This window comes from Megalobrama amblycephala, linkage group LG11, assembly GCF_018812025.1.
Source record: "Megalobrama amblycephala isolate DHTTF-2021 linkage group LG11, ASM1881202v1, whole genome shotgun sequence".
NCBI lineage: Eukaryota > Metazoa > Chordata > Actinopteri > Cypriniformes > Xenocyprididae > Megalobrama > Megalobrama amblycephala.
In genome coordinates, this window is record NC_063054.1 from 31489132 (window position 1) to 31633310 (window position 144179).

Sequence of the window (144179 nt, forward strand, 5' to 3'; positions counted from 1 at the left end):
CTCCACCACTGCGACCTCTTTAAAATGCCAAAATGCGCTTGTTTTTTTTGAAAATATGCCTGGCTATTACACTCCTCTCCATCATTTGATCTTTATTTGATGAATTAATGCTGCCACGAACAACATAAAATGTAAACAAACATATCTTTTTAATAAAATTCTGTTTACCTCCTGCTGTCTGTGGGCGGTAATAGCGCTGCGTTTTGTAAATAAGGCACAATCTATAAATAATGAGACTAATTTACATAGAAAGAGCCGTATTTGTGCTGTAAAGAATGACAGTGAGTTGAACTGATTTTACTGGCTGGATAAACTACATAACATTTGGTTAGTGAATAACATACAGGAATTAAATGCCATGCAACTGTACTATGTCTTGTTTAATTCTGAATGCTATCTGACAGACCCATACTTGTGACGTCACTGCGATAATTAATGTGGATTTTTTTTTTTTTTTTGTCAGTTAAATGAGCTGGAGGATGACTCAAAGTGAGCATGTGATAAAGAGATGCTCTGACAAAAAGCATGACACACATGCAGTGGATTCATACCAAGTTGTGCTCTATTTTCAGTGAATGACACCTTTAATTGATGCAGTGACTGGGGACTCATGTGCCGCATAGTCAGATGGGTGTGAAAAGACTGAGGGACAGAGAAAGAGAGAGAAGTGTTGCTGCTGTTTTCCCTTTGCATGAAAAATGAGACTGAGTCCATCTCAACCATATTATCCCTCTCCCAAAGTGCTTTGTGGACAGCCATTCATCTTTCTGCATCTCGCCCCCTTTATCTGTCACTCCTGTCTCATCTCTACACCTCTCATCTTGCTCTACTCTCCTCCTCCACCTGAATACAATTTGCTGAAACTTTACCAAAGCAACTCAGGGCCTGTAACTCATCTTCATCGGCTTAGATCACTGAACATCATGTCACACATCTCCATTGTCTAATCATCAACGTTACCTTCAGCTTCGTAATAGCTCTGGCAGACCTGTTACAGATGTAGTGTTTAATGACAAACAGTAATCAGGAGGGAATTGGTGACGCATTTAATCTCTGGTTTTACAGCTTTGTCCATGGATGATTTTATCCCCTAAGGCAGATTCTTACGAGCTCACTTACTCAGCCTGACAGAAAGCGATGTCAGAACAGCATGATAAAAAAAAGCAACCGCACTGGGGAAGAGGGAAAAAATCACAATTCCGCATTGTATCTCAACGACAACCGCCGGGCAGATTTTCCTTTGATGGCAACTCATTTCTTTTTCATGTTTAAGTTCAATGATTGAATAAAATTTAACTTTAGAATGTGGATAAATGAAGTCTTAATTTGAACTTTCCTCTATAACTCATTACAATATTAGTTCAAGTAAAGGCATGCGATTAACACAGTATGGAAATCATTAATGGCCTGTCCAGTATTGTACCTCTAAAGTCGTTTTACATCAGAAAAATTCACCAATTATAAATATTTCAGTTTAATCATGTAATATAAGTGTGTGTGTGTATTAATATTTTTATTCTGCAAGGATCAAGAATCTATTAAATTGATCAAAAGTGACAATTAAGGCTTAAATGGTTACAAATATATATATATATATATATAAATATATAAATATCTGAATATACTGTTTATATTTTTTTTCATTATTTATATTGCAACAGGAATTCACTGTTTCAATGTTATTTATGCAGCTCTATTTATGTGGTTCTCTGTGTAGTCATCAGTGATTTTTAAGCATATTTGTTTTTAGGTGGGTATTTGTGGATGCTTGTGTGTGAGGGTGTACATTATTAATAAGAAATGAGAAATGGAGGGAATATTGGAAAATATTCCTCTGTTATTTTGTTTCTCTATTGTTCACCACTCTTATCTGAATTTGTGGCAGGCAAGAGCTCTGCAAGTGTCTCCTGTTCACATCCGTCAAGTGGTATTTGGACAACACCCATCCAAGAGAGCAAGATTGTGTGTGCGAGTACACATCTGAGAAACACATCTCACGATATTACATTCAGAGAGATGAACGTCTCCTCTTTGTTGTTTTACCAACCATGATTATTTGGTGTGTGAGACAGTGGTCTCAAAGAGGATATTTGCTGATAAGTGTGCTAGAGAGAACAGCAGTCTTATTCGTGATGATGTTAACCCAAAGACCTTTTAAAATCCCATGTGGGATTTTTTTTTTTTTTTTAAATTAAATTAAATTAAATTAAATTAAATTAAATTAAATTAAATTAAATTTAATTTAATTTAATTTAATTTTATTATTATTATTATTTTTTTTAAATCTGACCAACAGTCTTCCAACAAACTACATTTGCCATATTTTCAGAACAGATGGCTTGAGGGTTATGTTAGTGGTTAAAATCTAAAATGTATTTTAGGTTTTTGCTCAAATCATCATCATCATCTTGTTGAATTTAATTGAACATCAGTTCATTTTTTTTGTCTAAGTATATTTGTGAATGAACGCTTTTCTCTGGTGTAAATTCTCTGAAATTGTTTCTCTTACACCTTGCCTGCTTTACTGTAATCTTTGCTGACTTTGTGGGGAAGGCTGACTTGAAAGCCTCCCATCTTCCCCACTGGCAGCTCCTCCATTACCTACAAAGTGCTTCATCTCTCTCCGCTGAGGCTGGGTCTACTGTGCTACTTCTGATTAATGACTGTGCCATTCCAGCTCAATTTATTACCATACATTTCACCATGCAATACAATCCAGCACATTCACCCTGTATGGAGGTATTAACATTGTGCCATGATACTTGACACTGTAATAGTGAAAATTATAAGAACTTATTTGTCTGGCATTTGAGACAAATCCATTAGGTTGACTTGAATAATAGCTGAGCTGAAGCTGAGGTACAACCTACTGCCCCTCGGGTGCATATATGAACACATTTAATAGTCAAAAGAGCATTATATAATAATAAAGTCACTGAGGATCAGAAAATAGCTGACAGCACTGAATAGAAACGATCAAACTGTGATATATCATATGATATATACAATACTATGGGTGTAGAATATTGAGGATAAGCATAAATCTCTTTTATGAGAGAAAAGTCACAAATAGAGAATGTTTGTCAGCGGTTTTGTGCCTCACGGGATCAGCGCTAATTGTTGGAACTCAGGGTAGCTTAACAGGCAGATTGTGATGTGTGAAAGTATGTCCTTATTAAGCTCTCCTCATTCACTGTGTCTGAACAAACATGATTGGACTTCTCACCCTCAACTATTTATTCTGTTAAAGTCAGCTTTTTTCCAATCTTCACAGTTCGCTAGACAAGATTCATCTTGCACTTGTGGAATCTGACTAAGTCTCTGCTCCCACAGTCCTGCCTCCGCTTTCCCTTTCCAACATCCAAACATGCAGAACTGCGTCATCACCTGTTGTTCTGCTTTTACTTTCTAGCTGTGCTGGCATTTTTGCTCATTCTCTGCCAAGAACAGCAGCACTTTTACCCATTTTTTAAATTTGTGCCCACTCAGATAAGGCTTTTCGAATAATGTAACAGAATCAGTCTCCCTATACTTTCAATAAACTTTGCAGGACTGCATTCTTAACTCATTTTTCTACTAAGTTTTATATTATATTATATTATATAACATTTCTGGTTCTCGAATCTGATTGGCTGAGAGGTCTTTCCAGCCATGCGATATATTCTACCAGTATAACCACAGGAACCGTTTGAATTGAATGTAGTTGAACCTTAGCCATGCTGATAAAGAGCGATATCGCACGCTGATATTATATTATATTATAGCCTATTATAGACTATTATAGCCTATTATGTTATTTTTATTAAAAATGTAACCATGTTCAATATGTCTTTGGAAGGCTTTTGCCTTTCAAACACATTCAAATGCACAAATTTACACCATTTTGTATTTATGTAATGCAGGGATTCTCAGACCTTTTGTCAGCCCAACCTCTTAATATACAGAATGGAATAAGCTTTCTTTCTCTTTGTATTTTTGTATCAATATGATGCAAGATTATCATATTCAAATCAATGTGATAAATGAGTTAGGTCAAAAGTAACCAAAAAGTAGCCAGATTATATTACCTAAAATGTAATAGCCAATGATTTGGGTAACAATTTAGAATACTGTCCTGTCATTAATGAAAAACTACAGGAACAAATGAGTTACGCAATATTAACACCGTAACTAACAAGAAACACTGATTAACGAATTAGTAAGTAATCGTGCATAATCGAATGTGCTAGTTCACTATTAGGTAATACATTTTTTTTCATACATCTCAGAGGACTAATAAGAACTACTATACACAGGTTCATTATCAATACAAATAATGTATAATTATAAAGTGAACCCACTAATGATTCAAGTATTACCAAATCCTTAGGAAATATTTGGATCAGTATTCTAAAGTGAAAAACATCATAACTCTCTAGTAATGACTGAAATCATTGTAAGCTTTTGAGGTTTTTGTAAAGTGTTGGATAGTAATGACTCAAGTGTTACTACATCTTTCAGAAGGAATTACTAATTATTTGGATCAGTATTCTAAAGTGAAAAGCATGATAACTCCCTAATGACTAAAGTCATTGTAAGCTTTTGAGGTTTTTGTAAGGTTTAGGATAGTAATTCCTTCTGAAGGATTTGGTAACACTTGAGTACTAGTGGGTTATCATGATCTTAACTTTGGAATATTGATCCAAATAATTAGTAAATCCTTTAGAAGGATGTAGTAACACTTGAGTCATCACTAATCAAAAGTTTACAAAGCCCTCCAAAGCTTACAATGACTTCAGTCAGTATTAGTTATCATGCTTAAAGGGTTAGTTCACCCAAAAATGAAAATTATGTCATTAATGACTCACCCTCATGTCGTTCCAAACCCGTAAGACCTCCGTTCATCTTCGGAACACAGTTTAAGATATTTTAGATTTAGTCCGAGAGCTTTCTGTCCCTCCATTGAAAGTGTTTGTACGGTAGATTGTCCATGTCCAGAAAGGTAATAAAAACATCATCAAAGTAGTCCATGTGACATCAGTGGGTTAGTTAGAAGTTTTTGAAGCATCGAAAATACATTTTGGTCCAAAAATAACAAAAACTACGACTTTATTCAGCATTGTCTTCTCTTCCGGGTCTGTTGTCAATCCGGGTTCACGACTCCGCAGTGATGCTGCTGATGTGTTATCCGGTGCGCCCGAGCTTCGTTTACAGTCTGAGGGAGACGCACGCTGTATTCAAGCTATTCTACATTGTTTGTATTTTGGTATTGCTATATTTTTTAAAATGGTGCGTAAGTGTGCATGTCGCGGATGTCCTAATCGCCAAAAACAAAGACGTAAAAGTGCATTACCAACGCCGACAGATGAAAGGATTCAATGGAATCAATTCAATGGAATCAATTCATTGGAAAGGATTCCGAAAGAGAATACAATTGTCACGGTAGCAAACACGGAGACAAGAGACAGATCCAAATGCAGGTAAGTTTAATGGGTAATCCAATATCGTGAATCCATAAACAGGCCAGGGTCAAAATCCAGAATAGCAGTCCATACAAAAACAGGCACAAAAACAGGGAACAAGAAACAACACAGACCGGGAAATGTGAACTGAAAACTCCATGACTAGAACAGAAACCAACAGGGTATAAATAGACAGACACTGATAACATAATACAAGACAGCTGTGAGTAATGAAGTGATCATGAGATAATGAGTCCGGCAGTGCGTTATGGGTAATGAAGTCCACGGGGTGAAAACAAGAGTCCAGGATGGAGTGCCCTCTAGTGGCTGATAGGGCACTCACACTAATGATCATGACATTACCCCCCCTCAAAGGAGCGGCTACCAGACGCTCCACCAGACAAAAAAGAAAAAAAAACAAAAACACAAAAACTCAGGAGGGAGGTGGACAGGAGGAGGATCAGGGGGAGGGATGGCGGGCCAGGTCCAGAGTCCCCAACAGAAGGCCAGGGCGGTGCTGGAGGAACTGACCAGGCGGGCGCCAGCAGGCCTGGAGTCCTGGCCGATTGCCAGGGTGGCGCTGGAGGAACTAACCAGGCGGGTTCCCGCAGGTCTGGGGTCCAGGCTGAACACCAGGGCGGCACTGGAGGAACTGACCAGGCTGGTTCCAGCGGTTCTGGAGTCCTGGCTGAGCGCAAGGGTGGCGCTGGAGGAACTGACCAGGCGGGCACTGGCAGGTCTGGATTCCTGGCTGAGTGCCAGGGCGGTGCTGGAGGAACAGACCAGGCGGGTCTCAACGGTTCTGGTAGCCTGGGCAGAGGCGGCAGGGCAGAAGGCTTGGACGGCGGCGGCAGGGCAGAAGGCTTGGACGGCGGCGGCAGGACTAGCCAAGGGTGCTTCGTGGCCATATCAGGGCGAGCGGGCAGCTCGGTGACGGCCTCCGTGGCCGTATCAGGGAGAGCGGACAGCTCGGTGATGGTTTCCGTGGCCAGCTCTGGCTGCTCAGGAGGCAGGGCAAGGCGCTTAGTTGGCGCCGGCAGGGCAAGGCGCTTAGTTGGCGCCGGCAGGGCAAGGCGCTTAGTTGGCGCCGGCAGGGCAAGGCGCTTAGTTGGCGCCGGCAGGGCAAGGCGCTTAGTTGGCGCCGGCAGGGCAAGGCGCTTAGTTGGCGCCGGCAGGGCAAGGCGCTTAGTTGGCGCCGGCAGGCAAGGCGCTTAGTTGGCGCCGGCAGGGCAAGGCGCTTCGGTGGCGCCGGCAGGGCAAGGCGCTTGGAGAACCAACGAACAACCTCTAGAGTGGTCTCCAGGCCTTGTAGGATGGAGGAAGCCCTTTTCCAACTTCTCCTCCGCTTATGAGGGTGAGGCGGTGGCTCACCCAAAATGGACTCACTGGCTGGAGCGGACTTACTGGCTGGAGCGGGCTCTGTAGTGGACTCACTGGCTGGAGCGGGCTCTGGAGCGGACTCACTGGCTGGAGCGGGCTCTGGAGCGGACTCACTGGCTGGAGCGGGCTCTGGAGCGGACTCACTGGCTGGAGCGGGCTCTGGAGCGGACTCACTGGCTGGAGCGGGCTCTGAAGCGGACTCACTGGCTGGAGCGGGTTCACTGACTGGAGCGGGCTCTGGAGCGGACTCACTGGCTGGAGCGGGCTCTGGAGCGGACTCACTGGCTGGAGCGGGCTCTGGAGCGGACTCACTGGCTGGAGCGGGCTCTGGAGCGGACTCACTGGCTGGAGCGGGTTCACTGACTGGAGCGGGCTCTGGAGAGGGCTCACTGGCTGGAGCGGACTCACTGGCTGGAGCGGACTCACTGGCTGGAGCCGACTCACTGGCTGGAGCCGACTCACTGGCTGGAGCCGACTCACTGGCTGGAGCCGACTCACTGGCTGGAGCCGACTCACTGGCTGGAGCCGACTCACTGGCTGGAGCCTTCTTCCTTCTCCTCCTCCTCCTTTTACCGGGGTGAAGCAGAGGTTCAGTGCCCACCTCCTCTGTGGCTTCTGGAACGGATTCACTGGCTGGAGCATGCACACTGCCTGGTTGACACGGTGAGGCCCTCCTACTCCGACGTTCGAGGTAATGGACAAACCTCCAAAAATCCAAAAGCGGGCTCTGGAGCGGACTCACTGGCTGGAGCGGGCTCTGAAGCGGACTCACTGGCTGGAGCGGGTTCACTGACTGGAGCGGGCTCTGGAGTGGACTCACTGGCTGGAGCGGACTCACTGACTGGAGCGGGCTCTGGAGCGGACTCACTGGCTGGAGCGGGCTCTGGAGCGGACTCACTGGCTGGAGCGGGCTCTGGAGCGGACTCACTGGCTGGAGCGGGCTCTGGAGCGGACTCACTGGCTGGAGCGGGCTCTGGAGCGGACTCACTGGCTGGAGCGGGCTCTGGAGCGGACTCACTGGCTGGAGCGGGCTCTGAAGCGGACTCACTGGCTGGAGCGGGTTCACTGACTGGAGCGGGCTCTGGAGTGGACTCACTGGCTGGAGCGGACTCACTGACTGGAGCGGGCTCTGGAGTGGACTCACTGGCTGGAGCGGACTCACTGACTGGAGCGGGCTCTGGAGCGGACTCACTGGCTGGAGCGGGCTCTGGAGCGGACTCACTGGCTGGAGCGGGCTCTGGAGCGGACTCACTGGCTGGAGCGGGCTCTGGAGCGGACTCACTGGCTGGAGCGGGCTCTGGAGCGGACTCACTGGCTGGAGCGGGCTCTGAAGCGGACTCACTGGCTGGAGCGGGTTCACTGACTGGAGCGGGCTCTGGAGTGGACTCACTGGCTGGAGCGGACTCACTGACTGGAGCGGGCTCTGGAGCGGACTCACTGGCTGGAGCGGGCTCTGGAGCGGACTCACTGGCTGGAGCGGGCTCTGGAGCGGACTCACTGGCTGGAGCGGGTTCACTGACTGGAGCGGGCTCTGGAGAGGGCTCACTGGCTGGAGCGGACTCACTGGCTGGAGCGGACTCACTGGCTGGAGCCGACTCACTGGCTGGAGCCTTCTTCCTTCTCCTCCTCCTCCTTTTACCGGGGTGAAGCAGAGGTTCAGTGCCCACCTCCTCTGTGGCTTCTGGAACGGATTCACTGGCTGGAGCATGCACACTGCCTGGTTGACACGGTGAGGCCCTCCTACTCCGACGTTCGAGGTAATGGACAAACCTCCAAAAATCCAGATCACCCAGTCTCTCCATCTCCCACCACGGCAACGAGTCATCCAAACAATTATTCAGAAGGTCCTTTAAGACCGCATCATTATAACCCAACCCTACCGCCAGGGTCCAAAATAATTGTGCCAAACCACCCACCTTACTGCCCTGTTGCCTCAGGGTGGTTAAGTTCTCCAGGCAAGCCATCCGTTCCTCTGCAGTGGTAGGAGGAGTGATAAAGATTCCCATCCTGCTGGATCCTTAGGTGATGGAGTTTTCTGTCACGGTAGCAAACACGGAGACAAGAGACAGATCCAAATGCAGGTAAGTTTAATGGGTAATCCAATATCGTGAATCCATAAACAGGCCAGGGTCAAAATCCAGAATAGCAGTCCATACAAAAACAGGCACAAAAACAGGGAACAAGAAACAACACAGACCGGGAAATGTGAACTGAAAACTCCATGACTAGAACAGAAAACCAACAGGGTATAAATAGACAGACACTGATAACATAATACAAGACAGCTGTGAGTAATGAAGTGATCATGAGATAATGAGTCCGGCAGTGCGTTATGGGTAATGAAGTCCACGGGGTGAAAACAAGAGTCCAGGATGGAGTGCCCTCTAGTGGCTGATAGGGCACTCACACTAATGATCATGACAACAATGCTGAATAAAGTCGTGGTTTTTGTTATTTTTGGACCAAAATGTATTTTCGATGCTTCAAAAACTGATGTCACATGGACTACTTTGATGATGTTTGTATTACCTTTCTGGACATGGACAGTCTACCGTACAAACACTTTCAATGGAGGGACAGAAAGCTCTCGGACTAAATCTAAAATATCTTAAACTGTGCTCCGAAGATGAACGGAGGTCTTACGGGTTTGGAACGACATGAGGGTGAGTCATTAATGACATAATTTTCATTTTTGGGTGAACTAACCCTTTAACCCATTCAACTGAGCACTATTACTTGCTAATTCATTAATCAGAGTTTCTTGTTAGTTAATAGTAGTAACTAGAATGGTAATAGTGCATTACTGTAGGTATTCATTAATGAGGGAACAGTATTCTAAAGTGTTATCTACTCAGCACTGCAGATATACTGTACATATATACATGCATATTTATTTATTTAAATCCAATACTACAATAGATATTTTTTCTCTCTCTCTTAATTTACTGACTTCAAATGGAATACAGAAGAGTGTGCTTGTATTTGGGTTATTTTTTTACTTTACAGTGCTCTAGTTCAGATACTTGAAGGACTAGCCATCCTAAATGATGCTCTCAGATGTTGTTTCTCTCTTCACGCTCCTGTTGGCTGCTTTTTGGCCATCCACTGTTATCGACCCATTAGACAAAGCAAAATGGAATTTCTAGCTATCTGCACCCTCTTAGTCTATTGTTTCCCTTTCAGTCACGCTAAGGTAATTCGTTTTTCAGGGGCCGTGTTTCGCTCCCCTTTCACTGCTGGCTGATTGCCTTGTAGAACAGACCTGTCCATGTAACATTATCCTTGGTCTATGCTCTTTACCTCTAATTTATCTGTCTAGTATAACCAGGGCCTCTGACATATCCACGTCCTTCTAAAATGCCACGATCTGTTTGGCTCTTTTTGTTTGTCATTGGAGCTTTTTTAATAAAAAATGATTATTTTTTAAAATCTGTAAGTTAAAAGTGTGAGTCAATATCAGTGAACGGTAGTTTATGACCATCTAATGCATATACTATATAAACAAAAGGGAAGTAATCACTCGTGGAAACTGCAAGCTTCAATCAGGTTTTCAGACAACATTCTGAATTTGTCTTCTCAGAAACAAAAAAAGGTACTTTCAACACTTTCAACGAAGAACTAATCACATGATTTGCCAAAGTTTGCCATGTATCTGCATTCAAATTTTAATATTTTGAATTTCTGCTAGCAAGTGAACTAGATTCATGAGCAGAACTGTATATTCAGCTTTGCTGTCTGAGTTGTGAAATAACCACTGCTAGCACACAATAATAGACACATACACCTACTCCTTTGTCTCGGTTTTATCGGGAACAGGAGACAAGAACAAACTTGTTTCTTTCTCATCTTATCCAGAGATGCTGAGGATGGCAGAGAGAATCATAAATTATATAATCAACAGATCATAAATCCAATTTCATAAAGAATCACACATTATGGCCATTGTTGTAACATTAATGCAATACCTAAAATGCAGTGCATTCTAAAATATGTCAAAAAAATGGGTTTCAAACAGCAATTCACATTGACTTTAACAAGTTTAAGAGATTAATTGCAATATAGAGAAACAAAGAATATAGGCTCATGGTTTTCATGGGTTCCGTATAGCATTAGCAACACTGAGCACATACAAGTGCGAACACTATTCACAATACTAGTGAATATGCTAAAATTTGAGAGTGTAGCATAACTAAAAAAAAAAAAATTCAGGTTTCTGTGAAAATATTCCCTGAGCTGCATATTCAACCTTTGGCATATGGCATAAGAGCTAATTAGAACTATGCTAATGTGCTCCCTCAGGCCCAGCGACTGAAGAGGAAACCAACTATGTGCTTTGATATATCTGTCATGCTTCAGCAGACACTAACAAGGATGAATCTGAGACACTACAGACCCTGCATAATATAGGTCTGCATTGTTCAAACTTATTCTTAACTGGTGGTCTTATCAGTTTTATTTGTGACTTTCAGTGAATTATTTACATTTAACTTCTGCACATCATATTCGGGAAATACTTCTTTCCCAAGAATTTAACTCACTTTTGTCTTCACTGTCTTAAGGTGATGATTCATGGGGCAACTTTTTGAGCAATGATGCTGGGCAATGTTGCAATCAGCGGGCAACCTGTTGAGACACAGGGCAACTAATTAAGGGCAACAGTTGGCAGCGACTAATCGAAGAGGAGCAAATATATTGCCAACCCAATAAATACTTGTTAGACACTTTATTTCAACTTTTCAAATAAATGCCTTTCCCATGCATCTGATTTGTGACGGGAAAAGGGAGAAGAGCGAGTTTGGCAAAAGGCGGATTTGAATCCGGGTCGATCGCATCAAAAGGTATTTTCATGTGCCATACTCCCTATGGCCTACCTACGGCACTGCAGACGTTACATGAAGCACGTCTTTTTAGCATTTAACTAAAAATATTCGATAGCTAAATTATAGCCTAGGTACATTAAATTGGAAATTTGTTGGTATTTTAAAGGGTTAGTTCACCCAAATATGAATATAATGTCATTTATTACTCACCCTCATGTCGTTCTACACCCGTAAGACCTTCATTCATCTTCGGAACACAAATTAAGATATTTTTGATGAAATCTGATGGCTCTGTGAGGCCTCCATTGCCAGCAATGTCACTGAACATCTGAAGATCCAGACATATTTAAAACAGTTCATGTGACTACAGTGGTTCTGCCATAATATTATAAAGCGATGAGAATACTTTTTGTGCACCAAAAAAGCAAAATAACGACTTCTCAACAATATCTAGTGATGGCCGATTTCAAAACACTGCTTCGAAGCTTTAAAAATCTTTTGTTTCGAATCAGTGGTTCAGATCGCGTAAACGAAGCCTCGTTTACTGAAATCATGTGACTTTGGCGCTCTGAAACACTGATTCGAAACAAAAGATTTGTAAAGCTTCGAAGCAGTGTTTTGAAATCGGCCATCACTAGATATTGTTGAAAAGTCGTTTTTTTTTTTTTTTGCCGCACAAAAAGTATTCTCGTCACTTTATAATATTAAGGTAGAACCACTGTACTCACATGAACTGTTTTAAATATGTTTTTAGCACCTTTATGGATCTTGAGAGAGGGAGTGTCATTGCTGCAAATAGAGGCCTCACTGAGCCATCGGATTTCATCAAAAATATCTTATAAATATCTTATACATAATTTTCATTTTTGGGTGAACTAACCCCTTTAAGCATTAGAGGTAAATTCCCTGTTTTGGGTTGACACATGACAACTAACCAGCGTAAAAAGATATAAGTTCACACTCCTTTTCTTCGGTCCACTGCCACTGAGAGGCTGCCATCTTGTTTAAATTTTTTTGGAAATCTCCAAGCCGGTCACGTGCTCGGCAACATTGCTCAAAAAATTGCCCCGTGTATCAGTGCACTTATTTCAGGGATAGTCCTTCTGAGGTTAAGTGCCCTGTTTCAAGGATAAAATGGTGATGGATCAACTTTAATCTCAGCCTCAGACAGCATGTCCGGGGACCGCCCGCAGTCTGTTGGCTATACTGGCTGTCTCATGCATGTTGTGCTAAAAAAAAAATGTCAAGAGCCAGCTGAAATTGTTTGTTCCAATCTGATTGGCTGGTACTATGCAACATCCAGGAGTCAGGGGGAAAATCCACCTGGAAATTAATTGTTTACAAGCTATACACTTGTGTCAGGTTAGTGGCATTAAATACGCATTCTTTGAGGCACTTATTATTAGCAAATAAACTAGATACTCACAAGCAAAACTGCCTCTTGTGCTTTGTTTGTTGTGGACTGATACTTTTGTAAATGAGGGGTTCAATGCTGGTTTATTATTGTGGTTATCTTATATTCTTATATAACGTGATATTTCATATTACTTTAATTCAGATGATTAAATGACACTTAAAACCAAAACAAACTGTGTTACTTTTCATGTATAATCAAACAGACCTTTCCAGTCTAAGGGAATAAATTTCCATGAATGCTCCTGCCATTCATGACTACAAAATAAGAATTTTAAAACAACAAATATTTTTATAGAGGTTTTACTGAGATTTTTCTATTACTAGAAATCGCTAATAATAAAGTCCTGTGATAATTTCAGGCTCCCCATGGGAGTGGGACCCCTGCTTATTGTAAGCCCATTTCACAAATAACGGAGAGAAATTCAGAGCGAGTCAATATGAAGCTCACCAGGAACAGGCAGGTCCGTGAAAGCGCCGTTCCGCGGTAGGTGGTGCTAAACTCATTCACATTTTGTCGGTACCTCGGTGGGTACACAGGATGATTTTAATCGCCCTGGACAGCGTCCAGCGTCACTCACAATCTCAGCAAGTCAGCGCGCTGCGCACGAGAGCAACAACCTCATTCCTGGATATTAGGCACTACGGGCAAGTGCGCGAGCGCTGCGCGCGGACACAATTCGCCTGTCGTTCACTGAGAGAGGAGCGCGCGAATGGTTTTCAAACTGAAATGAATCGTTAACGGACGTTTGAAAATGAAGAGGCTTTCTCGAAAGCTCACTTTAGCTCTCGCAGCGCTGTTTTGGATAGCCGCTTTACTCTATTTCATATTGCTGAATAGCCGGAAAATACTACCTGACCAAAGAAACGAGCAACCGAAAGTAAAAGAGGTGAGTGATACATACAGGTAACGTTACAACCTCAAAGACGAAATGGCTTGAATTGGTTGTTTTTTTAAGATCTGTCAGTAACTCTTTAATTCCTTGTTTTTCTATTTCTGAGAGAAAATATTTGTATAGGCGCGTCACTTTTATGATATCTGAGCCGATAATAAAGGACAAAACTGTCCAACATGTAGCCTACAATATTTTATATGGTTGGGTGTGATAAAATAAGAAATCCTCTTCTGAACTTATTCTCAGCTTGGAGAAATTTAGCACTTTTCCCTCGGGAGACGAAATAATATGCTTTGCGATAACCTTTTCGCATTTTGTTTGTTGACAAATATAATTCTATAATAGCATTTTCCCCCTCTTTTTTCTCTTTTGCTAATTCAAACATGAATTCCTATCAGTCAGAATGATGGACGCAAGGAAACAGCTTTCATATATAATAAGTGCATACATGAGGGGGCAGATATTCAATCTAGATAACTGAGTGGAAAGTAAATATTTAAATAGTCTGTAAAAAATGTTCGTAATTAAGGCTATACATGAACCAAGACTATTTGTACCCATGACATTTGCTCTAGAAACCGTTCAGCCACTTTCTGACTCCCCACAGGAAAGATAAACCATTAAACAGATATTTGTACTGTCGCTTGTTTCTAATAGACAGCAATGAGCTTTATTTCTTAAGTCTACTTTCTCTTGATAAATAATATTCTCACATGTGGCTCCTCTATTCTGGAGTTTCCGAGGAGTCTCAAACGGTTTGCAAAAAAGATACCAGTCTGAGATTGAACTCAAATTCCTTACAAAAGTAAATTTTGTGAGTTATATTCCACCCACATTCATTTTATATCTCTATATTCTTACTGTATGTAAATAGTTGTCTGATTCGCATCTATTTTACTCATTCTAAGCCATTGAAGGAGAAACATCTGAGACAAAACTGATACTTAAAGAACTCTATTAAGTCTATCAAAGAGAAAACTTTGAGCAATTAAACATTTACGTGGTCCTGGATGTTTGAACTGCATGTCATATACTTGTTTTTGTATATTTAATTCCCCACAAGAGTAATTCAAGATTATGTTTTTTAGATGAATGCTATATACTGTATAAAACAGTCAGTTTGTATGTGTGAGATTAAATAGTAAATAAGAAATTGATAGTTCTCTTGTTCTGAAGACATATAACCGGATGATCAATACATAATTCCACTATTTTGTAAGATAGAAAGTAATGGGAACAGAAGGTCAAGGATATTTACAAACAGTATAAAGTGAGATGATGCTCATATCTGTTGCATTAGTAAAAAGCTCTAGTCGCTGTATTGTTGCGTAAATCTGCAGCAAGTCTTGTACATCTTGTAAGTCAGTTTTTCATTGAAACAGCGGCTGGTATATGACAATAAAGTATCACTGAGGGTAATGGGGTATGAAACATGATATATGGTGCAATATATCACAACACTGAACAACACTCTATAGGAACGGAAATATGACACAGTTAGCACGTGCTCCTTACATATGTGTGGAGACAGTGATAGACTTTTTATGGTATAATGACTGGATTTATATCAGAAAAAATTCTTAGTTGGTGAATGCTTGAGTAGTGATGGATTTGACTTTTTTATTCTCAGCTTTTTATCTTTTTGTACGCCCTTGTGCGAGGATGTAAAACTAAAAATAAGTAAACAGTTAATGTGGCCTTGAAAACCGCAGTGATAAATTTTGCAGAAACTCCCCCCTTTAAATACAACTAAGCGCTGGGAGAGAAATGACTACTTTAGTATTCTGTGTTGAACAACATGTTTCCATTTGCTGTTTGCTTCAATATCTATTTTCTGTAATAACCCTGACAGGGAAGGCCGAACCTGCAATAGCTGTTATTGGCGAGGAGGAATATGAAATACAGGGTTGGCACAGCGGCTGTTGAGGTGAATGCGGTGTGTGTCACGGTGGCCAGTGTGTTCAAACCATTCATCAAATGGTGGTGACATCTCACTCAGATTCGATGGGAAGATACTCCCCCATCAGTAGAGTGATGCATTATCTTTATAATGGTGAGGTAGGACTGAGATATCACCCATGACATCTGCTATTACCATGATTCATGGCAGATATGTCCCACAATACAGATTACACAAGCAGACAGTGTTGTTGTGTGGTATATTCACGGTGGCTTCGTGTCACTGGTGTTAGACCGGACAGATGGAGTTTGATGGACTCATCATTTGCTTGCACATGAATTCTGACAGAACATCGGAATGAATCATTTTAATGCAATTCCGCAGACCAGTTTTACAGTCATGCATGACTTCTGTACCTGCTGAGAGTGTGCTGAGGCCCTTAAAAAGGAGCAGGATTTCAAAAGAAGCCTTATGAAAGTTCAGATGTGTGGTTTTGTGCTTTGCAAGAGGGCAGAGGCTTTGGTGGTGTAGAAAGCTCTATAAAAAGGACCCACACAACCACACATACGGAGTACAGACGACAGGACAGGGAGGATCCAATTACCACTTCCTCAGTCTGTCCTCCTCCTCTCATTAGAAGGCTGAGCTCTGTGGGAGCTGGGGGAACACTGAGCCCCAAACGTTGCACAGCTCAAATGCCCTGATCAGTGACTGTGGAGCATCAAGAAGCTAATGATTTCAGCGGGGAGCGTGGGGGTGGGTGCGCGGACGCTGCTTTTTGAAGGCGAATAAAATTGTTAAGCAGATAGGAAATTTGACACATTGATTCCGAACCTGTCATCTTTTTTTTTTCATGTGCTAATTAAATTCTGTTTCTATTACTGAGTATGCTTAATCATTAAAAGAGTTCATTTTGCAGTGAGTCATTGTGCCCTAATCCTAAAGTGTCTAGAATAGCAACATTGTAACATTTTTACTTGCGTTCACACCTTTTGTCATTTAAACTTTAGCTCAGCCTGTAGGTTTGACATGTCGCTTCAAAGTTTCTAGGCCTGTTTTAGATAAACGCAGAATGAATAAATTGCCTGTGGTGATGTGGGTAAAAAAAACTAGGGCTGGGTTAACAATATCTATTTCTTGATTTTTTTATCAATTCTCATTTTGATGAAATGATATTGATTCTTAAATGGTTAGTTCGCCCAAAAATGAAATTTCTTTCTCACCCTCATGTTGTTACAAACCCATAAGACCTTCGTTCATCTGCAGAACACAAATTAAGATATTTTTGATGAAATCCGAGAGTTTTTTTTTTTAATCTCCCATAGAAGGCAACTAGTGTTGGGGAAAGTTACTTTTAAAAGTAATGTATTACAATATTACGTTACTCCTTAAAAAAGTAACTAATTGCGTTACTTAGTTACTTTTTCTCATCTGGGCTTGGCTTGCTTGTTTGTTTGTTTTTAAATAACAAAAAATATTCTGTTTTTTGGCGAATGTTAAGGTCTTTTCACACCAAAAGTGAAATGAATAAGCCTCAGGCTGAAGGAAATGCATATTTACGCCTGTACAGTAGAGGGCGCAGCTCAAACAAACCTTTCAGCTGTGCTGCCATTCTGGATTAAAAAAGAATAGGATACAGGAGAAGGAAGTTCTACACTATTATTTCTAAATATAAAGTAATATTTGCTTATTAGTACGGCTGATTTAGATGATTGACGGCAGCAGCAAAGACATTGGTTAATAAAGTGAGATTAAATTATACAGTTAATTATTACATGTTTGTGTAAAATTCTGAGTTTGAATTTCACTGTTTTTATTCATTTTGAGGAATACTGAAGAATATTTCCGTGCAAGTGAGATGAGTAAATGCATGTTCACATTTAGAACTACAATACCCATCATGTTCACACAGCGCACACAACGCCTCTGCACTTTATTTCTCTCAACATGGGGACAGGAGAGCTGTCCAGCAGTAAATGTGAAGGAGTAACTTATTTTGTTGTAAATTGAAAAAGTAATGTGTTACTTTAAAAAGTAATCTGATTACATAACTCAAGTTACTTGTAATGTGTTACCCACAACGCTGAAAGCAACGAAATTACCACATTCAAGGTCCAGAAAAGTAGTGTGAAAATAGTCAACATGACTACAGTGGTTTAACCTTAATGTTATGAAGTGACGAGAATATTTAATATAATATAAATAATATATAATATAAAATAACGACTTTAACAATTTCCTAATGAATATGTCACATTCCTAATGAGAACATTTACATATTATTTGTATTATCAGAATGTGTGTCTCTGCGTTTTAATATCAACCTGACTTAAAAAAAGACAGAAACCATCAGTTTTGAAAAAAATATTATCTGATAACAATATGAATGGGAATCTGAATTGGCGAACTGAATTAAAAGCCCAGCCATTATCATGCTAAGCAGTCTAAAGAAACAGACATGTGCAATTACCCACCTCTATTACTGGCTGTAAAGATGCTGTTGTGGCTGTTGTAAAGCAGCGGGCCATGACATTCCGACTACACACGCAATACTGTGAAAAGGCGTGTGAGCTCATTGGTGAATTCTTAACTCACTGTGTTTAAAATGCCCTGAAGTCCACTTAGTCCAGAAGTAAAATTTAATAGCTCAATATTAATGTTGTTTTATAGCAAAAAAGTGAGCGTAAAGTTTCTTTATATTATTCCAAGTGAGAACTGTTTTTTAATGACTTTTAGGTATTTTTATCTTTTGGGTACATCCTTACATTACAGATTACTTTTTCTAATTATATTTGTTTTATTCTTTACATGTCTGTTCACAAACTTCACTAAGGCTTATATTTTTAGAAAATTCATGCTTTAAAAAAATAATTCTCTGTACCCCCTTAGTCCTAATTAGCAATACCTCTGAAACTGCACCTGTCATGAGCACGGGTTATTGATTTATGATGTGTGTTTTCATAGTAACAACCCTCTCTATTGTTTTAAGCAGAATCTCTGCACAAATACGAATGCTAGTAGCAATTATTTCCATTGAGGGCAGTAGCTGCATTTGGAAACGCAGGAGAGAAGGAAGCATCATCATCAGTCAGCATTCATATAGGCGTCTGGGGAGAAACTAGCAACCTGCTGGCACGGGTAATCACCAGCCCCAACCATAACCAACAGCCTCCAGCCCTCTTAATGGTCTAACATCAGCAAAAAAGCTCAAGGAAATAATAAGTGGGAAAACATGGAAACTCTCAAGCTGCTGTCGGTGCAGAATGTGGAGGTTTATTAAATTATGATTGATATGGCCTTATGGATTCCAAGACGTGGTGTGTTCAACCCTTAAAATTTGTGACTACAGCTTGCCGCTTGCTTTATATTTCGAGGGGTTTGGTGTGATTGTGCTGCAGAACGCTGAAATATTAATGACTTTCTTATGATAATTGGGAATATTGCCTACAGCCGTCAGCCACTTTATTTACTTTCCCCACTTTTAAAAGGTTTACTGAATGTTTCTTTTCACCAAATGAACACGCTCATTTTAGAGTCTTGGATTTTGCAGTGGTTTGTTATTTATTTATTTATTTATTCATTTATTTGTTGCTGATTTTAGATTTGAAATTCAAAGATGCTAGGCTTTTTGTTTGGTCAGACCTGTAAAGTTAACTTATGCAACCTGAAGTGTCTTTGACTTCCAGTATTTCTGTTGAACAAGATAACAGACAGTGAAAAATAAATAGACTAAATGATTACAATATATCTCACTGCTGTGTTTCCATTATGTTGTAGATTTCAGATGCTGAGTGGGATGACCTGCTGGAAGAGTTTGAAGAGAAAAGCTACCTCACTGCTCACAAATGGAAGCCAGGCCAGGACCCCTACAGTCTGTATGCCTTCAATCAAAGAGAGAGCGAGAGAATCCCCAGCAACAGAGCACTTAGAGACACCCGACATTACAGGTAAGCCTTGTGTGTGTGTGTGTGTGTGTGTGTGTGTGTGTGTGATCTATATATAATATCCACACGGTTCATAATAAATGAATGAAGGTGCATCTGTGAGTTCTTGAAAACTTTTAGAAACTGATGAAAGGTTCATCAAAGTGGTTCATGGCTGGGTAGTGAGAAGTTCTGAGGTTCTATAAGGTCGGTATGCTATACTAGATGCGTTTACACTACAGTTCAAAAGTTTGGGGTTGTAAGATTTTTAATATTTTTGAAAGAAGTCTCTTATGCTTAGTTGATCATGGTTATTAAAATTATTACAGTTTAAAATAACTGTTCTCTGTGTTGAATAGGCCTATATTTTATTCCTGTTAAGGCAAAACTGAATTTTACTTCAGTCTTTCGTGTCACATGACCCTTCAGAAATCATTCTAATATGCTGATAGTTCTCAAGAAATGTTTCGTATTATTATCAGTATTGAAAACAGTTGTGCTACATAAATTTTATGTTGCTGTTCCATCAGCCTATGGTTCTAATTCAGTGATTGCACAGACAAAACTCAGTTTGTGTAGTGCACTTATGCCACCAACACATTTTTCTTCACCCTCTGCCATATGCAATGCCCAACAAGTGTATAAAAGAAACAAAAAAAGAGATGGATCTGTGCTGTTTCAGGTATTTAGCAGATACAATTAATTGGATTGTTAACATGCTTTCACTTGCCCTGGTAATTGTATATGAGCTTCTTAATCAGACAGCTGTCTGTGATATTTGGCAGCTCTTGGTGGCAACATGACCTCATGGTATTTGTAGCTCATGAAATGAGACTGCTCCTGGACACAGTACATTTTCGCTCTCTGCAGTGCTGTGGGAGGTCACTCACTCATTAGTGCATGTCACTTCTGTCAGGCAGAGTGCCATCATTTTTCATCTATTTCTGGATTCTTTTACTCTGTTTACACCTGGTATTAACATCCATCTTGGGTAATCAGATCGCAAGTGATCAGCTGTGACAGATTTTCTTATGTCTGCCCCACATGTTATCACTTGTGATCCTTTTAATTGAGGGGAAGGTGTTATGTTGAAAAAAAAAAGCCAACACACTGTTGCTTTGCTTCCAAATATACTTGAATTTTTAAGCTCACTGCAAATGTTACACATATTCCCAAGGATTTGCATGTATTGAAAATCTACACTTAAAGGGTTAGTTCACCCAAAAATGAAAATTCTGTCATTAATTACTCAACCTCATGTCGTTCCAAACCCATAAGACCTTCGTTCATCTTTGGAACACAAATTAAGATATTTTTGATGAAATCCGAGAGCTCTCTGACTCCTCTATAGACAGCAATTTAAATACCAATTTCAAGGCCCAGAAAGGTACTAAAGACATGGTTATAATAGTCCATGTAACTACAGTGGTTCAATCTTAATTTTACCTTTCTGGGCCTTGAAAGTGGTAATTAAATTGTTGTCTATGGAGGAGTCAGAGAGCTCTCACTGATTCATTGTGCTCCGGCAATGCTTCATGAAGCAGTGTTTTGAAATCGGCCATCACTTTATAAGTCGTTATTTTGGGGGGGGTTTTGGCTCACCAAAAATATTCTCGTCGCTTTATAATATTAATATTGAGCCACTGTACTCACATGAACTGATTTAAATATGTTTTTAGTACCTTTATGGATCTTGAGAGAGGAAATGTCCCTATGAAGGCCTCACAGAGCAATCAAATTTCAACTAAAATACCTTAATTTGTGTTCCGAAGATTAACAAAGGTTTTACGGGTGTTGAACGGCATGAGGGTAAGTAATAAATGACAGAATTTTCATTTTTGGGTGAACTAACCCTTTAACCAGAGGCAGTTTCTTCATTAGGGCAATAGGGCTACGCACCAACAAAGTGAGAAAGGGACGGATTTTTTTTCAACCACAGTGTTACGCTAGCTGTCACTGCTAGGCTGTTTTGTTCTGCCTCTGGATATAGGCTATAGTCCAATCAGTTTCAGTCACATTCTGTGGAGTACCGCCTCTTTTTGGGCTATTTCACTCTGGCCGAGAATTGCCCCTAGTGCTCCCATAGACTTCCATTCAAAAAACGTTTTTTTTCTAACTGCAGGCACTGCAATGCATTCTCTGTGGGTTCCGGGAGGGCTAGCACTAACGTGCTTTCGTCATCATACGTAACCTTAACTTGTGCAGCGATTGGTGGAAACGTCTCTATTTATAATCTTTAAGCTAAAGTGACATCCACTAATTTCCTCAGTGCATAACTTACATTTCACAGACATTTTTTCCATCTGTAAATGTTAGAAAGTCGAGAAAATATTTCCATTTTGCTGTCCAGGAGACAGGAGTGGAAGCACAAACTTCCGTGAACGAGCGCCACCGTGCGTATGCGTGCAAAACAGATGGAGCACAATAATTCTGACTAAAATATACATTTAGCTAAAAAATTTGTTGTTGATTATTTGTTTTTGTTTGCGAACATAAATGTGCCATATGTAGAATTTCGAACCTACAACTAAGTGTATTTTTATGATAGCAGTAACTGTAAAGTGACTGTTGTAGCATAATCATAATAGACTAATAATTAATCTGTGCTTTTTTTATTTTCAGTTTTAGTTTAGTGAATGTCACTTCTGCTTTAAAAAGCATTATTTTGTTTTTAGATTGTAGTGTCACAATGTTAGAATGTAGACCTCATGTAATTTGACCCCTTTTTTTGCACATAATATAACAGACTACAAGGTTACATTCATGTTGTTTTCATAGCCTTCAATATGAACATTGTTTGTAGGAAAATATTGGGCGGGATGTGAAATAATTTTTTTTTTAATTAAATACAGATTGTTTAAAAAAAATTTTTAGTTCAAATAGAAAAATGTACAAAATACCGAGATTATACATAGCCATTCAGCCCAAAAATAGAGATATGATTTTTTGGCCATATCGCCCAGCCCTATGGCATGCTTTAAATACTGAATTTTCCATGTTTTAGATAAGCAGTAGTGATACATTACATCACATTATTTAACAATTAGCCCATTCTGCATCTCTAATTCCTTTTTTTTTGTGCCCCCCCCCAAAAAAAATTTAGCACCAGCCGCCACTGCCTTTAATAAACTAGTTTAAAACTCTTTGTTTTATTGCAGTGGATGATTGATAGATGAGTAAATAGTCTTTCACTGCTGTCCCTGGCATATATGAGTGATCAGCGCTATCCACATGTGATAATATGTATAATCCAGGTCTAAACAGGGTCAAAGTCTTGTGTAAAAATCTGAAGAATCTTTTATTTGCATTCCTTGAATAAACAAGATCTTTGATCATGAAATTCTCAACATCATGGCTTGTGTTCAGAAAATAGTAGGTCATTTATTTTTTATAAAGTTTTAAGTTTTTGTTCAAGTAACTAGCTTAAGCCCAGATAAAATCTGTAGATATTTTCTGCCTTTCTGCAAAATAAATGCAAGTTCTTAGTTTTACTCTGCTGTTTTTATTAAATTAAAAAATAAGATACATATTAATTCTATTATATATTTTAATATATATAATATATTAAATATATATAAATTATATATATATTTATTACAACTTTATTAATTTATTATTTCTTTATATATTAGCAGACTAGGCTTAATATAGATTACAGTTAAGTAACAGCTTGTAACAGTAACAAATAACTAAAATAACTTCATTGGTGTTTAGAAAACATCAATGCTGGATTAAAAATAACCCAAGTTGGGTTGAAAATGGACAAACCCAGTGACTGGGTTGTTTTAACCCAGCAGTTGGGTAAAATGTTTGCTCACCGTGCTGGGCAGTTTTATTTAACCCAACTATTGTTTAAAAATTACTATACTATATTGTTTACTAAATTACTATATTAAAATGAACCCAAAATAGGTTGGAAATCAAAAATCAGACACATAATTACTACAGGCAACAAGAATAATCAAAAGGTGAACCTGTATTAATATGGAAATTAATACATTTTTATTGTGCTAAGGTGCCCTAGAATTAAATATTGAATTTATATTGGCATAGTTGAATAACAAGAGTTCAGTACATGGAAAAGACATACACTGAGTTTCAAACTCCATTGTTTCCTCCTTATGTAAATCTAATTTGTTTAAAAGACCTCCGAAGAACAGGCGAATCTCAACATAACACCGACTGTTACGTAACAGTCGGGGTGTACGCCCACAATATTTGCATATGCCAGCCCATGTTAGGGCATTACACAAGGGCAGAATGTCTGGATGTGCACAGCAGAATCATCAGACTAGGTAAGCAAGCAAGAACAATAGCGAAAAATGGCAGATGGAGCAATAATAACTGAGATGATCCATGATAACATGATATTTTTAGTGATATTTGTGAATTGTCTTTCTAAATGTTTCGTTAGCATGTTGCTAATGTACTGTTAAATGTGGTTAAAGTTACCATCATTTATTACTGTATCCACGGAGACAAGAGAGCCGTCGCTATTTTCATTTTTAAACACTTGCAGTCTGTATAATTCATAAACACAACTTCATTCTATATAAATCTCTCCAACAGTGTGTAATGTTAGCTTTAGCCACGCAGCATAGCCTCAAACGTATTCAGAATCAAATGTAATACATCCAAATAAATACTATACTCACATGATCCGATGTATGCATGCAGCATGCATGACGAACACTTTGTAAAGATCCATTTTGAGGGTTATATTAGCTGTGTAAACTGTGTTTATGCTGTTCAAGGCAAGCGTGAGCTCCGGGGGAGGGGGAGCACGAGAATTAAAGGGGCCGCCACCTATATATCGGTGCATAGTTAATGATGCCCCAAAATAGGCAGTTAAAAAAAATGAATTAAAAAAAATCTATGGGGTATTTTGAGCTGAAACTTGACAGACACATTCAGGGGACACCTTAGACTTGTATTACACCTTTTAAAAAGAAGTTCTAGGGCACCTTTAAGCAATACAGTAATTTTTAAACAATAGTTGAGTTAAATAAAACTGCCCAGCAGATGGGCAAATATTTAACCAACTGCTGGGTTAAAATAACCTGATTGCTGGGTTTGTCCATTTTCAACCCAACTTGGGTTGTTTTTAACCCAGCATTTCTTAGTGTATGCAGAGTTTTCTGAGAATTGCAGACATGTTTCATAACGCAGGCCACAAACCCACTGTTTTGTCAACAGAAAAAATTATTGATGAATGTGCCTTGTCAACTAAAAGCTAACCATTGGTTATTCTCAGTTGCACAGTCTCCAAAATATGCAGGTATATTTCAGGTTTATGAGAAATCATCTAGAGAGCTGTTGGGGCCTCTAAAGCGGTGCATTATAATTCTCTATAAAATAATTCATGCAGGGACAGGGAGACAGTAGAGAGAATCTCCGATAAAAGGTGAGGAGGCGGCTCATTATGCAGGCCCTGTACTTTAATGCTATACTCTCTCTCTCTTTCCCAGTGTCGACTATTTTCTATGTAGCCCTCGTTTCTTCCTTCCTCTTACATGACTCAAATGCCTTTGTAATTACAGTAGGAACACCACACTCATTGTTCATGCCGTTGTTGACCAGTAGCACAATATTGAAATTTCCAGGGAAATGCAATCAAAGTGCCAACGCTACCTCTTAATTAACTTAAGCTGAAATTGGACAAACAAAGGATAATTCCACTGTGCCAGCAGGAGCCACTGTTTGATTGTGGCTTTGGACGTCAGTATAGTTGCAAGGTTTTTGTGTTAGTGTTGTGTTGACTATATTTAGTCAATAAATATAACCTTGCTGGATTTATATGTTCTCTTTTAACAAGATTCTAGTGAATCTTGGTGCATTTTCTCCTACTGCATGATCAGATTAGAGTACATTAAGCAACCTAACATGGGTCATGCATTCGCACTGCACATTTGCTCTCAGTATACACATTCCTTCAAGTGTCTTCAGGCAAGCTTAGTCCCTGAACTGGCTGAGCATTCAATCAAATGCCGAATGAAACTTTGACAGCCATCTGTGGCAAGACCCTGGTCCTTTCACTTAGCCTGGTGCCTGAACCTCATTTTGCTTCAGAGAAAAGAGCCACCACCAGAGGAAATTAGCATGAACCTCAATTCAGAAGGACTTCCATTCCTCAAGGGCTAATAACAGATAAGCTCAGGCACCAGGAGCTTTGCAAATGTTGTTCATTAAAGCTGCCATTTATTCAATTCAAAAAGAGGCTTCAGAGTCACTGTGATGAAACACCAGGGAGGGGGTGGAATATAACCATGGCAAAGATGGCCTGTAGTTTTTTAGATTACTAAAACACTGCAGTCTGACTTGATGAATTTCACTGAAAGATTCTGTAAAGGACTCTTACGTTTTTAATGTTTACTTTGCACCTTCTTCCAGAAAGCAGGATATTATCAGGATTTCCAATTTTAAATAGTTACATTTTATACAACAGTTAGTTTTGGGCCTTGAATCCTCAAATAGAATGCTGGTAACAGTCCAACAGCACTGGAACTTAAGCCATGCTCAGACTGTCTGTCCAAATCCGATTTTTCTGCATATCTGATTGGAATCCAGATCATATTTAGCAAGTGTGAACGGCAAAAAATCACATGAAATCTGATTTTTACAAATCCATTTCAAGTTACATTCATATGTGGTTTGAAATCCTATTCAAATCTCATTTCTTGGACTTTATTTCAGTCTGACCACTCTGATCGTATTTCATGTAGCTTTTCTGCCAACATGTGCACTTTCTCACAACTCGCATCATGTAATATGTAAACACGTCAGACGTCATTGCAGAAACAAGGTTGCATTTTGTTATTGTCAATATACAGGTCATGCAGAATATTATAATACAATGGAGACATCTCTGTGGTCCAGTGATGAGGTGTCTTCACTTCTTTCACTGTGCGGAAGAGATGGCAGCACAGAGTAAAGCCACTCATGCCAGCCTCCGTTCTGTTGCACACCCCTCCATGTTGTTTTTGGTGTAGTCCTACCAACTTAAGGCATTGCCACGGAAAGCAACACAGATATTCTGGAAAACGAAAGAGAGCCATGGGACACATAAATCAGATCTGAACAGTTGCTATACACAGTGTTAACAGTCAATCATTTAGATCAGATTCCAATCGGATACACAAAGAATCAGATTTGGACTGACTGTGAACAAGACCTTATTGATTTTTCAGTGATTCTTTCTGCTGATTACATGCTGGTCTTTATAAGTGATTAATTGAATCATTAATTCAGTTGATTTGTGTAAATCACTGATTCTTTCAATTCTGAATCAAGTGACTGTCTTTGTGATTTATTGAATCATTTATTTAACCAATTCATTCAAAACCTTGATTCTTTCAGGAATAAAACAAGTGACTGTCTTTCTGAGTGAGTCATTGAGTGAGATGAATACATTTGAATTTGTGACTGTCTACATTTTGTAAACCTGTCACAATATAATTCAGACAAAAATGGTTTCATTCTAACAAAGCAATTTTATAGTTCCATTGTAACACCATAAGTGCATCCCAGTAGGAAAAAAATGAGTAATACAAAATTTATGATATGACCCATTTAAACTTCAGATTTTGTCTATGGTCATTCTAATGGTCATTGTTAGATGTCCACGTTTGGCAGACAGACATTTATTGTTGTAAATCTACCTTCATTTCTTGATGAATGCAGTCAGGGACCGGACCCTTTTATAGCCATTTATGAGTGAAATGTTACTGTAATTCAGTTTTATTGTGAGTTATGGCTGCTGTATAATGACATTCAAATAGCCTACATGGCAATGGTGAAACTATGAATTTGTAAATCAATACAGTGTTAGCTACTGCAATCGATAGATCTCTGCAATGATAGGAAACCATTATGCTGAGCACCCCAGACATTTTTAACATTGCATGGACACTGTCATGAAAAAGTAAATAGATGTAATTTATTCAGGTGTATCTCTGTTGAAAAAAACAGCATATGCTGGTTAGGTATGTTTTGAAGCATGGCAGCTGGTTTGAGCTGGTTTAAGCTGGTCCTGAGCTGGTTATAAGATGGTCCTGAGCTGGAGCTATTTGCTTAGGACCAGCACTTGACCAACACTTGACCAGCTTAAACCAGCTCAAACCAGCTGCCATGTTTCAAAACATACCTAACCAGCATATACTGTTTTTTTTTTTTAACAGGAATGTCATATGACAAATATCACATATGTGTGTGAAAATGTACTCCCACTTGATAGGACACTGAAATTCAAGTATTTCCTAACTGATATTTATAATGAAACAGCTGCAGTGTTTATTTTCTGCCTTCCAGAAACATAATTGACAATATTTCTTTGATGCTTTCATGACTTACGTTTTAGGCTTCATATTAGAGAAGTGTAATTTCTTTTCCTCTAATTAGAGTCAACCACTCTGTATCTGCTCCCACTGTTCAGTAATGATGGGCATGTGGCAAGCCTGAGAGAAAGTGCCTCAGATCATCAGCAGTAGCCAATCAGACGTCAAGGACAGTGTCTTCACACCAGCATCCTTACAAATCAAGCACAGGTTTTTTAAAAACTGGTGATCTCATGCTCATTACTTGAAGAACCATGATACTGTATCTCCAGTTTCCCCTCTTGCTTCCTGTTAGGTCTCCACTGACTTATCTATAAAATTTACAAAACTGCTTCTTTTTGGAGGTCTTTGGATATTTTGGGACTGTTTATTTCTCATTGTAGCTCAAGCTTAATGAAAGGCATATTTCCTCCTGGGCTGTTCTGGCTCGCCAAGGTTGGAGCAGTGTCACTCGTTTCCCTAGAGCTCTTAGACATCCTATTGTGTGTATAACAAAAGGAGCACCTGAAGGACATTTGCATCTCCGCAGAGCATCTGAGACATGAATACATATTTTCATGATAAACTTCCTCGTCGGTTCCTGTCATTGTTCTTCGTATATCAAACAATAAAACATATGCAAAGCATGCAGAGCAATTACTCACTAGAGCAGCTTATTTAATTAGCGTTTCCTGCCTTTTCCTATTTGTCATATGCACTATTTTCATTGGTGTGGCCATATGTTGTGTTTTTGTCCAGCAGTAAAAATCTTAAGGAAAGCGAGTTGGATACATCATAATGAGAAACGCTAAGACCAAATTCCCAGTTCCCAATTTTCTCAGGGACGCATCCATCATTTTGGCAAAATATCAAGTACACAGCAATATGCTTCCCCTCTCCCAGATGTTGTTTTCTGACAGAAACCCTAATGATGCTCTGTGTTTTGCTGTATAAAGCATCCCCCTATCTCAAAAGACCTTGGGCGATAGCTGCATTGAGCGATGGATCCCGCTCCCAGGCTGGCTTCAAACAGCATATAAAGCTGTGAATGCACCCCTTAGCCCCTTAGCTCATAAAGTGTGTTTAAGGCTGATCTAACTGTATTCATGAATGAATAAGCAAAAGCAGGATATATATGTACTTCATTCCTAAGCAAATTTATCATGACTGTTTAACCCCCAAAAGTTTTGACATTAAACATAAATACATCTGCACTTTACAGTATGTGTTGCTCCAACAGAGCACTGATGCTCTGATTAAACCATTTTAGAGGCTATGGCTTGTCTAATGAATGGCGAAATCTATATCGCGTTATTTCACAGTTTGACTCAATATTTAAATGATCGCATTAGAGTGAAAAAAAAATATGGAAAAGGCCTAAATTACACTCTGCTAATGCAATAAACAGTCAATTTCAGTCACTTTCAGTAGCAGGCTTTCCAGACAGATTGGCTTTGTTCCAAAACCAAGTGAACTGCCTACGTAGGCAGCATTCTAAAACATGCTTCACAAGCTCCATGATGCCTTCTGAGATAACTAATTGATCATTTTGCTCCAATAATTGTATGTCCTTTGCATTGTTATAATTATTACAGTTTTTTTAATAAATACATTTTGAGTCGAATCTCCTATATGTGGTTTGTGTAAGAAGCACTATAAGACTGCCTTTGTATGCAGCAGACAGCAAGGTGGCTCACCAGATTGGAACAGAGCCATTAATTAAGCAAGCCATATTAAACACAAAATTAAATAGGCATTCACTTTATGATGCAAGTAGTCAATGCTTCTACTAATATAATTAATGTAATAAGAGCTTTATAGGAATAGTGGATTTACATGAGACCACCTCAAATTTTTGAGGTAATACGGAAGAATAACTGACTTGCTGTGGACGTTGATATGTGTCAGATTAGATGAGTAAATGTTGTTTTATGATTATGTGCCATTTTAATTGTATCTGTATAACATTTAATGCAAAAAGCAACCTTTTTTTCCCTTTTTTTTATGACTTTTTTTTTTTTTTACTTTGTCAAATGATTAAATGATCCATTACGCTGTCCACTTTATTGTTGCTTAGTGATTTTTGCATTCTGTAGCTATGGCAGTTAACAGTTTACGATGATTGGTCAGGAAGCAAAAGGGCATTTTCACACTGCACTTAACCAGGGGTTATCATTCTAAACACAGTTTTTAACCCCGGGTAAAGGAACGTTTCACACTTGTAATTTAGAAGCGGGGTTTTTACCCGGGTTTATAAAACCTCCAAAGCAGGGTTAGTATATTTTTGCTGTTGGTGCCAAACTTTTACAGTCTGAAACGATGCAGAGTTAAAATGTTACAGCCAGATGCTTAGCAACAGACAACCAATCACATACTCATATTTGCCTGCTTTGAACAGTCACAGAAACACTTCACATTGAATATAAACAGTAAATTTAGCATTTGAGAGGAAAAATGTCAAATGATGACAGAAAACGCGACAATTTGAGTGAAGAAGAAGAGACCGTTTCATTCTTACCTTTATAGTCCTAAATGTCCATTCAGTATAAACTTGATAGTACAGAATGCTAGAGCTAGCTAGCCTATGTAAACAGGTTGCATGCTGTGTTTATCCAATCAATGACACTGACACAGCAAACTTGCAAATAAGAACATTAACCCAGGGTTTAGGAATGTACAATGTGAAACGTCAGCTAATGAATACCCAGGATTAATTGTTAATCCTGGGTAAATTATGAGCAGCGTGAAACATGAAGCAAGATAACACAGGATTCCGTTTACCTAGGGTTTAGAATAACCCAGGGTTAACTTTTCAAGTATAAAAAGCCCTAATGTGTAGTCTGACAAGTTTCTTATTAATGATAAAAGAAGAATTTAGAAGTCAAAAATCAACAGAATCTGACACAGCAACTATTGTAACAAAAAAAAAAATATTATGTAGTTTGGCTGGCATTAGTTTTGTGTTTTGAGTGGGGAAGACTATGTGTTATTTATACTTAGCTGGTCATTTTGATCTTTTGTTTTTTTCTTGTCCACTGACACTTTTTACAGCCAAAACCTAAAGTCTTCTGTTTTTCTGAGGTGGAGCGCTGCAGGCTAATGGCTGGTGTTTACTCCAAGTCAGAATGTTCATCCTCAAAACAAAGTGCTTTTTGCTGGCCCACTCCTCCTGCTCTTGGGGTGAAGCAAAAATGCTATTTATTTTTAATCAGATCCTCCATTATTGATGCTCCCACTCCTCTGGGTTCTGGCTGCTGTCCTTACCATTCTAACCACATGTTCCTACTTCCTCCACACAATGGGGTGCTGTTGGCCTGTTAACAGAGGCAACATCTCTCTTGACCACGGCCCCGTTTTATATTGTCTATTTTTAACTGTTCACTGGTTACTAAGGCACCTTAAAAACAGTTGCTTTACGCATTTCAGCAGTTGCTGTTGTTCGCCATATGCTCAAAGGCTGTCTTGACCTCCTTCAGGTTTGATTATTAAGTATGTGCAAATTTAGCAAAGGTTTTGACACATGTTAAACTGATGCTTAATTAGTACCACAGAGTCTCATTATTTTGACTCCCTCCTGTCTCTCCCAGGTGTACAACACTGCACTATGACCCCGACCTGCCATCCACCACCATAGTGATCACGTTCCACAATGAGGCACGATCTACCCTACTGCGCACAGTTAGGAGGTAAGGCTTGGACATAAATCCATCTGTTCCATTTTCATGCATATTTGCATATTTTTTTCTTTTTGTCACAAAGAAAATGTACCTTTTAGCCCCCATTGTGCTACATAAAACTAGGCACTATTATTTCCTTTTGCCTTATTCACTTTCAGACAAAATATGCAAAAATTGTATTTTTAGGGGTACAACTGCTTGTCACCGGGGAAGTACTCTCAAAGAGACATATTTGTGTTATTTACCCCTAAAAGGTTCATAGTAGTACCTTAAGGTTTACATGTTACTATTCTAACACCGTGTCTTAACCAGACGCAAAGCCTTAAGATTCCAGCGACAAACAATTTGTCTGTCTACAACAGACGCCACTTTGAGAAGCAATAAAGTCAATCAAAAATATCAGCCAATCAGAAGAGTGCGTAGGCCGGCTCTCTCTGCAAGCTCCCGGCACTCGCAACGAAATGGTTAAGTACATAATCAAATTCATGAATATTACACTATTTTAACATTATTAAAATACATACTGTTACTGAAACAATCTCTGTCATAGAATACACTTGTCTGTTCACAATGAGTTGATCATTTGAACGTTCTTGTTTCCTTTTATTTATTTTGAAGACCTGAATTGTGAATTGTCCATTTGTTGCTTTCATTACGACTATAAAAGACACACAAAATGATATTCAAACTCACATTAGATGCTTTTAACATTAAATAAAACACATGAACAGTACCTGAAATTACCATTTTCATACTTTATGTTGTTGTTCCAGCTGCGACGTCGAGGAAAAATAGAAACCGTTTCTAAAATAGAAACATTGTGTGTCGCCATCATGGCTAGTTAGGACAAAAAATATACCTTTTATTGTGTGTCGCTGCATCACGTCTAGTTAGGACACGGTGTAAGGCACTAATAATATCCACCTTTCAGGGGTGAATAAGGTACAAAGGTGCCCCTGAAGGTACTGCCCCAGTGACAAGCTGTTGTACCAGTAATGGTACAATTTTTGCACATTTATTCTGACACTGCTGGTGCAACTGTTTTTCGCCTTTCGATGTTAAAATCCACTCCACTTTCAATCCTGACCTTTGACCTACTGTAGGTTAATGGAGCAGTGAGCAAGTCTTACTGTAGCTGCAGGTCAGGGCACGTCAATATAGCTTCAGTATAGCTTAGAGTAGGTCACAAGAGACGAGGAGTCCATTTTAATCATCAGTTCCTAAGCAGTTATTTCATTGGAGTAAAGCTTTGTGCATATACTTAAGAATATATTGAGACATTATTTTCCCCATCTTCTAATTACCATAATGCAGAATTAATAATAATGATATCTACATTGCAGTATTTATACTTGCAATTTTACTTTTAATTTATACTTTTAGGTTTGTTAGTTTATTTTGCACTGCCTTAAATTTATGTGGAGTTAAATAAAAATATTTGTTTTTCACTAATGAGAAAATAATGAATTTGTCATGAATTTTCATGAAAATAACATCACAATGCAAATATGTAAATATAAATATATAAAAAAACAGCAGCCATATCACCCTGTAGCCCAAGACTGGTTGCCCACTGAAGCTAAGCAGGGCTGAGCCTGGTTAGTACCTGGATGGGAGACCTCCTGGGAAAACCAGGTAGCTGCTGGAAGAGGTGTTGGTAAGGCCAGCAGGGGGTGCTCACCCTGTGGTCTGTGTGGGTCCTAACACCCCAGTATAGTGACGGGGACACTGTACTGTAACAAGCACCGTCTTTCGGATGAGACGTTAAACCGAGGTCCTGACTCTCTGTGGTCATTAAAAAATCCCATGGCACTTCTCGTAAAGAGTAGGGGTGTAACCCCGGTGTCCTGGCCAAATTCCCTCTATAGGCCCTTACCAATCACGGCCTCCTAATAATCCCCATCCATTGAATTGGCTCTTTCACTCTCTCTCCTCTCCACCTACAGCTGGTGTGTGGTGAGCGCACTGGCGCCGTTGTACTGTGGCTGCCGTCCCATCATCCAAGTGGATGCTGCACACTGGTGGTGGATGAGGAGAGACCCCTGATATGATTGTAAAGCGCTTTGGGTGTACAGTTGTACATATGAAAGCGCTATATAAATGCCTCATTCATTCATTCATGTCTCAATTTTCCTACGGATAGGTTTCATTTTCTTAATGGTCCTAGAAATATTAGGGTTTAAGTATTGTCAAATACTCAGAATATGAATTAACACATGAATAAAAAAAGATTGACGCACCTGAAGTATCAGTGGAATAGTGATGTGTTTTCTGTATGCTAACTATAATATAAAAATGAAAATATTATTTATATTTTTTATTTGGGATGAAATATGACATGTTTTTGTTAGACTCAGCCAAAAACTGTTAAAGCATTAGCAGTATCCAGGTGCAGTTTGGCTCTTGAGGCTGCGGTGAAGTGAAGTGATGTGGTGTGAGGTGTTTTGCCCTCGAGTGTGTGGAATCTAAACTACTCTCATCACACATTAGTCACGGCAGCTCCTGTACACAACAGAAATGACTTTGGCCTGCTTTTACACCTCAACCTTTGTTAAAGTTACCAGCCATTTAACAATAGCTTTGATAATAACGTCAAAATATCCTGTTGACTGACTAGACATGCAAGACACCTTGTTGTCAAAGCTGTATTAAACCTTATCTTTCTATGACCTTTTCCCTATGTGTGGAATCTCTCTCTCTCTCATGCACATGAACACGCTCAAACATCCCTTCACATGAACGCTCTCATAAACTAAACATTCACACAGAGTGGGTTTGAAGTTTAAACCCCAGGCAATTTTTGATGGGTTTTGTTGCTGACAGAGGTTATTACTACAGGGGAGTCCTAAGAGGTGGAAGAGACTTTCCTGAGCATTTCCTGGTTTCTTCAGACTCTCCTTGCGGCTACTTATCAGGCAAAGGAGAGAGAGTGAGAGAGATGTGAGAGGAGGTATGCGGAGAGGCTGTTTGTTTTTCTTCACCCCTCAGGTATAGTGAGGTCAGAACAGACCTTGGCGACATCTACAAAACACAGGCGCTATTTCCTCCTGCCTCAAGATGAGCAGTTCGCACTGTAGACTAAAAAAGCAGTTCAGGAAATGGATAAGAAGGGACATGAATTGATTTGCCAAAAGAGCCTTGAATGAACTTTTAACATTCCTGTGTCAGTATGATGGATGACAAGCAGCTATGTTGCATTATTTGCATCTGAAAGCAGCACAGAGTTTATGCTAAATTATATAAATTGATGGAAGAATTATTTATTCAGATTATTTAATATTTGTATGATATAGCTACTTTATTTTGTAAATTGTATTAATTAATTACATTTTTTAAAATCATTAAATCATACATAGCAGGATATCTTTCAAGATGGCAATACATTACATTGGTCATATCATATGTTTTTATTTTTGTTTTTGTTCACTTAGGGTTGTAATTCAGAAAGTCATTTTTGTAGTTTGTTTTCTATGGGTGTAAAGGTACGCGCATTCTTACCGAACGGTTCACGAGGCAAATTCCAAATAGAATAGAATCATCCCTATGCCCTATGTGAGCAGGGCACGTATGTAGCTGTTTAGAATGCACTTGGCAAAGGGAGCGGCGTAATTTCCTCATTATCTTCAACTGGGATGTTCCCGTGACAACGCAGCACAGTGTCCGTCAGCAGATGTCGCTGTTTTAACGGCATAGTTCTTTTTTTTTTCTTTTTTTACCTAACTGCAAATAAAAACATACATTTTATATTTTAAAAAGTTTTTAAAATATGCTATATAGTACTGTATAAAAAAAAGTAATATATTTAAAATTTAAAAAAATATTAATTGTATATTTGAAGAGTTCATTTGCAAAAACCGATAAACGCCATTAAAAAAAAAAAAAAATGAACTAAGTGCTGTGCATTATTCTCCATATATAGCACGTTCTGTACCCTAAATCCATCTCTCTTCATTTATTTATGCCGGTTATTATTTATATGCAGTTGTCAGTCCTGTATTTGAGTCCTTAATACGGTTACGTTCACACGCAGTACGGTTATTTACGGGAGTGACATCCGCATTCAATATCCGAACTCACACCCGTAAATTTTTTTAGGACTCACAACCGCATTCTCAGAAAATCCGCGCTGTGTGAACGGAACCAGACTGGAAAACTAGTTGTCTGTCACGTGATACAGTGCGACTGTGCGAGAGAGCCGCTCTTCTAAGGTGTTGTGTGTGGTTTCGCTTTCGGTAACTTACTGCGACAGAGATGTGAGCTGTGTGTTATCTGAAGGTGTTAGATCCAGTTACTGTTCTACACCGGAGCGGCTCCCATCAGTTTTGTGTTTTTTTTCCAAATTCAAATGTTGTATCATGCGTGAGACGTCGCAAAGGATGTAACACGTGTGTGCAATGTTTAAAGACTCCGGCTAGCGCGTGTTTACATGCTGCTGTTGGTTAATGAAGTTTTTATGGATGGAGTGATAAACTTTTCAGTTTTATGGACATCGCCATCTTTAATATTACGTTGGTCACTGTCGTTATGGTTACTAATAAGAGAATACGGGCTTGACTCTCAGTGCACCTTCATACAGACAGTGTTCCAAACTCTACTGTAAGTTGCTTTGTGAACAGGACATTTCAAGACTCACACCTGTAAGTAAATGCGGTTGTCAATCCCAAAAACTGACAGTGTGAACGTGGCCATAGGGATGATCACATAGGGCATAGGGATGATCACTTTCATTGGGAACTTGCCCCGTGAACTGTTCGGTACGAATACGCGTACCGTTACACCCCTATTATTTTCTATTAATGGCCTTTCTTGGATCCAGTAGGAAGTTTTAAGTTCAGAATATTACAGTATGTTTTTATATTAGTACAATAAACTATTTTATCTTATAAGATCAAGAAAAAAGTAAATTTTCATATAACTGCTTTAAAGTAGAAAATGAGTTGCAATAACTTCTTTGTCAATGTGTTTTCCCAAATACAGCACAAATTAGAGCCCCATTGACTTGTCCAGTTGTCTGACCCTGTTTTATAGTTCGGATTGGTTTCAAAGCCGCGGTTGGGCGTCAAAGCCAATGGGCTATAATGGTCTAACCTCCTGCAAAGCTACCTACAAAACTAAAAATCAATAGACTGACATTCACTCCCACAGTCAATACAGCAGTGATAGGAAACAGCAGAAGAAATTGGTGTTAAAAGTGCTTTGATTTTTTTATTAGTTTTTAAAGGGTTAGATCACCCAAAAATGAAAATAATGTAATTTATTACTCACCCTCATGTCGTTCAACACCCGTAAAACCTTCGTTCATCTTCCTAACACAAATGAAGATATTGGACAGCAATGCCATTCAAACACTCAAGGTCCATGAAGGTACTAAAGACATATTTGAAACAGTTCATGTGAGTTCAGTGGTTCTTAATATTATGAAGTGACAAGAATACTTTTTGTGTGCCAAAAAAACTAAATAAAGACTTTTCAATAATATCTATATGGGCCGATTTCAAAATACAGAGCTTTTATTAATCGAATCAGTGAATCAGAGCGACAGAGTCACATGATTTCAGCAGTTTAGCCGTTTGATAGGAGATCCAAATCAATAATTCGAAACAAAAGATTCATAAAGCTCAGAAGCTTCATGAAACAGTGTTTTGAAATCGTATTATCTGTTATGTTTTAAGACGTGAACGTTAGGTTAACTTTTGGGGAAAAACATCTGAAGTGTAACATTATATTAGATCCGTGTGATATATTAATGTTAATCAAACAACTGTGGAATTATGAAAAAAAAAGTTGAATTATATATATATATAATTTTTTTTTTCCTATGGATATGGGCTTTGACTTGGTTTTTTTTTACTTGGCCAAATTGGGTGGTAAAAGGTATGGTTGCTTAGGTGATTATGTTTTGGCACCTTCAGAAAACTTTAACTCGATTTTTCTCAAAATTGACTTTGCTGATTCTATTGACTTCAAACAGTGTAGCTCAGTCATTTTTTGTTGGATTCCAACAAATCATACATCATTTTGAATCATTTTTCAAAATTTGCTCATTGCTTATACAGGTGCTGGTCATATAATTAGAATATCATCAAAAAGTTGATTTATTTCACTAATTCCATTCAAAAAGTGAAACTTGTATATTATATTCATTCATTACACACAGACTGATATATTTCAAATGTTTATTTCTTTTAATTTTGATGATTATAACTGACAACTAAGGAAAATCCCCAATTCAGTATCTCAGAAAATTAGAATATTACTTAAGACCAATACAAAGAAAGGATTTTTAGAAATATTGGCCAAATGAAAAGTATGAACATGAAAAGTATGAGCATGTACAGCACTCAATACTTAGTTGGGGCTCCTTTTGCCTGAATTACTGCAGCAATGCGGCGTGGCATGGAGTCGATCAGTCTGTGGCACTGCTCAGGTGTTATGAGAGCCCAGGTTGCTCTGATAGTGGCCTTCAGCTCTTCTGCATTGTTGGGTCTGGCATATCGCATCTTCCTCTTCACAATACCCCATAGATTTTCTATGGGGTAAGGGTCAGGCAAGTTTGCTTGCCAATTAAGAACAGGGATACCATGGTCCTTAAACCAGGTACTGGTAGCTTTGGCACTGTGTGCAGGTGCCAAGTCCTGTTGGAAAATGAAATCTGCATCTCCATAAAGTTGGTCAGCAGCAGGAAGCATGAAGTGCTCTAAAACTTCCTGGTACACGGCTGCGTTGACTTTGGACCTCAGAAAACACAGTGGACCAACACCAGCAGATGACATGGCACCCCAAACCATCACTGACTGTTGAAACTTTACACTGGACCTCAAGCAACGTGGACTGTGTGCCTCTCCTCTCTTCCTCCAGACTCTGGGACCCTGATTTCCAAAGGAAATGCAAAATTTACTTTCATCAGAGAACATAACTTTGGACCACTCAGCAGCAGTCCAGTCCTTTTTCTCTTTAGTCCAAGCGAGACGCTTCTGACGCTGTCTGTTGTTCAAGAGTGGCTTGACACAAGGAATGCGACAGCTGAAACCCATGTCTTGCATATGTCTGTGTGTAGTGGTTCTTGAAGCACTGACTCCAGCTGCAGTCCACTCTTTGTGAATCTCCCCCACATTTTTGAATGGTTTGTGTTTCACAATCCTCTCCAGGGTGCGGTTATCCCTATTGCTTGTACACTTTTTTTCTACCACATCTTTTCCTTCCCTTCGCCTTTCTATTAATGTGCTTGGACACAGAGCTCTGTGAACAGCCAGCCTCTTTTGCAATGACCTTTTGTGTCTTGCCTTCCTTGTGCAAGGTGTCAATGGTCGTCTTTTGGACAACTGTCAAGTCAGCAGTCTTCCCCATGATTGTGTAGCCTACAGAACTAGACTGAGAGACCATTTAAAGGCCTTTGCAGGTGTTTTGAGTTAATTAGCTGATTAGTGTGTGGCACCAGGTATCTTCAATATTGAACCTTTTCACAATATTCTAATTTTCTGAGATACTGAATTTGGGATTTTCCTTAGTTGTCAGTTATAATCATCAAAATTAAAAGAAATAAACATTTGAAATATATCAGTCTGTGTGTAATGAATGAATATAATATACAAGTTTCACTTTTTGAATGGAATTAGTGAAATAAATCAACTTTTTGATGATATTCTAATTATATGACCAGCACCTGTATATATATATATATATATATATATATATATATATATATAATATATCTGTGTTAGGGGTGCAACGGTTCTCTGTAAAAAATCGAACCGTACTGTTCTCCACTTACGGTTCGGCACGCACTTGCACCGCGGTCCATCTCGAATGGCGATGCATCTATAGGCTAATATGGTTTGTTTAAAATAGCAACGTGGAAAACAGACAGACAGAGTTCAGATAATGTATGTTTCAGTCGATGGATGCGCATTCTGGCTTCTAAAAATGTTACAACAACGATAATCAGAAAGTGTGGACAAAACAGTCACTCTTTGTAAACTTTGTTCAATGCGAGTGCCGTGTGCTCTAATGTCCAGTCATTTACGGCGTCATCACCCGGGTGTTGATAGCGCGCGAGCGCAGGTGAGACCTGAACAGCACACGTTGCTATCTGTGTCTGCCTTGCTAATTTAAACATTCAAGAGCAAGACACGAAAGAGAACTCGTGCGCTTCAGCGGACAAATTCCTACAAAAATGATGTCAACATGCCCGTCTAGGTGAGTATCCTAGCAAACATAGTCGGTTATGTCTTAAGTGAACATATATTAGTCGAGAAAGATAGCGCATGTGTAACAGTAGGTAATGGATCGTGCATCTCTTGAAGGGAAAAAACTACTGTTAGATACCTGAAAAATCTGAAAAGCACTGTTTATTTATTTGAATAGTTGCTTGTAGTTTGATAATTTTTTTTTATTTTCTTTATTTTTATTTGACATTAATCCCATTTTCCCTGAACATAGCACATACCGAACCGTACCGAAACCGTGACCCTAAAACCGTGATAGGAACCGAACTGTGAGCATTTTGAACCTTTGCACCCCTAGTCTGTGTGTGTGTGTGTGTGTGTGTGTGTGTGTGTGTGTGTGTGTGTGTGTGTGTGTGTGTGTGTGTGTGTGCGCATATATATATATGTGTGTGTGTGTATATGTATTCCTGTTTGGGAGAAGACAGGGTATTTGTGAGGCGTTTGACTGGAATGATGATCTTAAAGCTCTGCAGAGATTCCTAGTGAATTTGAAATGTGCATATTTACACTTGTGTATATGTGAGCTTTTGTACATGAGCAGTACAGGGAGAGCTGTGATGAATGTGTCTCACTGACTCAGACATGTGGAAACATACCTGTGAGCGTGAGTGCAATGCAATCAGTCACCTAGCGTGAGGACAAAGAAAAGAGGTTTAGAGGAGGTCTGTGCTCTTCAACTGCACAGCACTGTAACAACATAACTTTATTTATTTATTTCTGGCTCTTTTTTTTGTGGTTCTGTTTTACAGTTTTATGCATAATATTATTTCTGAAGATACATTTATAGTCAACCTAATAGCATAATATTGGTATACAGTAGCTAATAAGACTTTCTCTTCAGAAATGGATCTCATGTGATATGTTAAACTGGATATGAGGTGTGACCCGTAAAGAACTCAGCAGTGAGTTATGGTGTATGTTTTGAAATGAAATTAAAGTACTTCTGCTGTATTCTTTTTCCCTTCTAATAGTTATTTGAGAATTTTCAGAACGACCGCTTTCTGTATGTGAATAAACAATTATTATTACAGTTTCAGTATTTTATATACAAATCTGTGTGACTATGTATATAGACCAGTTTTTATTTTAGTTTTATTTGTTAATACTATTATAGTATTTTTTTTTTTTTAAATTAGCTTTTATGTTTATAATTTAAGTTTTCATTTTTAAGTTTTAATCATTTTGTTATGTGCTTTTTGGCATTTTTATTAGTTTTATTAATAAAAATTTTTATTAATCAAAATACTTATCTTAAATTTGTTTTTATTTCTATTTTAGTCATTTTAGTACTTCAGCTTAAACTTGATTTCAGTTACAATAGTAGGCAAGGCAATATTTCTAATTTTTGTTTAAGTTTTTGAGTTTAAGTTTTTCATCTAATATTTATATTTTATTTTATTTCAATCGCTGAAAACAATTTTTATGAATTTTAGTTTTAGTTAACATTAACAGCACTGATATAGACCTCAAGAAAGATTAATTTTATAGCCCACAGCCTAAAGAGATTTGTATTACAGTTTTCTGCTGGACAGCAATTCAGACAGTTTTAATTCTGTTTCTTTTCAGTGTATTGAATCGGACTCCTGTGCATCTGATTCATGAGATCATACTGGTGGACGACTTCAGTGAAGATCGTGAGTACCAGCACTGTGTATTATAGCATATTTAAAATTATACATTTTACAAATTCATATTCTGATGTCATGACTCTTACAGTTACAATACATCTGATAAATATTTCAAATAAATGAATTCATTTAAATCTATTTTTTTCTTTTCAGCAAATGACTGCCTTCTTCTCACCAAGTTGCCCAAAGTAAAGTGTCTTCGCAATAAACAGAGAGAAGGTAGGCCAGTGATGACGTCTCTGTCACTCTCTCTCTCTGCCTGTGAATTAAATATTTCATTTTGGGCTGGCAACACGCCTGTTTGTAATACCATCCAGATTCTAAAAGCAGCTGTTTGCTTTTTGCCCGTGCACTGGTGAGTGTTTTAACAGCAGGTGGTGCGTTACTGGGAGGGTGACTGTGAACAGACTGTGAAGAAGATTACTGCACATTGACTGAAGCTCTGGCCAGTGTTTCACACTTCCTTACATGTACTGGTTGCACAGGTGGAAAACAGAGCAGATACAGTTCCCCCGCCACGCACTCGTGCTGTCATTCATATCTTTCCATTCCGATGAACAGATATATTAAGTCTAGAGGGTGACAGAACACGGATTAGTTGGCAAGCAGCTCACATAAACATAGATTTAAACTCTTGATAAAAAAAATAAACATTTAAAAATCCATTTGTAAGCAGAGCATTTCGATGTGCATCTAACTGAAAACATTGGTCTTAAACCGTTATAGCAAATATTGATTTTGCCACTGCCATACAGCCTGTGGCAGATTTTATGTCGGCCGTTGTTTGGAATGGCTGTCCGAGCCCTTAGAGATTGACTTGGGTTAAAATGCCCACTTAATGTTTAATGAAATCCTATTAGCACAGTTTAACAACATTATGGATGTTGAAAGGTTAAGTCATCTTTATGGCTGGTTACCTTTTTGGTAAATTAAGCAGGTCAAGCTTTACATAAATTTCCATGTCCAATTTGGATTTAAATTCCCCATTTAGTTTATTAGCACTATGCTTTTAATGTCACTGGGCCAAAATGCATTCAGACGTTAATAACTAGATTTTCATACTTTCTGAAGGTGATATGAGTAGGGCTTCCTTGTGCAAAACTCGCCGCCACAATGCAAAGATGTTATGGATGATTGCAGGGTGTTGCTATGTGTTCTGAGCAGTGGTATTTTAGTATCATTTATATACCATTATAGTATGTATTAATATTTTGAATAAGATTTTTCATTATTTTTCTTTTCAGGTTTCAGTTTAATTTCAGTTAAAATTGTAATAATTTTGTTATTTGCTTTTGTCATTTTTTTTTATATTTCTTTTTTATTATTTATTAATTTATTTAATATTTATTTATTTTGCTTTAATTTATTTTTAGTTCAGTTTTAGTTTTAATATTTTTTGTGCTTGAACTTAAACTTATTTCAGTTAGTTGCAAAGGCAACATTTGTAATTTTTAAGTTTTGTAAGTTTGTTTTTCATCTAAAATACATATTTTATTTTATTTCAGCTTTATTTTAAAGAGATAGTTCATTCAAAAATTAAAATTCTGTCATCATTTACTATGTTGTTCCAAACCTGGGGTGCGTTTCCTAAAAGCATCGTTAAACTGGTTCTGTCATTACTAACATAGTTCAACGATTTGGTGTTTCCCGAAACCACAGTTTAAACAAACGTTCGCAAACTGCATCGCAAACTTGTATGGTTGGAATGACATCTCTAGATGTCGTCAGAAGCATAGTTTCTATTTTTTATGACATGTGGACTTAATAAATCGTTATCTTGAGCAAAATAAGCAAGCTGACATCAAGTACAATCTCTTTTATTTTGAATACATACAAATGTCATTTACATCTTTTAGTTTGTCAAGAGATTTAAAACGTTGTTTTTGAAGGGTGCGCATCTAGGCCTGTCGCGATAGTCAATATATCGACTTATTGCACGATATATGGACATGACCTCGATCATTTTTGCTGACGTGATATATTGCCAGTTATGTTTACATAAAAATTAATGTCACTGACATTTTGCCGATCGTGCTGTCTCTGTCGACTCGTCTGCTCTCCAAGGCGAAAGCTGGCCTCAGGCAGCTCCTTCATACAAAGAACTGACACCATCAGTCAGTTTGGAAGAATAAGTGCAAATGCACTCAGTTTCTGCAATCCACTGGTGCAAATATAAACATGACAGTGCAAAATGGTGCACGCTCACAGCTAGTTTCACACAGGACGCGGCAGTCGTGAGTGTCTAGTTTGTTTTCATAGATAACGCGTTTTTGCATTCCACTGCGCGGTTTTTCCTTTGAAACGTGTTTGTTTGTCTGTTGCACTCGCGTCTTTTTAAGCATCTCGTGCATGACGTGGCGCTAAAACGCGGCATTCAAGTTAAAAGTTACAAGTTTTTCAAACAAGCTTCTAGAAACACAGAAGGCCATAGACTGCTAAATCTGTGTCTTCTGCTACTACTGATTTCTGCTAGTCGATTTCTTATCAAAACAATACTCGAGTTACTCGACTGATCGTGGTTCATGCTACTGTAAATGAAAAGACATGAAATAGTTCTTATCAATAAATGTTGATTAATTCTTAACCGAATGCAACAATTATATAAGTAAACTCTCAAAACATTATAATTATGACATTAAATATTTAAATTTTCATGTAACAGAGTAAATCCAAATAAATAGCTGCACTCAACATTTTAATCCTAACATTCGGATCGTATATTCAAACTATATGTGCATTGCTGCATGCATACAGTAATTTAATAATAACTTATAATAACAACTTTAATATTTACCAAGTTTTCAACAGTAATAATATGAACGAATAGGATCTTACTTCAACTGGCTTGAAAGTTTATAGACTAACACAAGTCATCGCTGCTATCGTCCTCTCCCACACGCAGTCTTTGGTCAAACTCATGGATCGCTTGTTTGCATTTAGAAATACAAGCGCATCGAGACATCAGTAGTGAGGGAGGCCTTCTTGCCTTTCATTTCAGACGCAATGTCTGCTTTTAGAGAGTCGTAGAGAATTCACCAATGCTCGTTTGCTTCGTTGTGTGCATCTCACTAACATTTGCTTTTGTTGTTGGATGTTTCAATCGTAGTTAGTTGTTCCTAGCTGTCGTACTGCTGTTGTATTTTAAAGAACCCAGTCTCATGACAATGTGTATCAGTAGTACGCGCGTGTAATCTCGTAGAATATGCCAAAATGAGTTTTGGCGTGCATATGATACGCAGTTTTTCGCGTGCATATGATACACACTTTATGGCGTACAATATAGGCATGAAACCCACACCACTAATCCTACCCAAGACTACCAAGCGTATTATATACATGCCATAAAATGTGTATCATATGCATAGTTGATCTCTCGACTACTCGACTAGTCTATGCAAGCCCTAGCGTCATATGGGAAATGCATCCCCTGTATGAGTTTCTTTCTTCTGTTGAACACAAAAGAAGATATTTTAAAGAATGTTGGTAACCAGAGAGTTGGCGGTAGCCATTGACTTCCATAGTAATTTTTTTAATAGTTTTAGTTTTAGTTAACAATAACAACACTGGTTCTGAATGGTTGCTAGGTGGTCAAAAGTCCCCCAAGTCACTATGATATTCTTCTCCCTAGATAAGGCTTGATTCCCTCCTTCATTTTAAGTCTGTTGGATTTATTTGCTAATTTCATCATCTGCCAGGCAAAGTCCTATCCCTTTGAAAAGTAATAGTGCAGCTCTTCTAAATAATCTGCAAATAGGCTAATCAGTCACGTCCTTAGCTAGTTATGCACAAAAGTTTAATACCAGGGCTTTGAGGTTTGCTTCCTAAACCAAAGTATGAGCAAGCTCCACTAATAATGATAATATTAGTATTTAGTAAGAATAATAATGTAACATTTAGTCATCATTGTCACCTACAACGTGAAGAAAGTAACATTGCAAAGTTCTTATTAGTAATGATCATCCACTTGCTGCCCCCTCCCTGTTTATTCCAGCGCTCCGAGGTTCCATTACACACTGTCACACATTGTCGCTTAGACAGCATTGATTAATGCATAAAACCCCTGTGCAGCCAACTCTGTACAAGAGAAAATTGTTAAAAGGTTTAAGGCATTTAAACCCCATTGTCGTCCCGGAGCTACTAACAGGGTGTGCGGTTCTGCTATGTTAACTCTATTAGCTCTAGGTGAATGTAATCTCTGCCATTCACTCACTTTCTCTCTCCCTCTTTCATTGTCTGTCTTTCTCACTCTCTCTTTCCTTCTCCATCTGCCCAGCGCATACACATGGGGGGCCACACTGGCCCAATATGCATGCACACACAAACACAGCCTGCTCTCAACAACTCTGTAGAGGGTGCGCTCACCCATCTGGAAAATACAGCCTTATTGAGGATGAAATGGGATTTTTAATTGGCTGAAGTTGCCATGCAGTGTGAAACTTTGCACGAGCCTTTCACGTTTACAATTATTATGCATCCTCAGTCAGGCTCTACCGATTTAACAGCCTTGCCTTCATGGAAAAGCTTCTTGCTCTGATTCGATAATAACCATAAGGCTTTAATTGTCCCCTCAACTAATCAGATTTAATTGGCTCTTCTCATATCTTTTTCTGTGAATGAGATTGTTGAGATGAGAGTATTTTTCAGTTTAACAGGCTTTTCAACAGATGTAATGTGTTGCTCTGATGGAAAGCGAATTCTCCAGTGCCCCTGATCACCCACTCTGTGTTTGTGTGTGTGTGTGTATGTTTAACAGGACTGATCCGATCCAGGGTTCGAGGAGCGGATGCTGCAGGAGCCGGGATCCTGACGTTTTTGGACAGTCACTGTGAGGTCAACAAAGATTGGCTGCCTCCACTGCTGCAGAGGGTCAAACAGGTACAATTTTACACTCATTCTTATTGTGGCCATAATCTTTTGAGTATTTTTGCCTGGATTCTGTGGAATTGTCTCCTTTTTCAGTTCATTTTCAATGGGAGAGAGTCAGCAGGCAGAACGGAGGCGGCACTGAATGCGGCACCGCTTGCCAAGCACATGCAGGAAAATCCTGCCGCTTTGTTCTGTCTATTAGCAGCACTGTCATTTCACATTTTAGCAGCAAAAAAAAAAAAAAAAAATGTAAATAAAAAAAAAAACTTTTATTTAAAATATCTTACTAGTGCCAAACTATGGAAGCTTGTTTCCACTACTAAATGAAAAATTAAAAAGGTAATTGCGACTTTTTATCTCACAATTCTAACTTTTTTTCACAATTGCGAGTTCACATCACACAATTCTCAGTTCTCAGAATTGAGAGATATAAACTTGCAATTGTGAGTCATAAACTCACAATTGTGAGAAATAAAGTCAGAATTGCAACAAATAAACACAATTCTGAGAAAAAAGTCAGAATTGCAAGTTTATATCTCGCAATTCTGACTTAGTAACTCGCAAATGTGAGTTTATATCTCGCAATTCTGATTTAATAACACACAATTGCGAGTTTATATCATGCAATTCTGAGAAAAAAAGTCAGAATTGTGAGATAAAAAGTCGCAATTACCTTTTTTATTTTTTGTTCAGTGGTGGAAACAAGCTTCCATACCCAACTGTTAACAGCACACGCTGCAAAAAAAAAATGTTTTTTTTTTTTCTCACAACAATACATTTCTTTTCACAACGATAAAATGGTGATTTTATAAACAAACAATAACCATTTAGCTTTTATTGGATAAAAAAACAACATGGAGAACTGTTAATTTTTCTGAGCACTATGACACATTTTATGGAGAAATTAATTAATAATTTAGTTATGTTAGATCACAAGCAAAGCTTGCCACCTATCATGTGGTGTGTAAAATACCCTTTAACCTCTAATTCAAGTGTGAACATAGAACTCATATGTTAACTCATAAGTGACAAGATTTTTTTTTTTTTTTTCACAGAGATCAAAATTAATAAAATCAAATTTTTCAAAATTCATTTCATAAGCAGTTTGAAGTAGTTTGAAAGCCCAGTAGTGCTGACACATCTCAAGTATTCTTTTCTTTCAGCAGACTGTATTTTGAGGCATGAGAGGGTTGAGCGATGAGGTCAGAGCGTCTGGTGTAATGATGTTGGATGAGTGTGTGTGCACATTCACTCACTCTTAGTAGCACAGATAATCCCAGCTCTCGCTGATTTTCCACCTCCTTTGTTGTGAAATCAAGCTGAACAGACAGAGAGTTGAGCCATCCTTTCAAATCTCTTTTTGTCTCATTTTGTAATATTTTAATTTTTCAGGACCCGACCTGTGTCGCCAGTCCTGTGATTGACATCATTAATATGGACTCGTTTGCTTATGTCGCTGCTTCCTCAGACTTACGAGGAGGTAAAAACTGCAATTATAATCCTCTATTCAATGTCCCACCGCTGACATCAAGGGGCGTCGGTCATAGTCCCCAATCAACGGTGTCACCCAGAAACAAATCTAACAATTAGCTGTGATGAAAGCCCTGGCCTATCATCAGCAGTACACTTTAATTATCATCGCCACCGCTGTGTATAATTATGACTTATAAAAATTAAAGTACTTTTTTTTTTTATAAAATTAAACAAGAAATTAGAGCAAAAAGATCTTCATTGATCTCTCTCTCTCTCTGTCTCTCTCTCTCTCTTTCTCCTGTCTCCTGCCTCAGGCTTCGACTGGAGTTTGCATTTTAAATGGGAGCAACTATCAGCTGAAAAGCGAGCCAAGAGAGCTGACCCTACAGAGCCCATTAAGTAGGTGAAGAGAAGCAAAGGGGATTTTATAAAAACATATGCTAAATGAGGACAGGGGTTTGGTCCAACACCTGTTGGGCTTTGAGCTTCATGTTTAGCTTCTTGTTTTTTATTTGTTTGCTGAAAGTTCAAATTATTTTCTGAAAAAATGTTTAAAAGGTTTATAAACAACATGAAATGGCATTCACGTTTAACTTCTGCGAAATTAAGTGAAACAGAATTTTAATGTAGGGTGGGATTTTTATCCATCAGGATTTGATTGAATCGTGAATGATATTTATTTATTTTTTTATTAATGGTGTTTGTTAGCGTCACTGTAGTGTCATTTGGACTTAGGGTTAGCGATTTGATCAAATTTCTAAGTGTTAAACTAGCACAGTGGTTCTCAACTAGGAGGCCAGGGCAGACTAGGGGTCTTTAGCAAGCTTCCAAGAGGGCTACAAGGTGACTTTAAAGTATTTAAATAAATATATAATTATTTACATATTAAAATAATCTAATTTTATTATAAAATAAAATGGTAAAAAGACATAAAATCATTGCAGGAGGAACCCATATGTGACCCTGGAACACAAAAAACAAGTCAAAATTATCAATTTTTCTTTTATGCCAAAAATCATTAGGATATTATGTAAAGATCATGTTCCATGAAGATATTTTGTACATTTTCTACCATAGATTTTCTCAATATTTTGATTTTATTTTTGCACCCTCAGATTCCAGATTTTCAAATAGTTGTATCCCGGCCAAATATTGTCCTGTCCTAACAAACCATACATCAATGCAAAGCTTATTTATGTATAAATCTCAATTTCAAATTGACCCTTATGACCCTTATGGTTTTGTGGTCCAGGGTCACAAATGTCCAGAATGTCATAGAGATTCTTTTCACTTGGCCCAACAAGCAATTACTTGGAAACGCCCTAGAAACCACTCAACACTCTAGCAACTGCATAGCAACATGCTGAAATCACTCACAACACCTTAGAAACTGCATAGCAATGCCCTGACAAACAAACAAACAAACAAACAAAAATAATAATAATTGGGTCTCATCTATTTTGAAATTTGTTTGATTATAATTATTTTGTATTAAATCAAAAATTTTAGTAAGTGAATAATTTCAGTCTCATAATCTGACTATTAGTACTTTGTGATTGGTGAGAATTGGCATGGTCTCAAATACACAGAGAATGAGAAGACTGGAGCCTCTTCACTTACATTGTGGGGGCGAGTTTTACATATGAAAGAATCACTTGCATTTTCTTCAGAAAATATAAAAATAAGTTGGTTAATATTGTTTTCCTCCCTTGTGTGGCCTTGGTAGCATTAAAAAAAGAGAAGTTATTCAGATGTGGAGAAATGTACTACATTTCGATGAAAACAAACAATCAAAAATTCTTCAGAATAACATGCTGAAAATCATCCTTAGTTAGAGCAGGGGCATTTATTAGGAACATATATAGGATTTTAATTTCATGTTTTCTTTGAAGGGAGAAAAGGGCATTTGAAGCATTGATTTTCACTGAGAAGTTCAGCCTGGTTGATCATTAAGAACTGAAGAGTTATATCATAATTAAAATATTGAGTATAAAATTATTTAATTAATCATTTTTGATTGTCTAAACAAAGCAATATCAACATTTAAATCCTAGTTGTTTTTCCTTCTCCTCCTCAATTGTCTCTCTTTCTCTCCTCTTGTTATGGTGTAATTCCCACTGTTCCTAGCGCTCTCAGAGGCTGTTGTAATGAAGGCTGTTAATAGCTCAGATAAGCAGGCAGTCGGGCTGAGAGAGGCTCAGATCCTGTCTGCTCCTGCATGTGCTGTGCACCGGTGCAGTTCTGTAGCCAGCCTGGGTCTCTCACAGCCCATCCACCAACAGATGCAGAACAGATCAGTGATAACTGAGTCACTGAGAGCTGTGTGTGAGTATGTGGACACAGATGGGATGTAGTGGTGTGTATATCAGGATGATATGTGAGAGGGACAGCACAACCATGACCCCTGACTGACAGCCAGTTGTTTCCCGGGCTGGCAAGAGTTTGTGTATGTAATATGTATATGTGTGTGTGTGTGTGTGTGTGTGTGTGTGTGTGTGTGTGTGTGTGTGTGTGTGTGTGTGTATTATACTCCAAACATTTGAACGCTAATGTATGTAATGTAACATGTAATTAATCCAAACACAGCAGGGGTGTGCAGTTAGCATGCAGGGTGGGTCTGGTGGGTCTTATAGTAGATTTATAGGTTATGTTCTTCTATAAGTCCCATAACATAGTCAAGATCAATGTCTGTTCAAACTCATAAATGGTCCCACATGTTTGTGCTATGGACACCTTCAATCATTCCACTTGTTAAGGAGATGTGCACTGTTACTCTTCTAAGTGAACGGATTAGGATTATTACATGTTTTCAAGCCTGGCAGTAACGTATGCATTTCATTTATTTACATTCCTTTATCCTAGGAATTCATTTTATTGCATTATTTAAAATTCATTCACGCTCTCTCATCTTTAAAACCCTTGACAGGTTTTTCCACTTTACACTCATTCACTGAGCACAATTGTTGAAGCTTTTGGGCTTTGTTTCTGCCTACTAAAATGAGATGAGAATAGCTATGTGAAAAGTAAATGAATCTGAAATGAAAGTACGTGAGTGGCCCTGAGGAGAGGCAGAGGAAACGATGTGTCCTACCACTTCAAAATGAGAGATTATGGCTGATGCAATTCAAATGCTTCCGATAATACCGGAGCCACTTCCTTAGCGCTTGAAGCAGCTCTCTGGGTACAGTGAATTTGAAGGGCAAGCTGAGCTTCATCAGGAGAATGAGAAATGGGCCACACACCCCCACTTCAGTGACCTTTTGTCCTCTTTCCTTGTTCAAAGACTCTTAACCCAAACCACATCCAAAAAGAAATGCTTTTTTACATCAATCCTGAGTGACAGCAGTATTTTAGGCAGTCACCTGGATTGAAGTGTTTAATGTCAAGACTTAACATTTTACTCTTTTTTTTTCACTCTTTCAACCCTCAGAACGCCCATCATCGCAGGAGGACTTTTTGTGATTGACAGATCCTGGTTCAATCGCTTGGGAAAATATGACACAGCCATGGACATCTGGGGAGGGGAGAACTTTGGTGAGTTATTACTATGCATGAGAGCACCTGTCTGATGGCACATAAACCTCTATCACTTTTCTTCCCTGATCGAGCACTGACAGAGGAAACTTAGGGTTGTTGTCTCTTCACAGAGAGGAAATGGCACACTATGACATTTGAACTTAGAAATAGCTTATCTTGATCTCTGGAATCAAGTATCTACGATATTTTGCTGCTTTTATTTAACTCCTAACGGTTTTCTTTTCTTGACTTTGTAAAAGCCTTAACCCTCTATGGTACGCAATATGATATCAATGAGGAAAAAATTATTTGTGTTGTTTTTCCTGCTTAAAATTGGACACTTTAACAAAATCAATAAACATTTTCATAATTTTTTAATTTATTTAATTTGTTGCCTCAAGGCAACATTGTACCACAATGGAAAAAAATAAACATTTGGCATTTTCTTGTAGAAAAAAGAAATATAATTAATGAAAACATTAATTTCTTTAACTAGACACTTAAACAGATTTATATAGTTTTTAATGTATTAAAAGTTTCATATTTAATAAAAAGTAAAATTTTATATCCAGCTGTTGCCCTCAGGCAACATTGTACCACAGTGGAACACAAGTATTACCAAACCATCATATATTTATGTTATTATATCAAGTTATCATATCCATCTTCATCCTCATCTCCATCTTCTCTCTCATCCTCAGTCTCTTCCTGATGGATTGTCACTATGATTTAATCTTCCTCATCACAGTATGACCCCTCATTAACTCCTCATCCTCACCCTCATAAACTGGCTTTGCTACCTGTGTTTTATACCTCTTTAAAGTGCTATAGAAAATGTGCGGATCATAATATATGCAGATATGGTATGTGAATTAGTATTCTTATAAGTGCATTACAAAATCATGTGAAAATGCCAACATATTTAGATAATTCTAACTCTTTTCCTTACAAATATGATACATTTGTATTCAAACCTATTATGCCTGTATGGCCTTATGCGATTCCATTATGGTACAATGTTGCCTTGAGGCAACATACAGTTTTTTGTTATTTTCTCTAAAACATTTGATGATATATAATGTAAAGTTCTTAAAAATACTTCTTTACTTGCCAGTGAAGGTGACTCATATTTTTTGTGGGTGATTAAATGGTTACAAACAAGTGAAAAAAGCACTTTTCAATGGAGAAAATATGGAGTCATGTGACATGTGCACATGTGCTGAAACAGGACACAAAATGGACACCTGTTGGTCATGTTTTGGTCTTTTTTGCACTTTTATTGATTAGTATTTGAGTTATTCTGTCCTGAGATACGTTTGATCAATCAATTGGTGGCTTATTTTTTGAAAAACAAACTAAAATAGACCATGTTGCCTGGAGGCAACACCGTACCATAGAGGGTTTTAAGAGCAATGCACTGTGGGGAATTGAATGGTTCTCTGAGCTGAGTTAACCCATCATTAACCATGCATATACTGTATAACAGAATTAGACTTGAGCTGTTACAGCACTGTTTTTTCAGAATCAAGTATGCTACTGTGCTCATAATTGCAAATGAGTGTTGGACACTGGCATATTTAGACAGGAGATTCCAGCCGTATGATCTAATTCTTGCCATGCGAGTGATGCTGTATCCTGGAGGGCTACTGTAAATCACATATACACATGTCAGCAAGTTATTTTTCTCTACATGGCATAATATGCATATGCATTTTATACTATACATTTCTGCAATATACTGTCAGGAGAGCCATCTATCAATGTACACTACTGTTTTTTAAAAGAAATTCATAATTTTATTCAGCAAGGATTAGTATTGTCAAAAGTACCACCCGCGATACCAAGTCGGTACTGAGATTTTAAAAATATGACCCTTTTATGCGCTGTTGAGTGGATTCATAAACACCTCTGATTGGCCTTTGTGTTCACGCGCTCATCAGATATGCCTGTGACTGGGTACAATAATCAACGTACGGGAGTGTTTGAAAGTACACGGAAGTGTTTGAATTTGAAAGCGGGAGCAGGAGCGTTTGAATGCAGGCTTCTATCAGCATACGTCTGCTGATAGACACCTGCTTTCAAACACTCCCGTGTGTATCTGTGTAAGCGCTCGGTGAAGATGTCATTGATGTCTATTTACAACATGTCTTTGAAACGTTGATCATTGTAGCCAATCACAGACATATCTGATGAGCGTGTGAACACAGAGGCCAATCAGAGGTGTTTAATCTGTTCAACAGCACACAAAGCATCATATTTTTTAAAATTTCAGTACCGACTTGGTATCGCAGTTGGTACTTTTGACAACACTATCAAGGATGCTTTAAATTGTTCAAAAATAGCAGTAAAGATAAAAAATAGTTACTGTTATACTGTATTTTTGGTCAAATAAATACAACCATGATGAGCATAATGGTGAGCACGTTAAAAAAAATCTCCAAATTTTTTAATAGTAGTTTATGCTCTCTAATGCTATAATGTTTTAAAACACTGTGATTGGTATTTATTGTATTGTGTTTGTAGAGATTTCTTTCAGAGTATGGATGTGTGGAGGAAGCCTGGAAATCATTCCCTGTAGCAGGGTCGGCCACGTATTCCGCAAGAAACATCCCTACATCTTCCCAGAGGGCAATGCCAACACATACATTAAGTAAGAGTCAAGAGAAGTGCACATACTTATAATATTAATTCCTATCCAGCTGAGTTTTTAGTAAAATATTCCGGCTGATGAAGGATGTAACATTTTTATCGACATTAGAAGACTTTGTTTTGTCTTTGGGGGTTGTTAACCTGTAAATTTGAATATGTTAATCTTTTTTTATTTTTATCTCTGTTGAATGTTTTCCTATGTTATTTGTTGGATTTTTCCTGCCAAAGATAGAGATAATACTCCAACTTCTGCCCGGAAGAAAATCTGCTGTGTAAAATTTGTTTGCTTTTATCACGTTTCGCCTCTGGGGAAAAACCTCAGCATGAAACCGAATGAAATATTAAGAGCATAGCACAACATTCTTTCTGAATCTGAATTGCTATGCAGTGTGCTCAGTCAACAAAATCTGTTTCCTCATATAGTTCAGAGGCTCTAATGAATAATTGCTGAAGGCATTAGCTGGCTTTACTAGATACTCTTTAAAACCATGTCATTTTACATCTGTTAGCAAAGTTATCTGTAAGATACAGTATGTAACAATCAGATATGGTTTGTTTATGTGTAGTTTTTAGTGCATAGCCTGCAATAAAATGTCTTGGACTGTAAATAAATAAATTGATTAAAATGATCAACTATATAAAAGTAAATAAATTGTAAAGTATCTTGATATTAAATTCACAGTTACTGTATTACAGTAAGTGCTTTCTTGGAATTCCTCTTATTAAACCGCTTAATATTACACTGCCGTTTGTTTTCTAAGCAATTGGACTTTTAATGTGTAAAACAGTCTCACTTACGGGGAGGGATATGATCCATATCTAGGGATCAGAATATTGAGAGAGAGGTAGAGATAGAGAGGTATGATCTTTTGACTTTGCCAGTATGAACCACCCAGAACACCCTTGCAGCTGCATAGCAATGTGCTAAAAAACACTCTGAATACCTTAGCAACTGCATAGCAATTGCCTGACAAACACCCACAATACCCTGTGAGTTTTCCACTTTTCTTCACAATCTATATCTTATTACAGTTGCAAGTCTTCAATACCTGGCTGTAAAGACAATATTTTCAGCAACTGTACTGATGAATTGGCAGGTCATCCTAATGATATTCCTGAGGTTGAAGTGCACATTTAATATGTTTTTAGCACACTTTGTTGTTCACATTCAATGCTCTTTGTTTCAGGAACACCAGAAGGACTGCTGAGGTTTGGATGGATGAGTTCAAACTGTTCTATTACTCAGCTCGACCAGCTGCTCGGGGGAAGTCCTATGGAGAGTGAGTGACTGATAGCATGTGTGTGTTTATGTGTGTATCTATAATGGGGAGGCATTAGGGAAAAGATTCATCTCTTATTCCGCTCATTCTCTTCCTCTCTTATCAGCATTCACGGCAGACAGGAGCTCCGCAAGAGTCTCAAGTGCAAATCCTTCAAGTGGTATCTAGACAATGTCTATCCAGAGCTCAAGTGAGTCAGTGTGATGTGTGTATTTGAGTGTCTGTGGGTGCTGATTGATGATTGTAAAGTGCCATGTTATTATTTAGCATGGCAGTATGGCCCCTCTGTGTCTAAAGCTGGCTTGTTGTAGACTAGCTGCCGTTCATCTGCTCATTTGCTCTCATCTGTGTCAAAGGGAAAGATTTTCCACCCACTATGGCAGATTTTACTTAGTTTTTTGTGAAAATTTTTTGTCTTTTTTTTTTTTTTTTGTGTTATATTTATTCGTTTGGCATATGAAAGTCAACAAAAATCCAGCATACATCACCAAAACAAAACGAGGCCAAAAAATAAAGTTAAACATACATGAATGAATCATTCATTCACAATAAGATCTACCGCATGCATTTACAAAATAGATGGGGTGAATATTTATTCCATGCTGACTTTTTCATTTGCTACTCATTGCTTTCTATGAGAAACTTAAAAGAATATATATAAAGGATATAATTTGTGTGTTTTTTTCTCTATGGGGTATTTATTATCATTACACTATGGTGTTTCTTTTTCTGAATGCAGAGTTCCTGATGATTCTGATGCCAAGTCTGGTGTGATTCGGCAGAGACAGAACTGTCTAGAGTCTCGAATAGTTGAGGGACAGGATCTCCCAGTGCTCACACTCGCACCCTGCATCATCACCAAAGACGTACCAGCAGCCAACCAGGTACAAGACTCTCTGGCATAATATCAGAAAAACATGTTTATCAGAAAAACATGCTTGAAGCATTAAATGAGCAGCTTCATTTTTCCTAATCAATCTGCCATTGCTGTAGGAATTAGCGCTGTTTGCGTTATCCTTTGGTTATTTCTATTTGGCATTCATAAATCTTAGTGTCACAACATAGAAGTCTCTTTTACCCACTTAAAGGATTAGTTCACTTCAGAATTAAAATTTCCTGATAATTTACTTACCCCCATGTCATCCTAGATGTTTATGTCTTTCTTTCTTCAGGTGAAAAGAAATTAAGGTTTTTGAGGAAAACATTCCAGGTTTTTTCTCTATATAGTGGACTTCACCGGGGTACAACGGGTTGAAGGTCCAAAATGCACAAATGCTCGTCTTGCAGTGCTCTGTGATGCGCCACGCATTACATGTAGTTCCAAACGTAGGTTTGGGAGGAGCCTAAACATTCAGTCCTGTCAATCATCCTTACGAGCGTATATAAGCAGCAGTCACTGCGTCATCCCAGCGACAATTCTTCCAGCATCCCTCCTCCTCCCCATCTCCTCCTCTATTTCTCTTTTTTTCCCTCTATGCAGTACTGTTACAGGGGGGTTTAACACAGCAAGCCAAGTTTGTTTTACCATTAACCATTCAGACTGAATGGGCAGGCGAACTTGTGAAGTAATCATGTTGGAAAGGTCACACGTGATGAAGGCGGAAGTAGGGTGAAAAAGGTAGGGTGAAAAACTCCATCTTATTTTCTCCTCCAACTTCAAAATCATCAGACATCATTGTTTTACCTTTTTTTGTAAAGGGCGTTTGACTTAGTCTTTGCAAATTCACTTTGTAGACACTGGATCGGTACTTCCGCCTACGTCACACGTGACCTTTCCAACATGATTACGTAATGCGTAGTGCATCGCAGTGCAGGATGAGCATTTGTGGTTAAAAAGTAGATCATTTTTGGGGGATTTTTTTAGAAAATGATTGCTCGTTTCACTAGACAAGACCCTTATTCCTCGACTGGGATCACGTAGAGCCCTTTAAAGCTGCATTGAAACTGCAATTTGGACCTTCAACCCGTTGAACCCTGTTAAAGTCCACTATATGGAGAAAAATCCTGGAATGTTTTTCTCAAAAACCTTAATTTCTTTTCGACTGAAGAAAGAAAGACTTAAACATCTTGGATGACATGAAAGTATCAGGAAATTTGAATTCTGAAGTGAAGTAATCCTTTAAAGCATATCTTGCCTTTAAGCATTGTGGTCTCATATTCTACTGAACAGTTTGGTCAAGATCAGAAGAGGAGCAAAGGTAGTGTGTATTTTTACTCTCACGCCAAGAATCAGTGACATCTCACACAGTTAGGCTACGACTCTGAGATGCTAGATTACATTAAATGCTATGCAACCAGGGGCATGTTGAAAGGGCAGCTTTTACAGCGGGGTAATGGGATTTAATTCAGGTCACATTTATGCACTGCTGTGTAATTATATTAAACAAAGAGGTGCCCTCTGGTCTCTGAGCAGCTAATCTGCCCTACTGTCACCCTTCATGGCTCCCTCACCTGCACATGAGCCTGGAAAAAAAACAGGGTTGTGCGTCATTCAGAATTGAATCCGGAATGGCTATTAAAGCCTATTCAGTTCCTGAATTTGAATTGAGGAAGCAGACAGGACGGAGAATTAATATTTGAATTTTAAGAAACAGTGACTAAAAATTGAACAGCACATTTATTTGCATTTTATTGTGCCTTAATACTATAATTTTATTATATTTAATAAATTAACTTCATGGACCATGATGGAAAAATTCAAAGGGAGCCACTTATTACATTTATAATTTGGTTAAACCAAAGCTATGAACTAATGCCCATAAAGCCTTAGACCATCATTCTACCGAGAAACCTCTCTCTTGTTGTTTTTCAGAGGTTTATTCTCTATAAAGCCCAGAGAAGATGATAGACAGTAGATTTGGTGCCTGAACACTACAAAAGTGATTTCAGAGCACTTAAGTGTGTTCATAACACCACAAGAGCATGTTTCCCTGCTGCCTGCTGCGTGTGACCTTGTTAAGCGTCTAAGACTCACCAGATGGGAAGCGGTTCATCAGCATGGCTCACAAAAGCACATTTTCCCACTGCCCTCGTGCGTCATTCTCTCTACATGTCTCAGAACAGCAAATTAGATCACCTTCTCAGAGAAATGCAAAAAGTGTCTGTTTTCTTCCAACATCTCTCTCTCTGTTTATCATTTCAGTGGAGCTGACAGATTAGAACAGACATCTTTAAATTAACAAGTCTGGAAGTGCTCTAGCTTGTTTCCTAATCTAGTTTTCTAATAAACCTGATGCCATTGTTTACTATGAATGTTGGTGGCTCTCTGTGACGAATTGCTTATTTTCCTCTACTGTTAAATCGCTTTGGATCAGAGTCATGCGTGAATGTAAATGCAAACCTGTGAAAGATGGATTGTGAAGTAAACCCATGGTATTACTGTTAAGAATAACTACAAATTCTTAAATGCATCAAAAATTAGGATAATTGCTTTAAAAACATGGAGGTTTATTTACTTCCCAGTCCAATCTGTCATGTAACATTTAAAACACCTGGAAGATCTTTTCTATTTACAGCAGTGACATACAATCTATTGAAATCTGTGTAAGTCTCTAGAAAGAAAATTGCTATTGCTTTTTCATTTCATTATATGTTGGTTCAGCATCAGAAAAGCCTGCGTTCTTTCCTGCACAGGAGTGGATCTACACCCATGGACAGCAAATCCGCCAGCAGCAGCACTGTCTGTCTGTCTCCACCACTTTCCCTGCCTCCCAGATCCTGCTCGTGCCGTGCAACATCAGCGACGGCAAGCAGGTACCTCCACTGCAGTCGCTCCAGACGAGAGCACAGGAGACGTCTCTGACAGACCATAAATCAGGCCGCACTTAGAAAGCTCCTGGAGGAACCCACTGACATCAGCTCTATGAGTATCAGTCCCAGCGTTAGACATCCCCTCAGGAGAAGCTTTACTCTCAGGCCGATGTCAGCGTTTCCACATGTCACATTTGTCATGTCAGTGTCAGGGACATGCAGCAAACTGTAGCATCAGAAAACATCTGATTTGTTTGTTGTGCAAGGAGGTGTACGTATTTATAGATACGTGTGAAGTATGAATGCACATTATACATTATATGCATGATATTTTATACTCTGTCCATAGCGAATGTGTACTTACGCATGTGTTTATGTCTCCTGTGTTACTGCAGCGTTGGCAGAAATCTGGCACTCACCTGGAGCACCTGGCGTCTCGTTTCTGCGTGGACAGCGAGATGGCTCTGGACGGCATCGAGAGCAGTAAAATGCTGGTGATCAGCCCATGCGAACTGTCAGCACACACTCAGAGATGGGAGATGCCTTTCTCGTGATCCTTCCTCCTTGGCCTCTCCTCACCTTTCAGAGCTCAGCTGGAGTCAAAGATGGATTGAGAGGCAGAGAGAGCGAGTGTGTACCTCCAGGAGGGGCTACATCTGTGTCCTGCTGTTCTGCTATGTCCACTCCCTTTGTCTCTTCCGCACACCCCAGGTATGATGGGATTGCAGAACATCCTGACTCACTGAAATGACCTCATTACTGTCGCTATATTAATGCTACACTGTACATTAAGGGTTTATCTGACAAAAAGCAAGTGCTGTCTTATGCGTTATTGTTTAAACATTATCTTTTAAGCAAAACAAATTTGAGTGAGCTTTAGAGATAACCATGGAAATATTTAATGGTGAAGTGTGTGATTTTCTAATGGCAAAATATTTTCTTCTATCCCAATTTAATATGCAGAGTCAACTATAAGTAAGCTGCTTGTTGGCTGATTCCCTTGAAGACACCGTATATATCAAAAAAGAAACTTAAACAAAAAATAGAAATGTTGTCCTGGCAACTAACTGATATAGAATAAGTTTAAGTACTAAAATTGGTAAAACTGAAATAAAAAAATAAATTAAAGCAAAAAAATTTATATTTAAAAAAGAATAATAAAAATGGCAAAAGCACATAAATAAAAATTAATAAACTAAAATTAAAATGAAAACTGAAAATATAAAAATATTAATAAATACTGTAATTACTCTGCTTTTGGGAAACGCAGCCCAGCCTGACAGACGCCACATGCACACTGCAGCTAAATTCAGTTGTCAGTTTAAGTTTTAGTGCTTAGTCGCGTTCTGTACAAAATACGGGGGTGACAACCGCATTCTACAACCGAATTAACTCCTGAAAAATCCAGTTAGTGACAACCGCGTTTACAGAAATTCTATGCAGTGTGTAAGGAACCGAACTGAAAAACTAGTTGTTAATGACGTTAACGTGCATCGGAGATACGTCTCTCTTCTGTATTCGCGGTGAATCACAGGGAAAGCATGAGCCTAGACTCATTCGTCTTGGCAGATCTTGCTAGAAAAATCAGCGAACAAGAACAAGCCCACAATAAACCAAAATAAATCCAAATGCTTTAAGCTGAAAATAAAAACAATTTAATTCATGTCTGCTTACTTTAAAGCTGCAGTAGGTAACCTTTGTAAAAATGTATTTTTTACATATTTGTTAAACCTGTCATCATGTCCTGACAATAGAATATGATACAGATAATCTGTGAAAAAATCAAGCTCCTCTGGCTCCTCTCAGTGGTCCTTTTGCCATTTGCAGAAATACACCGCTCCCGGTAAGAAACAACCAATCAGAGCCAGGAGGAGTGTCTGAGCAGTGTCAATTAAGCTCGCGTGCGCGCTGATCACACCCCTCTCATGCAGAGCGCGTACAGGCATTCAAATTCAAGATTACCAGTGTGCCACAGCTTTGCTTATGCCGGACAAACAATCCAAACTGCCAATTCCTCGAGTGACACCTGCTCATAAAATAAAGACGGGTAAACTGAAAAAGACAGATGACGATGATAAAAAAGCCAAAAAGAAAGAATTAGATAGAGCCCGAAATAAAACGAGGGTAAATATCGGAACGGCTTTTCCGAGGTGGAGGGAGCTACGTGTCCTGAAAGGATTAAAGGGATAGTTCACCCAAAAATGAAAATTTGATGTTTATCTGCTTACCCCCAGGGCATCCAAGATGTAGGTGTCTTTGTTTCTTCAGTAAAACACAAATGATGATTTTTAACTCCAACCGTTGCCGTAATGCAAGTCAGCGGGAACTTGGACTATAAGAGTAAACAAAACACGACAGACAAATCCAAATGAAACCCTGCGGCTCGTGACGACATATTGATGTCTTAAGACACGAAACGATCGGTTTGTACGAGAAACCAAACAGTATTTATATCATTTTTTACCTCTAATACACCACTATGTCCAACGGCATTCATCACTCGATTCGTGAGGTCTGATCGCGCTCTGACAACGGCAGTGATGTCTCGCGCATATACTTCAATGAGTGCTAGACATCACTGCCGTTGTCAGAGCGCGATCAGACCTCACGAATCGAGTGATGAATGCAGTTAAAAATGAATGGAAAAAGATGAATGGAGTTAAAAATCATCATTTGTGTTCTAATGAAGAAACAAAGACACCTACATCTTGGATGCCCTGGGGGTAAGCAGATAAACATCAAATTTTCATTTTTGGGTGAACTATCCCTTTAAAAACCGATGCAGAGTTAGCCACATTTCTGCTTGACAAGTAAGTATCCCTGCTTGATTTGTTTCATTTTTTAAGAACTACACAACTAAGATAATTTCAAAACAGGCCTGCCTGTCCCCTGCCTGATGCTCAGCGCACACCACGGCTTCCTCTTCTCCCCGCCCGTTGACTCCTCGAAGTCGCTGTGGGTGTGAATTCCTCGTCCGAGCCCATTGACTCAAAACTGTCAAAACTCTAGCCGCATAACATAGATAAAATGTCACACACTGTGCAAAGCAACTATTGAAACCTACTAATTCATTGGCTTGTCATGTTGCTGAAATAATGTACTAGCAAACCTTATTTAGCATTACATATCGATAGAATAATTACTTGCATACTGTAACGTTAGTTACCATTATATTATCTTACTAGCTATTTATTACTTATAGAAATAGTGCAACGTCATATAGTTACATTACATGTATTGCAAAATACGTAATGTTTTGAGGACCAAGTTTGTAGTCGAAGTATGGGCAGGCCATAGTCAATGTAAATCATATTGTTGATGTTTCGTCCATACCAGTGAATGTGCCATAACTGTTTATCCGCCATCATCGGTGGCCCTGCTTGCTTACTAGCCTGCGCGTTCACGGCAGGCTCCGTTGTGATGGGGGAGGAGCTGTGGAGGGAGGGCTGTAGCGCAGCATAGAGCAAGGGGGAGTGACCTGTGAATTGTGCTTGTTCAAATTTTCAGGCTAAGTCAACATTTTCTAAAAACTCCCTACTGCAGCTTTAATAACTCCATAAACCTGTTCGCTTTAAGAGACGAGCTTAAACAACAAGCTCATAATGAGTGAGCTTATAATGAGTGATCATGGCAACACAGAAAGAGCGTGCTCTGTGTGAAACAGGCTGTACAAGCATAAACAAAACATGACGCCTCCGTTGACTATGTTTAGTTAAATTGCTGAAAATAATGAGTGTTTTGTCACTGTAATATTACTTTGGTCACAATAACGGATACCAAAAACGAGAGACGCCACAACAATGCTATGATTTCCAAGCTGTCAGTCATCGCATTTTCAAGAGTGAGTCAGTACAGTTCAGTACACACATTTAACGATAGTTTAGGGGATTCACTCCCGCATTTAAATGCATTTGTCACTCCTGAAGCTTACAGTGTGTACGTGGCCATAGCAACAGTGGCTCAACCAATGGCGTGAGATTGGGGCAGGACCATCAGTTTTTCCAACCAATTAAGTACAGAGTTTTCAGAATTCTTGGTTAAATACAAAGTTCTGTCATGAAACTCTAGATGGCTCAGGCTGATAGGTCCTTAACTCAGCCTGCTTGCAATCACATCATTCTCTATAGGGCACAGCTGATTGGTTCCTGCTGTATCAGTAGACAATGAGCTTGCGTGCTCAACCTTCAAATACTTGTTTGCATTTGCTGTAGCAGTTTTAGCGAGCTTACAGAAACACTCCACCTTCCCCAGCTCCACCTGCATAGATCTGCATATTGCTTTATTGTACAGCAGCAGCAGCATGTCTTACTTGCTCACAGCAGTGTGTCGTGGATGTATTGGCAGTAGCAAGCCCTGTACTTGCTCTGCAGTTGGCTGAGACTCCTCCTCTTCCAAAACTTCAGTGTTGTGCTTTGCTTTAACAGGGTTTTTGAACTTAAAGTGGTGGGTTTTTTGCTATGTTTGTCCTCTTGACAGTCTTGCAGTTTAGACAGCTTTGATGATTATAATGGGCTAGTTTTGCTGCTTTGCATCATGCCAGTGTAGACACATTTTCACACGCAATGGGCAAACCTACTGTATTTTGGGGAAGGTATGGTTATATTATACATTCAAGAACTTTACTCATTTTATCCAAAACATAATCTTGATATGTAATGTGTTATTTGTAATATGTTATCCCCAATTTTTTTTTGGGTACAAATACGATCTTATGTTATAAAAAATACATTTATAAATTAATTCATAAAATTTGTAGCTTATAAATTAAAATGTATTTAAATTATAAGTTAATTTTGAATTTAAAACAAGTCAGCACAAGATACATGCAACATTCAGTTCAGACTTGATACTTTCCTACCTTCGGATACAACCTAATCAGAATATTTTGGACACAGCCTCAATTTTTAAAAAATGATGAACCTCATATTAAAGTTTGACATTCATACATAGTAACCAGACTAGCCTACCCAGTCTCCTGTGGCTGTACCTTGGCTGATCTTCTCTCCTGTCTTTCTTTCAAGGTTCCCCAGAGTGTCAATCATACTGATGCTCTCCAAAACAGAGTTTGGCAGCTGGACACACACAAACTTGTGGGACACACACCGGGCGTGATACACACTCACACTGGAGAACAATGCACAACCTTTTTATTTCTGTTTCGCTTGAATTTACCCCAATACGAAGCACTTGTGAGATACATCTGCTAGCACATCGATATACAATAAATACCCTATTTTTTATTAATGGCCTGCTGCTTGCTTTTATTCCTGGTCATTTGATTGTGTAAGTAAACAGTGATCCAAGTGTATTTAAGGTAGTTGCTAACATGATCATCAAAAATAGACAAATCCCAAAAGGATTGCAGAGGCAGCCTGCTTCAATTAGCATGTCAGCACAGCCTCATTAGTCCATAATGTAATGGCATAGCTGCTGCGTGCAGTTGCAGAGAGCAAACTTCTGTTCTGCAAGCAAATGAGCTCAAGATGGGCAGGAGTGGTTTGTTCTCACAAGCTCTGCGTTTGCTGCTGGCAAGTGGAGAACTGAGACTGTTTGCCTAGAGGATCTAAATAAAGCACAGCCACATTGCCACACATGCCCAGGCGACAGGACAGGGAGGATCCAATTACCACTTCCTCAGTCTGTCCTCCTCTTCTCATTAGAAGGCTGTGCTCTACAGGAGCTGGGAGAATACTGAGACTCAGACGTGGTACAGCTCAAATGCCCTCATCACTCGCTGTAGTCTAGTCTAACCCGGCAATTACATCCAATTAGATTCTGCTGTTTTCTTATACCTTCAACTTCCTGAGGTTGCACTGATTTCACCACAGGTTTTTCACTACCAGCTTTGCAGAGTTTGAACCTAAAAGCTTTAAAGAATCAACCATTGAGTCATTATGTGATTCCTGTCATGCTAAAAGTGTGCACTGAATTGTACAGTATACACGAGTCTCCACATGCCTACTTTATTTCAGTAAGAATGAGTCATTATGAGGGATGAGAGGGGTGAGAGCAGAGAGATTTGTCTCAGACATGTTATCTAATGATTTGTGTAGGAGAGCTGCACTAGTCAATACAATGCAGAGGAGTCTATTTTTAGGGAATCTCGGAATCCTGGTGGTTAAGAATATGTCACAACACAAGAGCTTCTTTATTATTTAAATCGTTATATCATAGAGATCTTTCTCTCACCTACAAATTGCATCAGCAGCACTGTAACTGTGGCATTTTAGAGCTGAAGTGTGTAATTTTCTCAATATTAAAATACTTTTTATCACAGCCTAATGTGCAGAGACAATTATAAGACTTTTATGTGTTGATTTCTCTGAAATGTGTAATTGCTGTGGCTTTATGGTAGTGCTATCAAAGCGTTTTGTCAGTGATTTTTTTTTGGTCAGTCCCAGTACAGCAACATTGGCTTACCCAATAGAATCCAACAGTCAGGTTCCAGAAATAAAAATCCCATTCACTTTCATTTTTAAAGGGGACCTATTGTGCCCCTTTTCGCAAGATGTAATATAAGTCGCTGGTGTCCTCAGAATGTGTCTGTGACGTTTCAGCTCAAAATACCCCACAGATCATTTATTATAGCTTATTAAATTTGCCCCTATTTGGGTGTGAGGGAAAACATGCCTTTTTTGTGTGTCCCTTTAAATGCAAATGGGCTGCTGCTCCCGGCCCACTTTCCAAAAGAGGGCGGAGCTTTAACAGCTCACGCTTCAGTTGCTCAACAACAACAAAGCTGGAGAATCTCACACAGCCAAAATGACGATTGTCAGTAAAGGTGTTCAGCCTTACATTGTTCAAACCGGAGTTGGACACTGATGGAGAGACTCAGGAAGAAGTTACAACTTTTAGAATGCAATTGGATGTTTCTGAATGCTTAGTGGATAAATTTATGTATTTGCTGTGGAGTTGATTCAACTCATGGACTAGCATGTGCTGTCATGTTGTGCAAATCCCGTATGGACGCCCACTATACATATACCTGTTTGCCAAACAAAGCCCAAGCTAACATTTATGATTGCTATCAAATGCTGTGAATGGTCTAATATTTTTTCCAAAATATCGCTCGGAGAGAAACACTCCTTTTTTAGCAATTGAGCTTGCCAGGGTCAATTTGCAGGCTATCCAAGCTAATGAGACTCTTAATAGTGTACTGTGCTCATCTGTGCAGCCAACACTTGGGTAAAGTTGGTTTTATATTCGCACATTCGGACATCCGTATTCAATAGCCTTGTTAATCACACTACATTGGACATTCAGTGGACATTCACAAGTAAATATGCCATTAAAACAATACTTGCCTATTTTGATCGACTGTGAAAAATGTTGTAAGTTGACAATCGTTGGTTGTCAATATCATGTAGCTGCTTAAAATTCGTAAACATTAATTTATTGCACATTTATTGGAAAGTCTGAAATTATCAGAAGTCCAAATGTGCGAATATAAGACCAACTTTACCCAAGTGCAGCCAACGACAGAAGTTAGCATGCTGTACTTTTGCTATGGCGTTAGAAATGGTACATCGTTTTCACTTGCGGGGCCCAATTATAGCACTTAAACACGGAAAAAGTCAGATTTTCATGATATGTCCCCTTTAATGATAATTTCTAAATTGTTAAAGACAGACCTACTGTCCGCTAGGAGGTTGTTAATCAATTGTATATGCTTTTTATACGTTTCAACTTTTTTTTAAAATGGCTTGTTTAAAGAAATTAGCACAACTTTCAAATACTTTTTTGCTTCAAATCAAAGTTTTGTGGTTGGTTTACCTTTTTTTGGTTCATGGTTTATAACTCTTCAATGAAGACATTTTAAAAATCCCTATGGGAAAAATGAATGGGGAAAAATACTCTAGACAAACTCTAAGGGTGTGAGTTGGGGGGGGGGGGGGTTATTAAATGGAATGGTTTATTATGCATGACCAACTTGAACGAAATTGTTGTTGTTGTGAAATTTGTATGGGGAATTCTTTCACCCTTATGCAAAATTCAAGTTCATGTGGATTTCTATTGAAATAACTGGATTTCACCTGCAAAGTTTTGCTGAACGATGGCAAATGTAGCCACACCTTAATATTTGCTGGTGCTACTTCATGTCTATCGCATCACCCAGACTTTTATACAAACACAATTGCTGCCACCTTTTGTCTCAGTTATTGACTGCAGCGCAACTAACCTCAAAAGACTTCAGTATTAATATTACTGTAATATAGTTGCATTGTTCGTCTTGTTACCAGGCCAGTTGTTTTGTACACACTTCATGTCTCAAAATGTCCAGTGTGTTAAGTTTAAAAGATTCTAAACTTTTCATGACAGAGAGAGGAAACACTGCATCACCGGAGGGCTGGAAGCTGCTGCTCTGTATTAGTCTGATAAAGACAAATTCAGTGTTTCGCTGATGCTAGAGAGCAGCTCCTGCCACAACCTTGAGCATCATTCAAACAAGGTGGATTAACTTCCACTGTATTGAAGGAAAGGGGCTTGAGTCCAAATAAAGAAACATATTAACCAGTCTCAGTGGACAACAATTCCTCCATCCTTGGCTTCGCATGAAAATGAAATGTAATCACTGAATAACAGCAGCAGGTGTTTCATTCCTCTTGCAAGTTCTTGCAATCGACAGAAAGGCTTTTGTCTCCATGTGCATCCCTCTGTCTCAGAGAGATTTTCCTGTCTTCAAGACACATGGTGTGCGGGGTCATCATTATCCAGCTCTCAGAATGGTTATCAGGGGGTCACTAGCAAGCTGCTACAGTGGGTTATCACAGCCAGTGTCCAAATAATTCAGACCTACATCCCTTACGCTGCTGAGTGCTTCACATTTGGACATTACACAATGTAAAGAATATACAACCCTGAGGAATAATGAAAAAGCATGATGAATGATCAAAATAGAAAGGAATAGTAGAATAAAAGAAGTTTAAAACATTGATTATTTATACTTTCTACCAAGTAAAAATGCCTTTAGTACTTTTTTTATTGTCTAAAGTTCATTTAAAGGGTTAGTTCGCTCCAAAATGAAATTTCTGTCATTTATTACTCACCCTCATGTCGTTTCACACCCGCAAGACCACATCTCCAGAACACAAATTAAAGGATTAGTTCACTTTAAAAAAAAAAAATTCCTGATAATTTACTCACCCACATGTCATCCAAGATGTCCATGTCCTTCTTTCTTCAGTCGAAAAGGAAATGAAGGTTTTTGATGAAAACATTCCAGGATTATTCTCCTTATAGTGGACTTCAGTGACCTCCAGACAGTTGAAGGTCAAAATTACAGTTTCAGTGTAGCTTTAAAGGGCTTTAAACGATAACAGACAAGCAATAAGGGTCTTATCTAGCGAAACGATATAGCATACAACTGTATGCTTTATATAAACAAATGATCGCCTTACGAGTGCTTCCGCCAAAACCACGCCTTCCCTATTCTACCTACGGAAAAAATGGTACTGGCGCTGCGTTCGTTCCGTAAGTAGAATAGGGAAGGCGTAGGACATACAGCGTAAGCTTTTTGAAGAATACAAAAGTGCGGTTTTGGCGGAAGCACTTGGAAGGCGATCATTTGTTTATATAAAGCATATACAGTTGTATTTTTTAGAAAATGGCCGATCGTTTCGCTATAAGACCCTTATTCCTCGTCTGGTATCGTTTAAAGCCCTTTGAAGCTGCACTGAAACTGTAATTTTGACCTTCAACCGTTTGGAGGCCATTAAAGTCCATTATAAGGAGAATAATCCTGGAATGTTTTCATCAAAAACCTTAATTTATTTTCGACTGAAGAAAGAAAGACATGAACATCTTGGATGACGTGGGGGAGAGTAAATTATCAGGAAAATTCTATTTGAAAGTGAACTAATCCTTCAAGATATTTTTGAGGAAATCCAAGAGCTTTCTGACCTTCCTATACACAGCAAAGATAGTAAAGACATCATTAAAATAGTCCATGTGACTACAGTGGTTCAACCTTAAAGGTGCCCTAGAATTAAATGTTGAATTTATATTGGCATAGTTGAATAACAAGAGTTCAGTACATGGAAAAGACATACACTGAGTTTCAAACTCCATTGTTTCCTCCTTCTTATATAAATCTCATTTGTTTAAAAGACCTCCGAAGAACAGGCGAATCTCAACATAACACCGACTGTTACGTAACAGTTGGGGTGTACGCCTCCATTTTGAGGGTTATATTAGCTGTGTGAACTGTGTTTATGCTGTTCAAGGCAAGCGCGAGCTCCGGGGGAGGGGGAGCACGAGAATTAAAGGGGCCGCAATCTATATATCGGTGCATAGTTAATGATGCCCCAAAATAGGCAGTTAAAAAAATGAATTAAAAAAAATCTATGGGGTATTTTGAGCTGAAACTTCACAGACACATTCAGGGGACACCTTAGACTTATATTACATCTTTTAAAAAGAAGTTCTAGGGCACCTTTAATGTTATGAAGCGATAAGAATACTTTTTGTGCACAAAAACAAGACAAAAATAATGACTTTATTCAACAATTTCTTCTCTTCCCTGCCAGTCTCTTATGCTGTTTACGTTGTAAACGCAGTGCAGCGCTTCCGGGTTCTACGTCAGAATGCCAACTCATTATTGGCTGACGCTGTACACGTGAGCACCACATGTGATGCAGGAGCCGGCCAATAATGAGCTGGCATTCAGATGTAGAACCCAGAAGCGCTGCACAGTGTTTACAACGTACAATGTAAAAATTGCTTGTCTCATATCAGATAAGCTACATAAAACAGTTAGTGCTGTAAAATGTATGATTCCTGGGTCAACATAAGAGTATATCTCTAGCATTTATAATCTTGGTAATATTTCATTATAGTGTAGGAAACTTGCTCTGCCTCGTTTTTTTTCACCAAGCCATCATAACCTATAGTCCTACTGTATAACGCCCACTTTTCATGATGTTCCAATCAGATCCAATCAGTTTGTGCTGGATAAAATTAAGTCCTTTTTGTATGTGTGTGCATGAATATTCTGTCTCACAAAGTTACATTTAAGGAAGAAAAATGCTCAGCAAATCCCATCATGCCGACTTCCAACACATTCAGATTCATGCTTGCATTTCAAAATAGCTATATTCAAAATCAAAACAGACAAAGAAATGAGGTATGCCATATGTAGCTGTTCTGGGACTAATAGTTCAATGCTGATAAAAGGAAAATCATTTCCAAAGTCATCTGTATTTAGGAGGAAACACTGAAATGATCCCTTGGCAGACAGTAAAGAGAAAACATAGCTTGTCACTCACAAATGGAAGCCGGGCAGAGACCCCTACAGTCTGTATGCCCTCCGTCAGTCATAGGGAGAAAGAGAGAGTGAAAAGATCCCCAGCAATAGAGCACTTAAACACTCCACTGAAGAGTCTACAGCCTCTGGCCACATTGCCATTTTAAATTCCACTAAAGTAATTGTTGGCTATTTGCAAAATCATCACAACTGTGCTTCTTAAGTAAATACAATTTGAAAACCATTTACGTGATTTGAAATAGCTTCTCCATATAAGAGGCAGTCATATTAAATTTTGATTTAAGAGAAGATTATTTTATAATTTTATCTGTATATTATGTGCCTCCGCTAAAAAAATAAATGCTCCATTACAGTGTCGAAAAAAATCGCAACAAGACAAACAATGAAACATTACAGTAATATTATTAATACTAAAGTCCTCAAAGGTCATAAAATACAAGATACATAAAAGTATAGAGCCAGTTTGAGGAATTCTGATATACAGCTGCTATGGATGACTGGATGGAGCGATTGAATCAGAATCAAGTATTTTAAAACTCTCATATAGTATGATATATAAGAATACGGAGCTCAAACTCGAAAACACCTAAATTATTCAGAGGCCCAAAAATATGCAATTTGGTGCATTTGCTAAAATTTATATGGCCAAAAAGTAAGATGAAATTCTGATAGCTTGTAATGTAAATCAATGAGATCTTTATAACAGTATAGCAGACTACTTAAATAAAACACATATAAATGTGTCTTAGTAAGATGATATTTAAATGTTTAGTTTTATGATCAAAGCTCTGTAGTTTTTATTGTGTGGGTGCAAAAAAGGCGTTAAAAATTGGTATATAAAATATGATACAATAGGTTTTATCGGGTTAAACGCTTGATTTGTCTTTCCAGAATCCTCAGCAGTATCATAGAGTTCTTTGTTTTTGCCAGTGAACAATTTCTGTTATGAAGTCTCCCTTGCCAACACAGTCAACGCAGGGCTCTGTGCACTTGAGGGGGAGGGCACAAAAGCTTCTCCACTGGGTTTGTGTGTTAGCATAACCCCACTGACTCCAAAATGCTAGTCGCTCAAAAGGTCAACAATGGAGGATCCACAGTTCCACTTTAGCTTCTGCTATGTTCAGCACTCCCAGCACCCACATCTCCCATCAGTCCACATCGTTTAAAAGATCAGGAACAGTGGGGCCATTATTGATTTTCTCTGTTATTGCTGAGTTCATGTCTAGGAGTTTGGCAGTGCTTGTTATGTGCTGGCTTCTTTGTCAACTGCATAACCCCGCTGATATTTCTCTCTGATATTGGAGGGAGGACGATGAAATTGCTCTGCCAGAGACAAAGGTCAAGGAAATTACCGCTGCAAGAAAATGTGAGATCCTGCCAAAAAGACTAAGATGAGCGGGGATGAATTGCTGTCATGAAATGAAGAATTGAGGATTTGGCAGTAATTTCTCCGCCTTTGTTCTTCGCCCCTTCTTGCTGATCACTCTGCTTGTAAGCGCGTACGTTTTCCCCTCATTGATTTTGCCTCAAACTGTCAATCACTCCAGAGAGGTTGACAATTATCTTCTTTAAAGAGATAGGTCAACCAAAAAAATACTGAAAATACTGCTTTTTTTTTTTTTTTTTTTCAACTGCTATGTTGTTCTAACCCTACATTAGAACCAAAATGAGATTTTTTTTTTTTAAACTTTTTATATTTTTAAAGAAATTATCACAAATTAATGCAGAAACAACTTAAAGACTGTATATATTAAATATTCATTTAATGTCATATTTTTTTAATGCATTAAGGCTAGTATCACTGATACTAATAATGATACTGATGTCTCTATGAAACTGACTTTAAAGGTGCCCTAGAATTAAAAATTGAATTTACCTCGGCATAGTTGAATAACAAGAGTTCAGTACACGGAAATGACATACAGTGAGTCTCAAACTCCATTGTTTCCTCCTTCTTTTGTAAATCTCATTTGTTTAAAAGACCTCAGAAGAACAGGCAAATCTCAACATAACACCGACTGTTACGTAACAGTCGGAATCATTAATATGTACGCCCCCAATATTTGCATATGCCAGCTCATGTTCAAGGCATTACACAAGGGCATGACGTCTGGATCTGTGCACAGCTGAATCATCAGACTAGGTAAGCAAGCAAGGATAATAGCGAAAAATGGCAGATGGAGCAATAATAACTGACATGATCCATGATATCATGATATTTTTAGTGATATTTGTAAATTGTCTTTCTAAATGTTTCGTTAGCATGTTGCTAATGTACTGTTAAATGTGGTTAAAGTTACCATCGTTTCTTACTGTATTCATGGAGACAAGACTGTCGTTATTTTCATTTTTTAAACACTTGCAGTCTGTATAATTCATAAACACAACTTCATTCTTTATAAATCTCTCCAACAGTGTGTAATGTTAGCTTTAGCCACGAAGCACCATCAAACTCATTCAGAATCAAATGTAAACATCCAAATAAATACAATACTCACATGATCCGACGCATGCATGCAGTATGCATGACGAACACTTTGTAAAGAACAATTTTGAGGGTTATATTAGCTGTGTGAACTTTGGTTATGCTGTTAAAGGCAAGCGCGAGCTCCGTGGGCGGGGAGCGTGAGCATTTAAAGGGGCCGCAGCCTAAATCGGCTCATATTTAATGATGCCCCAAAATAGGCAGTTAAAAAAATGAATAAAAAAAATCTATGGGGTATTTTGAGCTGAAACTTCACAGACACATTCAGGGGACACCTTAGACTTATATTACATCTTTTGAAAAGACGTTCTACGGCACCTTAAAAAAAAAAAACATTAATTATAGACATTTTAATTTAAGTGAACATTTTAATTTAAGTGAACTTAAAAAAAAAAAAAATCACATAAACCCATTATAATAAATGTCATATTTATCTGTGGCCTTCCTACCTGTCTAACAGGTTAAATAACGTCTTGCTGGTTTAAAAGCATTTGGGTAAATAAGAGCGTGATCATATAATGTAAGGCTAGCCAAATTATGATGGAAAAAACAGATGCTGTGTTTAAAGGTTACTTCACCCAAAAATGAAAATTCTGTCATTAATTACTCACCGTCATGTTATTCCAAACCCGTAAGACCTTCGTTCATCTTCGGAACACAAATTAAGATATTTGTAATGAGACTCCTCAAGGTCCAGAAAGGTAGTAAAGACATTGTTAAAATAGTCGACGTGACTACAGTGGTTCAACCTTAATCTTATGAAGACAAGAATACTTTTTGTGCGCAAAGACAAACAAAAATAACGACTTTATTCAACAACATTCTCTTCTTGTGTCATTCTCTTACACTGTTTACATCCAGCGCTTCCAGGTTCTACGTCAGAAGGCTCAGTATTGGCCGGCTCTTACGTCAGAATCACATGCGTGCGTCGCGCTGCTCATGTGATCAGATTTGGCCAATACTGAGCCAACATTTTGACTTAGTACCTGGAAGCACTGGCCGTAGTGGTGGTTAAATTGCTGTCTATTGAGTAGTCAGAGAGCTCTTTGATTTCATCAAAAATATCTTAATTTGTGTTCCGAAGATGAACGAAGGTCTTACGGGTGTGGAACGACATGAGGGTGAGTAATTAATGACAGAATTTTCATTTTTGGGTGAACAAACCTTTTAATTGAGTTAAATATTTTTAACGCATTAAACTTAATAAAATAACCATATGCTAATTTTGACAGCACACATATATATATATATTATTTTTACTGTACACAGTATACATAAGCCTACTTCTCCATACATACATACAGTATATGAATGTTAATTTCCAGTTTTGGGTGAACCATTTAAATTGTCAGTGCAGGTGGTCATGTTACACAGTGACCTCTGCAGAGAAGTCTTCTCAATGTAAAATGATGACAGTATGAGTTCTATTTCATTTTTTAACAAAATTAGAGATGATAAAGTGTGTTCTGCATTTAACATAATAAGAATGAAAAAGATGCATTTCACTGATTTGCACCAGCCTCTTTTTCTGTAGCTGCCCAAATTAAATTGGTTAACTGCACAAGACCCTAAACTCTGGAGAAAAACCCCTCTTCATTCCCCATCAGTGCTCCTTCTAGAGTGAAATTAATACTGTTTTGATTCACCCTTGCATTACCTCTCTCTCGTTTTCCCTCTTTTGTAGCTCTCACCACCAAATTTGACTTTGCTTGATGTCTGAGCCGCAGTGAATCTTCCATGCTTGAAGCTTTTTCCCTTGCATGGCTGGATATACATGTATCTTGCGCTTTTGACATCAGGTAATCTTGTTTTGCGGCAGACACGCTGTGTTGTGACATTTTATTGCGCAGACATGGTATTTCAGATGTGCAGCTGAGCGTAAGCCTTTTCTCTCTCGCTCTGTGTTTTCATCGCTCTGCCTCTCGGTCAGCCATCGATCTCCATTTGGCTGCTGTGGTTTAGTAATTACACAGCAAGCACAGGGGCACTAAATGAGTTGATTGCGCTTTGATGCCTCCTGGGTCCCTCCGACTAATGCGGTTTTCATGCGGCCTGATGTTTAACTGCTTAGGAACCAAGTCAAACAAAGAAATCATTTCATAATTGTATTATATGATAAGTTAATTTATCATCCACCTACTCATTGCCCAGTAGAGGAACACACATTCAAAGAGTGTGGCTTTTTTTTTTTCTTTCTTTTTTTTGATGAAACTGACTTTTGACTTTTTACTGTCTCATAAGACTACAAGACATGTCCAGTTGGACTTAAGTTTTGGGGCAATAATAATATTTTAAGAGCTTATTTTTAAAGATTGTTCTTGTTTGACTTTCTTCTGTGGAACATAAAGCCCGGAACACACCAAGCCGACGCCGACTAACTAGTGGCGACGAAAGCAGACTACGGGGTTGGCTCACGTCGGCAGCGTCTGGGTCCAAAGTTGCCCTGACACACCAAACCGACGCTCGACACCCGACGGCCAAGTCGTTCTGCGCCTGCGTAAGAAGAAATGGCTTTCCGTACCAGCAGGTGGCAGTAGCTGAACAACCAATCAGAATGGTCAGATGGCCCAACTGACCGACGAGCTCCGACATGTCGAATCGGCCGAAAAAAAGCCAACGAGGACCAACTTCAGCCGATGGTGCAGAACACACTAAAGGCAGGAACACACCAAGCCGACGGTCAGCTGTCGGGCAGTTTTTCTTCGTCGGCCGACTAAGTTTTCTCAGTGTGTTCTGCACCGTCGGCTGAAGTTGGTCCTCGTCGGCCTTTTTCGGCCGATTTGAAATGTTGAATCGGCGTTGGAGCTCGTCAGTCCGTCGGGCCATTGGATCATTCTGATTGGCTGTTCAGATACTGCCACCTGCTGTTTCGGAAAGGCATTTCATCTCACGCAGGCGCAGAACTGACATGCTGCTTGGCCGTTGGCTGTCGAGCGTTGGTTTGGTGTGTCAGGGCAACTTTGGACACAGACGCTGCTGACGTGAGCCAACCCCACAGTCTGCTTTCATCACCACTAGTTCGTCGGCGTCGGCTTGGTGTGTTCTGGCCTTAAGAAAACTTAGTTGGCCAACGAACAAAAACTGCCCAACGGCCGACCGTCGGCTTGGTGTGTTCCAGGCTTAAAAGTAGATATTTTTAGATAATCTTTAGTTACTATAAATCTTCCAAATATCCTCTTTTTTATTCTGCAAAAGAAAAGAAAATCATTGGAACGACAAGAGAGTGAGTAAATTACAACAGAATTTTCATTTTTGAGTGAACTATCCCCTTAAGGATCTAGCCGAAGCCTCTGCCAACTGGTTGCATGAACCTTTTTTTCAGCATTGAAAAAGTGGACAATTCCGACAAAAGAGACTCCAGAATAATCCGCAGAAGAATGTTCTGTAACAGGAACTGTTCTTTCCTAATACCACCAGTAGACGATATGAGCATGTACAGCATGAACCCCTGTATGCTTGTCAGAAAACAAGACACCGACCTGTCAGACATAAAAGCTTTTTTCTTCTTTGCCGCTCTGTCTTCAGAACAAACATGCAACGAGTACAAGCACCTACAGATCACAGTTGCTATTCAGCACTATGTGTCAAACTACACGTCCACCTTCTGTTCTGTGTGGCGGCTGCTGCACATCTCACAGGACCTGATGAGCAAGAGCTGTCGAGGAAAAAAAAAGGAGAATATAGATTTTAAAAAACAGCAGTTATAAAATCTCTCTCTCTATATAAGCATATTATAATGAAACAAACATACAATATGTGTGTGTGTGTATATATATATATATATATATATATATATATATATATATATATATATATATATATATATACATACTAGTGTATATATATACACTAGTAAATCAGTCTTTCTGTTGTTATGCAAGTTATTTTAAATGGTAAGCATCATTAACTGCAGGTCGTCACCTTCTTCATGAATGCTGATTCTGTTCGCTGATATTGGTAAAAATGTTCTCAGATTTAATTAGGCTATAAATTATAACTCATCCATTTAATGACATCCAAATGTCCTTTACGGCTCTTTTGAAATCTATACACTGCCTCTTCCTTTAAGATCCCACTAACAATAAAACCTGAGTTGGGTTCAAATTAAACTAGGCAATCTTAATAACATTTGTCACCTCTCACAGCGCACAATGGGCAGAGGCACAATGAGTGAATAAATACCGTCTGCCTAACCACCGTCTGCTTGACATTGAGGACTGTACTGTCATTTACCCCAGTCTGTCAGGTCCATCACATCAGCCGCTGCTCCACTCCTGCATTATTTAGATCTGCTCCATGAGTGCTGACTGACGATTTGGTTTCTACATATATTATATTATTAATATATATATATATATATATATATATATATATATATATATATATATATATATATATATGCAGGTGCTGGTCATATAATTAGAATATCATCAAAAAGTTGATTTATTTCACTAATTCCATTCAAAAAGTGAAACTTGTATATTCATTCATTACACACAGACTGATATATTTCAAATGTTTATTAAAAGAAATGTTTATTTCTTTTAATTTTGATGATTATTACTGACAACTAAGGAAAATCTCAAATTCAGTATCTCAGAAAATTAGAATATTGTGAAAAGGTTCAATATTGAAGATACCTGGTGCCACACTCTAATCAGCTAATTAACTCAAAACACCTGCAAAGGCCTTTAAATGGTCTCTCAGTCTAGTTCTGTAGTCTACACAATCATGGGGAAGACTGCTGAATTGACAGTTGTCCAAAAGACAACCATTGACACCTTGCACAAGGAGGGCAAGACACAAAAGGTCATTGCAAAAAGGCTGGCTGTTCACAGAGCTCTGTGTCCAAAGACATTAATAGAGAGGCGAAGGGAAGGAAAAGATGTGGTAGAAAAAAGTGTACAAGCAATAGGGATAAACGCACCCTGGAGAGGATTGTGAAACAAAACCCATTCAAAAATGTGGGGGAGATTCACAAAGAGTGGACTGCAGCTGAAGTCAGTGCTTCAAGAACCACTACGCACAGACATATGCAAGACATGGGTTTCAGCTGTCGCATTCCTTGTGTCAAGCCACTCTTGAACAACAGACAGCGTCAGAAGCGTCTAAAGACAAAAAGGACTGGACTGCTGCTGAGTGGTCCAAAGTTATGTTCTCTAATGAAAGTAAATTTTGCATTTTCTTTGGAAATCAGGGTCCTAGAGTCTGGAGGAAGAGAGGAGAGGCACACAGTCCACGTTGCTTGAGGTCCAGTGTAAAGTTTCAACAGTCAGTGATGGTTTGGGGTGCCATGTCATCTGCTGGTGTTGGTCCACTGTGTTTTCTGAGGTCCAAGGTCAACAAAGCCGTATACCAGGAAGTTTTAAAGCACTTCATGCTTCCTGCTGCTGACCAACTTTATGGAAATGCAAATTTCATTTTCCAACAGGACTTGGCACCTGCACACAGTGCCAAAGCTGCCAGTACCTGGTTTAAGGACCATGGTATCCCTGTTCTTAATTGGCCAGCAAACTCGCCTGACCTCAACCCCATAGAAAATCTATGGGGTATTGTGAAGAGGAAGATGCAATATGCCAGACCCAACAATGCAGAAGAGCTGAAGGCCACTATCAGAGCAACCTGGGCTCTCATAACACCTGAGCAATGCCACAGACTGATCGACTCCATGCCACGCCGCATTGCTGCAGTAATTCAGGCAAAAGGAGCCCCAACTAAGTATTGAGTGCTGTACATGCTCATACTTTTCATGTTCATACTTTTCAGTTGGCCAAGATTTGTAAAAATCCTTTCTTTGTATTGGTCTTAAGTAATTTTCTAATTTTCTGAGATACTGAATTTGGGATTTTCCTTAGTTGTCAGTTATAATCATCAAAATTAAAAGAAATAAACATTTGAAATATATCAGTCTGTGTGTAATGAATGAATATAATATAAAAGTTTCACTTTTTGAATGGAATTAGGGAAATAAATCAACTTTTTGATGATATTCTAATTATATGCCCAGCACCTGTATATATAGAGTGGCAATTTCTGTGTGGAGTTTGTATGTTTTCCCTGTGTCTGTGTGGGTATATCCAGGTGAACTAGATATACTAAATTGTCCATAGGTGTGTGTGAGTCCTAAATTGTATAATGGGTTGGGGAAAGACCTGCTGAACTACCCTGGAAAAATCATCGGCAAGAAAATTCATGGACAGAGATAGTAAGAGATGGCCCATAGAATCACTGAGAGTCGGATATGACTGAAACGGTTAGGGGTGTAACGGTACATGTATTCATCCCGAACTGTACGATTCGAGTCACAGGCGATTCACACTCCAATCCAGAAGGGGCCGCACTTGGTAATGCTTGGTATATATTTACACACACACACTCACAGTATATATATATATATGAATGACAGTCTTTAAGGACAGTATTTAAATGTAGTGTGTAGTAAATGTACTATAATCTCTATTTTTCATTACTTGCTACTTGTTTATTTCACCTCAATATGGTATTCAGAGCTTCAGATTTTAATGAGATGTCATGATTCCATTATGAATACTTTTAGCTTTAAGCATCTCCACTGAGATTTTGTGACCTGAATTTCTAAGTCAGTACTCACCTGTGATCTTTTAATAGCTTGAGCTTAAAGTAATGCATGAAAGGATGTGAGCCAAGTACGGAATCCGAAAAGATTTGAGAGCCATTCTCGGTGTGGCGCACCTCATCTGATGTCGCTCCCATGGGTTTGTGGGAAATCTCAAGCGACCCCCAGCTGTGTGTGTGGAAAGAGCGTGCTGTCAGATCAGTAGAACAGAGGATGTGTTCTTTCACTCTACCCATTTGGAAACTAGGACGCATGTTTCTCAAAAGAGCCCACCAGTGGCACCACTACACTGTTGTCTGTAGTGTCTCCAGGGTTTTCTCTCTTATATGCCAGGATCTGACATCATCTTGATGCACTTTGCTGCTTGCCTTCAGTAAATCTGCTGGATTGATGTGCAAGACAGCTGCTGTTACTGTCCCTTTTGCTTCTTCTAAATGTTTATAGGCTTCCTGCTCACATTGGATGCAAACTCAGTAATTTAGTATATAAAAAAAGATTTACTTAAACCAGTGGTGTCCAGTCCTGCTCCTGGAGTGCCACTGTCCTGCAGAGTTCAGCTCAAACCCCAGTTAAACACACTTGAACCAGCTAATCAAGGTCTTACTATACTAGAAACTTTCAGGCAGGTGTGGAGGCAAGTTGGCGCTAAACTCCACAGAACAGTGGCCCTCCAGGACTGATTTTGGACACCCCTGACTCCAAAGGGGTATAAATACACAGGGAAACAAGGAGCTAACGGGGAGCAGGTGAGAACAATGAATCACTATGGAAACTGTGTGACGGTAAATGAGGGTAACAAACAAGGCAGGAACTACACACAGGAAGTGAAACACTGGAACAAGGGGGACACTTCAAAATACACTTCAAAATAAAAGTCCACATATCAAAACAAAACTCAAAGAACACATTAAGTTAATTGATATCAGGTCTGTAACATGATTAGCTATAAAAGGGATGTCTTAGAGAGGCAGAGTCTCTCAGAAGTAAAGATGGGCAGTGCTGTGAAAGAGTGCTTAAAAAGATTGTGGAATACTTTAAAAACAATGTTCCTCAACGTCAAATTGCAAAGGCTTTGCAAATCTCATCATCTACAGTGCATAACATCATCAAAAGATTTTGAAGAAACTTGAGATATCTCTGGGCGTAAGGGACAAGGCTGAAGACCTTTATTGGATGCCCGTGGTCTTCTGGCCCTCAGACGACACTGCATCACTCATCGGCATGATTATGTCAGTGACATTACTAAATGGGCCTACTTCCAGAATACTTCCAGAAACCACTGTCGGTAAACACAATCCCCCGTGCCATCTGCAGATGCCAACTAAAGCTCTATAACGCAACAAGGAAAAAGGAAATCATGGACGCCGTACCTCCGGGCTAAAGAGGAGAGAGACTTTCCAGCGTCTTATCAGCGTTCAGTTCAAAAGCCAGCATCTCTGATGGTATGGGGGTGCATAAGTGCATACGGTATGGGCAGCTTGCATGTTTTGGAAGGCACTATGAATGCTGAAAGGTATATAAAGGTTTTAGAGCAACATATGCTCCCCTCCAGACAACATCTATTTCAGGGAAGGCCTCAGGGAACGACAATGAAAAAACACGTACTGCAGCTATTACAACAGCATGGCTTCATTGTAGAAGAGTCTGGGTGCTGAATTGGCCTACCTCCAGTCCAGATCTTTCACCTATAGAGAAAAATACGTCAAAGACGACCATGAACTCTTCAGCAGCTGGAAACGTATATCAGGTAAGAATAGGACCAAATTTCAACACCAAAACTCCAGAAACTCATAACCTCGATGCCCAGACATCTTCACACTGTTTTTGAAAAGAAGAGGAAATGCTACACCATTGTAAACATACCCCCATCCCAACTATTTTGAGACCTGTAGCAGGCATCAAATTTGAAATGAGCTCATTTTGTGCATAAAATTGTAAAGTTTAAACATTTGTTATGTTATCTATGTTCTATTGTGAATAAAATATTGGCTCATGTGTTTTGAAAGTTTTTTAGTTTTCATTTTATTCAAATTTAAAAAACGTTCCAACATTTCTGGAATTCGGGTTGTATGTATAATGTGTAAATAATATTACCATGTTGAAAAATCTACAATAATTTTGTCTCAATGCATCCATCCATTGTATTTATCATATCTAATGCATTCAGATGACCTCATAGTCTTTCATAAAAATCTGATTCTCTTCATCAGGAAACCTTAACACACAAAAATATAGTTAGGAGATTTTTTAAAATGTGCCTCTGATGAGAAAATTATGGTAATTGTGAAGTTGTCAAAAATGTCAACATTTAAAAGGGGCGAAAAAAGAATATCATCATGTAGAGGTACATTCAGATTGTGAATAAAAATAAATATAGCTCTTCATTATTCATGAGATTATGATCATTTATGCAACATATGTTGAGGGAATGAGAGCAATAGACCTTTGCTTTGACACTAATTGCATCTCAGGTGATGGTTCACATTTGAAATGTGATCTTTTTCTTGTTTTTTGTTAAAGTTGATGCTAAAAGAATATTCTTTGGTCAGCCTAATGTTAACAGCAAACATTAATATACATATATATATATATATATATATATATATATATATATATATATATATATATATATATATATATATATATGTATATATATATATATATGTATATATATATATATATATATATATATATATATATATATATGTATATATATACATGTATATTAATGTTTGCTAGCATAGGAACCTTTAAATTTATTCACTTTTATTTATAATATTTAAATCAAACCATGACCTTTTTGCTGCTATGATATTAAAGGAGTAAGACTATACACATATAGTATACATATAATGCAATACATACTGGAAGAACATATAGCTAATTTGAATGGAAATGAAATTCTGGCATGAACAAGGGAAAGTGTCCAGTAACTGTACTATTTTTGCCTTCACTAATTAATGTGAAAATGTCCTACAGTGTGACGAATTCATTTTTAAAGTACAAATATTCCATATAGTCTCTGAAGTGTTATCTCTACTGAAATTGTGTAGAAAGCTCCTTCCTAATAATACAGCTCATAGTGGCAGCACATGCATGCTGAAGATTGCTTCTTATAAGCCATTGGAGGCATCCACTAAATAGAACAGGGCAGGTTACATGAGGGATTTGGTGTTTTACTTTCCACATTGTAGTGAGCTATTTACCTCCCCAACATATTAGAGATTAGTCAAATTGTGCATCCCAATTCATCCCACTATTCTATGCCATTTTGTAGTATAAATAGTCTCGAGTGTGTTCACATTGAAAATTCCACATAGAAAAAGTACACTTAATACCCCGATGATGCTCTTAATTAACTGAAAAAAAAAAAAAAATGAAGTGTGGGATGCTGGACACTTTAGGCACTCAACTGTCATAGCTTTAATTAGATAGCTTAGGGGCTCTTATCATACTCCAGTGCTGAATGACAAAATAGCCTCATAAAATGTATACACCATAGTGCATATAGTGTAGATATTTTTCTTAGATATTGAACATCATCTCCTCTGTGCCGTCTATTCAAATGACTGACATTTTGTACTAGTTCCATTCCTTGCCAAAAATAAAATAAATAATCTTTTTTCAACATATGTCTGTGTAACAAATTTCCGTCTGTTTTGCACCTTTTGGCAGGTGATTCATGACTGCCTGCATGCAACTGGATTTTAATTAAAAACTGCCTCAACTCAACTGCCAGTGGAGCTGTTGTTTTTGAGAATATGAGCGTACACAACATCTAAAACACGTTGACAGCAGCTTGCAGAGGACTGGAACATTAATAAGGTTGTCTAGCTGTCATGGCCACCATCTCAACATTGAGTGTCCAAAGTTTTCCCACCATGACAGCATATCGCAACCTGAGTTCTCCAGTAACTGTGAACACATTCAAAAACAGTGCTCCTTAAATTGGACGGAGAATGGATTTGAAGAGCAGGCTGTTTGATAGGTGTAAGTCTTGACAGTAGCTATTATACCACAGCTAAGAGGTGCAAGGGAACATTCCTGGAGTGTCAGTACATACTTTCTGTCAGCTTCAAACTGCTGTTGGCTACATATCAAGGCAGAGGACAAGGAGAGGGGTGGGAAAGTGAGGTTAACTGAAAGTGGAAATTGAAAGGCAATTTAATTCCTGGTTTGAAGAACAAAGCTGGTGAATACAATAAACAGTTGTGTCTGGGTTTTGATCAGCATCATAATTTTGGGCCATTCAAATCTATTCAGCCAGAAAAAATTAGGCTCAACATGAAAAAATGGCTTTTGCATGCTAATAAAGAGAACACTAGCTTAATATTCATTTGCACAGGTGCCTATATTGCGGTTTGACTTTGGTTCCTTAAAATCGGCATGAAACAGAAGTTGTTATAGTCTTTTCTTACCTATTGTGACGGCTTTTCGAACAAGAAAAAATGTAGGGCGGGACTTGATTTTGTCCATCAGGAATTGATTGGATGGTTGTAGTTTGCTATTGCTGTGATGTCATGTGAGTGACAGGTTGTCCCGCCCTCACACCAGTAAACGTCATCAGAGAAGAGATGCTGTTGCAAAAGGGAGGCGACCAAAGAAGTTATTCTGATTAAAGGTGCCCTAGAATCAAAAATTGAATTTACCTCGGCATAGTTGAATAACAAAAGTTCAGTACATGGAAAAGACGAGTTACACACTCCATTGATTCCTCCTTCTTATATAAATCTCATTTGTTTAAAAGACCTCTGGAAAACAGGCGAATCTCAACATAACACAGACTGTTACGTAACAGTCGGGATCATTAATATGTATGACCCCAATATTTGCATATGTCAGCCCATGTTCAAAGCATTACACAAGGGCAGCCAGTATTAACGTCTGGATGAGCACAGCTGAATCATCAGACTAGGTAAGCAAGCAAGAACAACAGCGAAAAATGGCAGATGGAGCAATAATAACTGACATGATCCATGATTACATGATATTTTTAGTGATATTTGTAAATTGTCTTTCTAAATGTTTCATTAGCATGTTGCTAATGTACTGCTAATTGTGGTTAAAGTTACCATCGTTTCTTACTGTATTCGCGGAGACAAGATCCGTCGCTATTTTCATTTTTAAACACTTGCAGTCTGTATAATTCATAAACACAACTTCATTCTTTGTAAATCTCTCCAACAGTGTAGCATTAGCCGTTAGCCACGGAGCACAGCCTCAAGCTCATTCAGAATCAAATGTAAACATCCAAATAAATACTATACTCACAGGAATCGATGCATGCATGCAGCATGAATGACGAACATCTTGTAAAGATCCATTTGAGGGTTATATTAGCTGTGTGAACTTTGTTTATGCACTGTATAACTGCACTTATAGTCGAGAGCTCAGGGGCGGGGAGCGAGAGATTTAAAGGGGCCGCGCAGCCTAAATTGGTGCATAGTTAATGATGCCCCAAAATAGGCAGTTAAAAAAATGAATTTAAAAAAAATCTATGGGGTATTTTGAGCTGAAACTTCACAGACACATTCAGGGGACACCTTAGACTTATATTACATCTTTTGAAAAGACGTTCTACGGCACCTTTAAAGATTATGAGGGCACATGAATAAAAAAAAATATATAATAATAACGATGTGCACAGATAAATCTTTTATAACAAATACTGCAATATTCTATAAAAGAACAAAAACAAAAACAAACAAGAATTGTCAAGTTTGATTTCATGGTGACTTTAATCATCAAATTCTGTTCTCATCTTTCCCTGTTTAATGAATGTGTAAAAAGTGCTATGAGTCAAACTGTTTACACCCACATTTTAAAGAAAGCAAAAAGACTAATTGTTTTTATCTGTTGCTATCTTTATCGTCTTTAAGGCTAGGGTCATTTTTCTTGTTTTCTGTTGTGTGTGAAAACTAAAAAAATGGGCTAAAATGACATCCAGTTGGCAAAGTGAGCTGCAAAAAAACTGAAATTCTTCAGTTGAGTGCTTCAGAGGGGTTTGGAGACATTATGTTTCCACCCACTCTAATTGTGCTGCAAGCTGTCTGACTATTAAGCTTATTACGCAGCTCTCTGGAATACTGGATTCTGGTTGGTCAGTTGTGCCAGCAGCCTGATATTTTGTAATACTCATCGTCACCCACCATGGCAACGTTCTATGTTCTATATATCATAATTAATATATATATTTTTAAATACATATAAATATTCTTTTTTTTCTTTTTTCTTTTTTTAGTTCTATTCATTTATTTTTCATTTTTAACACCTTAACTGTCACCCCCCATTTTGAGCATAGATGTGAAAATGCACTATCCAAACTTAAATGGTTGTTATTCATAAATGCTGTGAAATACAGACCTAAGGTTGGTCTCTTTTTAAAGATAACACTCAGTAGATTATTGAGCACTTCAAAAAATGAAAGTGCAAAAAGTTATAGAAGTTTATTTTCACTGTAAAACAAATGTCCTAAACATTTTATATTTTACACAATATATATATACAGTACAGTTCAAAAGTTTGGAACCACTAAGATTTTTAATGTTTTTAAAAGAAGTTTCGTCTGCTCACCAAGACTACATTTATTTAATTAAAAATACAGTAAAAAACAGTAATATTGTGAAATATTATTACAATTTAACTGTGTACTATTTAAATATATTTGACAAAGTAATTTATTCCTGTGATGCAAAGCTGAATTTTCAGCATCGTTACTCCAGTCTTCAGTGTCACATGATCCTTCAGAAATCATTCTAATATGCTGATTTGCTGCTCAATAAACATTTATGATTATTTTCAATGTTGAAAACAGTTGTGTACTTTTTTTCAGGATTCCTTGATGAATAGAAAGTTCAAAAGAACAGCATTTATCTGAAATACAAAGCTTCTGTAGCATTATACACTACCGTTCAAAAGTTTGGGGTCAGTAAGAATTTTTATTTTTATTTTTTTGAAAAGAAATTAAAGAAATGAATACTTTTATTCAGCAAGGATGCATTAAATCAATCAAAAGTGGCAGTAAAGACATTTATAATGTTACAAAAGATTAGATTTCAGATAAACACTGTTCTTTTGAACTTTCTATTCATCAAATAATCCTGAAAAAAAATATTGTACACAAATATTTTGTACAATTGTACACATTAAATGTTTCTTGAGCAGCAAATCAGCATATTAGAATGATTTCTGAAGGATCATGTGACACTGAAGACTGGAGTAATGATGCTGAAAATTCAGCTTTGCCATCACAGGAATAAATTACTTTGTGAAATATATTCAAATAGAAAACAGTTATTTTAAATTGTAATAATATTTCACAATATTACTGTTTTTACTGTATTTTTAATTAAATAAATGTAGCCTTGGTGAGCAGACGAAACTTCTTTTAAAAACATTAAAAATCTTAGTGGTTCCAAACTTTTGAACTGTACTGTATATATATATATATATTACAAAATAACTTTTACTCTAAAATTGCTATTAAATCAAAGCCATATGTTTAACCAAGATGTGTTCCAAATTTGAAGTTGATATCACAAAAATTGAAGTTCCTATGAGATTATGTTTAGGCGCTATACCAAAAACAGCCACCAGGTGACACCCACATTCCGTTGGATTTTTTTTTTTTTTTTTTTTTATGCGCTCTCCTTTAACAGATTAATACATTTCTGTCACAATATCACTTCTATCACAAAACAGTAGCTGAATATGGAACCTTGAGTCTCAGACCTTTTCGACGATACGTGTTTTGTCAAGATATATGACAGGAATGACCCATGCATCGCTTGCTTTGTTTTACCTCACTCCATCTTTAATATTAAAACACTGAGTCATTGTCAGTTTCAAACATGGTTATTCTGCTGTACTGGAGGACCACTGAGATTTTTCCATTAATTTAATTAAATCTACAACAGAGAGGAAAGAAAATGCAATCTGCATGGTCTGTGGTCACAGCTTGAAAAGATTAATGGCTTCCAGGACATAAAAATAATCTAATAATACCCTTACATTCTCGAGAAAGAATGTTCTTATCCATGACCATGTAGCTCAAATGAAATATGCAATCTGTGGCTTCTAGCATTTCCAACCTGGCAGTACGCCTTGTTGTAATTTTGTTATGGTTCTCCCAAGCAGCTGCTAGCTTGTGAAGTGATCTAACAGCAGGTTGGATTTTGTTTTGGATAGATAACAACAGTCTGTGGTGATGACTGTGGTGTGTTGGCAGTAGATGCGGTCAGTCCAGTGCACTCACAACAAGTCAGAAGACGGAAGAACAGTGCAATGTTTCAGAGGAAGGACTTTGTTTAATTTGCTGTGTGGAAATGGCTGTTTACTCTCTTGTGTTGTGATGGCTTTTGTCTGTCTGCAACAAATATTTATCCAGCATCGCTCAGAAAACCTTCATAAAAACTAGTTTTTGTTAAATGGTCAGTAAAAGAATCAGAAGATCTCATTAGAAGTAGAGCCAGCTGTCTCTGGTGATAGTGTCTGCCTCCTGTGCAATCCAGCAGAATTAGGTTTTAATGAGTATGTAGATTGCTGTATGTAGAGGTGTCCATAAAAAGTCTTTGAAGTTTCCTGCAGAGAGCTCACCAGCAGAATTAATCAGATGAACTTCACACAACCTTCTGCATTGCTGAGAAAGGAAACAGAGTGGAACATTGCATTGTGCCCTAACAGTTTAGGCAGTACATACTTTCATCAGAGTTTGGGGAAATTCTTATGACTAATTTTAGTAGTTCGTTATGAATGTATTCATGATGTTCTTCTTCAAGCTATTAGAGGTATTCAAAATATGTATCGGTTATAGTGATCATAAATAATTATTTATATTAAAATATGAATCATTCTGAATAGATACACTCTGCATCACTGTGATTCTACCAAAAATAAGGAACAAAACAGTCTATTGTTTATTGTAAGCTCATGCGCTGCGGTTTCAAAGTGTGTAAAACATGTTTTACACACTTGTTTGTTTTTGTTTTACACGGCTTTAACCAGCAGATGTCCTCAGCATGCCATGTTTCGAATGAATAGCTAGTGTAATCGATCTAATCTAACAGAATTTACCTGAGGAAGTCAATATAGTGGAATAAAAACAACACATAAGGTGCGTCCCAATTCGCGTACTTATGCACTATTTTATGACGTTTTTAAGTACAAATAGTGCAAGTAGTGCATTCACACTGAAAATTCCAAAAAAGAAAAAGTGCACTTTAAATACCCGGATGATGCAATAAATTAACGGAAAAAACCATCCGGGTGTCTTTGGAATACTCGTTTCAACATATTACGATTTGGGACATATGGATAGTATGCGAATTGGGACGCAACAGAAGTGTGGAATGTTGGACACTTCATCAGCTTTAATTACGTAGTGGAGGGGAAGAGGCTGTCAGGCTCCATTGTTAAATGACAAAATAACCTTATACAATTAACGCACTACATGGATGAGTACATAGTATATAAGTGCATAGTGTATAGTGCGTCGTTTGGGACGCAACTCTAGTCTTTCTCACTGCAACTTCAAAGGAAGCTAGACAGTCGAAACTAGCACTGGATACCTGAGGTAATTTTATTTTACACTGTTTGCTAGCCTGGCATAAAGATCTCATCGTTAATACTTCTCACCATTTATTCTGAAGGTATGATTGATTGTTTTCCATATATCCATTTTCTTTAAAGTATCCTTGAAAAGGGTGTTTGACTTGTCAAACAGTGGTGGCTTTTTCTGGACCTCGCGATTAACTTATCCACAATGTCGTCTGCCATTTTAAATGCGTGAGCCCTTAAATTAGAATGGATTCTGATTGGCTGTCAGTGTTTCATCGTTCAGAATCATTCTGAAAAGTGATCCCAACGATATTGTTTCTCTATATCATTATCATTATAGCTGTGGTGTGGATAGTGCTATTCTTTTATATTTAGAACGATTTTTAGAACTATATCTTTTCGTTATCTTTATAGTTATAGTTCTTGGTGTAAACGGGCCTTAAAACTGTGTTTTTTGTAATTTTCTAGCAGCAATTTTTATTATTATATAACAAAATTGAATAGACAAAAATGTTGCTTTGTAGTTATTTATACACTTATATTTCCCTTAAAATAAAGATAATAACCTGTTGATATTGTTTTTTCTTTTAACCCTTAAACCCTTAAAGTTCAACCTTCTTAGTATTCCTCAATCTATTCATTATAAACAATATAACAAGAAAAACAAAAAAATGTCTCTTTTCTAATTTTTTTGTAAAAAGTGTATAGGGTTGCAACCGACCTGGGGTATGTAATTGGGTGAGTATATTTTTTTTGCACAACAATAATTGAACCTCTGACTCATTAATTGCAATTCACCCTCTTCAAGTCGGCAATGTCTGATACACAATGATGAAATGATGCTTCACGTCATCATTGTGTATCAAAACATAAAACAAAAGAATACGCAAGTACTAAAATGGCTGAGCAAATACTGTACATAATCAAATATTAGTGTTACTATCACTTGATGGTGGATCTGGTGAAGAGGCTGTCAGCGATCAAAGTATTGATTTTGAAGATGCTGAAAATGATAGTTTTGAGAATATGGTTGAGATTGTGAATATGAGGCAGATGCTGAACTGGGAAAATGAGCTCTGACGATGACAGTGATGATGGTAAAAAGTATCTGCACAAATTGAACACTTCCAAGATCCAAAAGGTAATGAAATATGTGTTATTTTATTCTTTTGTAATTGTTCTTAAAATATCAAGAGAGTTTTATACTATTGTGGCAGTTAGAGCTCCATCTATGTTAGATATATTCGGGTCGCTAAAGACCCGAATATGTTATAATGACTGGAAAAAAATTCATGCATTTAAGGGTAAAAAATGTAACTGTGTAAATGGAATTTTACATTTTATTTGCAATTAATATGTTAACAATAACTACAAATATTAGTTAAAAAAATATGATGGTGTATAGTTTAGATTGCTGTTCAGTCAAAAAATTCCAGGCCTCTGAGATCTGGAAAAAAAATTATTAAAAATTTTGCGATTTAATCATGGGAAATAAATTCACTTGTTTTATATTTTGTCCACACAACATGGTAACACTATGGTACTCTTGTGTTCAACTTCACTCTGAAAAGAAAAATGCTGGATGCTTCAAAGTGTGTCTGGCACTGCTAAGCAAATTAGCGGTTGTGATGAGTGGCAGTTAGTGGGCACGTAACACAGTAATTTGTGCTATTTTGTTGTTACCTCATAGTAGGAGGATCAGTCTGCTACCGGCTCTGTCTGGCCAGATTAGACCTCTTAAACCCCATCTGATACAGCACAGCATGTACTGCTACACAAAGTCAGAGTGTGCAGGGGAAGGGGAAGTCATCCAACCAAATAATAAAGTGTTATTGAGGGTGAAATGGGAATTTTAATTAGCTGGAGTCAAAAGTGCCATGTGGAACTTTAACAATGGTTGTGCACTTTCACAATGACACTGCGTCCTCAGTCAAGCCCGGTTGATGTGACTGCTCAGCCCAAACGTACGTCCTTCAGCCATTAAAAGCTTTAATAGGGTAAAATACCTTTATATTGCAGATATCAAGATGCCACTCCCCATATATGAACTGAAAGGTCAATTTTCACTAATTACTAATTTGTGATTTTGCCAACACTTTCAAGCACAGTGACATACAGTAGCTATAAGGATAATCTGCTCAAATTGACAAATAATTGTCTGTACCAGTGGTACTAGCAGAACCTCAGCTGTACAATGACACTATTTTCTTTTTAAAGCTGCTTTACATCAGAACTGAACACTGTTTGCATCTTTTAGTTTATCCCTGTAAAGCTGATTTGAAACAATCTATTGTATAAAGCGCTAGGCTATATAAATAGAGGCAACTTGTCTTGACTCATTCACAAGCTGCGTGAAAAATATCTGCTTCATTGCTGACAAACGGTAGAAGACATTTCCAAGTTTTGTTTCCTAAAACGGATTGTAGGAAAATATCCACCTCATCCAGCGCTCTTTATGTTTTCTGTTACTATTTCGATGTGAGAAACTGCTGGAAACGATTCAGTGCGTGAGTGAACAAATAGTGATTCATTTGCAAATCTGGCATTGTCCGAATCTTAACAGCTGATAAGAAAAACACAAGATATGGTTTATGAAATATTGCAATGGAAAATGATTCTACGGTAATCTCCATTGACAATATTTTAGTGATTAAACTACCCGCTGCTGAAGCAACATCAAATGAGCAAGTGATATCGGACAGCGCGATTGGCAATGTTATACAACTGTTGTGCTTTAATTCACCAGTTAAATAAACAATAAGATAATTTCAAGTGACTTAAATTTGGAAAATTCTAGTTAGTTTGTATTTTTGCTCCGCCAATGAAATAATCTTAAACGAAGCCATTGGACATTAACCACTTATGTGTCTCCATGAATGAATCAGTGTTTTGAACAAATCGATTGAGTAAATGATTCAACGACTCACTCATAAAGACAGTCATCTGTTTGGCTCCTGAATGAATCAGTGTTTTTGAACAAATCGGTTGAATGAATGATTCAGTGACTTACTCATAAAGACAATTGCTTGTTTCGTTCCTGTATGATTCAGTGTTTTGAATGCATTGAATGAATGACTTAACCAAAGATTAACTCATGAAGATGGTCTCTCGTTGCCACTTACTGGTGTAACTATGTAACCAGCAAAACAAGTCACTGAAAAGTCTCCACCACTAATCCACACTGCAGTCTATTGACTGGCTATATGCAAAGGAAAGTAAAAAGTAGCCTAAGTAAATTTCCCACTTTATAATTTTAGACTGGGCTATATTAAGCACATGTTTGTGTATTCATTTGAATTGGTGTGTTAATGTGAGAGACATAAGGGATATATAGAGAGAGACATCAAAAACAATGAATGAGATCTATAAAGTACTGCAGGCTCATGCTCGTCTTGTTGACCCATGCGGATCATCCTAGCGTTCATTGATTTTCTGCTCTTTAGTTGTGAAATTAAGCTGAACAGACCTGGCGCAGTCTGACCAGCCCATAATAACCAAGGTTACAGTCTGAGTTCAGAGTCATTGCAAGGTCATGTGAGACAGATTTGATGCAATGACCCATATCGCTTCTTCTCAATTAGGTGCAATTAAATACAGCAACAATCTTAAGTGCTTGTTTTGTACTACACAAAGTTGAGCTTAGAAAAACTACAACGCAATACTGTTTGTAGGCTACTTTGTAATCAAGGAGAAATGAAGGAACTGTGTTTTTGTTTCATTATTTTACATTTTGTGTGGAGATAAATTACTTGAAATAGCTACAACACCAGTTAAAACAGTTCAAACATATATTAATAATATATAATCCCTATAAGTTCCCACACTTAATTAAATTATTCAAGTGCAAGGACTTATGAGTATATCCTACATTAAATTATTAATACTTAAATTTTTTATTATTTTGAAGCCCAAAAATGCAAGGAATGCATTTGAGTTATGATTCCAAAGGAAATGCTTAATTAAGACCAATTGGTTGTATTTTTTTTTATTAACTTCATGGGTTTACAGTGTAACAGTAACTTGATAAACTAACTAGCAATAATAGCATTTATCTATTTTTTATTTATTTTAAAACATAAATCATATGATACTTTTTATTTTATAAATAAAAAACAGTATAATATAAACAAAAAATATACAAAAAAGTAATAACACGCATAAAAATGTACAATTAGATCAGTTCAGTAACTTTCTTCTCCAATATCTTGTTGTGGAGCAGTCTGGCACAATTAATACAATCGCACGTCTCAAAAATCCTGTACTTCATACCGTCTGAAAGAGACGATCTCACCATCTATTAAGCTCAAACAGTGCCCATGAAGAAATGTCAGAGTCAATAGGGATAATAGCTCCTGCCTAGCTTAGATTGATCAGTTTAATTATTCATGCAGCTATAGCTCATGACATGAAAAAGATGTGGTGTCAATAGAGCTTCATTGATCCGCTGAGCTTCTTAGCTGCTGACTGCAGCAGAAACATTATTGTGTGAAACTGGTGCATTGTACCTATTTTTACATTTTGACTGTGCTTTAATGCATCAGTATGAAGCCATACACTTCATCTGACTTTTTAATGTGTTTTGGGACTGATGCAGTACAGTGTGCAAATGGATTTGTCCTTTTCGGATGTACATAGATGTTTATTATTCTCCAAATGCAGGCCAAATTACTGGCTTTGATTGCCTTATTATACCTCTAGAAGTATAGCCTCAAACACATTCATGCGTTCTCCTAAGCTCACAATGGACCGATTCACAGCTAAAGACATTATCAAGCTGTACTTCGATAAATCTATGCATGAATTCTGAATCATTATCCTACGAAGCCCATGCTGAGAAACTTTTAAAGAAAGCTACTGTATAGCAACTCTGTCAAAGTGAGTTATTAGGATGTGTGTAGGCCTATTTTACATCCTATAGCACTACTGCAGTTTTAAATTCAGATTTGCAAGCCTATCATGGTGGAAAAGCAGATACTGCTGGCAATAATAGCAAGGAGTGTCATTCATGCTCTCAATACTGAATTGGAAGAAACTCTCTCTTTTATTGTAGACGCATTAAAAGGGGAGAGAGTATCTCACGGCAATTCGTACATATTTTACGAGGTGGCTAATTCGTACAACCTCACTCATATGAATTCGTACGTTTTTTGCTAAATCGTACTTATTATACGAGTTGCCCAATTTTAGACAAATCGTATGAATTCGTAGGAGTGAGGTCGTACGAATTCATATGAATTAGCAACCTCCTAAAATACGTACGAATTGGTCGTGAGATAGCGTTGGTCTATCTGTAACATATGTTAAATGTATAGTTCACCCAAAAATGAAAATCTACTCATCCTCAAGTTGTTCCATACCTGTGTGAATTTCTTTCTTCTGATGAACACAAAAGAAGATATGAGAACGAGTTGTTCTCATGAGCATGCAAAGGAGAGTTCGAAACATGATATTCAGTAAAAAGTAGCTAGTTAAAAATTAAACTGGTCAAGTCCCGTCCCACATTTTTTCTTGTTCTAGGAGCCGTTTCACTCTGATATATGTCACTATTGGAGAAAAAACGGCTATCGCAAATTCAGTTATGCTTTGGTTACGCTTTTAACAAAATCATTCATTCAAAACACACCAGGCCAAATTCAAACTCAGGTCGTCAGCGTATCATTTCATTGAACACTACCCACATTTCTGACCTATCCCGATTTTTTTATCATTACTATCTGGTCACCTCATGTGGCCCACTGATCATTCAGAACATCACCTTCTCTATCCCCAATTAGAATGTCATCCATCATGGCTGTAGCACCAAATTCCCACTCCAGTCAGAGAGGTGACAAAGAGCTGAACTGTGGGAAGAGTGCCTGCGAGTGTCTGACAGAGGGAATCACTCCACATGAGTGCACCTGACTGGCAGGACGTCACCCTCAATCTCTTTGCTGACAGAACTCCTTGAGCTCTTGAACAACAGCTCATTTGCGTCATACTACATCACATACAGAATGCGTGTGGGTTTTTTAAACAGATGTGTTGATATTAAGAGATAAAATTGTTTATATAAAAACTGTGTATTCTTCTGTGAGATTGCTTGCATTGATGTAGGTCCTTAATTATTTACAAGTGTTTCATCTCTCTCAGTTGAAGCTGTCTTGTTCTGTTTCAGATGAATTAATGTGTCATTCAAGCATCATTTACTCACACATTTCACATGTTCTTGAAAGCCGCAATATTGCAGACATTAGTAACAACGACCAAAAACATCACACTTTTAAATAGCCATGAAAGTTAACCCCTACAGCCATAAAGGGATAATTGACAAAAATGAAAAATCATTTATTCACCCTCATGTTGTTCCAAACCTGTATGAGTTTCTTTCTTCTGTTAAACACAAAAGAAGATATTTTAAACAATGTTGGTAACTAAACTTCTGACTTCGATAGTAGGAAAAAAAATACTAATGGGTGACGTCAACTGTATGGTTACCAACATTCTTTAAAATATCTTCTTTTGTGTTCAGCTGAAAGAAACTCATACACGTTTGGAACAACTTGAGGGTGAGTAAGTGATGACAAAATCCTATTTAAACCAGCTAACAGGGAATATTTGGTATTAAATAACGTTCTCAAAACATTACCACAAAAACATTATTTATACATCGTTCATGGAACATTTTTTCTTGAAACATTTTAGTTGGACATTTATCATCTGTTTTTTTTTTTTTTTTAATGTCATACCTGTTACTTTTGAATGTTCTCTGAACATTATGAAACATAATGTTTGCAGAACAATAAAATGGAATGTTCTCTTAACATTTGCATAACCAAGAAAAAACATTTTAAAGCATTTTAAAACATTTTGAACAAGAACATGAAGATATAACATTAAACGTGTCATCAAATGTTTTTTTTACAAGATGTAATATAAGTCTAAGGTGTCCCCTGAATGTGTCTGTGAAGTTTCAGCTCAAAATACCCCATCGATTTTTTTAAATTAATTTTTTTTTGGGGCATCATTAATTATGCACCGATTCATGCTGCGGCCCCTTTAAATCCTCACACTCCCCACCCATCGAGCTCGCGACTCTATAATACAGTGCATTTACAAAGTTCACACAGCTAATATAACCCTCAAATGGATCTTTACAAGATGTTCGTCATGTATGCTGCATGCATGCTTCGGGTCATGTGAGTATAGTATTTATTTGGGTGTTTACATTTGATTCTGAACGAGTTTGATAGTACTCCGTGGCTAAAGCTAACATTACACACTGTTGGAGAGATTTATAAAGAATGAAGTTGTGTTTATGAATTATACAGACTGCAAGTGTTTAAAATTAAAATAACGACAGCTCTCTTGTCTCCGTGAATACAGTAATAAACGATGGTAACTTTAACCACATTTAACAGTACATTAGCAACATGCTAATGAAAAATTTAGAAAGACAATTTACAAATATCACTAAAAATATCATCTGCCATTTTTCGCTATTGTTCTTGCTTGCTTACCTAGTCTGATGATTCATCTGCGCACAGATCCAGACGTTACTGGTTGCCCTTGTGTAATGCCTTTCATAATGTTGGGAACATGGGCTGGCATATGCAAATATTGGGGGCGTACACCCCGACTGTTACGTAACAGTCGGTGTTATGTTGAGATTCACCTGTTCTTCGGAGGTCTTTTAAACGAATGAGATTTACATAAGAAGGAGTAAAAATGGAGTTTGAAACTCAATGTATGTCTTTTCCATGTACTGAACTCTTGTTATTCAACTATGCCAAGATAAATTCAATTTTTAATTCTAGGGCACCTTTAATGGCAACATAACAGTTTGGTTAGACATTATTTCGATGGTCCACTTTAGATATTTTACTAAGTAACTTACATGTCAACTAACTCTCATTAGAGTGTAGCAGACTGCTAGTAGTCTGTTTGGGTTAGGTGTTAGGGTTCGGGTTAGTAGAATGAGTTGACACATAGATGCAAAGTTACTTATAGTCAGTAGAACATCTTTTGAGGGACCATCAAAATAAAGTGTTAGAAGTCTAATGTCTGTTCATTGACATAGTTGCAAATTTATTTATAGTTAGTAGAATGTCTTAAGCGGACCATAGAAATAAAGTGTTACCAAATTTTTGTTAGCTGGGAAAGACTTGAATGCATTTAAAAATGAGTCGTGTCTTCATGCATTAGGATGAGAATCTACCACCAGAATAAATCATTTCTGCAGTTATTAGACTGATGGCAGAGTGAAAATGCCTTCATAAAAACTGAAATCTCATCAACCACTAAAGAAGCACAATAAGATCATAATATAACCATCTAAAAGGCAATAGAGAATTTAGCATAATAAAATCAGTGTTATTTCTAACATTGATCTTTTGCTGAAAGTCAAGGAAAATCGGAGCCACACATCATGCAGCAGCAGGAAGTGATTCTGGACATTGTGGGAACACTGAATTGCCTTAATGGCCGTAATAATGTTCAGCTATTAGCGTAGGGCAGTAATATTTGATACAGGCCACACATTTACAGTGCTGTTCAATCCTGCTGCGCAGTGGACGGCAGTGCTATGATTGACCCACTAATCTGCCCGTGGTTCTGACCCACCTGCAGTTTAGTCCATCAGTCCATTAGCTTCCTCACCATTAGTGATCATGCTGGGTGATTTTCACATCTCACTCTGTCCTCCTTTCAAATGCTCCATCACTCCCACCACCATACATTTGCATGCATAGTATGCCTTTTTATCTTATTGTATCCCTTTGAACACTATTCACTATGTGCATTCATTTTGATTTTGTCTAACTTTTGATAATGAGTGTGAATGAAAAACTAGCAATCCTCCCAGAGGAAATGTTAGTGCTTAAATGTTGTTTGTATTGCTTAAAAGATGTTTTATTCAAAATCAAAATGTAACAGCATTCACAACCATTTTAATTCCATAATGTGATAAATTTCTGTCTAACGGGATTTTAAATGATAAAAAATGTAGGGTGGGACTTGATTTTATCCACTAGAAATTGATTGAATAATGAAAATAATAAGAGCGTTGTGTCAGAGGCAGAGTTATATTTTGATTAAACATTTTTTCTTTTGGAATTTTACAGATGGTTCATTTTCACAAAAAGGTCAGGAACATACAGTATATCAAAGAAAACAGTTAATCAAAGTAAATTATTTTAGTTTTGTCTGATATTTCTTCTAAAATCCCTTTAGAAGAAAAAAATTGGACAGTTGTTGATATATCCAGTTCAATCATGAAACTCTAGAGGGCGCAGGCTGATAGGTCCGTGACATGCAATCTGCAAGCAATCACATCATTACCACATGGCACAAGCTGATTGGCCTCTGTTGATCCCGCAGCCAATGAGATTGCTTGCTCAACATTTAAATGGTCTGGTTGTTTGCTGTAAGCAAGTCCAGAGTTCCTCTGAAACCCTCCTCCTCTCCCAGCTCCACCTGCCTAGATCTGCTACGGGATTTATGTATATCTATCTATGCAGCAGCAGCAGCATATCATACATGCTCACAGCAGCGTCTCTGTGTATCTAATAGCAGTAGCAAGTCCATACTTACTAAAAGTGGATAGTGTGTGTCTGAGATAATTTGGTTTTAAAAATAATTTGATTACAAAACGTTTGAGTTCATTTTGAGCTTGCTGATTTTTCATTGCATACTGCAATATCTTGCAAATCTGTGCAGTTTGAGACACTGATGAGGTCTCATTTGAAACAATGACTGGGGTGTTTCAAGTCTTAGTTACTGTCATCTGCTGTCTATGAATGCTGTCTGGAAGCAACAAATGAGATACTACTGTAAAGAGATCTCATTTGTGATAATTCTTTTCAAACTGGATTATGCAGAGCTAGCCGCAAAACCCCCAACATCCAATGTGGTAAATAAGACATAATTTTCACAGGACTGAAAAATATGCCTTACCGTTTATGCTATTAAACACTCTGCTGTATGGCTTAATATGTGTATATAATTGGATCCTTGTGGAGCCACTCAAACTGTTAAAAGCTGCCAGCCCACATCTCAGCTCAAGAGGAGAGAGTGAGAGAAAAAGATGTTTTTTTCTTCCTAATGCCACACAACCATGAACTGTTAGGAAATTGGACGTGTGACAAAATTACAAGAAGATAAATGGGTGGCGGATTCTTGAATTTGTGATACCACTATATACAGATCTGCCCAGATAATTCAAGAGTGAACTGGCACAAACAGGTAGCAGGTCTGCATAGCCTTGTGAGCTCCACCAAAATGACAGAATCACACAAACACACGCTAGATTCTATGCCTGGCGAACTCATCAAGATGTATGACACATTATAAATCAAGTCTGCACGAGGTGCCCCTGAGATTTAGTCCTTAAATATGATAAGACAGATGGAGCTTTGCTCTCCCTAGGTATCCACCTCTCTCTGCCACTTTATGAGACTGTCTCCTTTCATTGTTCCCTCAGAATTTACTCAAACACCTTCTGCGGTTTCAGTTGAGATTGCATTCCAACGGCTTAAACGAATAGTTCACACAAAAATTGTTATCTCATCCTCATTATTATACAGCACTCTAGAATTCTTGATTCTGATTGGTCAATTGCGGCATTCCACAATTTCCTGATTTTTGATGTAGTCCATGGCAACATTAGACTGTACATCACCTGGGTAACCTAAACCGGTACTACTTTCCCTCAGATGACACCGCAAACTCGCACTTTCTTGTTTCATACAAATGCAGCTCCATCTAGCGTAATTTTCACAACAATAAGGTTTCAGCAAGAATATTACTGTAATATTGCTGCAGCATTCATCCTGTTGCTAAGCCGATTGTTTTATACATTGTAATGTTTTTTTTTCTTTGTGGAGGTTTTAAAATAATATGCCTATACAGGTAAATAAAATAATTTCATGTCAAATTAATATTTTATGTCTATGTATTTATTTATTTATTGTGTGTCATATAATATGATGAATAATGAATAAATCTGGTCATTGTTGAAAAATAAATTTATGATATGTACATTTTTGAAAATGTTTGAAATGTTTCACAGAAGAAACCATGTCTTAAAGGTTTGGAAAAATTTGAGATTGAGTAAATAATGACATTTTATTTTTAATTTTTGGGTGAACTATCCCTTCAATAACAGCTAGAAGAATTCCTGTAGAAAAATTTAGATAATAACTACCCAAGAAAAAAAAATGATAAAAGCACACTGTGGATGTTTTTCATATTAAAGTCATAGTTCACCTAAAAATGAAAAATCTGTTTTCCTATATTTACTTCATTTCAAAACTGTATGACTTTCTTTCTTCTTTGGAACATAAAAAAAAAATATATTTTGAAAAATATGTGGGGTAATTTGGCCATATAATGAAAGTCAATGGTCACCGAAGCACCGAATTACCAACATTCTTCAAAATACTTTCTTTTGTGTTTCTCAGAAGAAAATCATACAGGTTACAGCTGAGTAAATAAAGACACATTTTTAATTTTGATGTGAACTACCCTTTAACAGTCATTGATAGGCTACAGTGCACATTCCTGCTGAATTAAGACACATTCACAGTGCTAAAGGGACAAAAGTCTTCTTATCATATGTATCAAGTTACTTATTTTGCTTTGATCATCCATTAGGAAAACTACTGTTGTGTCACAGTACTACTGAACAACAGTTGGCTGTTGTAATGGGGATTCAGAGAGCAATATGAACAGCCTCAGGCCTTCATGCACATGAAACAGAGCACAGCAGAAGTGCGTCTTCGTATCTGTTGTGCTTCATCAGCCACTAACAAGGACAACAGTGGGGTACCATACAGGTCCTGAATATTAAATAGCCCAGTTTCAATTATCTTCCTTTTTCAATTATAAAAATTCAGCCTCTCATCTAGGAAAACGTGTCATGGTTGTTTGCTTCCATGTTCCTTTCATCAAAAATACAAAGCAGAGGAACTTGTTTCTGCTCTCTATTACATAACAAAACTGCTTCACAGCATATTACATCTATTATCAGACTCTGTCTTTTACCTCACAAGAATGTAATAATAATATAATCTAATTACAGCAGCAGTTTGTTTTCATTTGTTTCTCCAGTAATCCTGTTTTAGTTCTCGACTTGAATTAAACTTTGAAAGGAAAGATCAAAACCGTTTGTGTGACTGAGAGAGACATCTAGTGGTAAAAGCATAGTCACAGTTTCCACCCTTATATGTTCTTTGTAAGTGTTTGCGTATTAAATTTCCAGTCTATGAGGTTTGAGGCAAGCAATATATTTTCGCTTACCTTTACTGTTACTTTATATCAGCATATTCATCCACAGCTTTATGAACTGGACAATTGAGTGTCCACGAGTGTTGTTGTACAAATTTCTATTATTACAATGTTTATTTTTGAACATTTTAGAATAAATACACGAGGGAAAAAAATTAGAAAACTATTTATTAGCATCAGTCACCTTTATTTGGGATTCCCAGCTTAGTGTTTCGTTGTCTTATTGCACCATCTAGTGGTGGTATGTTCTGTTTAAACTCTTTGTACTCGTTCAAAATATGCATACTAGCATTTAAAAACATGATTCGATGAAATGTATCGTTTTCTCTTTCCTGTTGAGTTAACGAGTTTATGTTTTTTTTTTTTTATAGTGACCAAAATAAATTTCCGTAGGCTTTCTTCACTGTGGAAATATCATTAGTATAAAATATTTACCGAATCCTCTCATTTCCTCTGAAGTTCGTGGTACCCTCACTATGCTGAATATTGCCTGCAGGCTTATCTTCTTTTAGCATATTTAATTTGTTCTGTCATGCTTCACTACAGTCTTTGAGCCCACCTCATAGTCTTTCTTGAAGTTATTACAATCAGCACTAACCTGAACGCGCCATTATATATCTATAGGCATTAGGCGTATATAATTGTCACATTCTTGGTGTGCAAGAACATGCAAGAAGTAATAATTCAAAAGTCTTTAATAATCAAACCAGAATGCAGAAGATCAGGAGAATACAAGAATACAAAATAGCATGAACACACTCAAAGTAAAGACAATGACCAACAGTGAGCTGAACAAAATTATTTACAAAAGTATTTATACACAGAAGCAGATGAGACCGGTGTAATTAATTAAGTCCATGGTGGAACCAGGGTGACGATGGACCAAGGTGGAGCCGGAGGGAACCTGAGTGATGGCAGACCACGGCGAAGCTAAGGGAGAACCAAGTTGGAGCAGAAGGGCCTAATGGTTAGAGAGTCACACTTGTAACCCAAAGGTCGCGGGTTCGAGTCTCAGTACTGGCAGGAAATGTAAGTGGGGGGAATGAATGTACAGAGCTCTCTTCCCCAATCGCTCCCCGGGAGCCGCAGCAAAAACGGCTGCCCACTGCTCCGGGTATGTGTTCACTATTGTATGTGTGCACTTGGATGAGTGAAATGCAGAGCACAAGTTCCGAGTATGGGACTCGTCATGTCACTTTAATCAGAAACCTATGAAACTAACAAGGGGACTGACAAGACTAAACTGCAAGGAAACACAAGAAACAGCCACATGAATGAAAACACAATGAAATCTAACATAACCCGAACCAGGTCATTAAGGAAGTTACCAGAGACAGGTTTATGGGCAGAGATGTCGAGGGTGGTCAGTGGGTAGGGACTGGCTCCATGGTCCCCAGATCAATGAGCCAGTGCTCCCATTCTGGTTCTAGGGTGGACTGCTCTAACCTGGACCTGACAGTAGGATCCGGCCTCAGGATGGATGCGGCGACCGGCATTGGCCTCAGGGTGGACTCTGGCGCTGGCTACGGGGATGGAGCTTGTGGTCCAAGGATGTAGCTAGCTTGTGGTCCACGGTGGGTGCTGGCTCGGGATCTGTGGAGGACATGGGCGTTGTCATTTGGTCCATGGTGGAGAATCTCTCTGGTCGTCCAGGGCCCTCCGGGCTGGGGCGATGTGACTTATCTAGAGCGGGCAGAGAGATGGCTACTGAAGGTAGGTCCTGGGGAGTCGAAGCTGATGGTATCGTCTTCCATGACTCCCACTATGAGAGACTATCCACAAACCCACAAGACATACTCCACAAACTCAATGAAGGCAAGGTGATCCTCACTCACCAGCAGCATCTGTCCTAGAATGTCATCCATTCTACTCCAGAAAAGCTGTTTAAGGGTTTCATCGTCCCAGTGCTCCAGGGCTGTTCTCTACAAATTCCTCCAGCATGCGACCGTTCTGTGAGTAACAGTCCATATTTTTATTTGCTTGAGGATTGGTTATTCTGTCACGTTCTTGGTGAGTTCTAATCAGCATGCACAGAGAAGTACTAATTCAAAAGTCTTTAATAATCAAACCAGAATGCAAGAGGTCACAGGAGAATACACAAAATAGTATAAACAACTTACAGTGAACTGAACAAAACAGGATAAATACACAGAAGTAAACAAGGGGGTGTAAATAAGACACAGCCTCGCTAGAAATTTTATGTTCCCAGAACATTCTCAGAATGTCAACACTGGTGTGAAGAACGTTGCCTAGTAACATTCCCAGTACATTCAAAGACAATCACGATGTGGAGTTCTTTTAAGGTTTGGGGGACGTTATTTTGTGGACATTCACAGAACATTCAAGACATTCTCTGAAAGTTTAGGCAACAATATTTTATTTGTGATGTTCTCAGAATGTTTCTGCTGCCCTTGTCAAAAAATGTAACTGAAAATTAGAGCTAAACTAACTAACAAAAGAGGCTGTTCAGACAAAAACTAATTTTTCTTAAATGCTTTACAAAAAAATGCACTTTACAGGTAATTCCTGGATTATTATTACAAAACCTTTTCTGTAAAATGCAAATCTCTTGCAGTAAGTCATTAGCTGACAACAGCACATGCATAAGCTAATGTAACCACTGCATCAGCAACTACACAGGTACTATCTTTAAATAAAGCAACATGCAGCAGAACATCAGTGTTTCTGGATCATCATTGACTGAAGCACAGGATCTACTCTTCAGCACAATGGTGACCTCACAAAACTCAGATAACAGAAACAACATTAAACACTAACAGATCTGTCTAGATCTCTGCATCTTCACTTATTACAAACCAGTCTGACTTTATTTCTTTCATTCAAAACTTCTTAATGAGATGTTGATGTTTTATTGAAAATAATAAAGTTTGAAGTCACCGTTATGGAGGTAAGCACTTGATTTACTTGGGCTTCTGACCCTTGACAACTTAACTTTTTTTTTCAAATTTTTTTCCTATTGTTCTAACTATGTGTTTCTAAAGCACATTTGTTACAAAAAAAAACAAGTTGTCTGTCCTGCTTTGATATTCTGAAAGTTTTTGTCATTATGCAGAAATTATTCAGACAGGATCATGTAGACTCACAAAGACTTCAAGATTATAGGACGTTCTGTTAACTTCCCAAATGTCCTCTTTGTAACATTCTCGTGCGACCATAAAATAAGCAAAATAGAGCAAAACTAACAAGGGGGTTATCATGGCTAAACTGCAAGGAAACACAAGAAACACATCAATGAAAACAATGAAATCTAACATAACCCTGACAATAATATAATACAGACTATTATATAGTATAATACAGTATATAGACTATATAATATAATAACCTGTTTGATTATAGGTTAGCACTGAAGAAAGCAATGTGCTGAAACTTTTGCTCATGCTTGTCTAGCTTTTAATTCACTTTCACTTTGCACTTTTTCCACTTTGCAGTGTATAAAATAAAATGTTTTTGCCAGACTTTCTCCGGTCTGGATCTAATTCAGTGTGCGGTTAGCAATTTCTTTGTTTGTCTGCATTGATTTTTTTGGCTCTACATCTGAAGCAAAAGGATGTTTACCTATCTGGAGCACAATAATTTCTTCCATAACCTGCTTGAAATTTTACATGCTTCATTATCAAGTTTGTTGCTCTACAAAGACTTACCACTAGATGGACATTCCAACCACACTTGGTTTACCTTTATACATTGGATATGATAATATAGTACAGTATGTATATGGGATGTTGTGATTAAATTTAAATGCTGATAAATATTGCATTTTTTTCTTATATTGTTTTTTTTTTATTACTAGAGATACATGCCACTGTTTATTATATTATATTATATTATATTATATTATATTATATCCTTAAAGGGTGTTTTTATTCATCAAGCATGATGTAAATAAAAATCTCTCTAGAGGAAAGCAGCAGTACCAACCATCACCATCCGCAACAATGGCGCTGCATCCCTGTCTGAGCTCTTGTGCTCTGGGTGGGGCTTTGCCAGCAGTGGGGCATTTCCTCCAGTGTCGGGTTTCTCCAGCGCACTGGCATTTAAATCTGCTGCAGTGGGAAGCCTTTGGACGTCTGTCATCGTGAGTGAATCTGCTCTGCTGGAGAATTTCGCGCTCGTTTTCTTTTCTCTTTCAAATTTCCAACAGTGTATCGCTGAATGATACATTGTTGCGTTTAGCGGCGCGCGCTTTTATTCCAACAAAGCCTGAATGAAAATCTGCCTGTTTGGCCATGTTTTTGACCATGACATATACGCAGAATATTATGTAATGCATTATATTTTGTAATTATGGTCTAGTCTTGTGAGCATTTTGTGTCGTGAGTGGCCTAGAGACAAGGGAACCTTTTCAATGGACTATTAAATACATCTACGTCAGAAAAAAAATCCATTCATTTGAATACGGCTCGTTGGTGCATAAATAATTATCCAAGATAAACAGAAATAATCGTGTAAGGTTGCCTATACTCGAGTTGCATCATGTTCAGCTGGTTGGGAACCGATGACAGGAGAAAGAAAGATCCAGAAGTCTTCCAGACTGTCAGTGAAGGACTGAAGAAGCTCTACAAAACCAAACTGCTTCCACTGGAGGAGCACTACAAATTCCATGAGTTTCACTCACCCGCTTTGGAGGATGCAGATTTTGACAATAAACCCATGGTTCTCCTGGTGGGACAGTATTCCACTGGCAAAACCAGCTTTATAAGGTATGATGTGTGTTTTGGCTCCTGTTAAACAGGTGCTGGTGTCCTGAGCACTATAAGGACATAAGTCAGGAAACTTTAAAATCAAGCACTTCATAAAATATTTAATAAAGAATAGGTCATACATGCATAAACATTATACTGTGAGTACATGAGTAAGATGTAGTGAATGTGTATGAATATATTTTTATATAACCAAAGTTTTTTGACATTTCTATTTTCATGTAAAGTGAATAATGTAGTTTTAAGTAGTATTTAATGTAATAATTATCATTAATGCTATTCATGAGAATATATTCTAATAATTATAATATAATATTTACAGGATACAAAATATTTTGTGCGTCACACGCCTAGTTTTTGTGAAACAAACATACATACTGTGAGAAGCTTTAGACCATATTCCGCCATTAGATTTGATTGAAATAGTCATCTCAAACACCACCTCTTCCATATTTTGTATAAATTTGAATAACTGTCGCAATTTTATTTGTAATATCCATAAAACCAGTTTTTCAAGTTCCATGCAAGATTCCTCACAATCCTATAAACCACTATATTTGATGACTTCAGTGGTACAGATTTATCTTTCATCTGTTTACATGAGAATTTCTGTGTTCATTGAATACAGATCTTGATAGTACATGCTAAACAAAGTTTAACATAGTACCATAATTTTAGCTGAGACAGAGATGGTTAACTTGTAAACAGAACAGGCCTGGCTCCAGCTCTAAGATGTATCTGTATGACACAATGTCGCTGCTGTGCTGTGATGCTTGTCTGCAGGGTTATTTAAGGCTTTTGGGTCCAAAATGAAAGAAAACAAACTACTAAAGATCCCCAGGCAACAAGAGACACTAACATTGACTCCAGCATTGCCATAGTAACTTCTCACTAAATAGGTCCCAGAATGTAGACAGTGTGGATGGAGACATACGGGTTATCCATTTTAAAAGAAATCATGTGGTCATTCCAACACTGTTAAGAATAACCTGAAGATTATTCAGACTGAGAAGTTAAAAAATATCTTAAAGTTAGTACTTCATAAGCTATAATTATTTGAATGTTTTTGTAGGTCTATATGCAAAAGTCTGGAATTCATTAACAAGTTGTAGATTTTTTTAAAACAATTTTATAATGCTAACATTTGATTTGAGTCAACTTTTTTAACCATAAATTACACAACTGTTCAAAATTCTGAGGTCAGTAAAAAATATTTTTTGAAAGAAATTAATACTTTTATTCAGAAAAATTTAAAGTTAATTTATTCAGACTTATTCAGTTTGTTCAAAGTGACAGTATAGACTTTTTGCAATGTTACAAAAAATCTTTTTCAAATAAATCATGAAATTATGAAAAAAAAAAATATGGTTTCAACATTATATTTATATAATAACATATATATATATATATATATATATATATATATATATATTCAGGTGCACAACTGATTGACAATAATAATAATAAATGTTTCTTGAGTAGCAAATCAGTATATTAGAATGATTTATGAAGGATCATGTGACATTGAAAACTGCTGAAAGTTCAGCTTTGCATCACAGAATAAATTACATGTATTAAAATAGAAAGTGGTTATTTTAAATTGTAATAATATCTAAAATATTACAGTTTTTATTGCCTTGTTATGTTAACCATAAACTTCTTTCAAAAACATAAAAAAAACTTCTGAATGTTATTTTCTGATTCATAACCATCATAAAATGCAATGTCATTGGCTGTAGTTAATTTAATCACATTATCTGGGATTTTTTTGAATAACAAGTACATGTTTGAACTCAGGTGAGTCTTAAATGTGAGAGTTAGGTATTGTCCTGCACTAGCAGTAACAAATGTGCCTTCTCATTTTCGCTCTGGCTCTCTTTCCTCCTGTGCATTATTCATAAGGGTCGTGAGAGCCTCAGTGGACACAGTGTCTGTTCTGCTGACTGAACACATAACTATGAAAGAAAATATGCTCAACTTTCTCTGTATGTTTCCTGAATGTGAGAGAGCCCATGAAACACTTCATTATAATGTCATAGGAAGTTTCATGCTTAACATTGAATATTTTTAACATGCTCGCATAATGCAAAAGTGGTGCTCACTTTGTTTTAAAAAAACATTTAAACAACCATTTCAATAGCATATAGTTTTTACAACATAAAATTACACATTTAACTAGTTACACAGTGATATGAGCGAGCAGTCTTACTCCAGTCTTGTGTCACATGATCGAATTCAGAAATTATACTAATATGCTAATTTGGTACTCAAGAAACATTTATTAGTATCAGTTGTGCACCTTAATATATATATATATTTTGTAATCAATTTATTGCATCCTTAAAAGTATTAATTTCTTTAAAAAAAAAAAAAAACGTACTGACCCCAAACTTTTGAACGGTAGTTTATATTATGAGTCGAGGACAGATTTGTTTTAATTTTATTTCAGGGTTACAGAAAAGCGATAGATAGCTCCCTCTGTATTAGATACACTGGCCTTGGCAAAACATCCAAATGACGCCAGTGTTCCGTTTACACTCTTGTGTTACTGGTATAAACTGCAGCTAATAAGTTCTCAGCTGAGGCCAAGTGTCCTGTAGTTACTCAAGCTCTTTTTGACCTGCGCTGTATTCCAAACAGTCTCAGTGCCGTCACATGTCCACAGCAGGGTTTGTTTGAATGGCTCTGTGCTGAGAAGAGTAAACATTATCTTAGCAAACTCACATTCTCTATTAGAGTGTGATCTTAGCAGTTTTCCTTTTAACAGCAGCAGAAATCATGCGAACATGGTCTTACATGAGGTGTCCGTTACCGGAATAGATCCCAAAGTCTGGGAACACATTGGAATTTTATTTTTCATTTAAACATGGAAGTTTAGAATTGTGACAAATTTAAAAGAAAGAAAAGTTATGACATAAAATGTTGAAGTGCTTTAATCTAAATGAATCTCTTTTTATAGATATCTCCTGGAGCAGGACTTCCCTGGTATGCGGATTGGTCCAGAACCCACAACTGATTCCTTCATAGCAGTGATGCATGGCAACATGGAGGGACTAATACCAGGAAACGCACTGGTTGTGGATCCCAAAAAACCCTTTCGGAAGCTCAACGCCTTTGGCAATGCCTTCCTTAACAGGTGGAATTAAAACAAATATGTTTTACTTTAGTTCTCATGTTTATTGAAATGAACGTGGTTCAGCCAAACTTTAGAGCAAAACATTTAAAGGTGCTAAATAGGATGTTTTGTTTTATACATTTTTGCAATATTACTTGAAACTGTCTTTACTAACTGATAAAAGACTATTTATTAGGAGCACTGAAAGTAATAATATTAATATACATCATCTGTGCACGAGGTAGGGCCTTAAAAACATCATCGCGTAAACGATTGGCCCTCTGGCTTGTCAATCACTGCCGTGACGTTCCTTGTGAGAGACGAGCGCGGCTGCGCGCTCCAGTAACTTTCCACACTCCACAGGCGCCGCATGCAATGTTTTTGTCAGGAGACAGGAGTAACAACTGCAGATTATGAGTTACCTGCGGTGAGTCCGACATAATGAATCCACTAACACGACACAGCGAATGCCGGTGGTAAACACTCGTGTTCCAATACTCGTGCACGAGTTTTGGGAGGTGTTCCTTTGAAATGAGCTGTGAAGGAGGGGGGTTGTTCTTACGCATGCGCTCATTTAAAAAACTCAGTAACAGTCTTTGGATTCTCAGTCGACGAAAAAATCCTCTCTATCACCTTTAAGTCCCTGATACACTCATGGCAAAGTTTTTTTCGAAGAAGTTCGAAACACGTGAGCCGCGATATACTGTTAGTGAACATCCCAATGCCGTCTACGCTGCTTAGACTAATGTCGGGATATTCCCTAACGAACTTCGTTTTGGCATGATTTTGTTCGAAATCTTTGATTTCGCTTGAAGTACTGTATATCAGGGCCTTTAGAGCTTTAGCCTGGGCTGAGATTGGCAGAAGTAACATGGTCTTCCTAAATCATGATGACATCACAGAGGGGGGGGGCAGGCACTAGGCAACATTCCTTCTCATGATTGAGTTTCCTCATGCTGTCTGATCCACTGACCTCCCGTCACATGATTAAGCCACTGACAGATAAGAGAACATCATACCATCAAGCTCACCAAGCATATTAAACAGGCTGTCATTCACAGTCTGAAAATGACTCAACAGTAAAAGTGTGCATGATAGAGTGACAGTCCTTTATGAAACATCCCTGAGGATGCAATCGCATGCATGTGATTATTTGTGCAGGTGGTCTGTGCTGCACATAGTACTCTGAGGGTTTGGCAGGCTGCTCTGCTTGTTGTGCAAATCAGCAGAAAAACTCTTGAGAAAAATGCCTCTTTGCCTTTTGCAATCGCAAAGCTTGCAAATTTTTCTTTTTTTGCAATTTTGTCAGAAGACCAGCAACACACTTTTTAAGGGATAGTTCACCCATAAATTAAAGTACTGTAATCATTTACTCTCCCTCATGTCAGTCCAAACCTGTATGACTGACTTTCATCAGTAAAAGGATATTTTGAAGAATGTCCATATGAAAATATATTGGGACCTCCATAGTATGGATAAAAAATATCTTCTTTTGTGTTCCACAGAAGAATGACGTGAGGTTGAGTAAATTGTTACAGAATTTTCATTTTTGTGTGAAATTCCACTTTAACATCTGAGGTCTTTTTGCAAAGAAATGCTATTTTCTCTTCACGGTTTTATACAAGGAGGTAGTAAACATGCTCATGGGATATTACTTGTCATGCACCCTGTTTGGCTGTGGGTTTATGTAATTTGAAATGCTTGAGACAACTGCCCTGGTTTTCAGATATATTTTTAGATATGTATATCATTTATGAATGCATAAATAGCAGCAGCTCAGTGTACGTGGTGTAAACTACTGCATATAATTACACATCAAATTATTTGACAATACAAGCAATATGGTTATTTTATCATTGGATTAATGTTTGATTTTGAGTAGTTTCTAATATTAAATAATTCTCCTGCTTAAAACTTTCATATTTGGCCTAAACCGCTAGATATTTTGTACTAGCGTGTGGTCTGGTGCCATATCTTCAGTAAATGTACATGCTTCTCTTCTTTCAAGTTGTTTGTGTCCAACATGTTCTAATAGGAACTGTCAGAAGAAAAGTAAATAATGTTAGGAAAAAGTTTCCACAGCCTGAGGTCCCTAGCGATTCATTTCAAAACATGACACACTTTTTCTGGGCCTAGTTCACACACGAAGCCGCAAAAGCCATGCACACAACTTTCTGGCTTGCTGTTAAAGCATCTCAGGGCAGACATTTTTTTCCAGCCTATAAAAATGTTAAGTCTTACTTGCTTTTTATGCTTCACCATGCCCAACTTGGTCAAACTACAGGCTTAGATGGTAACAAAATAATGATTTATGGCACTCTGATCCATGCATCTATGCCAGGTTACTGCAACTTCACACTCACAGTTTTTGGATATTTAGGACTTTTTATAGAGAGCTTGTTTTGCTCCAGTAACACATGTATGTTTTCACAAGCTGAAATCAAGAATGAAGCGTAAAAGTGTAGAAAGTGGGATAAAGTAAGATTGCGGTGTCCTTGAGTGTGATTCCTGTTTGTTTGGGTTGGCCTTCAGGTTTGTGTGTGCCCAGCTGCCCAATCCTGTTCTGGAGAGCATCAGTGTGATTGACACTCCAGGAATCCTGAGCGGAGAGAAACAAAGGATCAGCAGAGGTAACCGACTGCCAAAATGCATAAACATGCATGTGCACAGAGGAAAATTTTTGACTGAACCAGGAGCTATTATATATACACGACTTTTAAAACGTTTGGGGTTGGTACTATTTTTAAATGTTTTCCAAAGAATTCTCTTATAGTCACCAAGGCTACATTTAATTGATCAAAAATACAGTATAGCAAAAATACTGTGATGGCAAAGCTGAATTTTCAGCATCATTACTCTAGTCTTCAGTGTCACATGATCCTTCAGAAATCATTCTAATATGCTGATTTGGTGCTCAAGAAACATTTCTTATTATTATCAATGTTGAAAGCCAGTTGATTAATTTTTAATGCGTCCTTGCTGAATGAAAGTATTTAAAAAAATCTTACTGACTCCAAACCTTTGAACCACAGTGTACGTGATATAAGATGCACATGCAGTTTCTCCTCGACTTCCCCAAAACGTCTCAAATGTAATTAAGTGGGATTTGCCAAACCTTTATTTCATTATTCTTTTGTTCTGTTTTGGTTTTTGCATTTAAATTTGTAATATTTTGCAGGAAATAATGAAATATTAAGGGTTAGATGTTTCAAGTTTCTAATTTTATACATTAGTAAGTTTAGTTGTTTAGTATAGTTTTGGTTGGTTATACCAGTCCTAGAATGTTTTCAGAGTACAACAGCATATCAAGATCATGTGATTTCAAATTTGAATGCTAGTTCTTGTTCCCTGTGGCGTCAACTGAAAAAGATTTTCCTTAGGAAATTCGAACCACAAGACTTGGTCTTGAAAATAAGTAATTATAATTTTTTCAGTATTTGTCTTTGTGATTTTCTCATGAAAAGCACCAGCATGTGATGGTGTATTGTGTAACTGAAGTTTCAGTCTGTTTTTAATTGTGATGTGTTGAAAATCTTAGAACATGATGAAGGGTGTTGTTTTGGCTTGTAAGCTAGATGCAAAAGTCAGTGTCCTCATAACAGGCCTTATAGAGTAAAACATACTGCATAAAACATAAAAGACAAACAAACAATAGTTTGAGTTGGATTTTTTCTTTATCCACAGCTGTATTTGTATCAAGGAATGGTTGTGCTTTTTTGCTCTCTGGTTTGCTACTAGTGATGGATATCAAGTTTGGCAGATATTTTGTTACTGATTTGGTTTTATAATACTAGTAAAAAAAAATGTAATCTTTGACTCTTAAACCTAGAGTATGCAACGTTTTTTTTTTTTCAAACTTCCATTTCGTTTTATGCATTGTCGAGCATTCTAAACATTCATATTGGGATGCACTGAAATTACGGCTACTGAAAATCTTCAGCTAAAACACTGAAATCAGTGACCGAAACAGACATTTAATTAGCGGTCCTCCAATGGCACGTTTTAACTGTGTTCATCATCTATTTCGTGCACACAATGTGGATAAGCTACAACAGTTAAACTTGTCAGCTGTGTGTACACTAGCTCTGGATTGACAATATTAATTACTTGATTTTAATCAGTAATGATGTGGTTCTAAAATCTTTTAGTCTGTATGTGTGAACAAAGCTTCGCTAAACATTTGTAGCACACCTGCCATCCAATAATCGCAAAAAGATTTGTGCTTTGTTACTTTTAATATGAAGCAAAGTCTCCACTTTAAAATTCTGTCGATTTTATTATAAAATTCAAACCGCAAATGGACACTTTGGAACTCATTAATAAGGTGTGACAGATCACTGTAGCCACCTCAGTGGATAAAGCGCACTTTAAACAATCATCTCTTCCTCTTTACTTCTAGTTACAGATAGAAATAAACATGGATGAACAGCAGAAGGAATGTTGAAAGATATATTACAAATTACAGAAATGAATCCTGTCTCATATAATCACTTCATCAGTTCTTCAACCAGGGAAAGACGTCAATAAAACAGCTTGTAAGCTAGTCACTTAAAGTTTACCTCAAGCAAGCTGTTCAGTATCCATATAAACTCATTAGTTAGCTAGAAAAAAGTAACTCTAGAGAAGTGCAAGATATGCACTGTATTACATATTCATTCGATTTTTACTCAACCTGTTAGCGATGTCATCATTATTTAATGTATGTTTGAATAAATTAGTCATGAAAACAAGTTATTGCAGTTTATTGTCATTTAAGTGTTTATATTTCACCAACAAACTGAAGTAGAAACAATTCTGTTAAAGTTGACATAAAAACTGCCTTGTGTGCAATTTAAATGTTTGTAGAACTCAGTTTATCTATGAGTGTTGATTTATTAAATAACTTTGATTAATTAATTGATTATTAATGCATTTTTTTCATTTCGTTTTTTTTATCTAAGTGCATCTTGAATTTTTTTAGTTTTGGCCCAGAATTTTAATTTCGGTGCATCTCTACTTTCATATATAAATGTTGTGACATTTCAGTGATATAAAAGTTCAGTTACTTCTAGTTGAATTACTGTACAGATGGCCTTGTAACAACAGCGTTTAACACATGGTTACTTCATCGCTCATTCAGAAAACTCTATTGCAGCCATAGTGGCCATAGTATTACCGCTGGGCTTCCTGGCATCAGCACTTTTCATTTTACCCAGTCACTCCCCTTCCACCACACTGAGCCTCACAGACCCAACTGATACAGCCAGAGGATTACATACACTCATGTGTATGAGAGCCAGGCTCCCCAAGGTCATTTCAGGTGTGATTTCATAGAACAAATATTTAGTAGCTCACATTTGCGCAGAAAGTAGTAGTTGTAGGTTTAAAGGTAGGCACTTTAATTTGACAGTGAAATTAGTCATCATCTGATACTAGAGCCTGCCCTGCTGTACTACAGCAAAACAGAAGTTCAAGCAGAAGTGTGTCATTTCTGTGCCATTAGAGGCACCAAATAGATGCACACTAGAGTACCTACTATTTTTTCAAAATATTATGTGAAGTTTTATGCATTATGCAATGATAAATTAAAACATTACTTTGTATCTGTGTTTGCGTTAAAAAAAAAATGTCTTAAGTTTTAGTCAATCGAATAATGAGTCACTAAAAATGTGATGTTAAAGGTGCCCTAGAATCAGAAATTAAATTAAATTGAATTGAAATGTATTAAATTGAATTGAATTGAATTAAATTGAATTGAATTAGTTAAATAACAAGAGTTCAGTACATGGAAATGACATACAGTGAGTTTCAAACTCCATTGCTTCCTCCTCCTTATATAAATCTCATTTGTTTAAAAGACCTCCGGAAAACAGGCGAATCTCAACATAACACCGACTGTTGCGTAACAGTTGGGATCATTAATATGTACGCCCCCAATATTTGCATATGCCAGCCCATGTTCAAGTCATTAGACAAGGGCAGCCAGTATTAACATCTGGATCTGTGCACAGCTGAATCATCAGACTAGGTAAGCAAGCAAGGACAACAGCGAAAAATGGCAGATGGAGCAATAATAACTGACATGATCCATGATTACATGATATTTTTAGTGATATTTGTAAATTGTCTTTCTAAATGTTTCATTAGCATGTTGCTAATGTACTATTAAATGTGGTTAAAGTTACCATCGTTTATTACTGTATTCACGGAGACGAGAGCCGTCGCTGTTTTCATTTTTAAACACTTGCAGTCTGTATAATTCAAAAACACAACTTCATTCTTTGTAAATCTCTCCAACAGTGTAGCATTAGCCATTAGCCACGGATCACAGCCTCAAACTCATTCAGAATCAAATCTAAACATCCAAATAAATACTATACTCATATGATCCGATCCATGCATGCAGCATGCATGACGAACATCTTGTAAAGATCCATTTGAGGGTTATATTAGCTGTGTGAACTTTGTTTATGCACTGTATAACTGCACTTATAGTCGAGAGCTCGGGGGGGGCAGGGAGCGAGAGATTTAAAGGGGCCGCAGCCTGAATCGGTGCATAGTTAATGATGCCCCAAAATAGGCAGTTAAAAAAATTAATAAAAAAAAAATCTATGGGGTATTTTGAGCTGAAACTTCACAGACACATTCAGGGGACACCTTAGTCTTATATTACATCTTTTGAAAAGACGTTCTACGGCACCTTTAATAGTTTACTGGAAAAGGATAGTCAAGCACATTGCATTGTGGTATACAGTTTCCCATGTAGTGTGCTTTGGTTGAATACTGTACATTTCAGCAAATATACTCCAGATATCTCATCTATACACATACATTTTCATTCTGTACATACACAGTATACACTACCATTCAAAAGTTTGGGGTCAGTAAGATTTTTTTGTTTGTTTTTTTGAAGAAGAATTTAATAATTTTATTCAGTAAAAATGCTTTGAATTGATCAAAAGTGACAGTAAAGACATTTAGACTTTTATAAAATATTTCTATTTCAAATAAATGCCATTCTTTTGAACTTTTTATTCATCAAAGAATCCTAAAAAAATCCCGAATATATTATGGTTTCCACTACTTGAGCATCGAATCAGCATATTAGAATGATTTCTGAAGGATCATGTGACACTGAAGACTGGAGTAATGCTGAACATTCAGATTTGCTATGACAGGAATAGATTGCATTTTAAAATATATGCAAATAGAAAACAGTTATTTTAAATTAATAATAGTTTACAATATTACTGTTTTACTGTGTTTTTGATAAGTACAGCAGTGATGAGCACGCAGACTTCTTTGAAAAATATTTACAAAATGTTACCGAAGTCTCGTACCGAACTCTGAAACTTTGGAACGATAGCGTAGTATGCTATTCTTAGTGAATCCACAGTGTTTACACTCAGTTGACAAATGCTGTACTTGCAGTATTTCTCATGGAAACAAGGAAAAGTATTTTAACATCAAAATAATTATATTTTTGTTGTTGTTTAAAAAAATAACAGCACTAGAATAGACACTTGGTTCTAAAAGGGTTTTAAATTGACTGATAATGATTTTGGTTTGCACTAGTCTGTGGCTGTGTAGCTCTGGCTTTAAAGAGCTATTGATTGCAGTGAACATGTTGTTTGTGAGCCTTTAAAGTTGCCATTAAATTGTGGATTGAGTTTTTTGGAGGGTTTTCGCACATGACTGCATGTGATAAGAGCAAGCAGTTTCTTGACAACTAATGGCACCTTCACACCGAACTGCAATCTGCTACATTCATAGCAGTGTTTAGCGATCTTTCTTCCTGCTTGAACACTGGATCTAAGCATGTGCTGCTAAAACGGCTATCTCTTTCACTTTCTCTCACAGTCTGTCTCTTTTTTTACGAATGGGAATCAAGAACTGAGGGGCTGGTTGCATAAACCGCTAAAGGCCTGTTCTCACAAAGAATGATAACTGTAATGATAACTATATTAGCATCCACACACCAGGATGGTATTGTTCTGTTTATTCTAAACGTGCTGCAGTTTTGTCGTCTGCTGCTTTAAATGTTCAAGTCTTTAAAGCAGGATGGATTCTGATTGGCTGTCAGTGTTTTTATCGTTTATCAGCCGGAAAAAAAAACATTCTGAAAGTGATATCGTTTCTCGGTGCCGTTATAGTTGTGATGTGGACAGTGCTATAGAACTATATCTTTATAGTTTTTGGTGTGAACGGGCCTTACAAGTTATACTTATTTTCTTTTTTTAAATCAGTTAAAACGTAGATTGGCCTAATCCATATGGATTCGTTTTACAATCTCTTTATGAACTTTTTGAAGCATTAAAGTGGTAGTTGCATGGACTGTCAATGGAGGGACAGAAATCTCTCAGATTTCATTAAAATATCTTCATTTGTGTTCCGAAGACGAATGAAAGTCTTATGGGTTTGGAACGACATGAGGGTGAGTAACTGATGACATTTTTTCATTATTGGAACTAACCCTGTAAAGAATCAGAGTCAGAACCAGATTTGTTAAATTAGCATCCCTATTGTCTTTTTTTAAGTCTCATTTACACGTCAGTGTGATGGTTGTATTTAGCAGGACGTAATGAGAAAATGTCTGACATGTGCCCTCTGTTCTTTCATTATGTCAAGCATGACTGTGGAATTTCTCTAGCAGTCACATGAGATGACAGGGAGGAACGTTTTCTCTCATATTCATGACTACAGGCAGCTCATTTCACTTCTTCATGTAGCCAGTGGTTCATTTCAGTGGCGTGCAGAGATCAGTGCACACCACTGTGCTCTGTGAGATCTGTTTATAAGAAGGATTCGTCCAGGTGTGTTCAGCCAGGTGCATGTGTTTATGTTTATATTCACTGTTTGTGTCTGTAATTAGCTGCTCTTATTGTCTTTCTACTCAGCCTTCGTCCCAGACGGCACACCCACAAGCCTTTCATGGTCATCATTTGATGCTTATTTCAAACATACACATCATAGAAACTGGCTGAAACTATCCAGTCGGATTCATTCTTGCACTCAGTTCTGTAGTGTTTATAAAGAGCTTTACAGAAGACATGCAGTGGGTCACAAGAGTCTGAGACCACATTTAAAATCTGGGATTCAAAGTCAAATTGAAACCTGGTAATAAAGTTTTAGGATTTTGAAATATTTCAAACATGATGACATAAACAAAATGTTGATATAAAAATTAAATAAGAATGATTCAACACTAATTAAGAAAGCTGAATTTTCAGCATCATTACTCCAGTCTTCAGTGTCACATGATCCTCCAGAAATCATTCTAATATTCTGATTTGCTGCTCAAGAAACATTTATTACTATTATCAGTGTTGTAAACAGTGATACATTTTTTTCATGATTCTTTGATGAATAGAAAGTTCAAAAGAACAGCATTTCTTTTAAATAGAATTTGTCGTAACAATGTTAATCTGCTGCCACTTTTGATCATTTTAATGCATCCTTGCTGAATAAAAAATCTTAATGACCCCAATATATAATCATAATTTGGCTAGGTGAGATTAACGCCTTTGCCTGACAGTACCTGCGATATCACTGTCAGAGTAACCTGACCGATCTAAAGCTGTAGAGCACCAGCACTAAAAGATGCTTCCTCAACCAGATCAGTCCATTAATAACGTCTGTACAGTTCTGACACCCATCAGCACTTTTTCATGCATCCATTACAAGAATGGCATCTCACAGAAAGCATTATAAACTTTGTCTGACAAACATTGACACAGCATATATTTGCTATATTGCCTAGCCTTGAGAGCTTTATTGCTTTTTTTGCATACTAGTGTATTTAATTGATATTTTATTAAATATTGTACGTATTTTTATTTATTTATATATATATATATATATATATATATATATATATATATATATATATATATACACACATTAAACTTTTAGGCTTATGTATTTTAGGTTTTTTTGTTTGTTTGTTTGTTTGTTTGTTTGTTTTTGGGCCCATATGATCCTAGTTACTCTATTGCATTGAGAGTCATTAATAGAGAATGGCCACTAGCTTCATCATTCATCTTATCATCGCTGTAATACTGTAGGACCCCTTATCCCTTTCTCCCTCTCTTCTACTCAATTTTCAAGTGTTTGGCAGTACAGCGTGTTTCTGAGCTTGCAGCTGTAAGGCTCTATTGACTGCATGCCAGCGCTGCTCCCAAGAGCAGCTTTATCATTCCTAGCTCTCCTCTACCTCCACCACAGTCAGGTGCTGTGAAATAGACCTTATTTCCTTCAGGAAATACTTCCTGCCAAATCCATTCACTGGACTGGTTCTGTTGTATTATATGTTCAGCTGACTGTGTAAGAGATGAGAGTGGCTCCGGTGTAGGTTTGTAGATACACAGTGATCACTTGCTCTGTTTGTGGTTAAGGTTTATTTAATGTCATTAGTGTTGTAGTAGAATGCTGTGTCAATGCCTTGGCTCTAAACAACACAGAGCTCAAAACCACACACCTGATGCTGTTTGTCTTTAATTAGAAAAAGGTTAGGGGCTCAGATTGCAACAATATGTGAAACACCTTGCAGCTTTAAATCCTTTTGACTTTGGGGCTGTTTACACGACACCATCTTCAACTAAAAATTGGAGAAGCTGGGAGAACAGCTGGGAGAACTTCTAGCTACTAATTAAGTTAATTGATATCAGGTCTGTAACATGATTAGCTATAAAATGGATGTCTTAGAGAGGCAGAGTCTTTCGGAAGTAAAGATGGGCAATCTGTGAAAGAGTGCGTAAAAAGATTGTTTGAGAATATTCCTCAATGTCAAATTGCAAAGGCTTTGCAAATCTCATCTCATCAATCTCTGCGTAAGGGACAAGGCCGAATACCTTTATTGGATGCCTGTGGTCTTCGGGCCCTCAGACGACACTGCATCACTCATCGGCATGATTGTGTCAATGACATTATTAAATGGGCCCAGGAATACTTCCAGAAACCACTGTCGGTAAACACAATCTGCCGTGCCATCTGCAGATGCCAACTAAAGCTCTATAATGCAAAAAGGAAGCCATATGTGAACATGGTCCAGAAGCGCTGTCATGTCCTGTGGGCCAAGGCTCATTTAAAATTGACTGTTTCAAAGTGGAAAAGTGTTCTATGGTCAGACGAGTCCAAATTTGACATTCTTGTTGGAAATCACGGGCGCCTTGACCTCGGAGCTAAAGAGGAGGGAGACCTTCCAGCGTGTTATCAGCGTTCAGTTCAAAAGCCAGCATCTCTGATGGTATTGGGGTGCATAAGTGCATACGGTATGGGCAGCTTGCATGTTTTGGAAGGCACTATGAATGCTGAAAGGTATATAAAGGTTTTAGAGCAACATATGCTCCCCTCCAGACAACATCTATTTCAGGGAAGGCCTTGTGTATTTCAGCAGGACAATGAAAAAACATATACTGCAGCTATTACAGCAGCATGGCTTCGTTGTAGAAGAGTCTGGGTGCTGAATTGGCCTACCTGCAGTCCAGATCTTTCACCTATAGAGGAAAATACGTCAAAGACGACCACAAACTCTTCAGCAGCTGGAAACCTATATCAGGCAAGAATGGAACCCAATTTCAACACCAAAACTCCAGAAACTTGATGCCCAGATGTCTTCACACTGTTTTGAAAAGAATAGGAGATGCTACACCATGGTAAACATGCCCCCGTCTAACTATTTTGAGACCTGTAGCAGGCATCAAGTTTGAAATGAGCTCATTTTGTGCATAAAATTGTGAAATTGAAACCTTTGTGTTATCTATGTTCTATTGTGAATAAAATATTGCCTCATGTGATTTGAAAGTCTTTTAATTTTCATTTTATTCAAATTTAAAAAACATCCCAACATCTCCAGATTTTGGGTTGTATCATTAACATATTTTTTAGCATCTTCATCAGTTCAGGATGTTGCAGTGTAGAAATGCAGCACAGCATCAACCAAAACCATTTTCTATTATTTCCTTTTTTCCCATGTTTTTTATTTTTATTTTATTTTATTTTATCTGTATTTGTTTTTTATTTTATCTGTTCATTCAAGACCGTATTTCTCTTTCTAGTGACATGAACTACCTAAACTCACTTTTGTCACTCAAGGAAGAATTTGAGACATTTCTAATTTAAATTCTATCCTTTTTTTCCCTATTACTGTAATTTGACATCTTTGTATCTTTTTCTTCCCATGAACAGTTGCTACAGAAGATGGCTTTGGTTATAGCTGCCTGCGTAAATGTCCGTATGGAGGTATTGTAGATATTGCCAAACTACTGTTAACACCTGCAGCTTATTACTCCAATGAAGTTCCAGCACCGCTTGACTCCAGACGTGCTGTGAAATCACAGCGCCTCCTGATATTAACACTCAGATCTGTCCCTCTTCAACAACATAATCACAGCTGTAATGCAAAGCCCAGTTTCACCGCTGTTATTGTCCTGCTCTCAATGACATTGTCTCGTGTATCTGTTACTGTAGATGTTGTCTTTCTTAGAGTTTGCTAGTCTCAGTCTGAAGTTTCAACAATAGTGGATAGAGATCTATAAGTTGTTGAAAAGACAAACCACACTATTGCAGGTGACAATAAAGCTTCTCCTTGTGAAACTGCCAAATCGGAAGGGATGGTCCACCCCATTCCTGTAGGCATGGGATCTTCCTGTGGAAGAAATGGCTATGTCGGCCATATTCCATGTCACTGATTTGAAATATTAACATACTAATTCCTCCCAACAGAACACAACTTTGGAAATATACTCCTTTTCTGTCAAAGTCATGCCAAAACCCTTTGGGTATAAATGTAGTGCACTGACGGTGTAACTCGTGCTAAGCTGGATGATTACAGAAGATATATGTCAGAACAAAAACAATGACAGGCTGACATAGCACAACAACAGAGCTTGGTCAGAATAATCATCTTTTCTTTCAGACGCCTTTCAACTTAACGTTCCAAGGTGGAATATATTACTGTTATTCATAAATATTTATATTTTTTTCCAGCAGGTGTGTCCTAACTGGTAATTATTGAAACAGTAAAGCCAAAAACTTAAAATATAAAAATAAAAGCTAACACAAAATATTAATTATAAATACTATAATAGTATATTCATATACATATTATTTATATACTATTACTATAATATTATATAAATAATTTAAATGTGATTAATATGTATTAACATTTTGAATAAGCTTTTATTTTATATTTTAATTTTTCGTTTTAGTAATTTTTTTAATGTTTTCATCTTTTTTTTAGTTTGTTTTTAAATTATTTCTACATAGCTTTAATTTTTTTATTACAGTTTTAGTAATTTTAGTACTTCAGCTTCAACTTAATTCAGTTAGTTGCTAAGGCAACATAGTTTTTCATCTAATATTTATATTTTATTTATTTATTTCAGCTTTATTTCAGTTTCTGAAATCAATTTTAATAGTTTTAGTTTTAGTAAACAATAACAGCAATGAATAGAGCAAACGTTAGCATGTAACGTAGAGGGGACCAAAATAGAATGTTTTCCAGTTTATGAGTACTATCTTTTCAAGGTCAGTGTAAACTTTGTTTTCTTTAGCAATGATATTCTTGTCACTAGCACACAGTGTCTTAACTGATTCCAATGGGATAGTAATTTGTCTGTCACCACTAAAAGCAAATACTGCACAATAACAGTCTCCTGTTGAGGCTGATTGGGAAACAATGGCATGGTTTCTGATTCATTTTAACTGTATTGCATTGGCATAACCTCTTTTTTAGTAATCAAATCATCCTAAAATTAAGCCTTTTTTTATGCACGGTTGCATTGCAGCAATGCAAATTGATTTGGAGATAACGTGTCGTGCAGTACAAGACTAATTAGACCGTAGCATTAGGTTTTGTTTGAAGGATTCTGACCCCTTTCAAAAAGTTGAACGTGCAGTAACCCAGATAATGTAAAAGCTAGTTTTACACTCTTCCATAAGAGTCTGCAGCTCCTTAAAATGAGAGCCGGATTTAAAAAAGTCACTTGATGCAGACTTGACTTAGAAGTATTTGGAAATGGCTGAAATTGCATATAGTGAGTTTTAAAAGTAAAACAGTATTTTATATTATCTTGAAGAAAAAAAATACTGTATATAATAATGTGGATAATACTGTCATTATTATTATTTAAACTGACTTTTAATATTTGCTTATATTGCTTAATGCATCTAAATACATAATTTACTTCAAATATTTCCAAAATATTCTACATAATGCAGCTTTGGTTTAAAATGAATTATCATCTTGCTGTCATCTTGAATGGTGGACTTGCTGTTTGACTCGCTGCATCCCTGGAGAGGGGGGTGAAGTTGAACTGCAGAAGCCATTAACTGGCAGACATTAGATCATAAAAACCACAACAGGCCAGAACATTTTAACGATACTTGGAAAAGAGTCAGCAGCTTCAGTGCTATTGAGCGCAAGGTCTAACAAGGTCATTTTGCCCATTCTGATTGGCAGGCTGCCACTCCGCTCTTGTGCGAGCATTCATCCGGTGCGAAAGCTTTGTGAACCGTAAATACTGGATAGGATATCAATCTCTTTTCCAATCTCTCCTTCAGGCTATGACTTCGCTGCGGTGTTGGAGTGGTTCGCCGAACGCGTGGACCGCATCATCCTGCTGTTTGATGCCCACAAGCTGGACATCTCGGACGAGTTCTCGGAGGTGATCAAGGCCCTCAAGAACCACGAGGATAAGATCCGTGTGGTGCTCAACAAGGCCGACCAGATCGAGACGCAGCAGTTGATGCGCGTCTACGGCGCCCTCATGTGGTCGCTGGGGAAGATAGTCAACACACCTGAGGTGATTCGTGTCTACATAGGCTCCTTTTGGTCACATCCATTGCTGATTCCAGACAATCGCAAGCTGTTTGAAGCTGAAGAGCAAGATCTGTTCAAGGATATCCAGTCGCTGCCCCGCAACGCCGCTCTTCGCAAGCTCAACGATCTGATCAAGAGAGCTCGTCTTGCTAAGGTAAACTTCTATTACTTTGACCTAATAAGTTTGACGTAATCCAGCAAACAAATGACCCACCTGAGGTTTTATTTAAGTATTTGCATTTAAACATTGATAAAGCATTATAATATGACCATTAGGTTTTCCTGGAAATTATTGTTTACTGAAAAAAAAAAAAATAATAATAATAATTACTCATCCTCATTTCACTCCAGACCTATTAGCTGTTATTTTTTTCCTTGAAGCTCAAAAGAATGAATTTTGGATTTATGCAGCTCTTTTTCATGCAATAGTTCCAATAACCATGGCTATGAGAAAAACAGCAGTCAGCATTATGAACTCTTCTTGTATATGGAAAGATTCTCCTTTTGTGTTCAAAAAATAACAGCATTTGGAATGTTAGATAATAATTATGTTCATTTTTGGGTGAACTAATCCTTTAAGTTCCAAAGTCTTGACAAGTTCTGAACCAAACCGCTACTGAAACCAAAAACTGGATATGGCTAACACACTGCTCAAAGTCTGGAGAACAAAAACAGAGTCTCAGCGTTTATGCTTTTATATGTTGATGTTCAAAGGGAAAATATTTGGTGTGTGTGATTCAGAATAAATGGTCTCTGTTTCTCCATTTATTGAGTTGACATGTTGTTGCCGTTCCAACATGTTTTTGATGTGGTCAAGCATATAGCTCTAGTGTAAAAGTAATAGCAGTGTATACATGCACTTTGTGTGTTTACGGGTATTTTGTCTGTCTGATCTTGCAGACTTTGCTGAGTAATGAGGCCATTTTCCAAACTGTACAGTCTGCTGATGTGTCTCCTTGATGTTTGGCTACATTTTTTGTCAAGACTGAACTCGGAGTCATAGAAGATACTGGTCGTGCAGGAAATAAGCTACATCTGAAAAACTAGACCAGAACATGCAAAGAAAGTCCTTGACTTTGACTCAGGGGTCAGTGATTAGTGGGGATTGTTAGATGTGCTGAAAGATGGGATCATGAGTTAAAATGTCATTCCCCATAAAGACATAATTAAAAATGCCCTTGAGTGTGCTATAGTCTTCCTTGCTTTAATCACAAATTATAAAGTAGCACATTCATTTAAAGGAAGTTCACTCAAAAATGACAATTCTGTAATCATTTATTCACCGTCATGTTGTTCCAAACCTGTGTAACTTTTCCTCTCTTTGGAACACAAAAGATAGACTTAACCTGTTAACTGTCACCCCCCTTTTTGAGCATAGATCTGAACTTAAATGAATGCTTTGGAATACAGACTTAAGGTTGGTGTATTTTTGGTGTAAGAAGACACTTAGCAGTTTATTGCAGAAGTGAAAGCACTTCAAAAAAATTAAAGTGAAAGCAAGTTATAAAAGTTTTAAGTTTGTTGTAAAGTAAACTTCATACAAAATATATATTTTACAAAATAATTTGGACTGTAAAATTGCTAGAAAATCAACGTCATATGTGGGGTTGGGTATCATTTGAATTTTAACGATTCCGATTCTTATCAATTCCTAATTAAGATTCCAATAAGGTAAAAAAAAAAAAAAAAAAAAAAAAAAAAAACTTAAATATTCACATGTATTCTAAGTCTTATTTCAAAACATTTAAAGGTGCCAAAGAACATGTTTTCAAAAGATGTAATATAAGTCTTAAGTGTCCCCTGAATGTGTCTGAGATGTTTCAGCTCAAAATACCCCATAGTTTTTTTTTTTAATACATTTTTTTAACTGCCTATCATTATAAATGCGCCGATTCAGGGTACGTGGCCCCTTTAAATCTCGTGCTCCACGCCCCAAGAGCTCGCGCTTGCCTTAAACACCATAAACAAAGTTCACACAGCTAATATAACCCTCAAAATGGATCTTTACAAAGTGTTCGTCATGCAGCATGTCTAATCGCGTAAGTATAGTATTTATTTTGATGCTGAATTAGTTTGATAGTATGCTCCGTGGCTAAAGCTAACATTACACACTATTGGAGAGATTTATATAGAATGAAGTTGTGTTTATGAATTATACAGACTGCAAGTGTTTAAAAAATGAAAATAACGACAGTCTTGGCTCCGTGAATACAGTAAGAAACGATAGTAACTTTAACCACATTTAACAGTACATTAGCAACATGCTAACGAAACATTTAGAAAGACAATTTACAAACATCACTAAAAATACCATATCATCAATGATCATGTCAGTTATTATCGCTCCATCTGCCATTTTTCGCTATTGTTCTTGCTTGCTTACCTAGTCTGATGATTCAGCTGTGCTCATCCAGACGTTAATACTGGCTGCCCTTGTGTAATGCCTTGAACATGAGCTGGCATATGCAAATATTGGGGGCGTACACCCCGACTGTTACGTAACAGTAGGTGTTATGTTGAGATTCGCCTGTTCCTCGGAGGTCGTTTAAACAAATGAGATTTATATAAGAAGGAGGAAACAATGGAGTTTGAGACTCACTGTATGTCATTTCCATGTACTGAACTCTTGTTATTCAACTCTGCCAAGGTAAATTCAATTTTTGAATCTAGGGCACCTTTAATTGTATCTGAATACTATGAACAAAAATCAACAGGCTAAAGAACGCTTAAACAAGGAACTTTTGCCTATAAACTTTGCCTTTAAAAATACCATAGAAAAAAAAAACAAGACTAACTAGCCTAAATTTCAAGCATTATTAAAGTCAAGTAAACACTCAGTAATTAAAAAAGAACAAATGAATAAATTAGTAATTGCACAAATAAATACAACTGATAAAAAATACAATTGAAATAGATTTTCAGGTATTTTGTTACAGAAACTAATCAAATGTAAAATAACACTGCACTTTATGAATAAAATAGAGGCTACATTACAAATATAGTTACAAAAGTTATTCAGTCAAGAACAGCGAGTGAATTTTCTCTTTGTCTTTTGTCTTTGATAATTGTTGTTATAGAGACAGCAGCAGGAATATTAGGCTGAGCAGCATGGATCCAGTATACTGTTATGCATTTTCTTTGCCAACTGTTTATGTTCACTTAAGACATAACCAACTGTGTTTACGTGAACATTTTGACACATTTTTGTGTATTGTTCCATTCAAGAGCAAGAAGACACAGAAGAGAACTCAGTTCAGCATTGTGCACTATTCAGTATGAGAGGCTTCTTTCTGTGTGCTTGTTTTGGACGTGCACAGCACAGAAAACAGTGTGTGAGTCTTCTTTGCACTTGAATGGTTTAATATCACATTAAAATCACTTTTTCTGTGCACGCGCTTTAGATGTGTGCAGAGCACAGAAAACAGCATGCGAGTCCTCTTGCGCCTGAATGGTTTAAAATCACATTAAAATGCGCACACAGGTATCTATAAGCAGAATCAAAATGCACATTTCTTATTGAATCACCAGTTCTTGGAAATTTGGAACCGGTTCTAAAATGGTATCAAAATGGTTGTGATCCAACTTTGATGTTGATATCACAAAAATGTAGCCTGCTAAATGGTTTCAGAGTACCAATTTCATGGTAAAGCAATGTCTTTCACATGATGAATTTTGAGTGTTTAAGCTTTTGAATGATAATTTATGCTGATTACTAAAATATGTGATAGGGAAAAAATCAATAAAAAAGTATCCTGCTGTAATGGCCAGATTCCACGTTAATGTTTTTCAACAGCAATCCACCTCCTAGATACAGTGGGTACGGAAAGTATTCAGACCCCCTTAAATTTTTCACTCTTTGTTATATTGCAGCCATTTGCTAAAATCATTTTTGCAGATTTATTAAAAAAGAAAAACTGAAATATCACATGGTCCTAAGTATTCAGACCCTTTGCTCAGTATTTAGTAGAAGCACCCTTTTGATCTAATAAAGCCATGAGTCTTTTTGGGAAAGATGCAACAAGTTTTTCACACCTGGATTTGGGGAACCTCTGCCATTCCTCCTTGCAGATCCTCTCCAGTTCTGTCAGGTTGGATGGTAAACGTTGGTGGACAGCCATTTTTAGGTCTCTCCAGAGATGCTCAATTGGGTTTAAGTCAGGGTTCTGGCTGGGCCATTCAAGAACAGTCACGGAGTTGTTGTGAAGCCACTCCTTCGTTATTTTAGCTGTGTGCTTAGGGTCATTGTCTTGTTGGAAGGTAAACCTTCAGCCCAGTCTGAGGTCCTGAGCACTCTGGAGAAGGTTTTTGTCCAGGATATCCCTGTACTTGGCCGCATTCATCTTTCCCTCAACCAGTCGTCCTGTCCCTGCAGCTGAAAAAAAGCTCTAGGAAGGGTTCTGGTCGTCCCAAACGTCTTCCATTTAAGGATTATGGAGGCCACTGTGCTCTTAGGAAACTTAAGTGCAGCAGAATTTTTTTGTAACCTTGGCCAGATCTGTGCCTTGCCACAATTCTGTCTCTGAGCTCTTCAGGCAGTTCCTTTGACCTCATGATTCTCATTTGCTCTGACATGCACTGTGAGCTGTAAGATCTTATATAGACAGGTGTGTGGCTTTCCTAATCAAGTCCAATCAGTATAATCAAACACAGCTGGACTCAAATGAAGGTGTAGAACCATCTCAAGGATGATCAGAAGAAATGGACAGCACCTGAGTTAAATATATGAGTGTCACAGCAAAGGGTCTGAATACTTAGGACCATGTGACATTTCAGTTTTTCTTTTTTAATAAATCTGCAAAAATGTCAACAATTCTGTGTTTTTCTGTCAATATGGGGTGCTGTGTGTACATTAATAAGGAAAAAAATGAACTTAAATGATTTTAGCAAATGGCTGCAATATAACACAGAGTGAAAAATTTAAGGGGGTCTGAATACTTTCCGTACCCACTCTATATAAAAGAACTGCAGCTCAGGTAGTCAAACATAAAGCTATCATTTAAAAGGACACTAAAACTCTCATATGTCGGTTCAATTACGTCTGAAATCCTTTATTATCCCCATCTGTACAAATGTTGCTCAAAACACAAGGGCTGGGCCAAAGAGACCCGCACTGGAAGAGGAAATGTTGGGGACTCTCGACACTGGTCACTTATTAAACTCAATTTAGATCTCCATGTCCAGCTGGATGCATTAAAAAAGAACATTTAAGTTCTCTCCCCGTCCCTCACCCAGATCATACAGATGTGCTTCCCCTCCTGTCATCATTTATACAGTCCCCCCTTATTCCCCCCTGCCCATACAAAAATAATAAATTACAGAATGCAAATTGGATTGAAAATTTACATTCATTTTGAATCCGAGCTTGATTCAGCTGTATTTAAGGGCTGTTTTTGTTACTATAAAAAATAAAGAAGAAAAAAATATATTCAGAATAATTAATGTTTTAATATTAAGATTTTTCCATGATAATTAACCACATACACTTTCAAAATAATTAAAGAATGCAAATCCAATTGAATCATGTATTCCAGGGAACAAGTATTATTGTGTAAAAATGTTAATTACCATGAAAATGTCACAATAAAAAACCTTAATAGTTTTAAAACAGGTTTCAGTTTCCTACTGCTATTTATTTATTTATGAAATAAGGATTTTTTTAATTATACAGTAGGTTATTTTGAGTGACTCAAAAGTTTGTCAGATTTTTTTTTTTTTAATTAGTGTAAAATACAAACCAGACATATTCTTTGTAACTGTAGTCTACTGATGCTTGCTTTATAAACTTAGAAGGAGCTTTGTTTTTGTGCTTTCACAGGTCCATGCATACATAATTAGCTCCTTGAAGAAAGAAATGCCTTCAGTCTTTGGGAAGGACAACAAAAAGAAGGAGCTGATTAACAGCTTGGGCGAGATCTACAGCCGCATTGAGAGGGAACACCAGATTTCCCCGGGAGACTTCCCTAATCTTAAGAAAATGCAGGTAAGGTCAATTTAAACAACAGAGAATGATTCAAGCATGCTTCACTGGAACTTTTAAAAGGTAACTCTCTAGTATTAGTGGGCACTTTGTAGTGCACATTGAAAAGCAGCATTTATTTTTCCTCATTATTTCATTCAATTCCATATGACCTTTTTTTTAATCAACAAAAGCTGTAGAAATACTTCAGCTTTGGGTGGACCGCATACCTGATTATTAGTCTCTATTATAGTTAAATAAATGATCACTTGAGTAAGAATGCTGTTTATATAATTGTTGCCTTTATGGAACAGCTCTACAAACAAATGAATATTGAGTAATGCATGTTTCAGACAAAATTTGGCCAGTTGGTTTGTATGTTTCTTCTCCGCCAACACAAAACTATTTCTAAAAGAAGCCAAAGCATCAAGATTTTTATTATTCCAGACAGGCTGTTGCTGCTTGACAATGAGTATGTGATGGGAGTGGAGCTGTTTTACCCTAGAAATATCAACAGATGTTGACAGGATCTTTTGTTACATCCTGCAAGTTTCTTCTTGCTTTCTTTCCCACTGAATAGGAACAGCTTCAGGCACATGATCTGAACAAGTTCCAGCCTCTGAAAATGAAGCTATTGGACACCGTAGATGACATGCTGGCCCACGACATCGCCCAGCTTATGGTTCTGGTGCGCCAAGAGGAGACGCAGCGGCCCAATCAGGTGGTGAAGGGCGGTGCCTTCGAGGGCACCATGAACGGACCGTTCGGACACGGATATGGCGAGGGAGCCGGCGAGGGCATCGATGAAGTCGAATGGGTGGTAGCACGTGACAAACCCATGTATGATGAAATCTTCTACACTCTCTCGCCCGTCAATGGCAAAGTGACTGGAGCCAATGCCAAGAGGGAGATGGTGAAGTCCAAGCTGCCAAACACTGTGCTGGGTAAGATCTGGAAGCTGGCTGACATTGATAAAGATGGGATGCTCGATGATGAGGAGTTTGCCTTGGCCAACCATTTGATCAAGGTCAAACTAGAAGGTCACGAGCTTCCAAGCGAACTGCCTGCTCATCTTTTGCCGCCATCCAAGAGAAAAGTTACAGAGTAAGATTGATGGAATCAGAATGGATTTTGGAAAAGCAAATAGTGCGAATTTAGGTTGCAGTTGAATTATTGATGGCTGGACAACTATTATTATAGAAAAAAACAGACTCCTTTGAAATGTGTGGTTTATGCTTCACTAGCAAGAATGGATTCGAAAATGATCCACCTTTTTTTGACCTGTGTATGTTTTTTTTTGTTTTTTTTTGTTTTTTTATGAACAAGTCAACAAGTCATACTGTCTGCAGTGTTTAAAATCATTTTATGTGTGCTTTCAGATTTTACAGTCATATACACTCTAACACTGTGTCCTAACCAGACGTGTTGCGATAAAAGATATTATATGTAAAACAGCACGTTTTGCCAATCATTTGGTTCCATTTCTGCTGCAGTGCGTGCTAGCTTCGCTCACAGTGAAATCTCATTGGTCACACTTCACGTAACTACATTCTTCTGATTGGTTGTCATTGTGTCATGTTGCATAGCTGTTTTGCATTCAGTCGCATTGCACCTGGTTAGGATGTGCTAAGATGCTTTATCAGTATATTTCACTTTCACATGCAATTTACACTATTGTTCAAAAGTTTGGGGTCAATCATTTGTTTTTGAAAGTATATTATGCTCACCATAAATATAGTAAAAAAATACTGTGAAATATAATTGATTTCTGTGATGGCAAAGCTGAATTTTCAGCATCATTACTCCAGTCTTTAGTGTCACATGATCCTTCAGAAATCATTCTAATATGCTGATTTGCTGCTCAAGAAACATTTCTTATTATTATCAATGTTGAAAACAGCTGAACTGCATAATATTTTGGGGGAAAGCGAAATACATATTTCAGGATTCTTTGAAAAACAAAGTTCAGAAGAACAGCATTATTTAAAATTGAAACCTTTTGTGACATTATAAATGTATTTACTGTCACTTTTAATCGATTTAAAGCGTCCTTGCTGAATAAAAGTAATTTCTTTAAAAACTGACCTCAAATTTTTGAACTTTCAGTGTATATCAGACTGATCTGTGTCTCAAGTGGGGTGTGAGACATCAATTACTGCAGACAAACGTGAATTATATTCTGAATCTTTGTATCAGTTGTTGTTTTGCGTGCACAACTGGTAAAATCTAATGAGAAAAGCAAAATTCCTTTTATAACTAGGTGTAATTGTTATTCTCTTCTTAAGGCGGCATCTTAATGAATGCGAGTCCTTTCTAGCCTGACCAAGAGACTGTTAAAACTGTATAGTCGTCATGTCAGAAGACTCAATGTTTAGTGTTTTGATGGACCCGTAGAGCTAGTATCCTTGTCAATAGTATACTGTATATGTTAATGCTTAACATATCTAAACTAACTTGGGTTATAGGAGTGTTTATATAATTCCGGTCTGATTTCCAAAGGGAAAAAAAATGACGCTGCAAAACAGCTGTTACACTTTATTCAAATGATGTGAAACTTCTCTTGCTGAGCGTTTCTACATTCATATGCTCATTGAAAGAGCAGCGGCTTTGGATCTAAATATGTATCAAGTCTTATTACTTAATTATATCAGCATTTAATGATTTAATGAACTCTTTACCTCTCTATCCACCCCTTGGAAGCAGTTTATCTTGAGCTGTCACATTTTCTCATGCAGATTTTTAGGATCTGAAGGTGAATTGATAGGGTTTTATGCACTGAACTAAATGGTCTTCAAAGGGATAGCTCACCCAGAAAATGACAATTATGTCATTATTTACTTGTGTAATTTAAATACTGTGGATGACAACAAAAGGCGATGTTTTGCATGTCATGAAAGTAGTTTGATAAAACTTATACACTATATTCCATGTCTTCTTAAGCCACAATTTGAGTCAAATTGAAGTGATTATTTACTGAAAATTGCCATATGTACGTAATGTAATTTGGCATGTCATGATCAGTTATGAGACACACTGACGTTTGGCATCACTGACATTAAAGGGATAGTCCTCCCAGAAATTCTGTCATCATTTACTCGCCCTCATGTCGTTTCACACCTCTATGACTTACTTTCTTCTGTGGAACATAGAAGAAGATATTTTGAAGAATGTTGGTAAATAAGTAGTTTTGGTTTATTTACAGATTAACAGATGGATATTATGGATAAAAATACAATGCAAGTCAATGGGAACCAAAACTGTTTGGTTATCAACATTCTTCAAAATATAGTTTTGTGGGTTCAGCAGAAGAAAGAAATTCATACAGGTTGTAAATTACAGAATTTTCACTTTTTTTTGGTGGACTACACCTTTTTAATTGAAGACAAAAATCATACACATTTTAATGTACATGACTCAATATTTTTATTTTGTGTACTATTCCTTTAAATCTGATTTGATTTGATTTGAATGCCCAGTTGCTTATTTGAAATATTTCCACTGATCCAAACTAAACCTCTAAAGCCCATTTAGTTTGATGAATTAAACCTGTAATCTGCCTCGGTGCCTTGAGACACACCCGCCTCAATCAGATTTGTGACACTAGAGATGTATAAAGCACATTGTCGTATTCTACAATACCATTACACGCTAATAAAATAAACTGACATTCTTCAAAGACTTTCATTAATGCTCCATTTACAGTTTGATGTGAGTCTCAAATGAAAAAATTCCAGAAGTTTTGCACATCAGATTTTTTTGGGCCATAATGTAGGGTTGTGTATTTGTGTGTTTGACCAAGTATGTACATGTGTATGGGTGCAATATGGTTTGCAGATGTATTGTGAAGTAGTTTGTGTACGTGTGCTTACGCGAAGCACAGATGCTCTGTTGCTCATTGTGTTTTAACCAGTGCGGACAAACTATGTGAGACACTACTGTTCAGGGAGGTGGACATTATTCAACTAAATAAAGATATAACTAATTTAAAGGTCTTTTGTGTTCAGTTTTTTTGTTTGTCGACATAACTTATTCCAGATTAAAACAATTAACTTACTCTTTACATCCTTGTCTGATTCATATGGAAAAAATGAATGTATTTTTGGCATCTGGCTTCATTGGTGATTATAAAGTGCCCATATTATACTATTTTAACGTTTCCTAATTTTGTTTTGGAGGTCTCCTACAATAGGTTTATATGCATCTACGGTCAAAAAACAATTTTCTCGTAACATCAATTGCACATCACCTAATTTCTTAAACAGTCTGAAAACGGTTCGTTCAAAGAGTCAGTCTCTGTAAACCCCGCCTTTCTGTGAGCCTGCTCTGCTCTGATTGGTCAGATGGCCCAGTCTGTTGTGATTGGTTTACCGCTTACAGCTTGTTTTGGAAACAAAACACATTACCATATCTGGATTTCACCTCCGGAGGCTTCCTCAGCTTTTGATAAACAGTGATATGAACAGTAACGATTTGAAGTTCATGCAAAGTGGATTTGCAGCGCTGAAAATAGCTTCTTCTTGACATGTCGACATCAAGAACCAAAGTCTTCCAGGCCTCAGATACAACTACAGTGTTTGAGGGCGGGTCTAAGTAGACGTTGTTTGCGAGCAGCCAATGAAAACTGTAAGCTTGCATTATGCAAATCTGTTACATTTTTATGTATGTAACAGGAAGTGAGACAGAATTGATTCTTTCTTTTAGGAGACAATAACTGCAGACATTTTACCTTCACAAACATGAAAAAAATACATAATAGGGGCACTTTTAAACAAAATCAATGACAAAAACACTAAAATACCTGCAGTACTAATATTCCTTCAGTTTTCCCAAAACATTTCAAGTCTGTCTCTGTCTAGAAATGTGAAAGATATATTGGTAATCATGCTAAACACAGGAACTCCCGATGGAGACAGCACATAATGTTTTCCGCAGATCTGCATTAACAGGGCCATCTACGTGAGTGATGGCTTCCTGTTTGTTGCATCATGTACTGTATGTCCTAGGAAACGCAAGCACAGGGTGGATTCTCATCTGGTCATGTTCTTGACAGCAGGATATGATAAGCAGGGAACACCTGACCCTTCCTCACTACCAGTCACGGAATATTCTCTACATGTGATGAAAATTGTGGGGTGTGGGGAAATTATGTACAAGATAATAAAACTTTGCATTTTATTGTTCAAACCACAACACTGAAAATTATATATACTACTGTTCAAAAGTTTGGGATGAGTAATATTTTTTAATGTTTTTGAACTGCATTCATCAATAATACTGTCAAAACAGTAAAACTGTTAAATATTTTTACAATTTAAAATAACTGTTTTCAATTTTAATATATTTTAAAATGTAATTTATTCCTGTGATGGCAAAGCTGAATTTTCAGCAGCCAGTATTAAAGTCTTCAGTGTCACATGATCCTTCACAAATCATTCTAATATGCGGATTTGCTCAAGAAACATTGATTTTTATAATCATTCTTATACTTTTTGTGGAAACAGATACATTTTTTTCTGAATTCTTTGATTAATATAAAGTTTAAAAGAACAGCATTTATTTGAAACAAAACCATTTGGTAACATTTTTGTCATTTTGATCGATTTGATGTGTGCTTGCTAAATAAAAGTAATAATTTATTTAAAAAATAATAATCTTACTGACCCCAAAGTCATCTGTCCAGGCCAGGTGATTCCACCACAAGAGCTGATTTATAACAGCAGCTAGAAGTGACCTATGAGATTTTAGAATTTATGTTCTCATAAACATACTGCAGATTCATCAGGCTTGTTTTCCAGGCAACATCTAAGGAATGTTGGAACAGTGCGGACAGATGAGACAAAGTTAGAGCTGAGTGGCAGCAAAACCTGACATGTTTGGCAAAAAACAAGGATTGCCTTTGGCTAAAAGCAACTCAGACCATCTGTAATGCTTGGTGATGGAAGCATTATGGTTTTGGGCTGCTGTTATGCCTCAGGGTCTGGCGAGCTTGCATCACAGTCAACCATGAATTCCACACTGAACCAGAGAGTACTTGAAGGGAAAGTGAGACCATCTGTCTAAAAGCTGGGGCTGAACCACAAGTGGACAATGCAATAACAAGACAATGACCTGAAACACTCAAGAAAAGCCACAAAATGAACAGTTCAAAATGAAGAAATGAAGGGTTATGGAATTACCAAATCAAGGCTTACTTCGTTCTACAGCAGAAGTTTCCCAGCAAGCCCAGATCCGGCCCACATCTGCCACGCGGTGTGATGATCTGTTTCATTTTCAAAGTCACCATAATGGTGACTGGTGTTTCCATAAGTTGGGCTCTTAATAAGTTTGTTTTTTTCTAGCTGTTGTGACAGTGTGGCAAATAATTTTTGGTTTAAGCGAATCTCTTATATTCTCACGTTTTGCTTCCGATCAAAACGGAGTGTCCCCGATCTCAAGTTACAAGTTTGTGTTATATTTTTGACTCTTGGCCAGGCTGTGTCACCTACTGGATGTTGTGTGCTTCTTTAGCTGAAACAACCACAAACATGCCAATAAAATGGAGTATTGAGAGAGATCACCCATATTCTTTTTTTTCTGTTTTGTTTTTCACTGTAAAGCAGAACGCGTGGAAGGAGAACCTGCTGACAACATCGACTGTCCTCCATTTGTTTTTCTACTCAAGTCGTGTTTGATCTCGTGAGTCTCAATGAGATTTCGTCTCACTGAAATCATTCCTGCAATCAGAAAAAAACAAACGAAACCAAACGTCACTGAATTCTCGTAGTGAAACAAAACCACCATTATTGGAATGTCATAATGGAACAAAACAGACCGTCACTGAAGTCAGTTTTATTCCTTTACGAGATCTCAGTGACTGTCAGTTTTGTTTCATTATGAGATTTCAGTGATGGTCGGTTTTGTTCCTTTGCGAGATCGAACAAAACCAACTGAGATCCCGTAACCGAACAAAACCGACCATCGTTGAAGTCTCATGAAGGAACAAAACCGACCGTCATTGAAATCTCGAAGTGGATTACTACTCTGGTATTTGGTCTCGCAGTCCGATCGACTCATGTAGTGTGTTTGTGTTCAGACGATTATATTGCAAAAATCGGTTGAAACTGTCATTATATCTGTGGTTTTCCACAGTTTTAAAAATGGTTACGATTTGAAAACCATCTAGTATGTCCCAGATCTTAACGATTGACGGTTTTATAATCATTGTAAAATCACTTGTATCATCAATGTCATTTCAATGCAATAATTGTGCTGTGTAATTAATACATTAAATTACAAACCCTGTTTTACTGCAACACAAGATCACACTACATTGCAGAAACCAGTGTGAAAATTGAAGATTAAACAAAACATGAACTGTAATGACAAACACAGGTATGAGCAATCAGCGTAGGAATCTCAACAATGGTGACAAATTATTCAGACAATCAGATCAACTCTGGACATCACAAAAAGCTACTAGAAGAGAACAAAAACCACAGCAAAAAATAAAAGCAAAAAGTTAAAATTTAAGAAAATAATAGGACAATACAGCTACATAATTTATTCATGCGGTGATGCATGCTGGGAGTTTTGTATTATTGTTTCCAGCATGCGTTGTGGCATGACACGTTTGATTGGCACCATTGTTGAGATTCATGTGCTGATTCTTGATGTCTTTTTGTGTCATCTTAGATTTTTTTTTTTTAGTGTTCTTTTGTTAGTAAATGTCTTAAACGACATCAGTTCAGGCTATTTCACAATAATAGCCAATAACTATTATCATCTGATCTCATCTTGCTATTGCAAATGTGTTTGAGAAAAACAGTGGCAAAGGAGACAAACTTATAATAAGAGTTAAGAGCCCAACTAATGGAAACACCAATCACTATTATGGTGACTTAAAAATTTAAACACCTGTTCATTCACAATAAGAACTTCTGTTGATTTCTAATAGAAATGAAGTCAGTGGTTAGTGATAAGTTAAGCTGGTAATGCTCTTTGTGGAGTTGTTTAATCAGATCTTAAGAGATTTAATGTCTTCTATCTTCAGTTCATTTCATCTAAGGCTGTGGCCAGAAGTCAGTTTTAGCTCTTGTGTTTCTGTTTGTCAAAGTTCAGATACACTGACAGATACTGCAGCTGCTCAAACATTATACACTCAACAACAGACAATCATACAACAAATATAAAGAGATTATCTGAAAGCCTTAAGATAATAAATATATTTTAGATATAAATAAATAAAAAATATATAAATTTGTTAAAATTTAGCTGTAAACAGAAGTTGGGTTGTGCATGTTCATCACCTGTCAATCATAACTGCTTAAGTCACTCCAGTGAGAATATTTCTCCAGCATCACTCCATCTCCACATTTACCCAGCAGGCACAGGATATAGACTCCAAGATCGATTAGACATTGGATTTTGGTTGAAAATGAAATTCGGGTTGATGTCTTAACTCATCATTTGTTTGATATTAAGGTCCGACATTAGGCAGATGTTGAATTTTGGTTTTGAAGTCACCATCGTTGTGATCGGTGTTTTAGTGGTACAGTTTGACTCTTGATGGAGCTGTTTACATGACACAGTTTTCAACTAAAAACCAGAGGTGGGTAGTCGGGGTCAGAAAGTAAAAGTCCTGTCATATTTTTATTCCACCCACTGAAGCATTGAGATAAATGAGTGATTAATTGAGTGATGCTTGACCATTATTGAAGACACCTGATGATAACAAGCAGAATCACCAAAGGAGAAAAATCACAATTTTTAAGTTACCATCATCGAGGTCAGGGTTTGTTTTAGTTGAGCTCTTGACCCTTGACTTTTTAATATTAGATTTTGTTTGGGTAGTTTTAACTGCATCAAAACCAACAGACAAGCGAAGTTTAAAGATGATCAGGTGGTGCTGGTTATGTTTTCACATAATTATTATTTGATCTGAACTCATTTAGAGCCCAATCTCTGAGTTAGATTGACATTATTGGTTACAGCAGCACTGTGATTCTACAGCACAAGATCAATTTTAACAATACAATTTTTTTTTTTAAGTTGTTCTGATTTAAAAATTATATATATATATATATATATATGGACAACTTTTAAGAAAAAATTATGTATTGATAAAGTTGATCTTCTGCTGTTGAATCACAGTGCTGCTGTAATCAATAATGTAAATCTAACTAAGATTGGGCTCTAAATGAGTTCAGTGATTCAGATCAAATAATAATTATGTGAAAACATAACCAACACCACCTGATCAGCTTTTAACTTCGCTTGTCTGGTTGGTTTTATCTAATATTAAAAAGTCAAGGGTCAAGAGCTCAACTAAAACAAATAATCTGGTGTCTTCAATAATGGTCAATCATCACTCAATTAATCACTCATTTATCTCATTAATGCTTCAGTGGGTGGAATAAAAATATGGCAGGACTTTTACTTTCTGACCCCTGGACTACCCACCTCTGGTAAAAACAGAAAACTTTTGGAGTTAAACTCCTCAGGACAACAGTCCTCCAGGATCAACATTCCCCACCACTGATTTACATGACAACAGTGTTTTGGTGGCCTGAAAATGCAAACTTTTGAAAACATTATCATGTACACATTTTGTGTGACTCCCTCATTTATCACACCTGATTCAACTCATCAGTAGAAACTGCACTAAACTAAATTGGGTGTGTCTGATAAGGGAGACATACAAAATGTGCAGGGCTGGGGTGTCTCCAGTACAGGTTTGAAAATCACTGATGTAGACAACATCAGCTTTTTTTTTCCACAACAGCCAAATTAAAAGTGTCAAACTACACAACTAAAGCAAATACTGACCACCATAATGGTAACTGAAATTAAGTCAATCTGTTAAATCAAAAGTGAAGCTGGTAACGTTTGTGGAGTTGTTTAATCCTCCTCTGCTGAGATCTTTAAAGACTTACTTCATATAAGCCAGTGGTCCCAAACTCAGTTCCTGGAGGACTAAATCCCTGCAGAGTTTAGCTCCAACTCACACCTTTTTAGAAGTTTCTAGTAATCCTGAAAAGAACTAGATCAGGTGTGTTTGATTAGGGTTGGAACAAAACTGGGCTGAGTGATATAAACAACACATAACAATTTATAAGGCGCTATTATGTGAATTTTAATGTTATTTTTTACATATCTAGTTAACAACAGCACAAGCACGCATGCATGCAACAACTGGTAAGTACTTCAGCCTAACCACAGGCTCTACTCTTCAGCACAATGGTAACCCCAAAAACGCAGACATACCAGAAACCATTTTAAATTATATAATAATAGAACATTAAACACTAACAGATCTCCCCCTATATTAATATTGAGCAAAACACATGAAATAACTGTCATAGACAGGATCATAAATAAAATAGTCATTCATTAGTTTTCTAATAAACATTTTGTTGCGTGAAATTGTTTAGTCTTCACTAATTTAGCATTTTCTGTGCTTCTTTCTGCTGTCACAGAGCAGTCCAGTGACATGACAGAGAAAGCTGATCCTGATTGGTCCTCATGTGTGCATTCAAAGTGCCGATTGGCTCACAGATAAAACCTTATAGAACCAAGTTAGAGGACAAAACTTTTTGTTTTCTAAAAAAAAAAAAAAAGTCCCAAAATTTACACAACTTAAAAAAGAAACATCACATAATGTAAATAATTGTCACAGAATAAGAATATGTGAATAACTCAATTTGTCACAGCAAATTGCAGACTAAAAGCAGCTAAAAGCAGCTAAAAGCAGACTCTCCCTGCTTTGAGTGAACCCTTGGTATTTTTAAGTGTGTTGATCCTGATGATCTGAGTGATCTGTTAGGTTTATATTCTATGAGCATATCTGCAATGTATTGGGGTCCTAGGCCATTGAGTGATTTATAAACGAGTAACAGTACTTTAAAATCAATTCTAAATGCAACTGGAAGCCAGTGCAAGGACCTGAGGACTGGTGTGATGTGTTCATGTTTTCGGGTTCTGCTCAGTATCCTGGCAGCAGCGTTCTGTACGAGCTGCAGTTGTCTTATGGTCTTTTTGGGAAGGCCAGTGAGGAGCCCATTACAGTAATCCACCCTGCTGGTGATGAAAGCATGAACAAGTTTCTCTAAGTCTTGACTGGAGACAAAGCATCTAATTCTTGCAATATTTTTGAGATGATAATATGCTGATTTAGTTATTGTCTTTACATGGCTACTGAAACTCAGGTCTATTATGGAAGAGGATTAGGGCCAAGCAATAATAAAAAAAATAAAACCATCTCGAGATTAAAGTAGTTAAATTTCAAGAAAAAAGTCGAAATAAAATGCTGAGAATAAACTCATTAAATTATGAGAAAAAACTCGTTAAATTTCGAGAAAAAAATCGAGATAAAATGTTGAGAATAAACTCATTAAATTACGAGAAAAAACTCGTTAAATTTCAAGAAAAAAGTCGAGATAAAATGTTGAGAATAAAGTCATTAAATTACGAGAAAAAGTGGTTAAATTACGAGAACAAATTCGTTAAATTATGATCCCAATGTTTTAGTGGTAGAATTGTTGTCAATAGAGTCGGAGGTTCAGCGGTGTTCTAATTATCAGTGGTTCGAATCTGACTTCATTTAGTTTTTTTCCTCTTTAAGTTAAAAGAAGTTCATTAATGTTTGTATATCAAAATGTTTGTGTGGATTTTGCTAGTGATTTCCCTGGAAAGAAGAGTCAAGCGATGTCTGAAGACTAACTTACACGAGCCATAACATTCCTAACATTCCTCGGCATGATTTCAAAAACAATTCGTTCAGCGCCAGTTCGCTTCAACATAAAATCAACATATCAACATAAACTGGATGTTTTATTTGCATTATATCAGTGCAGCAAGATGACAATTTCGACCCAAAAGCACATTCTTGTCGCGAGTCATGTTCTCGCTGATGTCTGATGCAAAAAGAGTTTGAGTTTGAGCGCGTGCATGTATCTGATTATGGAAGTAAAATAATGCCAAATGTTTTTGAAATAAAAAGCTTGTTGAATTGCACTATTTGAAAAAAATATGCATTACATTAGCTGTACTTGCATTTAGATGCACTGTATTTTTAAGGCTTGCATTTTTATGGGCTGAAATTCAACATGGTCGTATATTTAGGCTGTGAATATTTCAATTAAAAATATTTCACACACATTTTCATTATTAAAAATTCAATAATTCATATTCACCTTTTAGATTTCACTTCCAAAATATTCATTCTGTTTAAAAATACAACCTATAAAATTCGACTAGCAATTCTCAGTCCATTTTATTTCGCTTTACAAATTCGCTTCCACAAATTCAGTGGCTCAAATTCGGCAGAAAATTCAACATTTCACATCCGGGAACTGCAGGAAGAGCAGTAGAGTGCCGATGCATCATCTCTATCTGCTGTTAGTCTTCTTCACCAGCAGGTGCCGCTAGCGGCTGTTTAGGAAGACCAAAGCAACGCTAGTAAGTCATTCATTCATTCATAAAAACGGATTTACAGAATTAGAGCAAGCGGTAAGTGAATGTGTGATGATTATCAGGGCCAGTATAAATGCAGAAAAGCTGATACAGACACAAAAGCTGCATTTATGTTTAATTCAGTGTCTTTATGCTTACTTTCCCTGTGTAGCTAAAGATTTCTCTCCAGTGAACAAGATAACGTGATTGCCCGATGCTGGTGTATAGATCAAACGTTAAATCTGAGATAGACATATATTTCTCTCTGTTGTTTAGTTTCCTTAACTTTATATCGCAGCGCTGTGTTGTAATACTACACAGTAAAAAACATTGGGTTATTTTATTAACCCAACCGTTGGGTTACACATATTGGGTCACTAGGTTGGGTTATTTACCAAAAATGTTGGGTCATTTTTAAAAACGTTGGGTTATTTTTATTAATAACCCATCTGTTGGGTTAAATGCGGATCCCGTGACGGTTCAAAATTTAACGGTCCAGGGACAGTCAACGGAAAGAAGCTGCTGCAGCCTGATTATGAAGGTAAGCCATGTCGTTTTCGTATATAAAACTTTTATAACATTAGGTATTGTGTAGTGAAACATTAACTTACGTAACGTTATATTCTAAAACTGAATTTTATATTTTTACTAAGGAAGAATAGGTCTCAGCAATCACTATCCAATATTACGCATGTTTTACGGTCTTCGTGATAATCTTTCATAATATGACAACTAAATTTGAGCTTCAGACTTTAAAAAAGTACTTTTTTTGTACAGGTCTTTTAGAAATGCGGAACGAAAGTGCCGTTTGAGACGAGCCGAGCCGAGCCGCGCCGCACGGACCGTTTATCAGCTCGGCCTACGCAGCGCGAGCTCGGTCCTCGATCCTCGATCATACGGTACTACAACAGAGCTGTTTGAATTCGCTAAAATCTAAGATATTGTAGGCCTAAGATGAAAAAGCGCAATATTCCTAACAGCTTCTATGCAAAACCTGGAAAAACGTTGTGCAACCAATGAACGATTAGTTCATGAGTGGTTATCGATAAATAACCTACTGTTTATTAGATTTACTGTAGTAACACTAACTGCAAATCTGGTATTTGCAGAAATGTGGTATATTAATAATGCATGTTCTATATAGTAATGCATGTAAATGTATTACAGGGGTATCTGAAGCATCTTTGTACTATTATTTCTTATGAAGCTAACGTTATGTTAGTTCTTGCATTTGTGTTGTAGCTACTAAATGTGTTTATACTTGTGTTTTAGACAAATGGAATAATTTGTGAAGCAAAGACTACAACAACCTGCTATTTAATGGAAACATTTGAAGGTAAGCTATTTAAATAAGTGACAACTTACTGACAATATTTCATTTTTCTGTTTCTGTTTATTGTAACAGAACAAGAAGTGGATGAAAGTTTTATGCTGCTGGATGACCGTGGTTCTCAACTGGTCCTAGATTATCCCCAACAATACACATTTTTGATGTCTTCCTTATCTGACACCCTTTTACGGCCTTGGAGTCTCTCTGCTAACAAGCTGGTAAGTTAAATCAGGTTTAGAGAGACAAAATGTGCAGTGCTAGGGCTACTACAGAACCAGGTTGTTTGGGAAACACTGGGGTACAGTTTATTACTCTTGTTTTGTTTTTTTCTCAGTTGTCTTCCTTCATTTTAATACATTATGTTTTAATTTAAACAGAATCCAAGTTGTTTAATGACTGACAACGATTTTGTATCAAAAGAATGCAAGAAGTCCTCACAGCCAAGCTAATGTGTTCATTAGACGTACAAAACCTCAGCAAACTGCATGGATTTGATCCTTTGGAACAAAAACTA

The 144179-nt window shown here is 37.4% G+C and overlaps 2 protein-coding genes and 1 pseudogene across 5 annotated transcripts; all 3 read left to right on the forward strand.

The window, feature by feature from the left end:
- The first annotated feature begins 13525 nt into the window (after positions 1 to 13525).
- On the forward strand, positions 13526 to 64393 carry galnt14 (UDP-N-acetyl-alpha-D-galactosamine:polypeptide N-acetylgalactosaminyltransferase 14 (GalNAc-T14)). Of its 4 annotated transcripts, XM_048207433.1 has the most exons (16): positions 13531 to 13944; positions 19628 to 19797; positions 31673 to 31771; positions 41554 to 41621; positions 41769 to 41834; positions 46369 to 46490; positions 47874 to 47961; positions 48269 to 48353; positions 51385 to 51488; positions 53994 to 54120; positions 55307 to 55399; positions 55506 to 55589; positions 56139 to 56283; positions 59033 to 59152; positions 59545 to 59860; positions 64171 to 64393. In XM_048207433.1, exons 1-15 carry the CDS (start codon positions 13810 to 13812, stop codon positions 59701 to 59703), a joined length of 1665 nt encoding a protein of 554 aa, XP_048063390.1. In that variant the 5' UTR covers positions 13531 to 13809; the 3' UTR covers positions 59704 to 59860; positions 64171 to 64393. The 4 variants fall into 4 exon arrangements, with proteins under 4 accessions (XP_048063391.1, XP_048063392.1, XP_048063393.1 ...); XM_048207434.1 differs by lacking the exon at positions 64171 to 64393 and having other exon boundaries at positions 13526 to 13944; positions 59033 to 59445; positions 59545 to 59686; XM_048207435.1 differs by lacking the exon at positions 64171 to 64393 and having other exon boundaries at positions 13526 to 13944; positions 59033 to 59420; positions 59545 to 59686.
- Positions 33294 to 33410, forward strand: LOC125279150 (annotated as a pseudogene).
- A 40921-nt stretch (positions 64394 to 105314) lies between the features above and the next one.
- ehd3 (EH-domain containing 3) lies at positions 105315 to 133898 on the forward strand. Its single transcript, XM_048207437.1, has 6 exons — positions 105315 to 106032; positions 108992 to 109168; positions 111680 to 111777; positions 123692 to 124104; positions 129766 to 129930; positions 130487 to 133898. The coding sequence occupies exons 1-6, from the start codon at positions 105806 to 105808 to the stop codon at positions 131012 to 131014; spliced, it is 1608 nt and encodes a 535-aa protein (XP_048063394.1). The 5' UTR covers positions 105315 to 105805; the 3' UTR covers positions 131015 to 133898.
- The last annotated feature ends 10281 nt before the right edge of the window (positions 133899 to 144179 follow it).

Excerpts from the sequence above, each read along its gene's own strand:
- galnt14 (XM_048207433.1), top strand. The coding sequence starts at position 13,810 with ATGAAGAGGCTTTCTCGAAAGCTCACTTTAGCTCTCGCAGCGCTGTTT. Across the intron at positions 46,491-47,873 it reads TGCTGCAGAGGGTCAAACAG|GACCCGACCTGTGTCGCCAG; the intron begins GTACAATTTTAC and ends TTAATTTTTCAG. Across the intron at positions 54,121-55,306 it reads AATGCCAACACATACATTAA|GAACACCAGAAGGACTGCTG; the intron begins GTAAGAGTCAAG and ends TCTTTGTTTCAG.
- ehd3 (XM_048207437.1), top strand. The coding sequence starts at position 105,806 with ATGTTCAGCTGGTTGGGAACCGATGACAGGAGAAAGAAAGATCCAGAA. Across the intron at positions 109,169-111,679 it reads GGCAATGCCTTCCTTAACAG|GTTTGTGTGTGCCCAGCTGC; the intron begins GTGGAATTAAAA and ends GTTGGCCTTCAG. Across the intron at positions 111,778-123,691 it reads GAAACAAAGGATCAGCAGAG|GCTATGACTTCGCTGCGGTG; the intron begins GTAACCGACTGC and ends TCTCTCCTTCAG.